The sequence below is a fragment of the Xenopus laevis genome, chromosome 3L (genome assembly GCF_017654675.1).
Source record: "Xenopus laevis strain J_2021 chromosome 3L, Xenopus_laevis_v10.1, whole genome shotgun sequence".
In the NCBI taxonomy this organism is placed as follows: domain Eukaryota; kingdom Metazoa; phylum Chordata; class Amphibia; order Anura; family Pipidae; genus Xenopus; species Xenopus laevis.
The window spans coordinates 125,345,347-125,489,525 of record NC_054375.1 but is presented as its reverse complement, the minus strand read 5'-3'; the positions used below and the strand labels follow the sequence as shown (position 1 = coordinate 125,489,525).

The 144,179-nt window shown below is 39.2% G+C and overlaps 2 protein-coding genes across 2 annotated transcripts; one reads left to right on the top strand and one right to left on the bottom strand.

The window, feature by feature from the left end:
* Positions 1-26,321: 26,321 nt before the first annotated feature.
* Positions 26,322-88,622, top strand: adra1a.L (adrenoceptor alpha 1A L homeolog). Its single transcript, XM_018253371.2, has 3 exons — positions 26,322-26,492; positions 60,608-62,175; positions 87,155-88,622. Exons 2-3 carry the CDS (start codon positions 61,221-61,223, stop codon positions 87,667-87,669), a joined length of 1,470 nt encoding a protein of 489 aa, XP_018108860.1. The 5' UTR covers positions 26,322-26,492; positions 60,608-61,220; the 3' UTR covers positions 87,670-88,622.
* A 34,792-nt stretch (positions 88,623-123,414) lies between these two features.
* Positions 123,415-143,625, bottom strand: fah.L (fumarylacetoacetate hydrolase (fumarylacetoacetase) L homeolog). The gene is given in 14 exon segments (NM_001086989.2): positions 123,415-123,696; positions 123,913-124,030; positions 126,509-126,610; positions 127,817-127,863; positions 128,000-128,075; positions 129,664-129,794; positions 132,284-132,383; positions 136,085-136,137; positions 137,913-138,010; positions 138,226-138,316; positions 139,959-140,008; positions 140,468-140,589; positions 141,000-141,110; positions 143,480-143,625. Coding segments are annotated over 14 exon segments (1,263 nt in total). The 5' UTR covers positions 143,561-143,625; the 3' UTR covers positions 123,415-123,613.
* Between the last annotated feature and the right edge of the window lie 554 nt (positions 143,626-144,179).

The following is a 144,179-nucleotide window of genomic DNA, read 5'->3' as shown; positions in this document are numbered from 1 at the left end:
CGCCTTGCACCTTTGACCTCAATGCAAGCGTTAAAGAGGGCCCTGCCCAAAATAGCTTGTAATTTAAATTTCTGACTTTTCAGCCAGTTTGTTAGGGTTACTGACTCCACCAAACAGAAATCACCTTGTATGTAAATCTAGATTTTAACAAGAGACTAACAACCATAAACGAATCATCAGGAGGTCCTACTTGCATGAGCTTAGAGCTTAGAATTTGTCTTTTTTTACATACATTTTTTGGCATAAATTTCTTGCACTGCCAGTATCCAACACCAGAATTCTACATGATGGTACAATAAATAATACAAAGGATACCCAGAGTAGACTAAAATGGCATGATTGGAGGTGTTCTGTTTAGATACAGATATGTGGCATTCATCAAGGCACAGGTCCAGACTGGGATCCAAAATAGACCCTGACATTTCAAGTACATGCATGGAACCTGTTATCCAGAATATCTCAGGGCCTGAGGTTTTCCAGATAACAGATCTTTCCATAATTTGGATCTTCATACCTACAAGAAAATCATGGAAACATTAATTAAATCCAATAGGTTGGTTTTGCCCCAATAAGGAATTTGTATATCTTAGTTGGGATCAAGTACAAGATACTGTTTGTACCTGTACAAAGAGACCTGCCAGTCCCCCTCAGAGCTGATAAATAGTATATTAGCCTGCCAAGACATACCATGTGTGAGAACAGGTTATACAATTTCAAAAGGTTGAGTAAGTGTATCTCCTGATTGATTTTGAAGATCTAGGATTTAACAGCCATTTTTGGTCACAGTTGGGTCTATTTAATGGTGCATGGGCCAACAGCAATTTAAGTAAATAGTTCCACCTCTTGGCTTCTGCTGGTGCCCACTCTGCGTCGCTTTGCAAGGCACTTGCTTTGGGTGATGTTTAAGATCTTGGCAATGTTATAAGCAAGTTATATTACTTTCATCTCAATACAGAAATACCATTTTTTACAGTAATCTTATAATATAATACTTGTACATTCATCAAGCCGCGGCCTGTTTAATTTACAAACAATTAGTTGGGGTTCTGAACAGTTTTCATTTACTGATTAATGGAACCGATCTGGTATTTAAAGTCAGAGGGAGCAGCAGGCTGAGGATCATATATACTGAGCAAGCATGAGCAGAACAGGGCTAAATAAATATACTGGGAAATGAATAACATACAGGAAACACATGAAATCAATTATGAACTGTATATGCAGTACATCTACTGTATATATAAATAAATACAGAAAAACACGCACAATGGACATGAATCCAGATGAAATATTAATTATCTATAAAAGAAAATAGTCCATTACTCCCCCTCTTGTTTAATTTTGGAGAGGGCCAGACCTTAGGTTAGCAATAAGTCCTCAAAGGAACTTTAGGTGGTGCACATAGATTTTTGGGACTTCAGTCACAGGCAATGTATTATATGCATGTTTGTTATGTAACCAAGGCTGTAAACGGGGTCCTTTGTACAACTTTGTACTAGTTGTGATATTAAGGACTATAATACTATCTTATCATAGCTTGTGATATACATGGTAAAACTCCAAAGGTGTGCAGGGGACCCTCTGCGTGCAAACTCCAGACTCTTCGAAGCTTTACTCAAAAAATTTTAAAATCACAAAAGATATACATGACAATGTGCCTGTGGGTCTCCTCTATGTGTGGGATACCACCTAAGGGCCTCAATGAGTCACTATCATTGGGCTGTTTTATTTAGGACTACTTGACATATGTTTTTGTGCTCTCTTTGGTTGTTTTGCGATGACTCTCATGTACATTATTGACCCACAGTCTTCGAGATGCAACTTCCATCTTTGCTGTTCATATGCGATTGTACTCATGTCTTTGCTTTTCGACCCACACCAATGTTTCCTATGCCCCACTGGTTTGGGACACACGTAAGTGGCTCTTGTTGTTGACAGTCGATCTAGGCTCTCTATGCATCTGTTGCGAAGCTGAGAGCACGTTAGGCTACACAATATACAGGCATGTGGGCTGGGATAAATGGCAAACACAGTAACCTTAATGACCTCATGTCTCTGCCTTTGCCAGCTTCAGACCACACAGAGCTAATTGGGCATTACTCCCAGTTCATGGCATACCTCCGAGAAGGGACTACTGGGTTGTGCAGCCATTTTATTTCATAAGGCAGTTTTTGTCATGATCATCCCTCATGGTTTTGTGACAGTGGTCTATGTCGACTCCCGCTAAGAGTGGAGTTCTCTGTGTGTATCGCCTTAGTCTGAAATCTGCAATAGGCAGTTCGTCCACCTGAACTGTAATGAATATATGTGAGGGTACCTTGATACCCTATCTACGTGCCACTCCATGACCTTTTGATGGGGGTCCTTATGATGCTTGAGTGGGCCTATATATGGGTAACAACACTCGGGGGCCCATTGTTATAACCAGAGGGCTGTTTTATTTTCACAGGTGTGTTCCAACTACTATGATGTCACTAATGTGAGTGGGCTCTATGATCACTTAGCCTTTTTTTGGCTATATATTATAAATCCTTACACTGCACTGTGGTTTCCTTGATAAAGGTTCCTGTGAGGAACCAAAACTTTAGACGAATAAAGCTTTTTCTTTCTTTACCCTTATTTGCCTTTTTCATACAAATCCTGTGAATCGCATCACTTTATTTTTTGTATTTTTTAATATTTTCAACCTTACCGGTATAGATATGTGTATTATGTCATTGTTAAACCTTTGCAAAGAGCAACATTAAGCAGCCAGTTTTTTTACCTACAGTATAAGGCTCTTCTTCAAAATCCCCCTAGTAGGGTATTGTGAGCATTTATTAAGGAATGGGGAGATATGGTTTATATTGAACAATTCAGCCACCCATACACTGGACCAAATCTGGCTGATTCAATCATTGACCTGATAGACCACTGGCCATCAATCAGATCATACAGCGGGCCTATGGGGCCCCGTCATGCGAGGATGATATTCTGATTATTTGCATGTGATGTTATTTCTACTGAAAAATAACTAATAATGCATAAAATAATAACACAAGCCAAAACATAAACACAGGACACTGTTCAGTTACCAGGCACACTGGCACACATGACATTTGATTGCAGCTACCAGATCTAGATTGCTTCCCCACGGGGTGAATGGAAACTGTAGGCCATCCCTTTCTTACAAATTTACCCAAGTGGGCATTTCCCAGTGAAACCGTGTATTAGGGGTGTTCCCCTGCACTGCATTACCTGTGCATGTCATTGGTTGTTTACCATTCAGTTGGGCACCATTGACCTCTCTGAAGTTAAAGTGTAACTCCACACAAACATAACTTAAACTTTTTGAAAAGTAAACATAATTTCAAGCAACTTTGCAATATACATCGATTTAAAAATATGCAGACTTTTCATGATTTTTAATGGTTTGGGACAGTTCCCTAAGCCTAGCCCTCTGCTTTTCTGCTGATCTGTCTGACTACTTTGCTGAGCTGCCTGACTACTTTGTATCAACAGCCATCTGTCCTCAGCCTGCATCCTCCAAACTCCACAATTCCCTGCACATGTGATTTCAATAAGAAATGGAACATCACTGTGCAATGCATTGTGGGTTATGTAGTTCCTGCTGTCTGTAAGCTGTGGAGAAGTTGTTACAATTTGTCACATCAGTGTTTAGTCCCTCCTTCCCTGCCAGGATTTCAAATGATGCATAAACTGTTAAACAGATGGATTTTCAGCCTAGAAAATTGCATTTATTCATTCTCACTTTTTGAAGAAACAGGTAACTGTGATGGGTATGTTAGGGGTTTCTGTGTTGTGTGGGTTTCTTTTTCAAATTTTTGTTTGGAAGCGGGAGTTCCCATTTAGAGTTGGCTGCTGAAGACTGTGTAGTCACTGAGGTCTCAGTAATAGGTAATTAAGAGTCAGAGAAAATATACAGGCAGGTGGAGGCTGAATATATGTTTGAACCAGGGTTGTAAAGTTCAGCTACGTAGCAACAGGTCACAGAAAACAACGAGGCGAGGCAATGAAAGGAACAAACATTTTAATCCAAAATAAAAAGCAGACTTGGAGCATCCAGGAATGCTAACAACCAGAACAAATGCCACATTTTAACATTGTTCTAAAAGAAGACACAAACTCAAAACAATCCCTCATCGCCTTGTGGAGATAACTGTGCAAAATGGCAGGTTTTTTTTTCCAATAGATCCAATGAAAAGATAATGGAAAATAACTTGTGCCTGTAAATTGGGTGATTAGAAAAAGAGGATAGAATTAATCCTATCTTACTCTTGTCCTAAGATCTGAACTATCCTTGAATAACCAAATCTTGGTCCAAGGACATTTCTAATGAGGTCTCTGTCCCATAAGCCTAGTATTCTGCGTCACTGTGAGTGTTGACACTTGTCCTCTGTACCTTTGCGCAGCTATTAGCTGTATTCATCTCAATCAGTTGTGCTAATTCTGGCACCTGTCCATCACCTGATCCATTGCCTGTTGAACTAATTCTGCTTTGGCGCCCCTCCAGTCTTTTGGCATTGTTTGGCCCTTGACACAGCATTGGCATTCCTCTTCCATGTCAGGATTTCAGTCATTCCTTTAATGTACCCTTGCACTTTCATGTCTAATTACTCCTCAACCTGTCTCATGTCGTGTCATAATGGAGTATCCAGATTTTGCTTACAAGTGTATATATAGTTATGTGTATCCTTCAAATGCTTGTGCTGCACCCGTAACACCCGTACCATTCTCAGGCAGCCTTGAAGATGACTTCTGTTTTGCTTCTTCCTCTGTAATTGTGAAAAAGCTAAAAGTAAAAAACCTTGCACGATAGTAGTTATTTAGAATAATTATTTTTGACAAAGACTTACATACAGAGGTCCACCAGCCAGAAAATTATTTTCAAATATTAATCTACATTAAAAGTTACATATAGGTCCCGTTGATCGTTTTTTGCTGATAGTTCTACTTTTGTAAGTAATTGTTCCTGAAGCCTGACAGTTTTGCCAACCTGAATGTGCCATCTCAGTCTGTCAGTTAGAGTTTCTAATGCTAACAGACTCCTGCTGCACAAATATGGCAGCCCCCTCATACAGGAACATGGGGGTAAGAAAGGTAATGTAAAAGCATCAGGCAAATACTTTTATGGCAACATTATTAATAGCATTCAAATACAATGTTATAATAGACATAAGAAAAGGTTATTTCTGGTGTCAGTATACTTTAAGGCTTGTTTAAGGGTTAATAGTGCCCATGGACCCCACAGACATCCTGTATTTATATGCCATAAACCACTTTTTTAATATTATACCCATGATATTGTCTGAAGTATTGTATAAATGTGAAAGCATTGCTATAGTTTAAAGGTATTTGTGCTGAACCCCCAATCTGAGAAATGTCCCATTGTCCATAAAATATCATCTGAAACATACAAATTACATTGTATTAACCTGTAACAATCATTTATTATTTACCAATCATGCCCAACAATATCCTGTTGATATTGCCTTCCAAATTTGTTAACTGGTTCAGCTATGGCTGGAGGATCACAGGTTGGACATTCATAATATCCATTTCTATTAGTTTCCTAAACAGGTACAGTTTCATTTTTGGAGCCTTTGATAGGCCACTGGCCGTGGACTATCTCCTCTCTAGTTATCTACAACTATGTGCCACCTAACTAAAGTTTATAAGGTTCTTAATTGAGAAGGACTTGGGCATTATTGTGGATAACAAACTGTATAATTCTAGGCAGAGTCACAAGGGACAGATTTATTAAAGGAGAAATCAACCTGTGGGAAAAAACCCTGTACCCCCCCCACCGCAAGTAGACCTCCCCCCAGACTAACTACCCCCCGGGGGAAATGCCCCATACTCCATAATTACCCCTCGGCGCAGATTCTTCCAGCGGAGTTCCATGCGTCCATTTTCTGAGTCTGCAGTGCGCTGACTGGGAGATCTGCATTTCTGCACATGCACAGTTGGAGCTGTTTGTGACAACTGCAAATGTGCAGAATTACATGGAAATTGCCGATCTCCCAGTCAGCGCACCAAGGACTCGGAAGATGGATGCGTGGAACTCCGCTGGAAGAATCTGCGGCGAGGGGTGAGTATGGAGTACGGGGCATTTCCCTGGAGTGGTAGTTTGTATGGGGGGAGGAGGTCAGATTTGACTAGGGAATTATCTAAATTTGATTCGCGTTTTTTTAAAATCTAATTCAATTTTCAAGATTTATCATATTCGTGCCCTTTAAGAATTCTAATTTGACTATTTGCCACCTAAACTAAACTCACTTACTGTATAAGTCTATGGGAGAGGTCCAGGGATCAATTTGGAATTGTTTGTAGCCTTCCTGACATTCAAGGTTTTTTTGGAGAAAAAACGCTAATCGAGTTTGATCGAATTTGATTCGAGTTTTTTGGGTCGTTTAAATTCAATTTTGTTTAATAAATATCCCCAAGTCGAATTTCAAATTCAATAGAATTTAAGGGAATTAAAAAAAAAACTCGCATGAATTCAAAATTCGACCCTTGATAAATGTGGCTCTTGGTGTCTACTAAAGCCAGGGCCGGAACTAGGGGTAGGCAGAGTAGGCACGTGCCTAGGGCGCAAAGCTTGAGGGGCGCCAGGCACGTACCTTTCACTGCTGCCTACCCCTGTCTGGTCTGCAGTTCTTCTCGTTGTGCTCATTTGCGCGCATTCACGCTTCCGTGAGGGGTGACGTATCTTGTCAGTGCGCATGCGCGCCTGAGGTTCGAGTGCGCATGCGTGTGCTCAGGTTCGAGTGCGCATGTGCGCGGCGGAGGGGCGATGCAGCCAGTGGGGTTGCCTGGGGCACCCGGCTGGTTCTGCCCGGCCCTGACTAAAGCAAATAAAATCCTGTCTTTCATAAAAACTTCTCCAGTCCCAGAGAAGGGTATACATGAGCTGGAGAGAGTGCAGAGATGTGCAACTAAACTGGTTAGAAGATTTGGAACTATGAGGAAAGACTGTCTGGGTTTATGTTGTTTTTGGAGGAAAAAGTACATTAGAGGGCATTGTAGACAGACTGGGGGTGATCTTTTTTTACACTTAAAGAAAAAGACCTTTCATTTGAAGCAATGTACGGTAAGTGGTTCCTCGCAGTGAGAATGGCTTAGATGACTTCTTGGACAAGGACAATATTCAGTACTATTTGTTATATGTACATTAGGTTACTATATATATAAGTATATACAGAATAGTTATATAAGTGAGTGCATGGATAGGTTTATATATGTTTATTTATATTTGTGCTGGGGGTCATTTGGAGGGATTGGACTTGATGAAACAGTAGCTTGTACTTGATCCCAACTATTATTAATTCTTATTGGAAGCACAACCAGCCTATTTGGGTTTTAACGTTTTCTAGTAGACTTAAGGTATGAAGATCCACAAGCATTCTGGATAACAGGTCCCATACCTGTATATATAAAAACACATTGGTGTGATGCTGCACACATCAGCCATATTGCTCCCTACTCAAGAAAGCCTGCAGGACTGCATGAATGTAGAGGGCAAGCAGGTCCTTGAATAATGAAAATTTTCAGTGTATATTTGTGAAATACCATCCTATTATCTGCCCATATTATTGGCAGCATGCCTTGTAATCAGAAGTGAGCACATGGTATGTGGTTAAAGCAAATGCCAACAAAAATGAAGATGATTATTATGTATACATTATAAGTGTCTGTGTGTGTACATGTCAGCGAACTGATAATGTGCATGTCAGTGTGTCAGTCAGCAGTGTACAAATCTGTTTTTTACTTGAAACACTGCTTGTTTTGCATACTAATAAGCCACACATATGCTATTCAGTCAGCTTTCCAAAGGCTTCCCTGCTCTGTTGTCAGGGTGATATACCTGAGGTTCCAGTGCTGTCCAATATTTATAGTAACAAGCACACTGGCCAACATTTATAGTACCAAACCAAATGCCCATTATACAGTACTGTATATATATATATATATATATATATATATATATATATATATATATATATATATATATATATATATATATATATATATATATATATATATGTGTGTATATATATATATATATATATATATATATGTATATATATATATAATATATATATATATATATATATATATAGTACCATACCCATGCCCAATATTTATAGTACCAAATCAAATTTATAGTACCAAACCCAATGCCTAGTATTTATAGTACCAAACCCAATATTTATAGTACCAAATCAAATGCCCAACATTTATAATACCAAACCCAATGCCAAGTATTAATAGTACCAAAACCAATGCCCAATATTTTTTAATACCATGCACAATACCCAATGGACAACATTTATAGTACCAACCCCATTGTCCAACATTTATTGTGCCAAACACACTACCCAACATTTACAGAAACATGCACAATGCCCAACATTTATAGTACTATATCCAATGCCCAACATTTACAATACATTTACAATACCAAACACATTTATAGTACCAAACCCAATACCCAATATTTATAGTTCCAAACCCAATGCCCAACATTTATAATACCATGCCCAATGCCCAGCATTTATAGTAACAAACACACAGCCCAACATTTATACTACAATACCCAATGGCCAACATTTATAGTACCAAACCCAATGGCCAACATTTATAGTAAAAAACCCAATGCCCAACATTTATAGTAACATGCCCAATGCCCAGCATTTATAGTACCAAACACGCAACCCAACATTTATAGTACCAAATCCAATAACCAACATTTATAATACTAAACCCAATGCCCAACATTTATAGTACCAAATCCAATGCCCAACATTTATTATACCAAACACACTGCCCAACATTTATAGTACCAAAATCTAATGCCCAACATTTAGAATACCAAACACACTGCCCAACATTTATAGTACAATACCCAATGCCCAACATTTATAGTACAAAGTCCAAAGCCCAACATGTATAATACCAAACACACTGCCCAACATTTATAGTACCATACCCAATGGCCAACATTTATAGTACCAAAGCCAATACCCAATATTTATAGTACCAAACCCAATGCCCAACATTTATAGTACCAAACACACAGCCCAACATTTATAGTACAGACCCCAACGCCCAACATGTATAATACCATGCCCAATTCCCAGCATTTATAGAACCAAACCCAATGCCCAACATTTATAGTACAATACCCAATGGCCAACATTTATAGTACAATACCCAATGCCCAACATTTATAGTACAAAGTCCAATGCCCAACATTTATAATACCAAACACACTGCCCAACATTTATAGTACCATACCCAATGGCCAACATTTATAGTACCAAACACACAGCCCAACATTTATAGTACAGACCCCAATGCCCAACATGTATAATACCATGCCCAATTCCCAGCATTTATAGAACTAAACCCAATGCCCAACATTTATAGTACAATACCCAATGGCCAACATTTATAGTACAAAGTCCAATGCCCAACATTTAGGGGCCGATTCATGAAGCTCGAGTGAAGGATTCGAATAAAAAAAATTTCGAAGTGTTTTTTGGGCTACTTCGACCATCAAATGGGCTACTTCGACCTTCGACTACTACTTCGACTTCGAATCGAATGATTCGAACTAAAAATCGTTCGACTATTCGACCATTCGATAGTCGAAGTACTGTCTCTTTAAGAAAAACTTCGACCCCCTACTTCGGCAGCTAAAAGCTACCGAAGTCAATGTTAGCCTATGGGGAAGGTCCCCATAGGCTTGCCTGAGATTTTTTGATCGAAGGATATTCCTTCGATTGTTGGATTAAAATCCTTTGAATCGTTCGATTCGAAGGATTTAATCGTTCGATCGAAGGAATAATCCTTCGATCGTTCGATCGCAGGATTTGCGCTAAATCGTTCGACTTCGATATTCGAAGTCGAACGATTTTAGTTCCTAGTCGAATATCGAGGGTTAATTAACCCTCGATATTCGACCCTTTATACATCTGCCCCTTATAGTACAAAGTCCAATGCCCAACATTTATAATACCAAACACACTGCCCAACATTTATAGTACCATACCCAATGGCCAACATTTATAGTACCAAACCAAATGGGCAACATTTATAGTACCAAACCCAATACCCAATATTTCTAGTACCAAACCCAATGCCCAACATTTATAGTACCAAACACACAGCCCAACATTTATAGTACAGACCCCAATACCCAACATGTATAATACCATGCCCAATTCCCAGCATTTATAGTACCAAACACACAGCCCAACATTTATAGTACAATACCCAATGGCCAACATTTATAGTACCAAACTCAATGGCCAACATTTATAGTAAAAAACCCAATGCCTAACATTTATAATACCATGCCCAATGCCCAGCATTTATATTACCAAACACACTGCCCATCATTTATAGTACCAAACCCAATGTGCAACATTTCTAGTGCAAAACACACTGCCCAACATTTACAGGAACAAGAACACTGCACCACATTTATAGTACCGAACCCAATGTCCAACATTTATAGTGCCAAACACACTGCCCAACATTTATAGGGACAATCCCAATGTCAAACATTTATATGAACAATCACAATGTCCAACATTCATAGGAGCAAGCACACTGCCAACCTTTATAGTACCAAGTACATTATTTAGCATCTAAAATGCCTAACACACTGCCCAACATTTAGGGGCAGATTTATCAAGGCTCGAACTGAAAATTGTAATTAGATTATATTGTACTAGGGAATAGTCCAAATTCGATTCAAATTTGAAAAAAAATTGAAAATTTGAATATCAAATTTATCATGTACTGTCTCTTTAAAATTTAAACCTACCATGCGCCATATAAAACCTCCTGAATTGCTGTTTTAGCCTATGGGGGACCTCCTAGAACCTATTTGGAGTCAATTGGTGGACTTTGAAAAATCAAAGTTTTTTTTAGAAAAAAGATTTGAATTTGAACAAAACGGACTATTCACATGGAAAAAAACCTTTTTTTTTAAGAAATTTCGGTTGCTCTTTTTTTTATTTGAATTTCAAACTTGTTTTTTTATTCAAAATTTGACCCTTGATAAATCTGACCCAGTTATTACAGCTTTTCTTCTCCACATCTTCTCTGTATATCATCATTCCGTTTACATAAATATAAAGTGCCATTTAAAAATAAGTCAAAGATTCGGAAACTGTTGATGTTTGAAGATGTAACTATTTTTCTAACTTTGGCTACTGGAAAATGCCAGCCTCGACAAAAATGTTTCATTCCTATACAAGTTTGACATGATTTCAACTTCGACCTTTTGTTCTTTCTTTTTTACCAAAATATCATAGAAATGTGACTGCAAATTCAGACCTGGCGAAACCTCATTATTTCCTATGGGAAGGTAAAGAACTTCTTTTGGGAAAAATTTTAATTTTACTTGCGATTGATTTTTTTTGTTGTTTTTGAACTTGTTGAAGTGCTACTGAAATAATGAGATTTCTGGTGACATTTTGCTTCTAAATTTCAATTTCTGCACAGACAACTGCTGCCCGACTTTCTGCACTACTTCTTTTAAATGTTTAATCAGGCAAATCCACAAAGTAAATCAGAGTAGTAAATGTTACTGCTTTGGTCCTTTATCCAGGGGCCCCTAATGTGTTTTATGGAACTTGCATACTTCACAACAAATACGGATGTTTGGCTGTAGTTGCAGTTTTACAGTTCAGGAAATGTGAAAATGACATGAAAGCTGAAACTCGAGTCGAGTCTGTTATTCCAATGGGTGCGGATGAATGGAGGCTTGTATGTGGTATAAAAAAAAAATATTCCATGGCTTGTAATTATTTTCTTTTAATGATCTTTCAATGACAAACTAGTAATTTGCAGCAGAATTAATTTCCTTTAGGTTAGTCTGTTAATATGCCCACCCCTCACCCCCACATTCTTTACTCCCCCTGTCTACAACCATGACCTTTATTGTATGTGCTGTGCTTTTGGCACACAGAAATATCTGTAGGCACACTAACAGAAAAGTCTGTCTACTCCTCCAATTGAAAATCTGTGCATCATAGCATAGAAATCCAGCCATCATGCATGGCTATAAAATATGAGCCATAAATCAAGTGGTCAGATAATGTACTGGCACAAGGCCACCCACTCAACCCTTCCCCTCTCCCCTGCTTGAACCTTGCAAATGTCCTCTCCTCCTGCCATAACGTAACACTAATAATAGAAGGATGGGAGCTGCATTGGTACTGGGTGGACAGGAAATTTATATGTCCTACCCAATCCCCAGTGTGACTCTCTTCTTTCTATTACTAATGAATAAGGTTATAACTTGGGGCAGGCAGCAGAGACACTTTGGTGTTGAGTTGTGTGTTGCCGGGAACAGGTTGTGGGCACAAGTCAATTTTGGCCCAGCTCTGGGTGCTGCCACTAGTTATGGGCTTTTCTTGCCTGCCCAACACTGTAGACCTGAGCATGCAATTGTATAGATACATATTACCTTTCAAGATGATTAGTATGTTGCCATTATAAGTAGGGATGTAGCGAACCGGCGATAATGTGTTCGCGAACGCCGTTCGCGAACACCGGAAAAAAATGCGAACAGTTCGCGAACAGTTCGCGAACTTCGAACATCCGAAAATCGTTCGATTCGAACGATCGAAGGATTTTAATCGTTCGATCGAACGATTTTCGTTCGAATCGAACGATCGCAGCCATTCGATCGAATGATTTCATTCAATCCAATGGCTTCGATCGTTCGATTCGAACGAAAATCCTTCGATTTTAGCGATCGAATGGTCGAATGGTCGAACGATTTTGACGCGAACGCCTATTGGCGAACGTCGCGCGACGTTCGCGAACTTGCGGCGGACGCGAACAGCCGATGTTCGCGCGAACAAGTTCGCCGGCGAACAGTCCGCGACATCCCTAATTATAAGTACTTACATAGGAACATAATTTGCACAACCAACAAGGTCTTTGATTTTATTTTTCAACTTATAGTTAGTTCAAACCTATTCCAACTGTACAATTTAGCACCTTTGCTATTTTCATAAATTGGCACCATCATCTTTCTGGCAGTTATAACCCCCTTTATTCTCTTCGATCAGAGTTTGGCATCCAAACCCAGCACATTGCATTTTTATTTTCAGACGGGAGCAGATTGCTTTTTGGATTTATTTCAGTGATTTTATGCACATCCTCCAACACAACGATGTGCTCAGATTCTGTTTAGTAGTTTAGTAGACAGGCACAAACCCATGTTAGAAAATAAAACGGTAATAAAATAAAACTGGCTAGCTGTGTGTGCAGATTTGGGGGCATATTTAGAAAAGTTATGAAACTGATTTACACCAGAAAATCAATGTAAAATGTGTGTAAAATAGATAAAAATAGAACAGTGTATGTTCCCTATGAACAGGATGTTATTGTGGTATTTATAAAGGTGTACATCCTTGTTAATGTAGGGATGTGAAAATCTTAGACACCCTTACACTTTACAGACAGGCACATCCCTAGTAATATGGACACCTCAGTGGGTCCTTATGGGGACCTTGTGCTTATGTAACCCCTGCAGTTCACACAGTGTACACCAGATGGCACTGTGCCAGAGTATAAAAGGTTTAGGAACCATGTGCTCTGGGTCCATTGCTTTAGCCCAACCAAGCAGGCTTGAAGGGAATGGGTAGTGCTGACCCTAGGCGCCTTGGCCCTAGTAATTAGACAGCTATACTCTTTTTATAGATCGCTCTAGGAGTGATAGAGAGGTTATTTAGTTGAGCAGCTCAAGGCTCCGCCGAGGAGATTAGAGGGATTAAGATCCCAGGGTATTACTGACCCAGAGTAAGGAACCAAGTGTTGAGATAGGCATGTCAGGAGTTCCCCTAGTCTGCCACTGGAAGATATCCTGAAAACTGGGCAATACCCATCACATGCTGTCAACTTACTCTCTGCTGTATATTCCCTAACCTGTGGGGATTCAGCCTATACGTGCTGTGAGTATATGCTTCCTTTATGCTGCTGTGTATGTTCTATACTCCATTGTGGATTAATGTGCTAAATCATCTACAGTATGTGCTATTGTTCAATAAATACTGTTCTTCGTTCAACTGTTAAAGAGCTACTGGCGCCCATCATTGTGCTATCGCACCAGGTTACAGTTACACTACACCCTTGCCTCCACACCGTTGCGAGGGCTTACCCCTGAGAAAGAGAGCTCATCGGTGGTCTCAGCCCACCAAGGAAAGTAGCTAAACTGCCCTAGCACAAGTCAGTTTACTATAGCGCTACATTAAGATGGAATTTCACACACTGTGACATGAAATTCATTACACAGATTTATTATTCCTCATTATTGTATGGGATATAATATTTATCAACAGTCTCATTTTTGTGGTTTTAGAGGTTTTTGAAACCACGACGAAACTCACAAACGCTTTACTAAAACTGGAATTAATCTCAGTTCTTTATGAAAACAAAGTCGACCAAACTCCCTTCCACGAACTGAACTTACTTAATAAATTTTCTCGAAAATATCGGAGTGGCAAAAAGTTGTGACAAAATCAAGTGTGAATTTGTATCGTACGACTGACGTTCCAAAAACTCAACTTTATCGAATTTTCACTGACAAAACTTTACTTTTTTGGTTTATTGAACTAAAACCCTGACATTTTTGGATTATCGAGCTCAGATCATGAATTGATGTCAAGAAACAATTTCAGGGGCATCGACAGGTTTGAGATGGCGTATTTTCGGAATTAGATTTTTAGCAGGTTTGTGGTATGATAAATCTCTACAAAATTGAGTTTTTAGTTTTTCCACAAAAATTTTTCATTAAACTGAGGTTTAATAAAACAATGAATATTGTGAGATTTATTAAAAAATCTGAATAAGAAAAGTACACAATGGAAAATTACGCTGGACACTGTGCTAAAAATACGAATACTTCGAAAACCTATAAAGATTTGAGTTTTTCAAACTGTTCCTAGCAAAAATAATACAAAAACCTCTAAAATTCCAATTAGATTTAGAGCGGTCCAGTATGATCAGCTCAGCTCCTAATGACTTCTATAGAATCTCGACAACTTTTACCTGCCAAAGTTTTGTATTAGGGGTTTTTGTAATTTTTACACTTTATAAATCTTGAATTTTTAGAGCTTTTAAAAAAAAATTAGAAAACCACAAATTTTTTGAGATTCCTTGAAAAAACTGAATTTCGATTGTCAGTACACGGCCCCTTAGAGCGGTGATGCTTGTTGTATTTTAACAATCATTCTTTACTCAGCTTTAGAAATATCAGGCTTGGCATGCAGTTTTTTTTCAGAGAGGTTGATGCTCTTATTATTCACCCCTTCTCCTTTCTCTTTATAGTGCGTAGTTGTAACTCATTCATTTTCAGTAACTACAGTGTTGTGACTGATTTAGACTTACAGCTTCCTGTCCTTACTGTCATATGCCTTTGTTATGTCAGCACTAGTAACATCAGTCATAAATCCCATGGTGCAAGGTGCCTGCCTATATTAACTTCCACTCAGCGGAGCCATGAATGAATCACCTCCTCTGAATGTGCCTCTCATAACTGGCAACAATAAAGTGGAGACATCTTTTAGTTAGAGGCAAAAACGCAATAAATGCTCTTACTTACAGGAGCCTTTTATATTTAAGAGTTGGCAAGGTTTGTTCAACTTAAAGAGATACTGACACCAGAAATTAAACTCTTTTTTACATCTATCATAATATTGCCTTTGAAAGCTACTTACAACTTTGCCATAAAGCAGGGTTGTCCGGCTCGCGGCATCTCCTTGTGTGGCCCCCCACCTACCTGCTGTGTTTTCTTACCATGTTCTTACCAATTTGTTTAAACCTCAATTTCAGACTAATCCCCTGTATTGTTCACACCTGTGATCCCCCTGCATTTTTCACACTTGTGACACCTCTATTGTTCACTCCCCTAAATCCCTGTACTGTTCACACCTGAGACCCAGACTGAAATTGTCCACATTGTTCACCTGTTCACACTTTATACAAAATGCTAATGGGGCACTAGCACTGTCACTGTATGTAGTACATCTTAGAGTGGTCCTGATAGATTTCCCTGTCTCCTGTTCTGTTCTGCCTTCCCTATGCTCCGTGTGTGTGCCCTGCTCTGCCTGTGTGTGCCATACTCTGCTAATGTAGTGTTTTATAGGTGACACCTTAAGGACTTTAAAGGAGAAGGAAAGGCTTGGTGCACTTGGGGGTACCAAATGTTAGGCACCCCCAAGTGATTGTATTGACTTACCTGAAACCCCCAGGCCGGTGCTCCTATCAGCAGAAAACTGCAACGGGTCGGGTCATACCAGTGAGCACCACTGAGTGATCTTCTTCCTGCTACCTCTGTCTTTGTGCGGCTGCGCATGCACAGTAGAACGAAAAATTCTGGATTTTTTTTTTATAAAATCGGACTTGGAAAATCAATTTTTTTCCTGCAAAGCAAAATTTCGGGAAAACGTAATAATAAATAAGCCCAAAAAACCAGAGCGGATTTGAGTTTGTAGCAGAAAATATTGAGATAAATTCTGACTTTGATAAATAACCCACATAAAGTGCATATAGTGTAGTATATTATAAATCAATCATTAATTGTGACTAATCAGTTGTGTGTTTTAGAAAGGTTTGGGTTATGTTACCCCTTTAAACCCTGAGAGGCTGAGTGGAGTTGTAGTGGGAGGATTTCAATAGTGCAAAATCCTATTTGGCCAAACAGACAGCAACCAGTTCATGCAGCTGAATTTACTGTCCTCACTGTCAGGAAGCTGTTGGACGGCGAAACGCGTCCAACTTCCGGGTACAATGTGAGCGGAGTCACAAGGAGAGGGAACATAGCTACCTGATTTCTTGGGGACTGTATATCTCAACTGCTTAATGTTGGGACTGAGAAGCGATTGTTTTAAAGCACAGTGTAAGTGCATTATTTTATGATTAATAAAAATAGAATAATAATAATAAAAGGTTTTTTAAGCTGTGGGTGATGCGCCTTTGTTTTAACTATTGATAGATCTCTGCTAAGGATTTATTCTGGAACCAAGTTAACCTCTTGATATTGTAATCTTGTGAGTAGGAAATTTGGCTGCATGAACTGGTTGCTGACAAATACTGGATTTTGCACGATTGAAACTCTCACACTACAACTCCCCTTTAAAGGGTAATATAACCCGAAGCTTTCTAGGACACAAGCAACTGATTAGTCACTGATTAGGGTGATGTAATTGTTTTATAACATACTACACTATTTAAACTTTATACTTGTTGTTTACTCCCCCGCTAGCCGTGTGTCTCTTGCCATTTTGTTGACCATTTCACCATTGATAGTAATTATCAGCCACAAACACAAACCAGTCCCATGTGGAGGCATGTCCCTTCCTGTAACTGTCACATAGGAGGAACAGGTAAGCAATGGACGTTATATTTGCAATAGATATCTGAACCCTGGGTTATAAAGCTCTCCAAAAAGTATATGATTCATTTTTATGTTTATTGTCTGCAGAAAAACACCCCAACACAAAAATATGTATAGCATTCAGAACGACAACAGTTCTTTACAATGTAGCCCTAGATCTCTCATTGTCTGCCCATTTCCAAATCTATGCTTTGGAACATCACAATCACCCACGTACTTGCAACGGAAGCTAGATGTCTGCCTCGTCACAAAGATACAGAACAACCAAAGTAAGATCTTTTGTTGCAGGCATACACTATGTACTTTTGTCTATACACCTGAAGCTTCTTGTTCTTCATAACAACATATCTCCCGGTACATTATTCATTGTCACAAGTGCTTTCACAAGAATAATTGGATGAATGGATGAAATGCCATTATTTCTGTAATTAAGATTTCTGTATGACAACAAACGACTTTGGAGCACAGAGTAAAGATGTCTCCGACACCTGCTTGCATTTTGATGAACCTTACCAAAGGTAGTAGGATGAAGGTTTCAAAGAAACAGGGAATACACTGAGTTAAATTTACATTATTGATATGCTGTCTCAAGACTGTTATATATAGTCAATTACATTTCCAGGGTTTTCCTTTAGCTCAGCACTCTGGCAGACATGAACTCCTCACTTACCAAGTATACAAGTTGTTCAAATGAAATACCAGGGATTCAAACATAATTCTTTGTATATAGCGATTATTGCCTAGATTACACTTTGAGCACCTTATTGGACACCCTTAAATGAAAAAAAGACAGACAAAATGAAATAGGTTTGACACTCAAGTTAATGAAATGGGTGGTGTGTTCCTTAGAAAAGAGGCACCCTAGAAGGGATACAGGGAAACAATGTCCATTTGTTGTCCAACAAAATGTCCTTTTTTTGTAGGATAGTACGGGTAAAATGGAGAGTATCCGTTTAGACTCAGAAAAGGATGTTTCATCAGGTTATGGTATTCTCTGAGAAAAAAAGCAAAAAAAACAACTGAGAAGTTCAAAAACTGTTGGGTGACAATTCTAAAAAAGGAAATATTTTATTATAATCATTAAACAGAATCAAAGGGGATTTATTGAGAGAGCAACATAGTAGGGTATTTTGGGTATGATAGCTGGGCAGTGGATGGATAGTTGCCTTCTAACATATAAATGGTAAAAGTATGGATTTGTATTGTTTTTTTTTTTTTTGATTGGATGGGAGTTCTGCAATATCAAAAAATAATCCCTAATCAGTAAGGCTGGGAAGTGTTAGTGAAGGAGATATTTACAAAAGTAAAAGGAAGAATGGTTAATGGGTGACATATTATGGGTTTCATTTTGGAAACATATTATTTTAGATATCAGTGTGGCATTCATGAAGATACAGCAGAGATATGAGAGAATTGGACAAATATGTGGTGCTGAAGCCCAAAAAGTAGATGAAACTGGACAAACTCTACACATTGAATTTAGCATCATGAACAGGATTATTAACCTGAACATTGGATGATCACATGGCACATGTAGTGAGTAGGAATTCTGTTTCTATACTACACATCTACACTAGTCTTTCAAGCAGTCTGGAGTCAACTTGTAAAATAGAAGTAAGTGTTCAAATAAGTGTTTTAAAGGGGACCCGTCACCCAAAAAAATGCTTCAAAATCCTATTTTATTAGATTAGTCAAGAAAAATGAACTTTAACTACACTATATAAATTATTTGAATCTTGTTTCCTTCAGTCTGGGATTTCAAAATTATAGCAAGCAGGCAGCAGCCATTTTGTGGACACTGTTATTAAGAAAAGCCTTGTATCATCTCAGAATCTTGTTTATGCACCAGAATGGGGGGACCCGATGTCCATCCCCATGCCCTGACCACACAGTTATATGGTAAAGGGAACTGGGGGAATGTGTGGGGAACAGTGACATCTAAGAAGTGCTGAATTGAAAGTGAAAGTAATTGTCTGCCCCGCCTCTATGCCACGGGCATAGAGGAGGGGCAGACAATATTTGATTGACAGCTGAGCTTTTTAAATGAGCTTACAACAGCTATGAATGCTTAAATAAAAAATAGAAATTGGATTTCATGTTTAATTTGAAAAGGACTTTTATCATACAGATTTTTGTGTCTGGGTGACAGGTCCACTTTAAGGATCCACAACATGAAGTCTTGCAGCCAAATCCCCATTCAATCCCTATTAAAGGAGAAGGAAAGGCTTGGTGCACTTCGGGGTACCAAATGTTAGGCACCCCCAAGTGATTGTATTGACTTGACTTGATTGTATTGACCTGAAACCCCGGGCCGGTGCTCCTATCAGCAGAAAACTGCATGGGCCCGGGGTTATACCAGTGAGCACCACTGAGCGATCCACTTCCTGCTTCTTCTGTCTTCACGCGGCTGCTCATGCGCAGTAGAACGAAAGGCCAAACTTTAACTAAAAAATTCAGCTATTTCGTTCAACTGCGCGTGTGTTTGCCCCGGGAAATTTGAAAAGAGAAGAAGACGGAAGTGGATCGATCCGTGGTGCTCACTGGTATAACTCCGGGCCGGTGCAGTTTTCTGCTGATAGGAGCACTGTCCCGGGGTTTCAGGTCAATACAATGAAGGTTATTAGGGTCCAAATTACCCTTTATTCAGCAGCTCTTTATGCACTGATGTGAATAAGAGGCTGGAATATGAATGGGAAAGGGACTGAATAGAAATTTTGGGAATACAAATTAGCAAAAACAATACATTTGTAGCCTTACAGAGCATTTGTTTTTAGATAAGATCAGTGGCCCCCATTTGAAAGCTGGAAAGGGTCAGATGAAGAAGAACTAAAAACCTATTAAAAAATAATGAAGACCAATTGAAAAGTGCTTAGAATTGGCCATTCAATAACATACTAAAAGTTAATTTAAAGGTGATCCATACCTTAAAAGGAGAAAGAAAGGCTAAAATTAAGTAAGCTTTATTAGAAAGGTCTATTTAAATACACCAGTAAACCCTCAAAGTAATGCTGCTCTGAGTCCTCTGTCAAAATAAACACTGCATTTCTTTCCTTCTGTTGTGTCTACATAGGCTTCTGTATCAGATTTCCTGTTTTCAACTTAAACCTCCAGGGCTAGGGCTTGAGCATGCTCATTTCGCTCCTCTCCCTGCTGTAATCTGAGCCCAGAGCTATGAGTGAGCAGGGAGAGATTCAGGCAGGAAGTGATGTCACACAAAGCCAATATGGCAGCTGCTATCCTAAACAAACAGAGAACACTTCTAGAGCTGTTTATGGTATGGTAAAGCATTCTGCAGAATAATTATAGTGTTATAGTGTGCACTATTGTGGCTAATCTATTGGCAATAAGCTGCTTCTGTAGCTTTCCTTCTCCTTTAAACATTCATTAAAATCCCTTAAAAAATAACTCACAACTCACAGTGCTATTCCTTCAAGTGATACAAAAGTATTCTCCAGTAGTAAGCAATGTCCAGGTTCTCCCTATACGATAATATATATGACTACCAGTCACACCAACGCTCAGGTAGAAAAACTCTACTTTATTTCAGTTTGTCAACATTTCTGGGATTCTGTACTGCACATTTCTATTGAAAAATGTAGGTTTTTACCAGTTGATTTTTGGTGTGTCCAGTAACTTATATCTACAGTATATGATACGAGAGGCCATTCCCAAACAGAGCATAGCCATCTGGTTTGGCCCCCTTCTGTAATTGAAAACCAAAGTGAGCTCAGATGTGATCCCAGAAACAACTTCTCCATCTCATAACCAACTCCTGGATTCCATAAACTTTTTTTGAATTGAATGTTCGAATGTATTGAAGTTCCCGTGTAAAAGCAGAGAAATTATGGTAATGCAGACCATCAAAAACTCATGTGTTTTGTTCATTTCAACCTGTACCTACACATAAATTTTGACATTAAAATAAATCTTATATACAAAGCCATTTGTGTAAGACTGGTCTGGGCAAAAGCATTTCCTTTGAAATTTCCAGACGATCACTACGCTTGATATAGACTAGAGGCTCTTGCGCATAATAAAGCTAACACAGATTTATTGCCATCCTTACTGAAAAGGAAAGAGTAATAACCTTCAAACATTGTTTATTTTTATAGCAACTATTTTCTTATAACCTTGAGAGCAGCCAGAGTTGCCTTTGTTAATTTAAGCCTAACTAGAAGTGTTACAAGAACATGGACCAGTTAAACCATAAAAAGTGTATAAAGAATACAGTTGCTTCCTTGACCCAACGAGTTTGATAGACTTTTGTTATGTTATTTAGACAACTTTCAAACACAGTTTCATTGGCTATCTCTTAGAATGAGATCATTATTTCTTATTTAGGAAATCATCTATTAAGTTAAAGACTGTGAGTCAGCACCATGACGAAGATCCTAATTTAGCAGAGTGCATTCATCATGGAATATTATTTGTAAAATCTTCAATGAGGAGTAAAGTAGCTTTTAACTGGACATGGTGATTTACAGTCTTAGGCTGACCCAGACAGCGAAGAAGTATACAGTATATATTTGCGTGTGATACAGAAAAACCAGAGGACAGTGTAGGTATTGGATCTTCTATCCGGAAACCCATTATCTAAAAAGTACAGGAAGGCCATAGACTCCATTTTAAACAAATAAGTCACATTTTTAAAAATTATTTTCTTTTTCTGTAAAAATAAAACAGTACTTTGTACTTGATCCCAACTAAGATATAATTATTCCTTATTGGAGGCAAAACAATCCTATTGGGATAATTCATTTTTAAATGATTTTTAAGTAGAATTAAGGTATGGAAATCCAAATTATGGAAGGAAAAAAGCCAAGGTTCTGAACATACAGGTCCAATGCCTGTACTTGCAAATATTTCTGATGAAAACTGTAATTTATGTTAAGATGGATGATCCAGCAGATAAACAGTTCCTACATTATAACAAAGTCACAGAGCCACTTCTTCTGCATCTAAACACTGGTCTTGTATAAAAGGGCAGGTAAGAGAAAGGTGGCCAATTCTATGTAAACTTACTGAAAAACAGACTTAGGGTTTTTTTTATCAAAGTCCGAATTTATCTCAATATTTTCTGAAAAAAACAGACCAAATCCGCACGCGTTTTTTCGGCTTATTTATTAATACACTTTCCCAAAAATCCGATTTTAATGAGTTTTTCTGATTTTTCACCCGAAAACTCAGATGTCTTATGATTTTTGCCCCAAAACGTCAGAGTATTGCACGAAACCCAGCGCACATCAAAAAAAAAATCATTGCCACTTCTCCCATTGACTTATATGCAACCTCGACAGGTCTGAAATGCCGGATTTTCTGATTCGGACTTTTCCATCCTTGGGGTTTAATAAATTCTAAAAAATTTGTGATTTTTCAAAAGTCAGATTTTATATTTAAAAATCACAAATTCTTCGTGATTTTTTCATTCGGAGTTTAATAAATAACCCCCTTACTGTATAATAAGTACTGGAAATCTGCAGACTGCCAAATACCCCGCAAGGCAGCAACCTCACCACCTTAAAATCAGTGAGTTAGATAAGAGACCTGTAGGTATAAGATCTGTTTTTCTGGATGCTCTGGACCTGGGGGTTTCCAGGTAAGGGGTCACCATACCTTAAGTCTGCTAAATATCATTAAAGCATTAAGCATTAAATAAACCCAGAACGATTAGTTTGCCACCAATATGGATTCATGCAGCTTCGTTAACATCAAGTACAAGTAATATTTTTATTAATACAGCGGCAAAGGAAATCATTTTTAATTATTTAAAATTAGAATTTTAATTTAATTTAAAATTAGAATTATTTACTTAAAATAAGGTTTATGGGAGACGGCCTTCCCATAATTTTTCCTTATAGGTATGAATCAGTGGATCCATGCAGCTCCATAATCCATGGATCATGATCATGGTGACAGCACCAATCAGTTGTGCTCCAGAGACACCAGGTATACAAAATGAACATGTTCCAGGAATCTTTCCAATGTTTGTCAGCCATATTTATAGTAAGAGCCTTCTTAAAAAAAGAAAGCATTCACATTCCTCCTGCTACACATCCAGCATTGCTCCACAAAGCCAGAAAATGAAAGAACATTACTCCTTATATTCCTTCCACCACTTGCTATAGACAAGCTGGGTACTCACAAGACACACTCTTTAGCGCTATTCACTCCATGGCGTTCCTATGATGAGTGCGTGCATTAATCAATGATCATTAATTTCTCCACAAGCAACAGTTCTCTCACCGAGGGATCAAGGCTCACATACATAGAGACCTTTATGCCCAAACAAATTTAGAATGAATCTAATGAGTGAAATATACTTTAAATGGGTCCTCCCAAAAAAATTCAGTGAAAATAACATTTTGCATTTATTTTAGCTTCTATCCACTCTTTGCACGTTTCCTACAATACTGCCTTTTTAATGAAGTTTGACAAACAGCAGCGTTCAGATATTTGGATACAGTTGGGGTTATTGGGTATGGAAGCAGGAAAGTTATCCACAACCAAGTCTCCATAAAGCTAGATATCTGTAGGCAGACATAAATACATATTTCAGTGTAGGTTATAGAGTGTCAGCTACAGGACCAATGAAGGGGTAGAAGTTTCAGCCACCCATACACGGCCAGACAGTGTCGGACTGGGACACCAGGGGCCCACCCAAAACCTTTGACTAGGGGCCCACCAATTAATCTTAGACCAGGGACCCACTCTTAGTAATATTATTCTTTCTCTCCTCACTCAAACTCTATTCTCCTAGTCTCTTTTCTCTACATACTACAATCTATTATTCCATTTATTTCTCATAAAAATAGGGAATGGCCATGAAATTGGCCAAATGCTTAGCAGCATAAGGGCCCACTGACACCTGGGCCCACCGGGACTTTTCCTGGTATCCCTGTGGGCCAGTCCAACACTGCGGCCAGAATACATCACAAAAGCAGATAGAGACTCTGGGTTAAACTGTATGGCACCCTGATATAGGCAACAATCGTTGAGCAGTTACTAAGTTTGGTTCTGTTTTTAGTAACTTACGCATAAAAATGAAGGGGCCAGAGCAGATAGGTGGCACTGCACATCTAAAATAAATTACATTTATAAAGATTATTATTGTTACTTGTAGTCAATAATCATTGCAGCTCTAGAGGACAGCGCAGTTTTTTAAAAGTGTTGTTCACTTTTAAATTAACTTTTAGTATGATGTCAAGAGTGATATTCTGCGACTATTTGTAATTAGTTTTTATTATTTCTGTTTTTTTAAATTATTCAGATTTTTATTCAGCAGCTCTCCAGTTTGCAATTTCAGCAATCTGGTTGGCAGGGTCCAAATTACCATAGGAGACCATAAGAGACTGGAATTTGAATAGGAGAGGGCCAGAATAGAAAGATAAGTAATAAAAAGTAGCAATAAATGTGTAGCCTTACAGAGCATTAAATGAGGTCAGTGAACCCATCTTTAAAGCTGGAAAGAGTCAGAAGGAAAAAGCAAATAATTATAAAACTATTCAAAAAAAATAATAATGAAGACCAAATGAAACGTTGCTTAGAAGTGGCCATTCGATATCACAAAGGTGAACCACCCCTTTAAGAGAACTTCCTAGGTAACTGCACAGGAGTCAATTGCAGGTACCAGAGGCAGAAGGCAGATAATTCTTTGGAGGATATGCGGGTTAGTATCCTTAGAGTATGTAATTTATGCATATCAATATTGTACACTACTTGTATAAGCAGAAGTGTGGGTTCTAACCAGAGCCGTAACTAGAGGGGGCGGGCCCTGTCGCGGGACGTGCACCCGGGCCCCGCCCCCCTCTGTATGGCCAGAAACGGCCGCATTAGAACAGTGGCGCGAGCTGCCAGGGGGGCCCTGAGGGGGTGCGGGCCCTGGCCCAATCGCACCCCCTGCTCCCCCGGTAGTTACGCCACTGGTTCTAACAATACATTTTTTTGATATAACTAAAAGACAGGAATATGAATAGGAGAGGTCTGAATAGAAAGATGAGTAATATAAAGTAGCAATAACAATAAATTTGTAGCCTTACAGAGCATTTGGTTTTTAGATGGGGTCAGTGACCCTCTTTTGAAAGCTGGAAAGAGTCAGAAGAAAAAAAAAGGCAAATAATTAAAAAACTATAAAAAAAAATAATGAATTAAATAAATAAATAATAAATAATTAAACAATAATAAAAAATAATACTTAATTAAATCAATAAATAATGAAAATAAATAAATAAACAATTGAAAAGTTGCTTTGAATTGGCAGCTCTGTAATGTTTTAAAAGTTAATTTAAAGGTGACCCACCCCTTTAAATGTTATTTGTAAATGTGATTGCAAGTGAAAGCAGTGTGTTTATGCTCCTGGGTCTGCACCATTCTACACAGATCTGTTCATCAGCTGGGCTTCTGCTTCACTGGTTCAAAAGTCAGAACCACCAGTGCACTGGACAGGCAGGATGCTGCTTTCAGGAGCAGTTATTGGTACTAATAAATATTGGGAAATGATATATTTAAGGAATGTTGCTTAGAAGGACAAGGCACATTTCACACATCTCCATTAAATGCAATGAATGAAATTCCATAGAAAAAGGCATAGCCCCGAATGTCATTCTGGATTGCACTGGGGTAACAGAATAGTAGCAGGACATAAGCTGTAGCAATGTGCAACATGCTGCCCAAGGTACATATGAGCTACAATGTACTTTAGCCTGTAAAGCAGCCAATGGGGTCGCCCCATGATACCTACAATCATCACTATAGACTGGTGCTCCTTGCAAGGCAGCAGTGACTATTAGCACTTAATAGAGGGGCTTGTACCAAGCGCTAAGAAAAGGAGAAGCCTGACAAGATTCTCAGAGTGCTCCCGTACTCGGGAGATTACGGTAACAGGCAGAGTCGCTCTCGCTGTCCCTGCTGTTGTTGCTGTACATGTGCAGATGAGTAAAGTTGCAGTCGCATAATGCGGGTGTGAATGTGAGGGGATCAGTCAGTGTCCGGCCCGACACTCAGCGCCTGTGGAATACCAGCCTGGAAACACAACAGGTCACTTCTGCGCTAACTGCCAGCTAAGCACAAGGTAAGGGCTGCATTTACCAGCCACTGTCTGCCTGTCTCACCCCATTCTCTTGCCAATGTCCTAGGTTTTTTATTTATTTAGCACACTTCTGTTTTATTGGGGTTTGATATATTTATTTTAAATGTAATCGTTATTTTTGTATGTCTCCAGCTTCCACTTAGAAATATACAGAGAATTAACTTTTCTTTTTTTTTTTTGGCATGTGGAAATCAGGGATGTGACTAGTGACATTGCTTCTCCCAAGGTTGTTCTTCCTTTAAGTGCCACTACATTGCACAATACATTATGTATAGGCAGAACAAGCAATAGAGTTTATCCCCCCCCCACACCATTATTTTTTTAACATTTTGTTTTTACTGTTTTAGAAGAGCCACCCCGCTAATCCTATTAGCTGTCCAAACAAAGGGTATCACATGTTAGTGAGGGCTTAACTCGAAATGCCAAAGGTTCTGGAAACACATTCTGCAACAAAGTACTAACACGTGGGGCTGAGTGGCCAGCAGTGCCGGCTGTTGGCTTAAATGGGGGTTAAACTATTTAATTTTCATTAATGACCCCCCACCAAGATTTGAGCACCTACCGCTTACAGTGGCGCGAGCAGGTTAAGCTACAGGCTGTCACTCACTGTCATACACTGGCAATGCATATTCACCCTGCTACACACTAATCTGATACAACCACTGGCAGATCTAATACAACCTCACTATGATACACAATCACTGCCACATGCAGAGACAGCTGAACGAGTGACAGCAGGGCTGTCGGAGGGGCAGAAATAGGTTCATGTACAAATGACACAAATTGTTCCAATATCCAATCATTATGGTCCTTTAGCTTTATCTCAGGAGCATCTCAGCCAGTGCAGAGAATTGTAGTCCAGCAACAGCTGTGAGAGGGAGTCACTGGTTGCACCCATAGAGATGATATTAGTTGTACACCAGTTGTAGCCCTAAACCTCTTTCATTGACTAGACCTCCCTCTTCATAATAATAACAAAGGCAGAAAGCATGTGTCTCCTGTCAGCACTGTCCTATCATGGGATCTTGTCTCTTCCCATCCTTCTCTTTTTCTTGTGGAACACTCCTTCCTGCATGATGTTTATTAAATTCACATATATATATATATATATATCTATATATATATATATATAATGGCAAAGAAGATAAGCAATCCAGTATTTCTTATTAGTTAAGATGTATTCCACTGTGCATATCACCAACGTTTCGTTCCATTTTTGGACTTTTATTAGGGATCCATCCATCCTTGATAAAGATCCAAAAGTGGACCAAAACGTTGGTGATATGCACAGTGGAATAAATCTTCACTAATAAGAAATACTGGAGTGCTTATCTTCTTTACCATTATTTATCATTGTTTGATAAAGCACCCATTTGGCTTCAAGTCAGAGTGCGGATACACATCTGGACTTTATATATATGTGTTTGTGTGTGTGTGTGTATATACACTCTATAAACACATTTTTTAAAGATTACTGGCATGCTGGTCCATTCTGAGCATTATATATATATCTTTATATATATATATATAAATATATATGTCCATAGAAAATGATCCGCACTCACAGGTCTTAAAAATTCAACATTATTTATTTTTTAAAAGGTAAGGACTCTCACTGAACTGTGTATATATATATGTATATATTTATATTAGGGATGCACCGAATCCACTTTTTTGGATTCGGCCAAACCCCTGAATCCTTCGCAAAAGATTCGGCCAAATACTGAACCAAATCCGAATCCTAATTTGCGCCTTTATGCCGCCTAAGGCGGCCTTCCGTTGCCGCCTGACCTCTCCTCACGGTGCTCACATTTTCTGCCCAGGAGGGGATCGGGGTGCTGCACGACGCAATTGCGCTCTCTGCACTAGAAGAGCCGAATTTCCGGGTGGTTTCAGGCTGCCCAGGTGCATTTCCCACCAGCTTCATTCTGCACTGTGGCAGCTCAGATTGATGAACTGTGTGAAAGAGCAACGAGGCAACAGCCCAGCATGCGGCTGCTTTATTCATTTATCCACATGTTTCTGCTGTAGCTCTCTTCTCTCCTCCAAATGCAAAGTATGGGCCCTGCAAGAAATATATGTATATATGTGTGTGTATATATATATATATATATATATATCCACAGACTAAGAGAAACATTTATAAACATTCATAAATACGGAGCAGAAACAAGCTTGGTTGGCGGAGAGGTTGAGACATTGAACTTAAGCAGGGTCAGTAGGCAGGTTCAGGCTCCTCCTAATATAAACATAGCCGGGTCTCTGTTATCTACTCTTCATCCAAAAGGCTATGGGAAAGTGCTAAATCCAACCCTTATTAATCCCTGGATCAGCAGCTCTCCATGGTAGTAATAATAATAATATATGTTGTTGAAATGCCACCGCCTCTTTAAAAACATATGCAGTCGACACCTTCAACTGACAGAAATCATTAAAACAACTTTCTTGCCTTTTAAGTGTCATATCCCCCCCATTCCCTCAGTTTTTAATAGACGACAATGTGTGTTTAATGCCTTTATTGGGAGGGGGTGGGAACCAGGAATTGAAATCATATCTGTCAGAAACCCGTTATCCAGAAAGTTCTGAATTACGGTAAGCCCATCTCCCATGGACTCCATTTTAAGTCCACATTTTTAAAGGAGAACTAAACCCTAAAAATGAATATGGCTAAAAATGCCATATTATATATACTGAACGTATTGCACCAGCCTAAAGTTTCATCTTCTCAATCTGTAATAAAAGCTGATGCTACAGGGCTGATTATTAGATTCTCATGCTAATTGCACTGGTTTATGTGCTGCCAAGTAGTAATTATCTGTATTAATTACTAATCAGTCTTATACTGTGACATTTCTATTGTATGTGTACTGTATATTGTGAGTGGGTCCCTAAGCTAAGTAAGTGACAGCAGCACAGAGCATGTGCAGTGAATCAGCAGAAAAGAAGATGGGGAGCTACTGGGGCATATTTGGGGGCATAGATCTCCCTTGCTAAAGAGCTGTGGTTGCCTTGGGCTGGTACAGAAACTCAAAGCATAATGTACAACATTTCTAGCTACTTCTTTACGTTAGTTTTAGTACTCCATTAAAAATAATTTCCTTGTTCTATGTAGTAATAGAACAGTACCTTGTACTTGATCCAAACTAAAATATAATTAATCCTTATTGGAGGCAAAACCAGCCTATTGGGTTTATTTAATTTTTCAATGATTTTTTAGTAGACTTAAAGCAATACAGACACGTTCCTATAAAAATCATAGGAATGTCTCAAGTAGTTGCTGCACCAGGAATATTTTCCCTCAAAGCTCCCCTCAAAGCTGCCCCCCAGCACGCGTACCTGCTTTGACCCGACCCTCCGACACTGCTTAAAGATCTTCTGTGCTGTTTCAGTGACGCCGGGCTGAGGGCGGCGCGATCCTTCCATAGGCTAATTACGAACGAAAACAGGATTTCAGCCTATGGAAGGATTGCTCCACCCCCAGCCCAGCGTCATGGAAGTAAGGCAGAAGATCCGTTAATAGTAATGTCTGCACAAAGGTTTGCGGGGCTGGGGGTGACTTTGAGGGAAAATATTCTGGGTGCAGCAACTACTTGATACTGACACGTTCTTATGATTTTTATTGGAACGTGTCAGTATCACTTTAAGATACGAAGATCCAAATTACAGAAATACCCCTTATCCAGAAAACCCCAGGCCTGAGCATTCTGGATAACAGGTCCCATACCTGTACTGAGCCCACTGTTATTTGTACCCTCTTTAATGTGTATTTTCTAACATAAGCAAGCTAAGTTGTGTTGGTTTCTCCTTATAGGTTGATACTATCTATGTACAACTGATTTTATAAACTGATTAATCCTAAAATCGCACATATTTTAGAAGGGGCCTGACAAGGAATTTGTGAAGTGGCAAAATAACCCTTACTGTCTCTTTCAGTGGCTGCTGATACTGTGTTAGAGTTTGTTAAAGTGACCTGACAGGGATCATTTCTTTTGAGCCAGTCGTCATCAACAAGTCCAAATTGTTTCTTGCCAGAGGCTCACCCAAAATATTTCCATGTAATGTATACGGCTATACACAGCTGTTTGTCTGTCTGGCGCCTGTCCTATCCATGTCTTTTAGACTTATAAGATAAGATATTTTCCTTGGTTGCCTTACCTTATAATAGCACCTTAGTTTCTTGAGCTTCCAACATTTCCTTATTAAGTTAGCCCTTAAAGGGGCCATCTCAACACAGCGTTACTGTTCTGTGGAAGGTTTCCACCCTCTATGTATTAAAACAGGGTTTTCCAACAGGAGTTTGGGCTAGTCTGTATGAAGACCCCTCCAAGACATTTTTATGGTGCTTAGTATCCCACCCCTAGGGTTCCAGACAATGACACTAATAGAATTCATCTATCAGCATGTTATTTATCAATACCAGGCAGAAACAGCTGGATTATTACATATTACTGAAATTAGTTGGCCCAAATCTAAACCTTCAGATATTCAGTTTCTGCTGTTTAATCTGTCTGCTATAAATTTTCATTAGCAACATCTCCACCCTATTTATTCCAATGAATTTAACATGGTTCTAAAGCTACTGAATAATACTGACATTTTAATCTATATGGATTCTGTCAGATATTCAAGCCTGATATAAATACTGTACTATCTATATTGGTACATGTATTTTATAACATTTCACTTTCTTCCACCCACCAGCAAATGTACTCATATCATGGCATTACTTGCTCTTCTTTTAATATCTTCACCAATTGCTCTTTTCTATGTAAAGCAACTTTTCCTAGTACTGCTGTATATGTGCTACTGTACCTAGTACACGTGTGTACTTCTATTCCTGGTGGGTGTCATTTATCAACACTGGACAAATATGCAAAAAGGGAAACTTGCTACTTGACCTAGTGTGTGTGTATGTGTGTGTATGTGTGTGTGTGTGTGTGTGTGTGTGTGTGTCTTCTCTTCTATAGCCACTGTGTGTGTGGGTGTTTTTGTCCCTTATATATGTGCTACTGTACCTACTGAATGTGCTACTGTAACTATTGTATGTGCTACTGTACCTAGTATACTTGCTATTGTGCCTAGTGTCTGTGCTTCTGTACCTAGTGCATGTGCTTCTGTACATACTATATGTAGTGCTGCTATACCTAATTTATGTGCTACTGTACCGAGTGCATGTGCTTCTCTACCTAGTTTATATAGTGCCGCTGTACCTAGTTTATGTACTGCTATTATATCTAGTATATGTGCTACTGTACCTAGTGTCTGTGTTACTGTACCTAGTATTCTATATGTACTGTACCTAGAGAATGCACTTCTGTATCTAGTATATGTAATGCTACTGTACCTAGTATATGTGCCACTGTACCTACCATATGTACTACTACTGTACCTAGTATATGTGCTACTGTATCTAGTACATATGTTACTGTACCTAGTGTATGTGCTACTGTATATAGTATATGTGCTACTGTATCTAGTATATATATATCTAGTATACAACTACTGTACCTATTGTACCTAGTATATGTGCTACTGTATCTAATATATATATATATATATATATATATATATATATATATATATATATATATATATATATATTGTACCTAATATGTACCTAGTATATGTGCTACTGTACCTAATATATATGCTACTGTACCTAGTATGTGTACTACTACTGTACCTAGTATATGTGCTACTGTATCTAGTATAATGCTGGCCTGCCTAGTATATGTACTGCTACTGTACTTAGTGTCTGTGCTACTGTACCTATTATATGTACTGCTGCTGTACCTAATGTCTGTGCTACTGTATCTAGTGTATGTGCTACTGTACCTAGTATATGTACTGCTACTGTACCTAGTGTCTGTGCTACTGTACGTTATATGTACTGCTACTGTACCTAGTGTCTGTGCTACTGTACTTACTATATGTACTGCTGCTGTACCTAATGTCTGTGCTACTATACCTAGTATATGTACTGCTACTGTATCTAGTGTCTGTGCTACTGTACCTAGTATATGTACTGCTACTGTATCTAGTGTCTGTGCTACTGTACCTAGTATATGTACTGTTGCTGTACCTAATGTCTATGCTACTGTACCTAGTGTATGTGCTACTGTACCTAGTATATGTACTGCTACTGTACCTAGTGTCTGTGCTATTGTATCTATGTCTGTGCTACTGTCCATAGTATATGTACTGCTACTGTATCTAGTGTCTGTGCTACTGTACCTAGTATATGTACTGCTGCTGCACTTAATGTCTGTGCTACTGCACCTAGTATATGTACTGCTGCTGTACCTAGTGTCTGTGCTATTGTATCTAGTGTATGTGCTACTGTCCATAGTATATGTACTGCTGCTGTATCTAGCATCTGTGCTACTGTACCTTATATGTACTGCTACTGTATCTAGTGTCTGTGCTACTATCTATAGTATATGTACTGCTACTGTATCTAGTGTCTGTGCTACTGTACCTTATATGTACTGCTATTGTACCTAGTGCCTGTGCTACTGTACTTAGTATATGTACTGCTGCTGCACTTAATGTCTATGCTACTGTACCTAGTGTATGTGCTACTGTACCTAGTATATGTACTGCTACTGTACCTAGTGTCTGTGCTACTGTACCTAGTGTCTGTGCTACTGTACCTAGTATATTTACTGCTACTGTACCTAGTGTCTGTGCTACTGTACGTTATATGTACTGCTACTGTACCTAATGTCTGTGCTACTGTACCTAGTGTCTGTGCTACTTTCCTATTATATGTACTGATACTGTACCTAATGTCTGTGCTACTGTACCTAGTGTCTGTGCTACTTTACCTTTTATATGTGCTGCTACTGTACCTAATGTCTGTGCTACTGTACCTAGTGTCTGTGCTACTGTACCTTTTATATGTGCTGCTACTGTACCTAATGTCTGTGCTACTGTACCTAGTGTCTGTGCTACTGTACCTTTCATATGTGCTGCTATTGTACCTAATGTCTGTTGTACTGTATCTAGTGTCTGTGCTACTGTACCTAGTATATGTACTGCTTCTGTACCTAGTGTCTATGCTACTGTATCTAGTGTCTTTGCTACTTTACCTAATATATCTACTGCTACTGTACCTAGTGTCTGTGCTACTGTACCTAGTGTATGTGCTACTGTACCTAGTATATGTACTGATACTGTACCTAGTGTATGTGCTACTGTACCTAGTATATGTACTGATACTGTACCTAATGTCTGTTGTACTGTATCTAGTGTCTGTGCTACTGTACCTATTATATGTACTGTTGCTGTACCTAGTATAGGTACTACTATACCTAATACATGTGCTACTGTACATGTACACTGTATATGTACTGCTACTGTACCAAGTGTATATGCAGCTATAGCTAATAAATATGCCACTGTACGTGGTGTATTCACCTCTAGTATATTTGTTATTTTACCTAGTGTATGTTCTATTCCTCCATGACTCCAATATCCCAACCTGCCTTGCACTGGCAATATACTGTTGGTTATAGTGGGGCTCTGTTAAGACAAACAAACAGTGTTATAAAAGTCAGCAAAACGCTTTATTTTCTTTAAGAGAAAGTTAAACTAAAAATGATAATGTATCATGGTCCTGTTAGCCAAACAATTGTTGAAATACTAGACTGAAGGAGAAATTGGAGATTACAGAAGGATATGCACATGGAATATACCTGCATACACACACTTAGAACCACACAACACTTATACACATTCTTACACTGACACACACACACAGAAACTAATTTAGAACAGATGACCCTCCCAGTAGCAACAACTGTAATAGTTTCTGTTTATCAGAGCTGCTATAAAGGTCAGTTTGGCTGATCAAACTCTTGTGGGATTGCATGTTACATGAACAAAGTGGAACTGGGCCAAACAATTCCAGTTTGGTTCTCCCTGAAAAGGCTGCAGTGTCCACAAAAATGCATACAATGGGTTTTAATACCACTATTTATTAGTACAGCAATTCTATGCCCTAAACATTTCTAAAAAAATCATCTTAGTATTGTATTGTTCCTCTAAACTAGTGATGTTTACACTATTTCGGCTTAAGTCCCCATTTAATGCCCAAAATGTTCTCAGGGAACCCTTAGCTCATAACAGATTAACAAACATATAGCAGTACTGTATATTCAGCCATAATTTTAGGGATATCTAGGTCAGCAAAAAAGGTATCAATCCTCATCTCAGGCTGGTGGAGGAAGGGGATTCGGCAGTCACTCACAAGAAGGACCAGCCCCAAGGTCTGGGTACCACTGATATAAACCCTATGGCAAATAATACTGGCGTTAATCTACCAACAGAATAGGCACCATAATATTGTTTTATTGTTGTTGTAAGATATTTTCAGTACAAACGTGACAATGTTTTAACCTCCTAAAGGATCTTTTAGGGAGGAGATGCTTGGGGGAGATCAACAGCGCCTAAAGGGTGACAGGTTGGACAATGTCATGCATTGGGACTCCAGCCTTCCTGCACTACCTGGGACCCATCATTCCCAACCCCTTTATTCAAGTGTCCATGTGTAAATTTATAATAAATATACAGGTATGGATACTGTTATCCAGAATGTTCAGGACTACTAGAAAATCATTTAAACATCAAGGGGGTTTTTCAAAAAGAAAAATTGGAGCAACAAAACGTCACAACAAAATCGAATATTGTACAGTTGAAAACTTCAACTTCATTGAATTTTCACTGCAAAAACTTTTTCAGACTATTGGATGAAAACCCAGACTTTATTGGCTTATCCAGCACAGGTCACAATGTCAGGAAACTGCCATTAATTTCTGCGTGACCCCGACAGGTTTGGAATGGCATCTTTTTCTGAGTCTGATTTTACGCAGCTTTGGGGTATAATAAATCTCCGCTTAAAAATCTTAACCAGATAACTTCAAGGTTTAATAAATGGGTCCCCCTAAATAAACCCAATATAGATTAGTTATATTATAGTTTGGATTAAGTACAAGCTAATGTTTTATTCTTACAGAGAAAAAGGAAATTGTTTGTAAAAATCTGCATTATTTGGATTAACGTAGTCATTTCATTTGTAAAAATCTGTATTATTTGGATAAATGGAGTCTATGGGAAACTGCTTTCTGGAAAACAGGTTTCTGGATAACGGATAACCATACCTGTATAATATTCTTGTCCTTCCAGTCTCCAAAGATTGGTGCTTCAGTACTGGTGTGTAGATTAACCCCAACCGTTCTGAAATAAAATATGAGATGTATGATATATAATAAGAATATTTTAATTTAAAGGAACAGTAACATCAACAAATGAAATAGTTTTAAAGTAATAAAATATAATGCAGTGTTGCCCTGCACTGGTAAAACTGGTGTGTTTGCTTCAGGAACACTACTATTGTTTATATAAATAAACTGCTGTGTAGCAATGGGGGCAGCCATTCAAAGGAAAAAAGGTTACACAGCAGATAAGCTCTGTAGAACATAATAGTGTTATCTGTCATTCACTATTAAGGTTGGTAACATGCTCAGATTCGGGGAGATTAGTCGCCCGGCGACAAATCTCTACTTCTTCAGGGCGATTAATCACCTCAAACTGCCTCCAGTTGGCTAGAATGACTTCATTTTCTGAAGTCGCCCGAAGTTTCCTCATGAGCCACCGTTGGGCAACTTCGGAAAACAAAGCGCTCTGAGTGCCATCCTGCCTGCGATTTTCATTCTAGCCAGCGGGAAGGCAAGGAAGGCAGTACGGGGAGATTAGTCACCGTGCGACTAATCTCCCCGAATTGCAGTGTGTGTCTCGGCCTTTAAATAACTCTGTGACAACAGTATTTTTGTTTGAAGGTCAGATATGATTGTTGAACAATTTATTCAACATTAACATGAGAGTTTTAACGCTCAACACAGTGATCAAGCACTTTCTGTAGCCACCTTCAGTGGTAATAAAAACGAAAAAAAAGACGAATGCCAACATTTCTCAACTCTGACTTGTTTTTGTACTTTCTATAGTAGAAGCCAAATGTTTCCTCTAAAGCATTGATAAATAATTCAATTAAGATGATTCGATTATAAAAGGCGTGTTGTGGCTGTGTATGCAGACTCTGTGTAATAGTATCTGAGGGGAAACATACCAATAGTCTTTGATTTACAGACCTTCAATTAAAAGAGCACGGAATTACTAGATGCCTAAAATCACTGAGATTTGTACCATATTTTCTCTAGCTCAGAGCGAATTCCGTTTTAGGACATAAAATAGGGCTTTTGCTCAATACAAAGTTCTCATGTTCTGGTGGAAATGAATAAAAAAATGATTTCCATTTGAAAATATACATTTTCTGTTTACTTTGACATTTTTTTGCTTTCAATAAGGATTAAGGGTATCTTAGTTTGGATCAAGTACAAGGTACTGTTTTATTACAGAGAAAACGGAAATCATTTTTAAAAATTTGGATTATGTGGTAAAAATGGAGTTTATGGGAGACGGCCTTTCCATGATTCGGAGGCATTCTGGATAGCGGGTTTCCAGATAATGGATGGATACTGTATGTATGTATATACATGTATAAGAAGTCCCATTTGCAGTGCCCACACACATTTCTGTGATACCGAGAGTTGCCTGTTCTGCAGTCTAATATATTGCAACTAGTGGATGGAGATTATGTGCAAACCTTGGGTCCATTTATATAACCCTCACCTTCCCTGCCTCTGTCTCTTTGGGTTTGAACTAGAAACAGATCGGTGAGTGTATGATATTATGTTAAACCAATGGCAGAAAACAGGGGATATCCAGACACTCAAGAAACTCCAAAAGGGCCACCAAAAAAGTATAAAAAAATATTTATTGTAGATTAATTTAAAAAAGATCAGTATCTCTCTGTTTTGAAGGGCCATGACTAGGTGCCCTAAGTGGCACAAAATGCGTAGGGCCAGTGGAGATACTAATCTTTTTAAAATTATTACAATGTTAATATATTATATATATTATAGTATTTTTATACTATTTTTTGGTGGCCCTTGTGGAGTTTCTTTAGTGCCTGGATGCCGTTTGTTTTCTGCCATTGGTTTATCTGCTCAATAAGCTGAGGTCTGGGTCTGGGGCCGGTGCACTTGGACCATCTTATCTACGTGGTGAGTGTTTTAGACATTAAGTCCTGTGCCTTTATATGTTGTTTTATAGTGTATGATATTATGTTGTCATTAATACATTTTCTATGGTTCTGAGAAAGCGGTAGGTGTCACCATATTTAATAGGAGCATCTGTAGAGTTACAGGGCAGTTTACAGGGCAACTGAAAGCCCTTCGAACTTTTTGCACCCTAAGGCCATGTGTTCCCCATTGCAGAGCCTTAATTCCACTTATTAGTATTCAGCACAATGACAAAGCCAGACCGTGCGATTCATTTACAAAGCCCATCTGGCTTTTCCATTTGCTTTGGGTAACCAACAGAAAATTACATTTTGCTTTGTATTGCAGGCTTCATTACAGAAATGTCACGGTTTATAGCAACAGATGATATTTCTGCAGGACAAAGAAAAGAACATCAGTCAACGTTTTAGGTAATTTATGAGTAATCCAAGCACCAAGAACTCCTACAAATTACAGAACTGGATTAGTAGCCATGTACTGGCACATTGCAGTTGGGCTGAACCAACAAGAATGTACAGTCTTCCTGCTAACCAACTAAAAAGATATTCTTGTTCATAGAAAGCAGGAAATATATTTAATTTTTCACTTCCCACTAATACATATGAACTCACTATCTATGCATTTCAGATAAATTAAACTAATATTACAATATTGGAAATAATTAAGGATCAATGCTAAGATTTTATTGCTCTTGAAGATAGTGAAGAATTAATACTATTGAGAATATAACGTTCTCTCAGTAGAATATTGACCTGTGTGTATTATGGTGTAATTAGAACATGTTTAGCACTTTCCAGAATCAATCTGACACCTTCTCTGCCCATCCATATCTCTAAACATTTATATTTTTTCAGTCTTGAAAGCCTAAATGTTGTGCTTATTGGACTTATTGGATATCTTGGTTCATTAGCAGCTGTGAGCCCCATTGCCCTGGTAGTTTCACCCCTGTGTATATCAAGACAAGGATACAGGCTGTAAGAAATGTGAAGAGACACAAATGTAGGGCATTTAAATGAATTTAAATGGGAAAGTAGTCAACAGGGATGTTGACAGAGATAAGTAGATTAAAATCTAGCCAGGTCTAATTTAAAGGGTGGTTCATCTTTAAGTTAACTTTTAGTATGTTGTACAATGGCCAACTTTTCAATTGGTTCAAATATTGGTTCAAATCAGTTCATGGTTGGTAGGGTAATTTGGACCCTAGCAAACAGATTGCTAAAATTGCAAACTGGAGAGCTGCTGAAAAAAAGCTAAATAACTCAGAAAACAAATAAAAAATGAAAACCAATTGCAAACTGTTGCAAATGTATGGAACATTAGGGAAGTCAGTCCTGTCCCATGGTCTTATTTAGCAGTGATTTTAGGGTATAGGGTGTATGATGTAGGAGGGTCTGTGAAATCACCAGGATCAGACTGAGAAAAAGCCCAGTGGGCCCCGGTTCTCATGGGCCTTTCCGGCCCAGACCCATTCCCTGCCCAAGCTTGTTGTTCCTGCCCCTGACCTCCCTCACCAATCGGGTCATGGCAAAATACAGAGCGGGGGGGGGGGGTAGATGCTGAAGCTGTGCCGTGAGGGAGCTTTGTGGCAGGGGTGGGAGGACAGCAGCCCTGGTACGTGTTGGCCCCCTAGTCCAACCCTGGACAACACTGAGCACTTGGCACTAGTGATGGCCAGATTTGTCCTGTTTCGCAAAAGAAATCACGAATTTCCAGCGTTGTAAATTCACTGGTGTCACAATATAAGCTGGCGACAATTTGACGCACATTAAAGTCAAAGGGCGTGCACTTAATTGCCGCCAGGTCGGAATTGACACTGTAAATTCCCAAATTGATTCGCCGCCAGCGAAATCTGGAAATTTGCCGCAAATTTGCACCTGCCGAATAAATTCGCCCATCACTACTTGCCATAAAACAGGCCATGCCAAATATCATGCAAACAACATGTGTGTCTGATCGCTGTATTGGGTTTGAGGCTTCTGTATATTACTGCCTCTGAGAATAGCTGAATTTTTTGCTGACATTTCCTACTGACTGAACTGACTTTGACCTGTCTGCTGACCTTACTTGTCTTCTCTGAATGAGAGAAGCCCATGTACAAATGACTGCAGTCCTGTCTGCAAGTTTTCATCTCCTGGCCTTCACTAAGTGGAACCTTGCTGTATGGTAGCTTAAAGAAGAACTAAAGCTTTACTAAAGAAGTAGCTAGAAATGTTGTACATTATGCTTTGAGTTTCTGTACCAGCCCAAGGCAACCACAGCCCTTTAGCAGTAAAGATATGTGTCTCCAAAGATGCCCCAGTAGCTCCTCATCTTCTTTTCTGCTGATTCACTGATTCTCTGTGATGCCGTCACTTACTGAGCTTAGGGACCCACTCACAATATACAGATATATAGAATATAAATGTTGTAATTTAAGGTTGATTAATAATTAATACAGATAATTACTACATGGCAGCACAGAAACCAGTGCAATTAGCATCAGAATTTAATAATCAGCCCTTTAGCATCAGCTTATATTACAGACCAACCTCATTTTCTGCTGGATAATTAGTGACGACCCCTAAGTTTAGCTTCTCAACAGCTGCTCAGAGCCCACTGAGCATGTGAGTGTCACAGACACTTTCCAAGATGGTGACCCCCTGTGACAAGTTTGAAGTCCTGGATCATTGCTGCTATTGACAAGCTGAAAGGTTGGTGCAATATACTCATACCTTCCAACATTTTGGAAAGAGGGTCAAAAAGATTTGCAATTCTTTTTCATCACGCCCATTTTGTGGCCACACCCCATAATAACCACGTTCATTTTACAAAGTTTGGCAGGTTATGACAGCTTGGACTCTTTTCTGTGGTTTTTCTGTGTTATTGCAGTTTTGCTAATGACAGGTAATTGCCCTTTAAGCTGCAAGTCACAGTTTTCCCAAAAGACCTGCTTATATTAAATTGTTACAATTGTTTCTTTGCTGATCTTAAATTGTTACAAATGTATCTAAATGCACCTGCCAAGTATTCTGGGCAAAAGCCAATTAGGTTTTAGAAACGTTGTATCTTTTTCTGGCTGTTGAGTGTGGGTGAGTTGAGCTGTCAAAAGTCAGGACTGTTGGGAGGTATGTATACTCAGTATAAATAATATTAAATAATAAAATTGATTTTTAGGGTTTACTTCGCCTTTAAAGAGAATCACCTGAAGGCATCTGAGAGCCCAAGAGATTAGTGGTGGCTGCTGAAGGCAGAGAAGCTCATCAAGAAAGAGGAATTAGATGCCTGTAGATTATTGTGCAAGATTTGTCCTGTCCCTACTCACACTACTTTCAATCACTGGATACATTAATATCAGCCCCCTTCCAAATTGCACTTAATTCATAGATCACCTAACTCTGGGGTCCCCAACCTTTTTTATCTGTGAGCCACATTTAAATGTAAAAAGAGTTGGGGAGCAACACAAACATGAAACTGTCCCTTGGGATGCCAAATAAGGGCTGTGATTGGCTATTTGTGGACTGGCAGCCTACAGGAGGCTCTATTTGACACTTTACTTAGTTTCTATGCAATTAAAACTTGCTTTCATGCTTGGAATTCAAAAATAAGCCCCTGCTTTGAGGACCCTGAGAGCAACATCTAAGGGGTTGGAGAGCAACATGTTGCTCATGGGCTACTGGTTGGGGATCACTGGCCCTAACTTAAAGAGCACCCTCATGGCACAACAAAGGTTTAGTAGTAACAACATGCACTGGATGTTCTAGACACGTCTTTAGGCTGCTACACAATGACTTGAAGGCAAAACACTTATAGAGATCAAGTCTTATATCCTGCGTGTAACAAAAAAGAAAAACAGTAGAACCAACACACGGCTGAATTCCAATTACATTTTCATTTCGGCTATTTGAACTCTGGCTGAATTTGTTGACAGTGTCACGCCGCATGCTTTTTCTGCCCTTCTTGACTTCCCAGAATCCCACTGACAAGGCAACAAAAGCTCTGCCATACAGTGTGCCCGGGTTGCTAATATCTGCTTTATAAACAGGTAACGTTGTTTGCATCATTACCTGTAATTAACTCCTCCATTGAAGCGGAAATGTACATTCTAGCGGATAATATAAAATAAAAACACAAATGCATTGCATAAGCATTACGTTCACTTTTGTATGAAGTAACCCTGGCACTTAACGGAATTTAATTGGAATTCTGTCAGCCTGATTTAAACCTCTGTCTTGTTTTATAAACTCGACCTCTCGTTGTAACCTCTGGATGCCACTGGTCCCAGTGCTGAAAATCAACATAGGCTGAAGTTCTGATATAAACTGCAGCCTGTCCAAGCCTCACATTACCCACCATATACTCACAGTGCAGCCTTCAATAATCTCCCTTACACTGTATTCAATTCCATCATAATCCTGCATATCTGGAAATTTCTAGACACTATGGGGAAAATTCACTAAAGCGCGAAGTGGCTAACGCTAGCGCAAATTAACCAGCGTGACATAATTTCGTTACTTCGCCAATTTACTAGCGTGCGCTGGTGTGAATTCGCTAGCGAAGTGGAGCTACTCTAGCGCTACTTCGCACCCTTACGCCAGGCGAAGTTGCGCTATGGCGAAGGGACGTAACTACGCTAATTTACTAACTTGCACATTTTACTGAACGTTAACTCTTGCGCCAGACTTGCCTTCGCCACCTGAGACCAGGCGAAGTGCAATAGAGTAGATAGGGATTGGTTCAAAAAAAGTTGAAATTTTTTCTAAGTCCCAAAAAACGCTGGCGTCTTTTCCTTTGATAAGGGTGATAGGCTAAAAAAGATCATAAATTTTTTTGGGGGTACCCTCCTTCCCCCCTACATTTCCTAACATATGGCACATGAACTATACACTGGGCACATATGTAGGGCAATATAACAAGTCTATTTTATTTTATGAAGCTCTCAGGCTTGTGTAGTGTAATGTATTTGCTGCTACATATACGTCCATTGTACTTTAACTTGGCGCCGTATGCAAATTAGGCATCGCTAGCGTAACTTCGCTTTGCTTGATGAATTAACGCAAGCGCAACTTCGCAACTGTTCGCCTCCCTGAGCGCAACTTCGGATTTTAGTGAATTAGCTGCTGCCTGGCGAAACTTCGCCTGGCGAAATGCGGCGAAGCCGTCGCTAGCGCATTTTCGCTGCTTAGTGAATTTGCCCCTAAAGGGTTATTTACTAAACTCCAAATGCAAAAATTAGTGATTTTTTTAATTTTTTTTTATAAAATCGGAATTTATTAAACCCCGATGATGGAAAAGTCTGAATTAGAAAATCTTAGACCTGTCGAGGTTGCATATAAGTCAATGGAGAAGTCCCATTGATTTTTTGATGTGCGCTGGGTTTTGTACAATACCCCGAAGTTTTTGGATTTTTCGGCACAAAGCATAAGAAATCTGAGTTTTCGTGTGAAAAATCCGAATAGTATCAAAGTTTTCCGATGAAAAATCCAAAAAAATCATGAAAATTGCAAATTTTCATGAAAATTTAATAATTAAGCGTAAAAACCCAAGCGGATTTGATCGGAGTTTGCAGCAGAAAATTGGACTTTTATAAATAACCCCATAAATATACTATTTCTGCATTTTCTAGACAATACAGGTATAGGATCCCTTATCCAGAAACCCGATATCCAGAAAGCTCCAAATTCCCATAGACTCCATTTTATCCAAATAATCCAAATTTTTAAAAATGATTTCCTTTTTCTCTGTAATAATAAAACAGTAGTGTGTACTTGATCCCAACTAAGATATAATTAATCCTTATTGGAAGCAAAACCAGCCTATTGGGTTTATTTAATGTTTAAATGAATTTCTAGTAGACTTAAAGTATGAAGACCCAAATTACGGAAAGATCTGTTGTCCGGAAAATCCCAGGTCCCGAGCATTCTGGATAACAGTTCCCATACCTGTATATATATATATATATATATATATATATATATATATATATATATATATATATATATATATATATTTTTTTTTTTTTTTTTTTTTTTTATTTACCAGTAGGTCTTTCCAGCTGACGCAAGGTCATCCATTCTGATTGAAGAAAGGAGGTTCCCCTAAATATTCAGCAGCAAACTACCGTTTTAAAACAGGACATCTCTGCATGACCTGGACACAATATTCAAACACTCTCTTATTCAACACCGATAATTCTAGGCTGTAAAGTAGTCAATCAGTAAAGCAGAATAAGAGATTAAAGGCTAATATATCAGGGCAAAAGGTGAGATGGATATCCAGCAGCACTATATTTCATGGCATGGCTGCTTTAATGTCACTCTTATCAACGTGTTTGGCTTCCATTTATTAGACAGCGTTAGACAGGGTAAAGTAATTGATTTTTCTCGAATGACAGTAGAATTAAATCTATTCCCTAATGAAATTGGTAATTGCTGTGTCTGTTATTTTTGACTAATAAAGGGCTTTTGATATTTTTTTTTTCTAAATGCCATGTCTGAAATTGGAAAAGCCTAGAATTTTAAATACCCAGAGAGGAATTTAATAACATCTAAATTGCATTTGCTGATCAAACTTCATAACCAAACTGTCATCTAAGAAATCAGAATCTGCTTCTCATTCATTATTGTAATCCCTCTCGTTCCCACGTTATTATGGAGAATTCTGTAAATTGGGAGATTTGGGGGGCCTGAAGGCTTTCCTGGTTATGGGCATGTGTAGATTTGTAGTGGTGCTTTCAAATCCATTCATGGTCAAGCGGTAGATGTCCGACCTGTAAAAACATAACAAAATATATGTGGGACTAACCATGAGAATGCAATAGTACTATTGGGTTTATTTAGAACCACAACTGAAGTGTACCATGTGCAAGTGCAATATCGGATGCAATGTTCCATGTTTTTTACCCTAATGCAACATTTTTCCTCTTAATTGTTGCTGCGAGATGTGCTGAAAACTTTTGGCATTTCCACTGATGTTGGCCATTGTGTTACCACCAAATTCGAGATAATGGTAACTTCAGGGTTCGCAATCATCAATAGGTGCACTTTCTTGCAATTCACAACAGGAGATGGGGAGGAAGCAGGCTTCCCCCCTACATTTCCTAGCATATGGCACATAAACTATACACTGGGCTCATGTGTATAACAACTCTATTTTCTTTTATTAAGCTTCCCTGGGCTTGTGTAGTGTAATGTATTTGCTGCAACATATACGTCCATTTAACTTCCCACCGTATGCAAATTAGCCAATGGTAGCGCAACTTCGCTTTGCTTGGCGCAGTAACGCTAGCGCAACTTCATCAGCGTTCGGCGCCCTGGACGCAACTTCAGATTTTATATAATCAGCGTTGTCCTGGCGAATCTACACCTGGCGAAGTGTTGCGATGTGAGCGAAGCCATCGCTGGCGAATTTTCGGAGGTTAGTAAATTTGCCCCCAATTTCTAAAGAACTTTCTATTTGGTTTTCTTAGTTTCCCATGTGAGTTATGAGGTTCTGTCTATTTGTTTTCAGTCAATGTCTATACGATTAGGGGCTCTTTAAGTTTCTTCCTTTATTGTCTGACTTATGGCTGACCTGCTATCTTTTTGAATAATGTAGAGAGTGATATTCTGAGACAATTTGCAATTGGTTTTCGTTTTTTATTATTTGTGGGTTTTAAGTTATTTAGCTTTTTATTCATCAGCTCTCCAGTTTGCAAATTCAGCAAACTGGTTGTTAGGGTCCAAATAACCCTAGAAATAATGCATTGATTTGAATAAGAGACTGGAATATGAACAGAAGAGGCCTGAATAAAACAATGAGTAATAAAAAGTACTACTAACATCAAGGGGGGGTGTTTATTAAAACTTAAATGTATCTCCTTGAAGGCAAAAACACACCTGCCATTGACTTTTACATGATTTCGACAGGTTTTAGCTGGAATATTTTCGGATTTGGATTTTGGAGAAAAATGTAAGGCTTAATAAATAGGCCCCTTAATGTGGTGCCCCCCTTACAAGCTAAAAAGAATTGGGGCCCCAAAAAAATATTTTTTAAAAAAAAGCATTCGCGCCAGGGCCCCGATTACAAGTTACAAAAAATTGGGGCACCAAAAAAATATTTTGAATAAAAAAACATTGGTGCCAGGGCCCCCCTTACAAGTTAAAAAAATTGGGGCCCCCAAAAAAATTTTTCTTTAAAAAAACATTGGTGCCAGGGCCACCCTTACAAGTTAAAAAAAATTGGGGCCCCAAAATTTTTTTATTTCGCAGCGCTGTGTAGATATATATATATATATATATATATACACACACACATTATAGGCATCACATTGTATTAAAATAGTTACAGTGCCTTGAGAAGCTGTATTTGTAATTATTTTTAACTTACCCTGAAACATGATACAAACCATAGGGTTACATTCGTTCAAGATTTCAGCACATTTTGTACCCTTCATATTATATGGAAGTCCTTACAGGATTGACATTAATGGCCTTTTTGTGGCTTGTCTAATGTCTTCACTACACGGAGAGTTGGTCTCATGCAAACATGAAAAAAGTCTTAATTAAAATGACAGGACTTCAAAAAGGAAGAAAAGCCCTTTATCTAATAGTTAGATTTGGCTGCCAGTTTAACCTGGATAGTAATAATAATAATAATGTGGAGTCTTTAAGCTACAGCACATGTGGTCAATAAAAAAAGGTTTGTGAAGTTAAAAGAAGAGATATCATTCATCTGAGCTGTGGGGGTGTATGACATAAGCCAACAGGAATCCCACCATTTAATTAGCGAGCTGCAAGCCATAAAGCATCAGCATAAACCCTTTCAGTGACCATTGTGAATCATTTTCCCCACTAGAGTTTCAAGTAAGTGGTAGGGGTGGTACTGGGAGCTCCAATGCGGCTAGCCTTCTACTGATGAAGTGGGAAACTTCAAAGCAATGTGAACGATTGGTGAGCCAGATACTTCCAAGCCCACAAGGTAGACAGCAGTGTTTTACACCATCCCATGAAGGGCAACAGGGCAATGGCAACCCAAATCAAAGGTACTTGTATGCTTTAGTGTCCATTACCCATTAAGAAACATTTGGTTGCTATTTGTAACATTACACTATAAAAATAATATATCTTTATGCAATGTGGGCTGGTTGGGTTTTTCTCTGGCTCTATGGAAAGCAGATGGAATTCGATCTTGAATATGAATTCCAGATATTGCTAAATATCCTGTCTGGCACAAGCCCATTATCCAGAAAGTTCCGACTTATAGAAAGGCTGTCTCCCATAGACTCCCATTTTATCCAAATAATCCAAATTTTTAAAATTGATACCTTTTTCTCTGTAATAATAAAACAGTACTTTGTACTTGATCCCAACTAAAATATAATGAATCCTTATTGAAAACAAAACGATCCTATTGGGTTTATTTAATATTGACATGATTTTCTAGTAGAATTACGGTATGAAGAGCCACATTATGTAAAAATACATTATCCGTAAGGCCTCCAATCCTGACCATTCTGAATAAAAGAACCCATATCTGTACTGAAGACATGGAAGGTAAAGTCACTAGCAGGCAGCCGTCCTTGTCTGTTTCTACAAATGGTACCATGGGGTACAAGTAATAGATGTATCTGTGCTAGGAAATTAAGACCCCAGACATATACTCTGTTTTTCTTTATATGGAACATCCAGCCTGTAAAAGGCTTGTCTGGTAGACTGATATTCCCATCTTTGCAGAAAGTATAATGCAATATTGCATCCTTTTACTTCTGCACCCATGCCTTTTGTACAATCCTCTCCATACTAAATTACCATAGGAGTTCCCTTTTTATAACTGTATGGACTATTGTTCTATATGCAGTTGAATTTGAAAGTTAGAATTTGTCACTAGAAACGTGAACATATAATAGATTGTTTCTTCTCAATGGAAAATGGATCTTTACAAAGGTGTATAGGTCCATGTCATTTGTTGATCATGTGTTGACCAATTGTTTTTATTACATATTCAGAAGGTCAGCAATTATAATAAAGTGAACAATTTGTGCTGTTACTTTTGGGCTTCTTCTTCTCTGTGTCCGGCCCTTCTGATGGATATGACCAGGTGTAGCACCCCCAAAGGGTAAGTTGAATGGCAAAGAAATTCCTTTACATGGGACTGCTGTATAATAATTCTCATAAATTCATTTTGAACTCACAGCACTAGGGCGGAGGTTGGTGAAGCCACCTTGATCCTCCAACTACCTTCTGAGAAGAATGATGTTGGAAATAATTCTGCTCAAGATAGAAAGTCATGTGCTTAACCTTGTGCTTGACTTGGCTAGAGTCGTATGCAGCTGCACAAACACCATTTTCATCTTGTATTGGTAACATTTTCTCAAACTAATATCCTGCTGTCTTGTACAATTGTCATAAACAGGAGGTCATAATAAACAGAAGAGTGGAAATCCCATAAGGAGGGAGTAGCAGTGGATGTAAATATGGGGGTTATGCACATTTTCCCACTGCATTTTGGCCATACTTAGATTATTGTCTTTAGTTCTAGCCCATTTCACAGTTTCTTCTTCTTCAAAAAAAAAAAGCTATAATTTAATTTTTGTTTATTATGGAATGGCTAATTCAATGCAACTTTTCAACTGGACGTCATTTTTTTATTATGTATAGTTTTTCAATTATGCTCTGTAAGGCTACAAATGTATTGTAATTGCTACTTTTTATTACTCATCTTTCTATTCAGGCCTCTCCTTTATTCATATTCCAGTATCTTATTTAAATCAATGCATGGTTGTTAGGGTTGCTAAAGAGCCCTATTAGTCAGATTGCTGAAATTGCAAACTGGAGAGCTGCTGAATAAAAAGCTAAATAACTAAAAAAAATCACAAATAAAAAAATATGAAAATTGCACTTTTACAGAGACAATCAGGCCGGATTTGTGGAAAGGCCACCTAGGCCCAGGCCTAGGGTGGCAGGATTTTAGGGGGCGGCATGCGGCCCAACCACACCCACATTGGTTCAAAAACACTGGGGATGTGCTGGAGATACAATTATTTTTTAGATTTCCCGTGCGCCAATCCCCATTGCTCCAGTCCAGATGATGAAAATTTGCACAAATAAAGGGGAGGGGACAGGGGCAACAAAGAGCAGTGGGCCTAGGGGCGTCCACTCTGTAAATCTGGTTCTGGACACAATTCACTTTTGTTGGCTGTTTTACCCACAATATAGCATTTTTCTCAAGTTCTAGCATAAAAGCGGTCATGTGCTAATTTGTGTCCTGCATTTTGCCCTGTGAGCTTCTTCCAACATGTGTAAGGATGAGTTCTGGTGATTTTGTGGGCCAGATTATCAAATAACAGTGGTTATTAAATGTCTTTAGCGTTTGAAATGAGTAAAGATTAGGACAGATATAGGAAAATATCATTGTATCACTCATTCAGTCATCATTTAAAGAATATACATCCCCACCTGACCATTCAGTGTATCTAGGAGCAGTGTCGGACTGGAAAATACCCGGTGGGCCCTGACCCTTAATGGGCCCCCGCCGGGCCAGACACCTCTCCAGATATCTGTAAAAAAGTTATCTTCCCGCAGCGCCATCAGCGCAGCGCGTTCTGCGCTTGCACCAGGCACCTAGGCGCCCTTCACGCTGGTGCGCCGAGCGGCTCCTTTGTGTGCGCGCACTCGGCGTGTCACAGTAGGGGCAGGGGGGTCGGAAGGGGCCCTGGACAGTTGTCCCCCAGTCCGACCCTGTCTAGGAGAGCAATTGGCCATTCTCTTAATTAATAATGCATTAACAACCATTGTAAATTGCTGAACATAGTATTTGTCAAGGTCTGTATGGCTCTAAGCGGGGTTAAGTTGTGGCCAGGGAGTAATGACAACAGAACAAGTACAAAATGAGGTATCTGAAGGGCTTTGAGAGTCTCTTCAAATTCAGGCAGAGGTTAAGGCTGTCAGCAAAATAGGATAGCATGAACAGGTAGACAGAAAAGGCAATTAGAGTGCTCCCAGGAACTTAAGTCCTATAATCGGGCATTGAACACTGGTCCTCTGGCGTTTTGTTGCTGGGAAACCATGCGGTGCCTATCTTGGAATCCGCTCAGGGAGAGACGAATGCGCCTGTGGTGTTTGTTACAATATCCTCCTATATGTTTCTGTAAATTACTGCCCTTCAGGCTGAGCCTGCCCCGTCAATTCTAGCCCCACCCACAGGTGGCTGCCGCTAGCTCCACAATTTGGGACCGTTGCATTAGAAATGTGCTGGAGTCGATGTCCTGCTGCATGATGAAATTTGCAACAATCAAACACGTTTTTCCCTGAGACCGCTCCACCAATTTCCCCAATAAATAGCAGCTGTTTGAAAAATGTTGCCTCTTAGCTGCTGGCAAGTTATGATGCCAATGAACACAACAAATGCCCACACCTCACTGAGTACTTGGAGCCATCCTCTATCCTCTATGTTCTATACAAGACATTAGAGGGAACATCAGGCACTGTATTTGTTTAATTAACTCAAATAACTTTTCTGTCTACAGTTGTTAACGTAAATGGCACCCAGAAAAAAAGAGATCAGATACAGTGATTTCTGTACCCTACCTAGAAAACAACAAAATCAGTTCTTCACAGATAATAGGATTTTCAACTTCTGACTCAGTAGTCCACTGTGCAGTTTTTCTGTTTAATTACACCATGAATTGTGAAGAAGCCAAACCAGTTTCCACGACTGGCCAACATCTCTGACATTAAACTACAATTAGCATGCTAGCTAGAGACACTTACAACTTGTCCTTTCTGCCTAGTTTTATGCACCAAACTGTTATGTGGAAGAGTATCCAAAGCTTCGCCCTCATTTGAATAGATCAGCACACAAAAAAGTCCTTTTCTGGTTCAGAATATTACTGTTCTTTGATGAAAGCCCAAGTAATATGGTGTGATGTCATGGGTGTAACTAGCCAAACAAGGTTAGAGATGAAAAAAATCACAAAGCTCAATTGAGCTCCTTAAAAAGGTTCTCCACCCTGAAACAGCTTTTGCATAGTGAATAAAAATGCAATTCTAAGCAACTTTCCAATAAAAAGTATTTAAGAACTTACTACACCTTTAACTTTATTTATAAGTGTCATTTCGATGTCAGCATCTGTCTGTGGTTGTATAGATTCTCTGTGTTCCTGGCTCCGACTCCTGAAATAATGTTGCAAACGAACGAATTAAAAGGAGAACCGACTCCTGTTACTTTGTTTCAAGGGTCAGACCAAAAGAATCAGATTCTGCTTTCGGCTGTAGTCGCATTTACAAATGACTTTGAAATAAAAGAAAATTCTATATTGAAAAACGCTTAGAAGTACATTCAACTTCATTAGGCAGAAAGCAAATTTTGGGAGGAGGGCCCCTTAAGCGTAAGGCCAGACGAGGAGATTTGGGGAGGTTTTGTCACCTGGAGACTCACTGAGGCAACTTTGGGCGACTATTGAAAATGCATCGCCGCGTGTGCATTAGCGCAGGCGACTTTGTGATGTAGCCTATGGGGAAAAACCGCTGAGACAATTCAGGGAGATAGTCGCGCAAAAGACTTGCCGATTAGTCGCCAGGCGACAAAACCTCTCCTCGTCTGGCCTTACCCTTAAAGGCACTGAAACATTATATGGTCCGGTCAAGGTTGCACTCCGTGTGCCATTGCCCTTGTGCAGCTTTTGAATTCTTTTCTTTAAAATTTTGATGAGTGACTGTATTTCGGATAAGCTGATCTCACCAGCCAAGAGGTGATAAGAATTACAATAGACTCATTCCAAGGACCTTAGGACAATGGAATTTTACATGGACGTAGATTAAATTATTCCATCTTTATACTATAATTTAACCCTGTGTGTTACACGCAGTTTGGCATAGTACAAATTGAAACCTGGAATCACGGAAATTCTTGGATTTCTGGTATCTTCATGTCAACTCTGAAGGGTCTTTGTTATCTGGCACTGGCACATAAAGGATTAAGTCAAAAGGAGGTCGTAAGTGAAGCCATGGGGCTGATTATCCAGAATGGTCGAGACCTGGACTTTCCAGTTAAGGGGTCTTTCCTTAATTTGGATCTCCATACCTTAAGTCTACCAAATATTAAATAAACCCCATAAAAACCCAATAAAAATTTTTCCTCCAAAAGGATGAATTCTATCTCAACTGGGATCAAGTCCTAGGTACTGTTAAATTATTACAGAGAAAAAGAGAATCATTTTTAAAAATGTGAATTATTTGATTATGATTTTCCTGTAATTAGTATATGAAAATGAGACTTACTGTGCACTTACTGTACACATTGACTTACTGATCTGGGAAGTACATGGGAGTAGCACAGGTATGGGTTCAGTTATCCAGAATGCTCGGGAATCTGGGGTTTTCCAGATAAGGGAGCGTTGCTTAATTTGGATCTCCATACCTTAAGTCTGCTTAACATTAATTCAATATTAAATAAACACAATAGGATTGTTTTGCATTTAATATGGATGAATTGTATCTTAGTTTAGATCAAGTTCAAGGTACTGTATTATTAATACACAGAAAAAAGAATTTATTTTTAAAACTTTGAGTAATTTGATTACAATGGAGTCTATTGGAGAAGTCCTTCCCATAATTCGGAGCTTTCTTGATAACGAGTTTCCGGAATACTTGTAGTACTCCTTGTTATACAAGTGCAAGGGCCTATAAGACACAAGGTATATAGCACCAGAGTAATGGATATTATGCGTTGTAACACATTACAGTTTGGAAACCATAATATTAAATCCATCTCTTCCCTGTGCAAGTATTCTGCTGTTAAAATGATGTTCTTCAACCAACGTTCTTGATAGCAACCCTGGAGTTTCCATTGTATCTCTCACAATGAGTAGAGACCGCATTTATACTACCAGAGCCACAAAGTAGATCAGAGAAATTAGGAGGCTCATGCCTTCCCTTATTAAGATGATAAATGAGAAAGTGATGGGCTATTGCTCCACATACCTGCCTATAGGAGTGTAGGGGAGCCAAGTAAACTCCCAATTAATGAGCAATTTCAATATATTTTGGTAGAATAGATATCTTTGTAGAAAAGATCAATGTACCCAATGTCGGACTGGGCCGGCGGGGCACTGGGAAAAAACCTGGATCACTTCCACCTGAAACTCCCTGACCCTGACCTCTTCCTGCCTCCACCAATAGAATAAAAGCAGGTATGCGCTGATCAGGGGCGGGGGGGAGAAGATGGACAGAGAAGGTTTGTGACTGACAAGGGGGGCCTTGAAGTTGGTGGGGGTTGGGGGTCAGGGGCCCGGATGTAGGAGCCCCAGTAGGCTTGGATGCCCCCATTCCAACACTAAACATACCAATGTTTTGGTGCCCTAAATTGAATTTGCTGTGGGTCCTGGTGAATTCTAGTTACATCAATGCTGCCCCCTGCCTCATTCTATCACAAAGAAAGCAGCAAATACATATTAGGAATCCATGGTGATGGCAAAACTGTCTTCTCTTTGGCTCTGATATGTGACCTGGAAGTGATAGAACATTAACGGGGTAATGTAATAAAAGTCAGTAACGGAAAAACTATTCGCAATGCGAAAAGTTATGCCTTTGCACAAACAAATTTTGCTTTTCTAGCTTTTGCGAACCTCTTTTTTGAAACTGTTTAGCGACCACTTCCGACAGTGGAAGACCGTTTTTTTTAATTTTAGAGTATGCGCCAATGCGCAGTCAATGTAATAAAACTTCTTACCGAAAAAGTCGTTATGTTTGCTCCAAAAGATTACGACATCTTCAAGCGCATCTTAAGAGTGCGCAATTAAAATTCACAATGTGCAATTAAAATTCGCACTGCAGTAACAGTTTAAGGAACAATATTAAATTGTGAGATGTGGATTTTTATTCTTATTGGTGCGAATTGTTTTTCTCTTTGCGACTTTAATTACATTCCCCCCTAAATGTTTAAAAGAAGAAAAACAACTTTGGAAAGAAGTTTACTGTAGGGCAGAGTTATGCCTAAACCTAAGGGGAATTATTCACCTCAGTTCACCCCTAAAGCAGAAGACAAATTGGCCGAGTTGAATTTTTACCCTTCAGTAGACCGAGCCCTGTTTGTTGAGCTGTGCATTCCTTCCCAACATTTTGGAGCTTTTTATTATTTAACAAGTTTTGTATTTCCCAAGTGACAAAAAAAGAGGATTTGGAGAATATAAAGTGAGGCAAAAAAAAACAACCTACGAGTGTTAAATAAACATGGCAGAGGCTTGTTGGAGTCGTCAGGTGAAATGAAGCCTGAGAGGCTGAGATTGATTTCTGTGACCCTGGCTGTGTAAGCCCAACTTCTCTAAAGAACAAGTAGCCTTCTGCATCCTAATCTCTTCTGACAGTCTACTCTGCGTGTGTCTTGTTTCATGCTCCCTTTGGTTAGCTGGGAAGCCCCTAGCAAATAACAGAGGGAATCCGCAGCAGATTTTCCCTAAAAGCTTAACTAAACATATTCCATTGAGTCTTGGCAACTTTTGCACCAGCGGTTGCTCTCCCAGGCAGAGAGTAATGAATGACCACACTGTAATGTGTTTTTGTTTATTGTTTTTCTGATTTGGCTTTTATATGGACAATGTTGTGCTTCTTTGCAAAGAACAGGTTTCATGTTCCAATGGTACATTATGGGCAGGTTGGGGAGTGGCGTAGAGAAAGAGCCCTTGTTAAGTTGTGGAACAGTGTTCAGAAATTAAACACTTTCAGAAAAATGTAACTACAGATGAAAGAAAAAAGATTTTTATTTGGAGAAACTCCCACATGCCTGAGCAGTGCTGGGAAATCTAAGTCAGTATTCTTCCATTTGGTTACACTAGAGTCTTTGGACAAGAATAAACACATTGCTCGGACCTCCCACATCACAGGACTTTCCTTTTGTCAATAATTTACAGGGGTAGTTCACCTTTAAAATAAACTTTTCATATGGTGCGGACAGTGATATTCTGAGCAAATTTGCAGTTGGTGGTCATGTTTTATTTGTTGTGGCTTTTGAATCATTTAGCCTGTTGTTTAACAGCTCTCCAGTTTACAGTTTCGGCAGCTGGTTGCTAGCATGATGCAGACAGTGATATTCTGCGCCAATTTGCAGTTGGTCTTCATTTTTCATTTGTCGCGGATTTTGTAATAATTTAGTTTGGGGTTTCAGCAGCTGGTTGTTAGGGTCCAACTAATTGGGATCCCTAGCAATCAGGCAATTGTTTGAATGAGAGAATGGGTGATGAATATTACAGCCTGAACAGAAAGACAAATAATAAAAAGTAACAAAAGAAAGATAAATAATAAAAAGTAGCAAAGAAAGATAAGTAATAAAAAGTAACAAAGCCTCATAGAGCAAACGTTTTTGGGCATCCGGAGTCAGCAACCCCCATTTGAAAGCTGGAAAGAAGCAAGTAATCAAAAAACTATAAAAAAATAACATATAGGGGCAGATTTATCAAGGGTCGAATCTCGAAGTTAAAAATACTTTGAAATTCGACCATCGAATCAAAATACTTTGAATTCGAACTTTTTTTCATCGAATTTGGCTATCCTGCGATTAAATCGTTCGGATTGAACGATTTTTTCGTAAGATGGAACGATTTTTACCTCGACTTCAAAAACTTTCAAATTGTTTTACTTCGAAAAATTCTTTCGAATTCACTTTGACCCTTGATAAATCTGATATTCTGTGCCAATTTGCAGTCTTCATTTTTTTTGTCGGTCTTCATTTTTTATTTGTTGTGCATTTTTTTTAGCAGCTGTCCAGTTTGGTGTTTCAGAAGCTGGTTGCTAGGGTCCAATTAATTAGGATTCCTAGCAACCAGGCAATGATTTGAATGAGAGAATGAATGATGAATATTACAACCTGAACAGAAAGATAAATAAATGAAAAGTAGCTGTATAAATAAAATTGTAGCCTCAAGGAGCAATATTTTTTTGGCTGCTGGAGTCATTAATCCCCATTTGAAAGTTGGAAAACTATTTAAGAAAATGGAGACCAATTGAAAAGTTGCTAACATACTAACAGTTCACCTAAAGATGAGCCGGCACCTGAATAGAAAGATAAATAATGAAAAGTAACAATATAAATCAAATTGTAGCTTTAGGGAGCAATATTTTTTGGCTGGCCGAGTCAGTGACCCCCATTTAAAAGTTGAAACGAGGCGGAATCATTCGAAAAATATTTTTAAAAAATGAAGACCAATCGAAAAGTTGCTAACATGCTAACAGTTCACCTAAAGGTGAACCACTCCTTTAACTTTTTCCAACTGGGTCTTGTCATCTGGCATTAAAGCTGGTGGTGCTGTCATTCGAGCTTTGTTATGAGCTGTGTAAAAACTAGGGATGTAGCGAACTGCCGTTTTGGTGTTTGCGAACGCCGTTCGCGAACACCGGCAAAAATGCGAACAGTTCGCGAATAGTTCGCGAACTTCGAACACCCGCAAAATCGTTCGATTCGAACGATCGAAGGATTTTAATCGTTCGATCGAAGGATTTTCGTTCGAATCAAAAGATCGAAGCCATTCGATCGAATGCTTTTCATTCGATCGAATGCTTACAATCGTTCGAACGAATGGAAATCGTTCGAAGGAATCGAATGGTCGAATGGTCGAACGATTTTTATTCGAATCGAACGCGAACTCAAATTGGCGAACGTCGCGCGACGTTCGCGAACATTCGGCGGACGCGAACAGTCGAAGTTCGCGCGAACTAGTTCGCCGGCGAACAGTTCGCTACATCCCTAGTAAAAACTACTAATATCTTGAAAACTAGGGGAAAAAATGACCAGAAATTGAAAAAGTGCTCAAAAGAACAAAGTCATTTTACATTCATTTAATTTAATGGTTTATTTTTCTCTCTTCAGTGCATTGCTAGGGAAAATAAACTCAGCTCAGAAACCAACTTCAACAAATTTGTGCAGGGAACAGGAGCCCCTGTTATGTTATTGTGTCACCTTAAGGGTCAGAGCAGTTGGCAGCACTGCAGCGTATTATGGCTGTTCCAGTGTTTATCTGAATGATGTGGAAGGCTGGTCATAAGGCACATCAAGATAGATTGACAGATATATATTGGCTCATTATTTTTTGTTAAACGGTAATGACAGAATTGACCCATTGATCTGCTCTGATAAATGTGTCAGAGTCTTTAAAATGCTTTCTGGACCCTCAGGAACATTTTCCTGACTGTAGCGAAACCCTGGTTACTGCTAATATCTAACAACTACTAAAAATAGCAAATGAATGTAAATTGTAAAAGCGCTCATTAAATCTTCTGTTTTTGTTGAAATCCCCTTTAAGAGGTCATTATAATCAAATACTGTATATCTGAAGGCCATATTATTCTTCGCAATTAATGCCCCTTTCTGACTCATTATTCTGAACTGATGATAAAAGAGGAGGATGTCACAACACACTAGAAAGATGAAGTGAAATGAGATGAGATGCTGCCATTGCATGCGTTGGGGGTCTGGGCAACCGAGGGCTACAAAAAACATACAGAATAAAGCTGGGATGTGAGATCATCTTTTTAATCACCTTGTTGATGGGCTATAAATTCATTTATTTTTCAATGTAAGAAAAACTAGGTTCTGTTAGATTTTAGAAGAGAGGTGAATGCCACACTAATTACTATTTACTAAAGCAGAATTGTTAAACATGGTAGTGATGACTTTGTGTCTGATTGCTCTTTATTCTTTCTAGCCGGGATCTGTAGGCAACTGTTAATCATTATTATTATTATTATAATTGTTAATCTGTAGGCAACTGTTAGTAGTATTTAGATAGCACCACAATACAATTGTAAACAATACACATTCCTGTATATATAAATCCTCAAAGCACTGCCATGTGACCAGTAAGTAGAGGTGTATTTATCGCCTCATTATTGCAGTGGTGTGGTATAAGCCTTTATAATACACAAAAGCCATGAATATCTTGTAAATGATATCCTTATAAATGGTGAGTTCTGATGTCATCAGTTATAAACGGTGAGTTCTGATGTCATTTCTGTCACATGACTCACTGAAATTTTTTGTATTATTATAAATAAATAAAGTAACCCCAGTTGCAAAATATGAAGATATTAGAAGTTACCGAGGAGTTCCATAACCTATATGGTCTTAAAACTCCTTGGTTACTTATAATATCCTTATAATTTACAAGAGGGGGTACTTTATTCAATATGTATTTTCAAGAGGGGGTACTTTATTTACTATATCATGATCATTTATTAAGTCATTTACATTTACTGATGATGTTAATTCTGGGAAAAAAACCCAGTTCCCAAGCATTTCAATAACAGGTCACATAGAGGCATGTTTTCATTTAGGGTCCTCTAGCCTTTTGTTTCCTTGACACTGAGCACTTAATCTGTCTTGTAATTATATTTTATATTGATGTGAATTGTATTTCTAAGAATGCACTTATTGTTACTTTTTATTTCAATGACCCCTCGTTTGTTACTCAAGGAGCTCTATACAAATAAAAATATACATACATACATAGTTGTATTATATCTGAACCTGTCAGTCAAGTATATTATAAATATTTATTCACTAACATTTCCCTTATACGTTATAAAGAACTTGGGCATGTGGACACATGCAGATTATCATTTACATTGCTTCCCAGTGTTGAACGGGAGCACTGGGGGCCCATTGAGGATGCAACACCAAGGTTCCTCCTTGCAGCCATTGGTGGCCCCCTTCCGATTACCACTACAGCCGTGCACCCCCCGCGTGCACACGCATGTGTTCAAACCATTGTGCTGCATCTTAGCACATGTCAATTATCTCCTTTACTTAAGGGGCAGGCGATTGGAGGAGTGGGACTGGGCCGGCAGGGGCCCATGAGGGCTGGGGCACACCAAGATTTGGGCAAGGTACAGGAGCCCCTATTATGTCATTGTTGCTGTCACCAGAAGAGTCAGAGCAGTTGCTAGCACTGCATAAGTATTATGCATGAGTATTATGGCTGCTTCAGTGTTTATCTGAATGATGTGGACCCCCCCCCCACAAAGGTAAAAAAAAACATTGGTGGTCAGGGCTACCCCCTACAAGTTTAAAAAGAAAAAAAAAACATTGGTGGTCAGGGCTACCCCCTACAAGTTTAAAAAGAAAAAAAAAACATTGGTGGCTAGGGTCCACCAAGTTAAAAAAACATGGGTGACCAGGGTCCCCTCATAAAAGTAAAAAAAATTGATGGTCAAAGCCTGCCGTAAGTTTAAAAAAATTGAATGACAGCCCCCCCCAAGTTTAAAAAAACACTGGTGGCCTTCGGCAGCTTCCCAGGCACCCCTTAATATGAATGACCCACTTTGCATTAAATAGATTAGCCCATAGGGCATGTGACTGAATGGGCAGATTGCCAGCCCAGGCCTGTTTACAGGTAGTAGTACCCAGGTCAGAACTGAACTTGGTAACACTGAATGCTGAATGACTGTATGTTGTCTGCCCGACACTGAGCCTTTTACACTGAAGCTTGCCCACCTTTTGCCTCATATTTATTGGAAGATCATTATCAGTATATATCAGGACATAGCTGCTCTGCACTAGTGGGAAAGAGGGCAGTTCCCTCAAAGCTTCACATGCATGACCAACCAGAGCAGAGACATTAAAAAAAGTGCCCACCTGCTTGTTACATGTTGAGGCTCCTAAATGTTAAAATAAATGCATGTTTTCTTATTTACTGTTTTATCGCAATTGTTTTAACAGCCTGCACAAATCTGTGTTCTGCCTTGTAAATCTATCTCCAACCACGGTAAAATTCTCTGTAGTATTTTTGCAGCATTTTAACTTTTAATGCAAAATACTGATCTCTTCTCTCTGTATATATATTACAGTATGTACTGGGTATCCAGCTGTTTTCTGAGAGATTAATAAAGCCAGTGCTTCATAAGATAAATTGAAGAACAGCATGATATTTATTGCATGAAATGGGGCATAGCTATTGTTTTCACTCTTCCCATCAGTTTTCTTACATGACAGGTTCATTGTTATCATTTGCTAGAAATTATGTACCGAAAATCAAAGATAAAGTTATGTACAGACATTCTTTATGCTCTGCTTCTGCCGTTGTTTTAGATGCATAAAGCAAGGTTTCATTCTGATGGTCTTGGAATGTTCCATTATCTCCTCATTGGATAACTTCAAATGCTTAGCTGTGGAATTATGATTGCCTGACATAATTACATAGTCATTTGTTTAATTTCTCCATCAGAATATCCAAATGCTATTTCTGACTATTGTATTCTGATTGTGTACCGATTGCCCTGATAAAAAAAAACACTCACAGGGAAACTTCTAGAGCTCTCTTCCTTATCTTTGTTATTGACTATACTTCTCAATTGGGTTTCATAATACGAAGAATATGTGACTATAGAATAATTTGGCTGGTATAGTGTTTATGGTAGTTTGTACTGACTATGAACAAACATAGACAGTTTTTTCTACATTTTATTGTGTTACCGTATATACCCGAGTATAAGCAGAGTTTTTCAGTCCCCAAAATATGCTGAAAAACTCTACCTCGGCTTATACTCGGGTCAAGCGCAAAAACGGTCGCCGGCTTCTAAGAATAGTCGCCGGCGCCTAAGAATAGTCACCGGTGTCCAAGAATAGTCACTGGCGTCCAAGAATAGTCTCCAAGAATATTCGCCGGCGTCCAAGAATGGTCGCCGGCATCCAAAAACGAAACGCCGGCACCTCCAATGGGAGCAGAAACCCTCAATTTTTTGATTGAAACTTACCAGAAGCTGCTACATTTCTCACCCTAGGCTTATACTCGAGTCAATAAGCTTTCCCAGTTTTTGGAGGTAAAGTTAGGTACCTCGGCTTATACTCGGGACGGCTTATACTCGGCTTATACTCGAATAAGCACTGCGTATCTTGACAGCGCTATATAAATAAATGATGATGATGAGTATATACGGTATTTGTTCTCTGCAAAACAGAGAACGTAAAAGGTTGTTTTGGAGATATATATTTAAGTTTCTTATCTTTGTCTTCCAGGAGAAGTATCATAAGAAAGTTCAGAAGATGCAATGGCCTGCCCATTTCTTCATACTGATTGAAATACATCTTTGACCAATATGGTTTGTAACTGTGCTACTTTTTGAATATCTTCTACCTGAAAAACTGTCTCCTTCGGTTCATGGAACATCTGAAAGTACCTCTACCAGACCGTTCATATTTGTTGCATGGGAAGCTAGAATTCAGAGAAGAATTTAAAACAAGGTTTTATAAATCATAATTAAGCTCCTATCGCCAAAAATAATCTGAAAACACAGAGATCTTTGATCCAAAAAAAAAAGAAAGCTATAAAAACATTGATGTGAGGCCAATGGTAAAAGCTACATTATTTTTGAAAAAAATGTGAAATTCAAGTCTATAACATCTGCGATTCATCAAGCTAACTGGGAAATGTCCAAAAAGGCATGGAGACAAATCTGAGTTGCCATCTTCTAACCAGTCGTAAATAATGATAGTATAAACATAGCATTGACTGCATACTAAATGTTGCTCCTCAGTGCCTATTTTTGTTGATGTACAGTATAATTGAGTGCAAAACATTTCTAGGGTTTCATAATTCAACAACCAAAACCAATACCTTTCTGGATTTGATATGATTAAAAGCTGGAGAGAAAACATCTATGCAAGTTCCTCTGCCGTCTCCTTCACTATGGTAATTCTTCATGAAAATAACACGGTAGAAAGCATCCAGCTCTGCTTGAACTGCACTCATCCGGTGGCAACCATCAACATTTCTAAGGCCATTGTGGTTGGTGTTATTTTTGGTGTGTTCATCACGTTTGGACTTCTTGGAAATATTTTGGTTATTCTTTCGGTGGCCTGTCATCGGCATTTGCAGACTGTGACCCACTATTTTATTGCCAACCTTGCGGTTGCTGATCTGCTCTTAATGTCCATGGTGCTTCCATTTTCTGCAACCTTTGAGATTCAAGGTTACTGGTTGTTTGGCCGCATCTTCTGCAACGTATGGGCTGCAGTGGATGTCCTCTGTTGTACAGCCTCCATAATGAGCCTGTGTGCCATATCCATTGACAGATACATAGGTGTCAGCTACCCACTTAGATACCCCAGCATCATGACTGAAAGGAGAGGTGTTCTAGCTTTGATTTGTATATGGGTTTTGTCCCTTGTGATCTCAATTGGACCTCTTTTTGGCTGGAAGCAGCCAGCCCCAGAAGATGATAAAATCTGTGAAATCACTAAAGAACCCGGGTATGCACTCTTCTCGGCCTTTGGGTCATTCTACCTGCCTCTCAGTATCATCCTAGTTATGTACTTTAGGGTATATATTGTGGCCAAAAGGGAAAGCAAAGTGTTAAGCAGTGGAATGAAGCTTGAAAAGTCTGATTCCGAGGAGGTAACCTTAAGAATCCATCGAAAAAGCACCCCAGAGAGTATCGGTTCCACCTCTAGTTCAAAGCAAAAGACACACTTCTCGGTTCGTCTTCTTAAGTTTTCCAGAGAGAAGAAAGCTGCCAAGACTTTGGGTATTGTAGTAGGATGCTTTGTGTTGTGCTGGCTTCCATTTTTTCTTGTCATGCCTATAGGTAAGGAACAATTTCTTTTAATATTTACATTTTACGTAGAACTTAACTTAGGCTTTGATTTTATATATTTACTCCTTATCTTTATGTGTGGACCCTATCCTTAGCATCCATACTACTGCCTAGTTCTAGTAGAGGTGCACCCAGTCCATCTTATAAACTTATTCTAGTTTGCAGATTCAGATTTGGAAAAACATATTGGAAAAAAAAGCTCATTATTTTGAAGTCAGGGTTTGACATGATATAAATGCTGCGCTGATGAAGTCCTGGATTTGGTGGACCCTGATTGCTAGGGAAATTTGCTGACAAGCAGATAACTATTTAAATTAAATTACAACTTGAGGTCCGAAGAACCAGAGTCCATTCAAATACTTCAAAGAATTAAAAATAAAGGTTAATTACAACTTGTCTTAGGGTCAGGCCACACTGGACGTTTTGGGGAGATTTGGTCGCCTGGCGACTAATCGCCTCGTTTTTGCGGCGACCAATCTCCCCAAACGCCTTCCCTCACTCTGCGCCGGCTAAAATGAAAAAACGCAGACGCTAATCACATTCGATTCGTTTTCCAAAGTCGCTCGAAGTTTGGCAATCCCCAAAATGCCCAGTGTGGCCTGACCCTTAGACTATTTCTGCCCAAACCAAAATACTGTAATGTTTATTTTTAAGGTAAACTGCTCCTTAGGGTTTGGTTGATACTGCATTATAACAAACAATTCCTAATTTTAACTCTTATGTCTGCTTTATTTGGTTGCATTCATAATTGTATTTTCTATGTGTATAAAACTCTTAAGGATTACAGGTATGGGATCTGTTATCAGGAAACTAGTTATCTAAAAAGCTTTTATTTACAGGAAGACCATCTCCCATACACTCCATTATAATCAAATAATATTTTTTTTTTCTCTCTCTCTTCCTTTTTCTCTGTAATAATAAAACAGTACCTTGTATATGACAGTAACTAAGATATAATTAATTAAAAATCTTTCTCGCTTCCTTTTTCACTGTAATAATAAAACAGTACCTTGTACATGACAGTAACTGAGATATAATGAATCCTTATTGTATGCAAAACTAGCCTATTGGGTTTATTCAATATTTTAATTGTTTTTAAGTAGAGTTTAGGTATGGAGATCCAAATTACGGAAAGATCCCTTATCAGGAAAAGCCCAGGTCCCGAGCATTCTGGATAACAGGTCCCATAACTGTATATATTATATTGGTATTATAGGTTATTCTTCCTTAGGACTATTCTATTGTTTGCACTGAACATTCAGGGGCCGATTCACTAACTTCGAGTGAAGCATTCGAAGTAAAAAAACTTCAAATTTCGAAGTGTTTTTTGGGCTACTTCGACCATCGAATGGTCTACTTCGACCTTTGACTACGACTTCGACTTCGAATCGAAGGATTCAAACTAAAAATCGTTCGACTATTCGACCATTCGATAATCGAAGTACTGTCTCTTTAAAAAAAACTTCGACCCCCTAGTTCGCCATCTAAAACCTACCGAACTCAATGTTAGCCTATGGGGAAGGTCCCATAGGATATTCCTTCGATCGTTGGATTAAAATCTTTTGATCGTTCTATCTGCGCTAAATCCTTCGACTTCGAATATCGAAGTCGAAGGATTTTAATATCGAAATTAACCCTCGATATTCGACCCTTGGTGAATCGGCCCCTCACTGTATAAAGTAATTTCTTTGGACTTCAATGATGAAAATGATAGAATGCCCCCATGTCTTATGCAGTCGTTTTCGAATACTCAGTCTAAGATGTAAGAGTAACCTTTTCAATGTGTGCAAAATATTATTGATTTTCTATGATAATTTGTCAGTATAATGTCATTTTAGTAATCCTGTGACGTATATAAGCATTTGGGAAGTAAACCAGTGGGGTTAGGTGACTCATTCTATTTGGTATCTTTTCTCTTTCAACCAGATAGAGTGCTCTGTTCCATACTACACTGCATTGTCTTATTGATACTATACAAATTATATAGAATGTCATACATACTGTATATGGAATGGGTGCTGGGGATATTCATGTTTACAGAATTTTTTATTATTAATATTATTATTATTACTAACATTTATTTTTAAATATTTCGCAGCACTGTAAGGTAAATGTGTTTATACAACTAAATCACATGAATTACATACATAGAACATATGGAATTACATGCATCACAACCAATTCTGGTACAAAAGGAGAGGAAGGCCCTGTGCAAAAGAGCTTACAATCTAAAGGGAAGGGAATAAGATACAAGGTGTGGGAGTAGGCAAAATCAGAATTAAGTGGGTGAGAGATGTGGTACTGTATGTGGTATTGCATTTGGTAGTTAAGCAGAGTGAGAGTAAAAAAGTGTGTTTTAAGAGATCTTTTGAAAGCAGAAAGGTTGGGAGAAAGTCGGACAGACTGTGAGAGAGAGTTCCAGAGGAGGGGTGCAGCCCTTGAAAAGTCTTGAATGTGAGAATGTGAGGAGGTAATGAGAGAAGAGTTGAATAGCAGGTCAGTAGAGGAGTATAAAGAGATAAGTTCAGAGATGTAGGGTGGGGCAGAGTTATGAAGTGCTTTGAATTTCAGGGTCATTAATTTGAATTTTATTCTGAAAGGTAGCGGAATACAGTGTAGGGATTGGCAGAATGGCCTGGCATGGCCTGGCAGAGGAGGAGCGGTTGCTGAGGTGTATGAGCCTCGCAGCAGTGTTCATTAAGGACTGGAGAGGTGACAGTTTCTGGAGGGGAAGGCCAATTAAAAGAGAGTTACAATAGTCTAAACTCGATAAGAATTTTGGCAGCATCTTGGGTGATAAATGATCGTATTTTGGATATGTACCTTAGGTGGAAGAGACATGATTTAATAAGTGACTGGATATGAGGAGTGAATGACAGGGCAGAATCTAGTATAACCCCAAGGCACCGGGCCTGGGGAGAGGGGGTGATAGTGGAATTGTTAACTATGATGGATACTTCTGGGATGTTAATGGTGTTAGTTGGAGTTGAAAGAGAACCATTTCCGTTTTAGAGAGGTTAATTTTAAGGTAGCGTTGTGACATCCAGTAGAGTAGAGATAGCGGACAGGCATAATAATATTATTCTAATTATTATTCTAATTATTATTATTATTAACATGTGTTTTTAGAGGATGAGAGAATGATGCCCTTCAACCTTCTTACCTCCCCCACACACCTAAATAGCTATCAGTCTGTCGGACCTGTCAATAGGAAGGCAGCAGCCAGGATAACAAATGTACATCTCCCATCTTTCTTCATTCCCTGACTCCCAGAAGAAAATCTAATAATGCAACCAAACATGCGACAGATATGTACATGTAGGTGTACCCCAAGGAACAGTTACTATCTGTCTGAATATTATGTTACTCAATCATTTCATTAAATGAAACTTATAACTTATAAAATATAACTTAAAGCCTCATAATCAAATGAATGTAAAATTGCTTACCATTGTTAGGCACTATTGTAGTTTACATAAATCATTCTAGTTTTCTATATTTTAGCATTTTTTTTTATTTTTTGTAGTTAAAAAATGAATAAAAAATAATCGCCTTGTGATGTTGCTCTGCGGACAAGAGTGATCTGATGTTTCCCTGGTCAGTATAAAGCAGAGCAACATCACAAAATGTTCCTTTTCCCAATAAGTTTATTTTCTGTCATCTGTAGCCAGTCAGACGATATGAACAGTAGGTGGAGCTGATGCTTTTAATAAATTGCAAGGATGCATAAAAGCATGCTCTGAGCAGTTTTACATTTATTTATTCTGAGGGTTAACAGTTCCTTTAGATACAAGGGAAATCGTCTCCTTACCTTCAGTGTGTTACTCAATCAGTGATGAGCTGGAGTCATATGTTAACATACTGTGGCTTGCTGCTGTGCCATCTGTTTGTCCCAGAGGCTTATTTAGGGTTGCCACTTTTCTGCTTCCGGAACTCAAGGCAGGGGGTCAGTGACATCACATGGCGGGGGACATTGGGGACAAGACTGTGACATCAGGGGTGGGATTATGGAGCCACAATCGACGTGATTTCCTAATTTTGAAAACTGGATACCATTGTGAACCCAGCAGCCTGGGTCAAATGCGGACACGTGGTAACCCTATGCTCATTTTGATTTTCCAACATTCCACACGCTGCTGAAAGTAGCATTTAGTGAAACTAAGGATGCCCTCAGTGTTCTGTGCACCACCCCCGTTGTGTTTTTAAATTATGTTCCATGGATTATCCCTTCTCTACACTTGAATAGGACCAGGTGAGCTAGGGTTGCCACCTTCTGTCCCTTCACAGTCTGGACAGGGGGGCGGGACCGGTAACATAAGGGTTGGGGGATGACGTCAAGGGGTGGATGGATGAGGTTTCAGGGGTCTGCAGTGGGCGTAATTATGACATGCCCTTCCAAAAACCAGGCAGTTCAGGTGAAAACCTGATGGCAGATGGCAACCCTAGGCCTATAGTGATGTGCTAGCCGACCTGAAACCCACAGGACCAGCGGGTGTATGCGGGATGAGCTTTTCCTGCTGCCTTTGCCACCCTTCCTGACCGTGACTTAACAGTGCCCCAATTCCGTGTCCGGTTGTGTCTATTTATAGATGCTTACCACCCCATCGGTGATGTCAGAGACGGGGGCTGGTCTGGTATATAAGTAAATGTGGAACCTTGGGTCGGGTGTGGGTCCTGAAGAGTCAGGTGTGGATCGAAAATTTGTCAACACACACATAACTAGTGGCCCAAAATGTATCCAGAACTATCTTAGAGAACACACAGTGCAAGAACTCACTAAACAGTTAGGAGCAGATTTACTAAGGGGCAGATTTACTAAACTCAAGTGAATTTCGAAATTAAAAAAGTTCGAATTTCGAAGTAATTTTTTGGATACTTCGACCATCGAATAAGATACTATGACTTCAAATTTACTTCGACTTCGATTCAAAGTAAAAATCATTCGAATATTCGACCATTCGATAATCGAAGTACTGTCTCTTTAAAAAAAACTTTGGCTTCATACTTCGCCAAATTAAAGCTACCGAAGTGCAATGTTAGCCTATGGGGACCTTCCACAGCAGTTTTCTAAGTTTTTTTTTGATCGAATAGAAATCCTTCAATTCATCGATCGCTAAAAATCGCTTGAATCGTTCGATTCGAACTATCTAATCGTTTGATCGAACAATTTATATTCATTCGATCGATCGTATACGCTAAAAATCCTTCGACTTCGATATTCGAAGTCGAAGGATTTCAATTCGAAGGTCAAATTTCGACTTTTTTTTAACTTCGAAATTCGACCCTTAGAAAATCTGCCCCTAAGGGTCGAATTTCGAAGTTAAAAAAATGTTGAAATTCGACCCTCGAATTGAAATCCTTCAACTTCGAATATCGAAGTCGAAGGATTTTTAGCGTATTCGATCGATCGAACAATCTAATAGAAATCGTTCTATTCGATTCAAACGATTTTTAGCGATCGATCGAAAGATTTCTATTCGATCAAAAAAAAAAAGTGCTGTGGAAGGTCCCCATAGGCTAACATTCCACTTCGGTAGCTTTAGTTTGGCGAAGTATGAAGTCAAAGTTTTTTTTTAAAGAGACAGCACTCGAATGGTTGAATATTCGAACGATTTTTATTTCGAATCGAAATCGAAGTAAATTCTAAGTCGTAGTATCCTATTTGAACTTCGAAAATTCACTCAAGCTTAGTGAATCTGCCCCTTAGTGTCTGGTTGCACGACGGTACCACACAATATGGTAAAAACATCATAGCTCATCTGTGCTCCCACTAGTATAAAGCAGCTGGAAAAAAAAATGATCACAAGTTCCAAATATGTCAGCTTCCCATGAGCCACCTAGCACATTCTGCTCCTAATGGCAATTGCCTTAAAAAAAATCAGCGAAATCACAGCTTCTTATTTATTATTGTGATTATGATCATTATTCTAATATGTGTATGATTAAGTACGTGCTTTGCAAATTACAGGGGACATTAACCGAGAGTCAATTTGGAAACATGCGGAGGAATAGCCCCCCAGCGTACAATGTAAAAGGAGTGGGTAGCAGACAAAGGGGCATTAGGGAGAGCCATACACACAATTATACAGGACAGAGGAGTGTGTAGGAGGAATAGAGAGGAAAGCCCTGGAGCTGAATGACCAGCAGCCAAAATACACTGGTATCAGATGTAGCTGTGAGTGGGTGAGAAGGAATTAAGGCAGGGGAAAGCTGGGGGCAGAGAAAGAGAGGGATGTAATGTCAGGGGAAGAAGCTATTCACTTTTTATCTTCTGAGCAGGTACACACATCCCACCCCCCACCCCCATTTTTTATTTTTTTTTATATATATATATTGAGAAATGTCAGGAGTTTCTCTTTATGTTCCCATATTATCTATTAATAAGCAAATGTGGAGGTATAACTGCATGTACTGTTATATAGTGGTGTATACAGTATACGCCTGAGAGTGTTTGCATCAGTGGATATATGATAATTTATGTAGGACCTTGCCAGAGTACTGCACAGGTAAATTTAGAAGAGGTAGAAAGGAGGTTCTCTCCTGTGACTGCACAGTGGGTTGATTAATACAGATGCTGCTACTGCTTGTGCTAGGGGGCAGCCTGCTTGGATTTGCTATCATCGACACACTGCAGATTCCGGACCTATAGCAGGGGGCTGAACTTCTCTCATGGTGGGAGTTGCAGCTCCTGCTCGTAGCAGAGTTTGGGGCCATCCTCTCTGTAGGTAGAGGCAGTCTTATACTCAGTGGTGGATATAATGACATAGTGCTGATCTCAAATGAGGAGCGGCAGAGCATAGTAGCGACCCCTTATGGAATTCTGGCTTCGAATATTGCCTTGGGGTGAGGCTGGCAAAACAATAAAATTGGGTTTATTTAATGTTTAAATGGTTTTTAGCTGACTTAAGGCATGGAGATCCAAATTACAGAAAGATCCCTTATTCGGAAAACCCCAAATCGCAAGCATTCCAAGTAATCCAATACATGTGTACAATTATAAGATTCTAATTGTAAATAGAGAGTTTAATATATATATAAGAGTTTAATATATATATAAGATAATCAGGAAGCCGGCACAGCACGTCAAAAAGTCATCGCTGCCTGGGTGCAATATGCCCAAAAATTAAGTAGAGAAGTGAAGAAGCTCGCACTCACAGGACTTATCAAAATCAAAAATGGTGTTTATTTCAATATAAGTAACTAACGTTTCGGCTTGCAAGCCGAAACGTTAGTTACTTATATTGAAATAAACACCATTTTTGATTTTGATAAGCCGAAACGTTAGTTACTTATATTGAAATAAACACCATTTTTGATTTTGATAAGTCCTGTGAGTGCGAGCTTCTTCACTTCTCTCTCTCTCTCTCTCTATATATATATATATATATATATATATATATATATATATATATATATATATTTTAGCTTTGCTTTAAGTCTGTGCTAAGGCTGTTGACGTTAACAAGACACGTTCTTCTAAACGTAAAAAAACACCTTTGGGGCTGTATACTGTTCAGTAATGGACAGCGACCAATCACAAGTTTGCTTTCATTATTCTAGCTGCACAGTTAAAGCTGTCTTTGAATTGGTTGCCAATGAATTTCTAAACATAGGAAAATGTAGCCATTGTTAAGACCTAGCCCTTTTCTTTCCTTTTTAGAGCCTTCATTAATCAGTAACACTTTCCTAACCGCATACTGCGAACCACACACAGTTTTTTATATTTACAACTGATTAGTTTAGTAAATGACAGTGGTATTTAACAGCCACACTGTCATCTAAATATTTGAACAAAACCATTTTGTTTAACTTATCTGTAAGTTATCTGTAATTTTATCTTATAAAGTTATCTTTGAATAGTCATTCAAACAGACCTGCACCAACTCAATTTACTAACCATGGTTTTCACCTTTTTGCACACTTCCCTGCACATTTAAAGGGGTGGTTCACTTATTCAAATCAAATCAATTATTTACATTTTTATTCAGCAGCCCTCCAGTTTGCAATTTCAGCAATCTGGGTGCTAGGGTCCAAATTACCGTAGAAACCAGATTGCTGTAATTGCAAACTGGAGGGCTGCTGAATAAAAAGCTAAATAACTCGAAAACCACGAAAAATAAAAAATGAAAACTGAATATCACGCTCTACATAACACTAAAAGTTAATTTAAAGGCGAACAACTACAGTACTTTATGAATGGGTCTGCGGTTAACAGCGGGTGAGTGGAGGCGCATAGGTGTCCTTAAAAGGTGGCCTTTAAAGTCATTCAGACCCACATGCAGGGCCATATTTATTTATAGACCTGTAGGGGGCCCTTGGGTGTCAATGTAATTTTTTTTTCTAAGAAAATAAAATCTCCCCAGCCATGCATGTGATGTCACTTTCACAAGCTGGGTGTGCACTTAGGTCTGGTGCCTAGGGTGACACCAGACCTAAATACAGTGCTGTCCCCAGATTAGGGAATGCACGGGCAAGTCCTATAACAGGTAGTAAGGGCACTGCTCTCTGCACCTCACTGTGGATTTTTATTTTGCTGCGAGTTGCAAAGTGCATATCTTATGTCAGTGATCCCCAACCAGTAGCTTGTGAGTAACATGTTGCTCTCCAACCCCTTGGATGTTGCTCCCAGTGGCCTCAAAGCAGGAGCTTGTTTTTGAATTCCAGGCTTGGAGGCAAGTTTTGGTTGTATAAAAACCAGGTGTATTGCCAAACAGAGCATCAATGTAGGTTGACAATCCACATAGGGGCTACCAAATGGCCAATCACAGCTCTTATTTGGCACCCCAAGAACATTTTTCATGCTAGTGTTGCTCCCCAACTCTTTTTACTTCTGAATGTTGCTCACAGGTTCTAAAGGTTGGGGATCCCTGTCTTATGTGAATGGATGCTAAGAGTTGTTATTTTGTGCCCGTTTAATGCCCCTACATTTCTGGCAGGGGCATGGCAAATGAGGCACACATATGGGTGTTGGACACATATGGTGATAAGAGATATAGGTAAGGTACTGGAATCCTAAGGGTTAGTCCACAGAGGGCGTTTTGGGGAGATTTGGTCCCTGAATCTGCGCCGGCTAAAATGAAAAAAACGCGCTCATCACACGCGGCGATTTGTTTTCCGAAGTCGCGGGAAGGCAGGTGAATAGGGAAACCCAAAATCAATGTACATGATTAGCAAACCTGTTTCCTGGTTGTCCCCAATGTGTATATCTATTTGCTTTTTCATGTACCATTTACTACTCTGATACTCAGACATCATCAGAAACCTACTTGAGACAGATACAAACAGGGTATTCCTGGGAGTCCACAGAATCCCAGCCCCATTGCCTTCTCTTTTAACCTCCTAGAAATGTCCTGCTTGTACCCGGCTCAGCAACACTTGCGTACCTTGTTTTTATAGGATGATAAAGACAAGGAACTGTAGAAATTTCAGGGCATATTTTACAAAAAGGAAATATTTAAAGGTCACAGAGAGCTGTCATAATTCAAGACAACAAGTTAATCCTGTCTGCATAGAGCAACCGTCATCTCAGTAAGAAAATGGGTGTTAGTTAATGTTTCCATAAACCGTGTCTGTTACTATTAAGTGAAGGTGTTTTTCGGTGTTTATCACACTTGCCTTTATCTCTTGTAAATTTTGGCACAAAGTACATTGTAGTCTTAGCAAATCTGATGTGCTAAAAGCCTTTGCTGTTAACATGCAAAAACCTTTTACAGCCCAGCACTGCGAGGAGGATAGTAATCTCTTCCTTATCGTACTGTAGCTATGAGAGACTATTCTATTGATGCAGAAATGAGAAAATAACAAGCAAAGGTGATCTTTAAGATATACTTTATATATAGCAGTATAAACAATTTGTTATTCTAGTAGCACGACGGTGGTTGAAAGTTATTTATGGGCAATTTTGCTATTACAGTTCTGTCCTTGTCGTTAGAATGAATCTCATCTGAAAAAATATTGTTTTCTGCCACTGATTGCTGCTGCTGCCGGCCAAAGGAAAAGAGCACTTCAATAAAGTCACATATCCATTATTATTCCACAATTTGTCTCAGTGTTGCAAATATCATAAGAAGAAGCAGTCTGTGAGGTTGGAACTTTCATCTTCTGTTAAATGAAGAGCAAACTGATGTCTGAACCAGTTTCAGTTAATAGGACATACTTGCATGTGACTAAGCAGAAGAGGCAGCACTGATGCAATGGCGCATGGCATAACCTGTGTCGGATTGGGGGCCCGGATCCACTTCAGGGGCTCCGCACCAGCCGCAACCCCCCTCCTACAGTCTCCCCTGCATTACCCTTGTTTTTTCTTCTTGCGACCAGGGCCAGTGGGGGAGGTGAGGGAGCATCACCCAAGGTCTCAGGATGGAGTGCGTCTGGTTTGACAGGGCCCACAGTTATGCTGTAAAGCCAGTCCAACCCTGAGCACAACTATACCAAAGTGCAAGGAGCATGTATGGAGGCAATGACTGACCTCAATAAGAGCAACATTTTTGTACATTTCAGAACAGCCGCACTTGAGGCTGCCTACATTGGAAATAAATATTTCCGGAGCTCAGTAAGCAAGCTCAGCAAGTAGAATTAAAAACAGTCATCTACAAGTTATAAAACAAAAGCAAAGATCTGATTGCTATAGGCAATATCTCTGGAGATCTCAAGAGATATGTATCTCCAGTGTTAGTGAGCATGCCCCTAAGTAACTGCTAAAATCTCAAAGCACACCTGGCATTGGTTTTTGTACCCATCTATGATAAGATTGGCCTTATGCAAAGATCATCAGCAATTTGGTGGTAGTACATGGCCTGCCTATGGAAAGTCATTGGTTTCTCTCTGGGGAGGTGGTACCTGCTCTATAACATTGCTCAGTAACGTAACTAAGAGGGCTCGGCCCCCTCCAGATGCAGTTTTCCGTGTGTCTTCGCATTGGCCGAGCATTGAGATGGCCCCAAAGGGGTACGGACCCCTGGTAGTTATGCCCCTGGTATTGTCCAAAAGCTTTGTCAGTGCTGGAAGAGAACAACCCAATAGTCCACAGGGGGCAAACAAATATTGCTGTGGGTATATAGTATAGTCCAAAATATTGGACCAGCAGTGGGAATCCAGTGGGATACAATACATTTTACTAACATCACCTTCCTAGAAATTCCCTGCATCCATGGTGGGCAGATTATTATTAAAAAATATATATATTTACCAAACTTGAAATAAACTGAAACATATGTTTTTTTATTGTAAATCCAGAACTGGCCTTTATAAATCTCATCTGAAAAATAGTATTTTCTGTCACTGTTTGCTTCTGCGATCAAAAGAAAGGAAAATAACAGTTTATTCACTCAAAGTCACATTTAGAGGCAGATTTATGAAAGTTCGAAGTGAAGGTTCGAAGTTAAAAACTTTGAATTTCAAAGTAGTTTTTGGACACTTCGACCATTGAATAGTCCAACTTCGAAAAAAACCTCGAAATTCGAATATCGAAATTTATCAAGTACTGTCTCTTTAAAAATTCCACTTCGACCATTTGCCACCTAAAAGCTGCCAAAGTGCTGTTTTAGCCTATGGGGGACTTCCTAGAACCTGTATAGACGCAATTGGGGGAGTTTGGGAGACCGAAGGTCGAATGTTAAAAAAACGATTCGAAGTAGGCCCACTTCGACACCAAAAAAGTTCGACCACCATTCGGTTGGTCTTTTTGAATTTGAAGTTCAAAGTTTTTTTTAACTTTGAACTTCCACCTTTGATAAATCTGCCCCATAATGTCTCACTAAAATGCTTGAATTATTGTGTGCCTACAATAAAATCTTATGTGCAGTACATACAATATAATACTCCTATTTCATTTTCTTAATGAGAATGGACTCCTACAGAGGCACGACAGGTACAGGATATTTGCTTTATAAATAGATACATATTAGGTCAGTGTCTCGTGCAGAGATACTTTATTTTCCTTTCGCCTGGAGAAATATGAATGCAGATACAAGTCTTAAATGGAAAAACTATTCGCAATGCGAAAAGTTATGCCTTTGCGCGAACAAATTTTGCTTTGTGCGAATTTAATATAGCTTTTGCGAGCCCGGAAACTGTTTAGCGACCACTTCCGACAGTGAAAGACCGTTTGCGAATTTTATAGTTTGCGCCAATGCGCAGTCAATGTAATAAAACTTCTTACTGAAAAAGTCGTTATGTTTGCTCCAAAAGATTACAACACCTTCAAGCACTTCTTATGAGTGCGCAATTAAAATTCGCAATGCTCAATTAAAATTCGCAATGCGCAATTAAAATTCGCAATGCAGTAACAGTTTAAGGAACAATATTACATAGCGAGATGTGGATTTTTAGTCTTATTGGTGCGAATTGTTTTTCTCTTTGCGACTTTTATTACATTCCCCTGTTAGAATATTACTATCTGCTCAAACTGTTTGCAATAACTGTCGGTATATTTAAACAGCAGTAGCTGCAGGCGTATATATACATTTAATATTAATACAAGTACAAAGCGAACATTCTTTATAATCTCTATGTTACATGCTACAGCTACATATGAAGAAACAGGAATGAAATCTACTGAAGCTTTAGAGATTCTGCCTCTTTGTATCAACTCAACAATAAAGCATTCAGCAGTCTAAAAATAATACGAAGACTGGCCGTAAGTAGAATCTATTATCCAGAATGCTCAGGACCTGGGGCAGATGGCGTAACTAAAGTGCGCCGGGCCCCGCTGCAAAATATCTTCAGAGGGGCCCGGCGCACTCCAATCTCCATCCCCACCTACTTCCTGTCTCGCCTCCGCCCTGCCCACATCCAGCCTTTACCCCAACTCCTCAGCACCCGACTCCACCTACTGCAGTCTAACATGCGTTCCCTTCCTCACCGCAGGAAAGAGAGTGGCTGGGGAGGAGGGTTTTTTTCATAAGCTATAGAGGAAGCAGACCCCACAGTCTGGGCCCCCCTGTTCCCCGAGCCCCCTGCAACTGCGGGGTCTGCTTCCTCTATAATTATGCCGCTGACCTAGGGTGCTCTGGATAAGGGATCTTTTTGTTATTTGGCTCTCCATACCATAATTCTGCTAAAAAACATATAAACCTTAAATAACCCCAATAGGATTGTGTTGCCACTATTATGGATTCATGCAGCGTAGTAACCAGCAAGTGCAAGGTACTGCTGTATTATTACAGAGAAATTGATTTAAATAATTAGCTTAAAATGGCCCCTATGGGAGATGGCCTTCCCATAATTTGGAGCTTTCTGGTTAATGGTTAACAGATCCTATACCTGTGCCTACAAGGAATCTTCAGGTGTACTGATGTGTCTATAAGAGCAGGTATCAGCATTATCCAGGCAAGGGTATTTCTGGGACACTTCGTGGACAAGCAGGACAATAAAGAAGCGAACAGAAGTATTGATGCCATCAAATTTTAATGTTGGTGAAGACATTTGAGACTTCATGGACAACAAGGAAAACAGACAAAAGGTTCTTTAACCAAATCAAAGCTGACTTCAACCTGAAGCAAAAATTAACAGATTGCAGCCATTTATTTCGGACATGTTTTAAGATGATCCAGATCATCTCGGCAAAGAGGAAGAGGACAAAATCAGCAAGAAGATGGAGGGATGGATTAAATCACAACATGAACATGACTTGGAGATTGTGCAGAAAGCCTATAATATAATAATAACACTGAGTCCCATTCAGACTGTGCACAGTAGCAGTCAAGTGATTTCACTTGCTATATGTATGTCTGGTGCTGCCGAGGCATCTCATCTCCATCGCTGAAGACAATGCCCCCCAACATTTTTGCAGTGTTTCTAATACTATTGAATGTATTTCATTAATGGATATATTTTTTTTAAATGTTTAAGTTTAATATTCTATATACAGGTATGGGACCTGTCATCCAGAATGCTCGGGTTCTGGGGCTTTCCGGATAATAGATCTTTCCATAATTTGGATCTTCATACCTTAAATCTACAAGAAAATCATGGAAACATTAAATAAACCCAATAGGCTGTTTTTGCTTCCAATAAGGATTAATTATATCGTAGTTGGCTCAAGTACAAAGCACTTGTTTTATTATTACAGAGAAAAAGGAAATCATTTTTAAAAATGTGGATTATTTGATTATAACAGAGTGTATGGGAGACAGCCTTTCCATAATTCGGAGCTTTCTGCATAATGGGTTTCGGGATAATGGATCCCATTCCTGTACTTCTATACACTTTTTTTCAATAACTAATTGAAATACAGTAGAAGCCCCATTTGACATTTTTTAGAAAACCAGGAAACAATGGTAAAAAATCCAGGAAATTGTAAAATCAGGGAAATGCATTATCCCTTTTAAATTGGTGGGACCAAAGAAAAATGGTGTAAAATGCAGGAAAACTAAAACTCATAGGATGTAAAATTGAGGTTTCACTGTATCAGTTAATTATTGGAATTAAAGCTTAGTTTTGTATATTCTTTAAAACATCTGTATTATTTAGTTTAGTAGTCTATTATTTCATGACTATATATATATATATATATATATATATATATATATATATATATATATATATATATATATATATATATATATATATGTCATGAAACAATAGACTTCTAAACTAGTTAATTTTAACTAGTTCAACTCGTTTAGTATTATATATTTTACACAAAGCCATTGGTCATAAGAATGTCATCAATTATAAACAGTTCTTAGTGGTTATGCCTCATTGAAACTGCAATGTGTTCCCTGAGGATATCAGAGGTGACTTTATCGTTCCATGGCCTGTATAAAAGCCTACAACCTCATGCCTTTCTATGGTAATGGAATTTCTCCCATGATTTGTAATATCCTTATAATATCCTGTAAACTATATCCTTATGCACCGTGCTTAGTAGGGATGGGCGAATTTTTCCGCCTTGTTTCACTGCGGAAATAGACTAAATATGGCGTCGTGCATCAAAAAAAAATGCCGCACAACATAATTTCTTTGACGCCCATAGACTTTAATGGGCGTCAACGACATTTCGCCGGCGGAGAATTTTTGGCGAAACGAAACGGATCAAATTTGCCCATCCCTAGTGCTTAGTAATGTCATAAATTAAATCTGTGCTTAGTAGTGTCATTTGTGTCACATGATTCAACATAATTGGTGTATTATTACAAATAAAGTACCCCTTGGTGTAAAATATAAGGATTAGTGATGGTTGAGGCACGAATTCACAGTGAATTTCCGCGTTTTGCCGGCGGCAAATAAATTTGCAAAATTGGTCTAAAATATGAGGATTAGTGATGGCAGAATTTATTCGGCAAGCGCGTATTCGCAGCAAATTTCTGCGAAATTAATTAATTTACGAAATTGCCAGGAAAATTTGTGGTGTCAAAGTCACTGATATTAGAAATTATCTTGAAGTCCCATGACCTGATTAAAAGCACTAGTGCCTGTATATGGTCATGGAACTCCTCAGTGGCTTATAATATCCTCATATTTTAAAATAGATGGTACATAAATATATTTTACTTTACAGACAATAGGAGGCAGTTCTGTCTGTATGTGCATTCACAGGCCAGAATCTGTGAAGGTGTTTAGAATCACAAAAGGAAACAGACAAGTGCATGGGAGGCGCTTTTCAATAAACGCCTTTATTTTCAAATCAAAGGCCTCAAAACGAAATTATTTAACAGTTCCTCTTCAAGTTATTCAATTTGAATCTAATTTTGTATTAAAGATTCAGAAGCTTCTACACGACTTCACCCACACCCTCTTATCTCCCAGTTCCCCCGGGAAATATAGAATGAATTTTATAAGGACTCGTGACTCATTTGGAAAGCTGTAAGATTCATCGGGCAGCTGTTTTCCTACCGATCCGTCATCCTGCAAGATATTGCATAAAACTGTAAAATAAATTGAGAAACTATACTAAGTAAATCTAAAACTGTCAATCCCGGACCCTGACAATATATAAAGGCAAATACAGTTTCAAGAATTTAGCAAATAGTAGGAGTTATTTATTTATTTATTTATTTATTTATTTATTCAGCCAAGACCATTACAGTTCAGGGATTGTAGTGAGTGGAAATAACAGTGAGTGATACATCAGTAACAGAAAGACAGTATTTCGGTACAGTAAGGAGCATTTGACAGAACTAGAGTGAAATTTTAGTTTAGATCCGCCTCATACCATGGAGTCCAGATTTTTTCATACTTGGACTGCATACCTCTAGCCTCATAGGTCAGTTTAATTAGAGGGATAGCCTTGTGAACCAATTGTTTCTTGACCGTTGGAGGTCAAACCTCATCCAGTGTATGGCTATGTTTTTCCTTGCATAAAATAGTAATGAGTGGTATCTATTTCAAGCATATTTGGACATTACAATATCATCTAGAACTAGTAGGAGTTATTTTTAAAGGGGAAGGAAACCCTTAAAGGGATCTATTGTTCTGTTTGTGGGTAAATAGTTTATTTTATCCTGTTTATATTCAATTATATTTAATCAATAATTGTGCATTTATTTCCTTTAACATAAGGGTGCCTCCATCCAGGCCCGGATTTACAAACCTAGGCCAGCAGCTAGTTGCTTCTTGTGCGTGTGCTCGTGCACACATACATGCGTCAAGTCCGGATCACTAACACTGGAGATTGGCACATGGGAGAGCCTGCAAATCTCCCGCTGTCCCCAGTGCTGGTAAACCAATCCCAATGCAGCTGGGTGGTATGGCACCCCTTAAATTATGCCGCCTTTGTGGCCTTGCCACAGATCCGGCCCAGCCTCCATTTCACCCGGAAGTACCTAAGCAGTATTAGGGTTCTTCATGCAGGCATTTCTTTATGTATTAACAAATGCACAATGAGCATGTAAAAATGCTTATCTTGTACTTATATGCATTTTAAATGCTCCTAAGTAAGTTTTTCATTTGCAAAATGCAACCTTCTTTTGTCTTCTCAATGTATGATAGGGCTCTTACAGAAGAGAGTTTGAAGCTGCGCTCCCCTGCGTTCCGTTTTTATACGTTCAGCCGCAGGGGAGCGCAAGAGTAGACGCATTAAGTTTTTTTCAGTGGGGCTGTACTCACACAGGCGCATGTAGGCGCCGAACACTGGAAAATGCAGCATGTTGCGTCTCAACCTGCGTTCAGCACCTACATGCGCCTGTGGGAGTACAGCCCCACTGAAAAAAACTGAATGCGTCTACTCCTGCGCTCCCCTGCGGCTGAACGCATAAAAACGGAACACAGGGGAGCGCAGCTTCAAACACTGTCTGTAAGAGCCCCAAAGCATTTGAAAATGCAGCATGTGGCATCTAAGATATAGTGATAAAATATTTTTATTAAAAGCAAAAAACATGGATGTTGCCAGGGGTGTAACTATAGAGGAAGCAAACCCTGCAGTTGCAGGAGTGTAGGGGGCCCAATAAGACCCTAATTAAAGGACCAGTAACATAAAAAAAAAATTAAAAAAATTTGTTCCTACTTCCAACTTATATATTTTGGGGCCCTAAATTTAATATGTTGTGGGGCCCAGTCACATTAATTATGCAACTGGATGTTGCAAAAACAAATAAATACACACAATCAGCACATGATAACATACCTCGCAACTGTCCTGTTTTTCACAGGCTTAACTCCTGATAACTGGTGTGTTGAGCAAGCAGTGTTTAGATTCCTCTTTATTAAAGTACCCATATGGTATTGGCTAGTCAGATACTGTCATCAGAATAAACGGTATTTACATTTGCCTCAAGCCACTTATTTAATATAATGTAGTCTTGGAAATAGATGCTTTCCTTTATTACTGCTAATTGTTTCCTTTTTGGCAAGGTACCAAAGTCCTGTCTTGTAGATATACTCTCAGCATCAGAGCCGCTGTCCCTCAAGCCAAAGCAGCATCAATTACCCTTTCCCTTGAATGGCTCATTATCATATAATGTGGATGCACTGGCCCTCAGACAATAACAGGACTTGTAACAGGAGAAGCAACTTTCCAATTTATATTCATGTATAAAATATAATGGATTCAAGATTATTAATGAACGTACTTGTAATGGAAAGCAGTATTTCTGCACTGCTGGTTGTCTCTTCAAGCCGTGTAGCTGAGATCAGCTTTCATCTAGTCGGTACTTTGTTTGCTAAAATGTTCTGCACACTTCACAGGCCTGTCAGTCCGTTGCCATTGACAGTGCAGAGAATAGAACGGGACAGACAAAAGATGCTTTCAGTTGCGATTACATTTACATATAACTGTAAAACCATTAATAATTTGTAACAAATATATATTGGAAAGTCATTTTCAACATTTAAGCTCATAGTGTCACTTCCAGTGCATTAACTATAGCATACGGAGTCAATAAAGATATTAACGTGTGATTCACTGGCTGCATCTCCTAAAAGCAGGTGTCTAGGGCTCCCTTGCACCTTGCCTGCAGTTGGGGCTGGTTTACTTACAGAAGTGTTAATTGTACCAATGCAGTTGACATTAGCAACCAATCATACTTTTGGTTTCATTCTCATAAAGGAACAGTAAAACTAAAAACAAATTTGTTGGAAAAAAAGAGCACAATTACTATGACGTGTTGAAAACACATTTTGTCTATTCTTTTAATTTTAAAAAAATCGATATCTATAGTTTATTGTCAATGTATAGCATTAATTGGAAATTGCCTTTTTTTCCATAGAATATCATCCCCCCCTCTCCCATTATAAACAGGCCAATTTGTTCAGAGCTCCCCCAAACAAACCTCTCCCTTTTCAAGGCTACAGCATTTGAGCAGCTCATAACACAATAGTGCATGGTGCTGGTGGAAAATAATAAGGGGTGCAAGATGGCACAAGACAGGTTCTCTCATGTTTCAGTGATTGTAGACCATTCAAGATATCATACATAGTTTTTAGCATGAAATGCGTAAGGCTTTGCTTGATTTGTCTATCTACATAATGTTTCAATAAACATTATACATTTAGACTATTTTTGCCCCTAACATGCTTCCTTAAAGGGGTTATCCACCTTTAGATGAACTTTTAGTATGATGTAGAGAGTAATATTTTGAGATAGTTTTCAATTGTTTTGTTTTTTTTTATTGCTTGTGGTCTTTTAGTTATTTAGTGGTTCATTCAGCAGCTCTCCAGTTTGCAATCTGTTTGCTAGGGTCCAAATTATCCTAGCAAGCATACATGGATTTGAATAAGAGACTGGATTATGAATAGGAGAGGCCTGAGTAGAAAGATGAGTTAATAAAAAAATAAATAACTTTGTAACTTTATCACCATTTGAAAGCTGGAAAAGTCAAGAAATATAAAAAATTGAAGACCAATTGAAAGGGTTCTTAGAATTTGGCCATTCTATACTATACTAAAAATAAACTTAAAGGTAAACCACCCAGGAACACTTTTGTGTAGGGATCCTATTTACCTGCCTGTAGTTTAGGCTGTGAAATTTGTCCATCTCTACATGTCACCAACCTATACATTTGAAAAGGTATTGGCAGCTGTAAATAATAAGAAATATTTTGTACACTATATCCCCTTATTGTATCATATGACTTTTTTATCCATCTTCTTTATGTTAATCCAGTTCCCTTCTACAAGTCTTCCCCCACCGCCCAAAAAAAACCAGCAGTTGGAAAGCTTTCCCTTTCTGTTCTATAACACGCTTCATTTATTGTGCCCTATTTATAGCCAAGTCTTTCAGTTTTACTACTGTATGTGGAACTATTTATGGCTCAACTCAAGCTAAATGTTAAAAGTTCACCTGGTAGAACTATACATGACCCACTATGACACTATACAGACATAGACTCCTCTATATGTACCCACCGCAAATAAATCTGTATGTTTATGGATGTTGCCTGATATTTCATATTAGGAAACTCGTAGAATTATCAGCTCCAGTACATTCCCAGGGGAGAAACACAATTGGAAGAAACGGAAGGAAAACAAATGTAAGCAGATACACAGCACGAAGTGTAAAATATTAATAGCGGAGGAATATTAACCAGCGGACATTCAGTAAATTTATATGTGAGAATGTTCAGGCCATAAAAATTTGACAGCTGAATTGCCTGAACCTTCCTCTTCATCAGTGGGATGGATTCACCAGCAGTCAGTGGGGCTCATTATTATTATTTATTGTGCAAAGCAAAATGGTTTACACAGGGATCATACAGTATTTGTCCTGCACCTATATAAATATTAATTTATAAAACTGGAAAAGATTTAATGTACAATATCATTTTGATTTTCTATTCACGCTGAAACCGTCATTGAAGAGTTTCTTAAAGGAATAGTTCAGTGTGAAAATAAAAACTGGGTAAATAGATAGGCTGTGCAAAATAAAAAATGTTTCTAATATAGTTAGTTAGCCAAAAATTTAATATATAAAGGCTGGAGTGAACAGATGTCTAGTAAAACAGCCAGAATCCAACTTCCTGCTTTTCAGCTCTATAACTCTGAGTTAGTCAGCGACTTGAAGGGGGGCCACATGGTACATTTCTGTTCAGTGAGTTTGTAATTGATCCTCAGCATTCAGCTCAGATTCAAAAGCAACAGATATGACCCATGTGGCCCCTCCTCAAGTCTCTGATTGGTTACTGCCTGGTAACCAGGGTAACCAGTCAGTGTAAACCAAGAGAGCTGAAAAGCAGGAAGTAGTGTTCTGACTGACAAGTTATACATCAAATCACTCCAGCCTTTATACATTACATTTTTGGCTAACTAACTATATTAGAAACATTTTTTATTTTGCACAGCCTATTTATTTACCCAGTTTTTATTTTAACACTGAACAATTCCTTTAAGTAGACATAATTGCAGGTTGCTAATATTTGTAGGCATAGTCTTCCTTCGACTTGTGCTACAACTTTGGTGGCGGAAAAAATATGCACTAACCAGATTTCATAAATTACCTTCAACACTATATTCAGACACAATAAACATTCACAGTACCCACGCTCACGAAACACCCATCTCATTTGCGCATATATCTTTGCAATGCACAGAAAAAGATATACATGCGCAAAGCAACTATATGCGTATAAATATGCACTTCTCAAACTCTATAAATATAAACCCTCAGTGTGTCAATACCTTCCATTTGCTTATATGAGTACTTGTCAGGCATCAACAAGGGAGAAGGGCAGAACATTCTTTCTGCTTCTCTTGTAAGTGCTATTAAAGTCACTATATTCTGAATATCTATGTGTGTGTCTCCAAATCTAAAGTGATCCCTCTGCCCAGAATCCTTATCTCTGCCTACCTTCCTATTGGGAATAATCATTCTATCTGCCCATGTGGACTTGAAATCAGGCAGAACCCAAGGAGGATCGGTTGGATCTCTAGTGTCCAGAATTCCCTGACCTGATATTTGCAGTGGGTTGTTTAAAATATGAACTTGCTAGAGTACCAGTACTGGTTCTGTCGGCAGTGGGATTTGTAGACTTGCACGGGGGATAACAATTCTGTTTCCTAGACCAGGGCTGTCCAGCTTGAAGCCCCACAGTCTCAACGAGATTTTTATGGACCCCAGTAGGCCTCTACATGCATTTTTAAGCAGTGACATAATTTTATTTTAGATACATTAGAGATCTGACCCCATCTTGGAACAGTTAGAGGGCACAGTATTAGGAGAAAGAAAGATTTTGATCAACTGTAAAGGCAGATTTTCACCCTGGAGCCTTATCAGAATATAAGGGTATCAGAATTAAAGCTGTTTATAATAAAGGACCAGTAGCATCATAAGGTTAAAATGTGTTTTTTATAAGTTAGTGTTACTGGTCCTTTAACTTTATATAGATGAAGAGGAGTAAGGACAGAAGGCCTTCAGCAGGAAACTGGATTTTACAATTGATCCTACTAGATTTAAAGCTGAGTAAACTTTTGTCAATGCCCCCAATTTTGAGAATAAAAAAAACAACAGTAGACTGCAATCTGTTTGGGGAAGAGTCACGTTTATTATGGATCATTGTTATGCGAAAAACTGCAATCAAGTGTTCTTCTATTCCAATAATATTGATTCTGTGGTCCACAGTGAGTTGAATGTCAGGCTTGTTTTGTGGACTCATTTGCAGTTTTGATTTTGGGCTGATAGATTTGTTGTTCAAAACTCAATCCTTTCCTCTTTTATTTTTTTCCTATCAAAGAAACTGGGGGTATAAGGTGTAGCTAAAACGTTAGAAAGTAGCTAGAAAGTTGGAGAAAACCTTGTGCAAAGTGATTTATTCTTATGCAGAAAACAACTCCCATAAGAATCTCTGGCTTTGCATCACAATGAGTCCAGTTTTACATTTCAGCCCAAGTGTTTAACCTCTTATTAACATATCTGAGAAGGTAAACACCCAGTCTGAGCCAAAAGGATTATATATTCTCTGGGGAGCACTTAGAAGATAACACACTGGCCTCATTTATTAAGTAGTGAGACAACTGGCGGATATAAATATAAATTTGCTGCAAATTTGCTGTGAATTTATTTGGAAAACTGTGGCAACAATCCGCGAGCGAAAAATCTGGAGCGTCAAAATTGGCATGTGCATAAAAATTGTCATACGTCATAATTACTCGGAGTATAAAAACTGACGCTCGCTGCAAAACTGACGCTCGTCAAAGTTATTTTGCCCCCGATTGGATTGCAAATTTTTAGTGTCATAATTACTCGGAGTATAAAAACTGACGCTCCCTGCAAAACTGACATTTTTATATTTATATATAAATATAAATTTGCTGTGAATTTATTTGGAAAACTGTGGCAACAATCCGCAAGCGAAAATTCGGGAGCGTCAAAACTGGCACGTGCATAAAAATTGTCATACGTCATAATTACTCGGAGTATAAAAACTGACGCTCGCTGCAAATCTGACGCTCGTCAAAGTTATTTTGCCCCCGATTGGATTGCAAATTTTTAGTCGTTTTCGCAAATTTCACGCTAAATTCGACCATTTTTTGACGAATAGAAACTGCACAGATTCGCCCATCACTAATTAAAGAGATGATTTGATTTATATTGTGTAAACTAAGACGTCCTAATACTAGGGTTTATCTTACTATTACAATTAGATCATTGTTATGCAAAAACTGCAATCATGTGTTGTATCTATTTCAATAAGATTGATTCTATGGTCCACGGTGAGTCGAATATCAGGCTTGTTTTGTGGACTCATTTGCAGTTTTGATTTTGGGCTGATGGATTTGCTGTTCAAAAGTCACTCCTTTCCTCTTTTATAAGAAAGGTGTAGCTAAATTCTCAGAGAAGATGGAGAAAGTTGAAGAAAACCTTATGCAAAGTGAATTATTCTTATGCAGAAAACAACTTCCATATGAATCTCTGGCTTTGCATCACATTTAGACATCTCACCCCAAGTGTTTAACCTCTTATTAACGAATCTGAGAAGGTAAACACTCAGTCTGAGTCAAGAGGATTATATATTATCTGGGAAGCACTTGGTTGAAGCCATTAGGAGATAATCAAAACACACTGGCCTCATAAATTAAGTAGTGAGACAACTGCAGGATCTTTTCTCCAAAGACAACAGCAAATATAAACTGCATCTGTCTCATCAGCGGAACAAGAATGTGAATCCCCGGCAAAACTTTGACAACTCTATTCAATATTAATTCTAGGGGTGTGGGATAATAATACACAGACCTTAAGGCTGGAACTACACAATACGTCTTCATCAGATCCGACGCGATGAGAGGAAACGGATGCGACGAGACGGATGCGATGAAAATAAGGTAAGTAATAGAAATGTCGGACCTTGTCGCTGTGTGCATCCGACACAAAATGACGAATGCGAACGCTGCATGATACGTCTTCATCCGACAGTCGTGTTGTGCCGTAAGGTCCGACATTTCTATTACTTACCTTATTTTTATTCACATCTGTTTCCTCTCATCACGTTGGATCTGATGAAGGCACATCGTTTAGTTCCAGCCTAACAGATTCTGATTTTGAAATTTTTTTGTCTTTTCAAGAAAATGCTGTAGATGATTTAATTTGTATTTTGTATATTAAGATGTCCCACAAGTAATGGCAATATTAGGGTTTATCTTACTATTCTAATTAGTCTTTTTTTTTATTATTTGCAATTTATGAAATATATAGTTTTTTGTTCCGCAGTTCCCCAGTCTGGACTTTTAGCAAATAACTGGTTGTTACCTTAACAACCAGGCAGAGGTTTTAAATGGCAGACTTGGAAATAAATAGAAACAGGCCCCAAATAGATAGAAATATAAGAAACAAAAAGCAGCAATAAAAATAAAATTGTAGCCTCAATTACCTATTTTTGTTGCAGGGATCCCTATTCGAAAGCAGGAAAAAGGCGAAACATTCAAAAACTATAAAGAATAAAAACTGAAGGCCAATTGAAAAGTTGCTAATAAAAAACAGTCTACACAAGAAGGTAGACTTCTGTTTTAAGCTACTGTATGACTGGCCACACAGGACAGCAGGCAACGTGACTGTTACAAATTCAAGTTATTAGCAATGTAAAACTGCTAATATCATGAAGAGTCAATTAGTAATATCACACTAAGCTGTCAGATCACAATATTATACATAACAAGGAATCCCCAGCCATTTGATGTCTTAACTATAAATTTTAAGCTAAATTATTCAGCAGCCACAATCTAATGCAGGGATCCCCAACCTTTTGAACCCGTGAGCAACATTCATAAGTAAAAGGAGTTGGGGAGCAACACAAGCATGAAAATTGTTCTTGGGGTGCCAAATAAGTGCTGTGATTGGCCATTTGGCAGCCCCTATGTGGATTGTCAGCCTACATTGAGGCTCTGTTTGCAGTACACTGGTTTTTATACAACCAAAACTTGCCTCCAAGCCTGGAATTCAAAAATAAGCTCCTGCTTTGAGGCCAATGGGAGCAACATCAAAGGGATTGGAGAGCAACATATTGCTCACGAGCTACTGGTTGGGGATCACTAATGTATGAACTATTGTGTTTAGTAATGATGCCTTGCTTTTCCCTTTTTTTTTTTTTTTTTTTTTGTACAGGATCCATTTATCCACCGGCCAACTCCTCGGATACTCTTTTCAAGATAACATTTTGGTTGGGTTATTTTAACAGCTGCATCAACCCAGTGATCTACCCTTGTTCCAGCCCAGAGTTCCGGAAGGCCTTCCAAAACATACTCCGCGCTCGCTGCTCTCACAGGCGGCAGGCTACAAGCAAATACTACTCTGGTTTCCTCCTGAACAGCCCAGGACACAGGAGTTCAGAGGAAACCAAAAATGTCGTGAGAATTCCAGTGGGCTCAGGGGAGATGTTTTACAGGATCTCTAAGTCTGATGAAGTTTGTGAATGGAAATATTTTACCCCCTTGCCCAGCCCGGCAACGTCTTATGGTGCTCCAAGAGATTTTGCAAACTGTGCCTCGGCCAGAGTGAGCAGTAAGTCTTTTCTGAGAACCTGCTGTTGCGTTGGCACTCAACAGACTCGCTCCTGCCGTGACGTGCCCACCATCAAGATACACACCATTTCTGTGAGCGAGAACGGTGAAGCTGTTTGAGCATGGGAAAGGTATTAAGGGATTATTATTCTCGGGCATTTCAAATACTTGTATTTGTGGAGTACATGTGTCATGGGATGTACACAGGAGACAGATCAGTTCCAGCTGGAGCTGGTTACATTCCATTTTGTCTTTTTCAAAACAACACGTCTATGTGTGACCAGCACTGGCCATTTTAATTATGCTGCTATCATTCCACCTCACACCTGGCTGCACCATAACTTCCCTCCAAGGAATGGACGGTGCTACGTGCATGGGAAATGTGGTGTGTCTTTAAGTAAGGCATCCGATTGCCAACCAACAACAGTTCATTCGGTGATTATAGTGTGTCCACTTTTGTATTCTCATAGTGCCACTTCATCAGTGGGTGTCAGCAATGTTCAGTACAGACGGGGAACACCCGCGGGGTGACTTGCATGCCGGCAAAAACCTCCAAAGTGCACTCGCCAACCTTTAAAAGTCCACTGTGTAACACAGGTCTACATTAAAACAGAGAGGATTTGGCTAATTTTGGTTGAAGTCTTTTATTTGCATTTTCACTTCACAACCACCTCCCTATTGGATTTGTTATTGCTCCAATGGGACGAATATGCATACAGTAGAACCCTCATTTTACATCCCCTGATTTTAAGTTTTCCCTCATTTTACATTGTTGTTTTGTGGCCCCACCTATATATTATCCATAATGCATTTCCCTTATTTTACATTTTCCTGGATTTTACTGGTCTCCTGAAAAACTTAAAATGGGGGTTCTACTGTATGTGCTTTAAAATATGCAAAAAAGTCAATAGTGCATAAGGAATAATTTAAAAGAGCAGTTCCCCTTCATTCAGTATGATGTAGACAGCAAGGTACTAATGCTATTTGCAGTTGCTCTTCATTTTGGGGCAGATGTATGAAGGGTCGAATATCGAGGGTTAATTAACCCTCGATATTCGACTAGGAACTAAAATCGTTCGACTTCGAATATCAAAGTCGAACGATTTAGCGCAAATCCTGCGATCGAACGATTATTCCTTCGATCGAACGATTAAATCCTTCGAAGGATTTTAATCCAACGATCGAAGGAATATCCTTCGATCTAAAAATCTCAGGCAAGCCTATGGGGACCTTCCCCATAGGCTAACATTGACTTCGGTAGCTTTTAGCTGCCGAAGTAGGGGGTCGAAGTTTTTCTTAAAGAGACAGTACTTCGACTATCGAATGGTCGAATAGTCGAACGATTTTTATTTCGAATCGTTCGATTCGAAGTCGAAGTAGTAGTCGAAGGTCGAAGTAGCCCATTCGATGGTCGAAGTAGCCCAAAAAACACTTCGAAATTCGAAGTTTTTTTAATTCGAATCCTTCACTCGAGCTTCATGAATTGGCCCCTTAGTATTTTGTGTGTGTGTTTTTTTCTATTTATTAGTTTTAACAATAAACAAGCTTGTTATTTTACCAATACATTTATTGCAGTTTACAGATTATTAAGATATTTAGTAACACAGTGAGATTAAACAAGTTAATTTTAAAGATATATAAGATGTAGCACACACATCTATCTAAACCAAAATTTCTCTGCTCGACACCAAATCACAAGGATAAAATCTTGAAGATAACTAAACCAGCAAAGTGAATGGGTTGACATTTTGGCATGTATAGCAGAACAGTAGCCCTCAGCATCCATACACTTTAGAATCTTTCTCTTCTTAAAGGAGAATTCAACCCTTTAGCAAAAACAACCCGTACCCCCCACCCCACGTAGACCCCGTTCCCCACCAGAGGGTTGAATTCTCCTTTAAGTGGACCATATATATCTAAAATGTGTTGTGTTGTGTGTGTTTTTTTTTTTTAAATGATTTCCATTTGTTGTTGCGCAGCTTTTTAATGTTGTGGAGTTTTAGGGGCAGATTTATCAAGGGTTGAAGTGAAAATTTGAATTTTGAAATTCAAATTTTCAAGGTTTTTTTTTTGTGGAATTCAACTAGGGAAAAGTTAAAATTCGATTAGAGGTTTTAGAAAAATTCTAATTCGATTTTTGAAATGTATGGCCCTTTAAGAATTCAAATTCAACTATTCGCCACCTTCAACCTGCCACATTGCTATTTTAGCCTATAGGTGACATCCTGGGATAAATTTGGAGTTATTTGCAGCCTTCCTGAAAATCAAGATTTTTTCGGAGATTCGATTGGAATTCGATTCAGGTTTGCAGGTCAATCCCATTCATCCGAGTTTCAAAAATTCAAATTTTATAAAATATTTTTTTTTTATATGAATTCCGAGTTCATGGGAGTTAATGGGAGTTAATGGGAGTTTTTATAAACTCCCATGAACTCTAAATTCGACCCTTGATAAATCTGCCCCTAAATGTTGTGTGGTTTCTAGTTATTATTATTTAAGCCACCAGCATGAAGTCAGAATGGCAGATGGATAGTAGAGGGCCTGAACCAGGGGCGTAACTACAGAGGAAGCAGACCCTGCAGTTGCAGGGGGATGAGGAGTGTAGAGGACCCCACTTAATGAGCAATTTCAAAATATTTTGGTAGATTAGGTCAACCGAGCATTATTTTGAAGCCCTAAATTGATTTTGTTATGGGGCCCAGTAACATCTAGTTATGCCACTGGCCTGAACAGGAATAAAAGTAATACAGAAAATTCATCCCAAGAACAAGCAATTTTAAGATGAAAACTAGAAACATGCAGAACAGGAAGGCTAATAATCCAAAAAACAATAAAGGGAAATTAAAAAATGAAGAGCAACTGCAATGAACAGGTCTGTCCATAACATGCTAAAAGTATATTGAACTTGCCCTTTATATTCAATGACAACATCAACGGGGGAATGTAATAAAAATCGCTAACGGAAAAAATATTCGCAATGCGAAAAGTTATGCCTTTGTGCGAATTTAATATAGCTTTTGCGAGCCCGGAAACTGTTTAGCGACCACTTCCGACAGTGAAAGACCGTTTGCGAATTTTATAGTTTGCGCCAATGCGCTGTCAATGTAATAAAACTTCTTACTGAAAAAGTCGTTATGTTTGCTCCAAAAGATTACGACACCTTCAAGCACTTCTTATGAGTGCGCAATTAAAATTCGCAATGCGCAATTAAAATTCGCAATGCAATAACAGTTTAAGGAACAATATTACATTGCGAGATGTGGATTTTTAGTCTTATTGGTGCGAATTGTTTTGCTCTTTGCGAATTTTATTACATTCCCCTGTTAATGTCCAATTTATTGATAAGATATATTTTTGGTCAACTGTTTTTCTCAGTGTTCAATTTTAAACGTGTGGTTTAACCATAAGACCCTGTAAAATGTGTCACTGTTATTTTTTTTTTTAGCATTTATTAAAGGGTCACTCGGCCCTCATTTTTATTTTTAATTTGCCCTTTTCTCTAATGGAATTACGGAAAGATGGATGCATAAATATATTTGCTTTATCTCCCCATTAGCTTCAGTTAAGGTGTTATTGATTTTAATGGGGTTATGTAATAAAAGACACGGGGAGGCCCATTTATCAACATTCTCACTTAAGTGGTTTTAGAGTTTTGTAAAACTACAATTAAACTCTATTTCTCTAAAATCATGAATGCAATGTAATTTATTTAAAACACAAATTGAAAAAATGCCAAACGGGCGACAAAACGAATACCTTGAAAACCCCTAAAATTCAAGTTTTTCGGGCAATTACAAAGACCTCTAAAACTCTGAATGGCTAAAAAGAAAAGGTCCAATAGGATCAGCGCAGCTTTATATGACCTCAACTGTTTTTACTTGCCAAAATTTTGTATAGAGTTTTTTGTGGTTTTTACACTATATACATTTTAGAGAAAAAGATTTGATTTGTGTAAAAAAAGAAAAAAAAAAAATTCGAATGTTAGTAAATAGGCCTCTAAGTTCAGTAACTGTGAGAGAAAAATTACGCAGCTTATAAGAATTAACTCTTCCAACAGTAACCCTCAAGAACCAACTGGTAGGTTTGTCAACTGGCTGAGATTTAACCAGCCTGGCAGGTAAAAATGGTGCCTGATGCCAACGTTATTAAAAGAGGAGGAAAAAAAAAAATAAAGATCTTATAGGTTGCTATGGGTTTCTGCACCTGGGCAAAGGTGCAGAAGTTGCCATTGTTGGAAGCTGCTCAACTCCCATAGTCCTACTATTGTTCTGTTACATAGGAGCCAGAGGGAGGAGAAGCCAAGAGGGTGTGGTCAGTGAATAAGAAACAAAGATGGATGCTTGTATAGCCACTGCAGCATCAAAAATAACTCCTATGTTTTCTCAGTGTTGGTACAAAGAAATGCCACAAACTATGACAGCCTTGTCATTCAGCACATATTTACAGAAAAAGACAAGTAAATGGTAGGCCTTTTAAATGTGAAAAAAATACCATTTTAACTGTATCTGGCAGTACAGTATATAGCAGTATATTGAAAGTTGCAAATAGGGCTGCCACCATTGATGACGATGGTGATGATGATGCAGAAGATGTGGAGCGGTGATGTTACATAAAGGTGGGTGGTGACCTCAGGCGTGGCCATTAGGAAGATCAGTGGCATGGATTTGGTGGTTTTTACAGGGGTTTTAGAACTCTGAGATCTGGACAGACAATTAGGGATGCACCGAATCCACTATTTTGGATTTGGCCGAACCCCTGAATTCTTCTTGAAAGATTCGGCCGAACACCGAACTGAATCCGAATCCTAAATAGCATATGCAAATTAGGGATGGGAAAGCGAAAACATTTTTACTTCCTTGTTTTGTGCCAAAAAGTCACGCGATTTCCATTCCCACTCCTAATTTGCATATGCAAATTCGGATTCGCTTCGGCTGGGGAGAAGTAATTGGCTGAATCCGAATCCTGCCGAAAGAGGCCGAATCCCGAACCGAATCCCGGATTCGGTGCATCCCTACAGACAATACAGGCCATCCCGTTCAAAATCAGACAGGTGGCAACTATAGGTGCCAACTGGAAAAGCCGATTTGTATCAGTTTGTGTGACTGCTTTTATTTTATGAGCTACAAAACTACATGGGCAGAATAACTTGGCTTATTGAAGTCATTTTATTTTATATAAACTGCACCACAAACAAAAAAAACCAAAATGCTATATTGCACATTAGATAAGTGTCCACTGCCCGCAGTGCAAAACGTCAGCAACGTGCAGCAAAATTGCACTCCATAGCTTCATTTTTGTTACTGGAAATAAAACATAAGGCAGAATGAGCTTGAACACAAATGGTTGTTTGCTTTGATTTAAAAGAACATTGACAATTATGGGGTAAGCTTGTATGTACGGCGTGTATAGTGATTGCTCAGGAGCTAATCTGCAGGCCGCTACCTTGGGTGCAGAATTTATAGGCAATTTCTCTTATCTCTATCATTAGCTAATACGACTCTCACGCTGCTGCCTGCCTCTGTGCTTTATTGTGGGTTTCACTATGCAGTATAATGATTCCTATTGCCTCTGTAATATTTAACATTGAAAGGGCTGTTATTGTCTGTCTTTGGACTTTCTGGCTTAAGTCAGCTTAAATCAGTTCTTTTTCTTTCACCTTCACAAAGGCAGCAATTTCTGCTGATAGAAAGAGGCTTTTCATCCAAAGCGTTTGCTCATGTAAAGAAGCGTTTGACCAAAGGCCGATAAACTTAAACCTTAGAAAACTGTGATGAATCGGTCTTCCTGAAGAGAAAATATGATTGTTTAGTGATGGAGATAAGCAAAACAGATATTCATGACGTGATCACCTATTTGTTATTTGAGGTTATATTTTGTATTACCATTATTTTTGTGAAACTGATAAAACAGATTCCGTACCATTATATGTGATGTTTCTAGTTATATAACTGAATAAGGATAATGGGGCTTGGGGCATTTTGACTGCAACTGTCCTCTCCACAGAGGTCAAAAGCACCCTGCCTGCCTGTCACCACTGTTAATATTACTGAGTGCAAAGTTCCATATTGGATTCCCATGGAGCAACAAAAGCCAGTTCTCTGTGCCATTAGACTCAAGTGAGGGTCACTTGCCATCAGTCCATGTGAGTCAGACAGGGGGCTTTACATTAATTCGATTATATTTGTAATCGTCTATTTTGAATTTTGCTTATGGTTGCCACTTGACTGGTATTTGACCATCCCAGCAGTAAATCATGAGCTGTATTACAAATATAAAGGCAGTGTAGCTGCTGCAACACCCTATAAATTCCTCCCCTCCCTTGCCCCTACCACTGCCATTCTTTTTTTTAATACCATATCTGCCTCACATATTTCCTCACCAAGTCCACCCATTTCCCTGCCCAGTCTATCCATCTCCCCACCCAATTTCTGGCCCCATCCACCCTTTCCACCACACACTCATTTCCTCACCCTTTTACATCATAACCCCGCCCTCAGTTGACCCCGCCACAACCCGTCTCCAAACCCAAAGGCATTAGGGGGAAGAAAAGGTGGCGACCATACCTCTGCTGTGCTTCAGTGAAGGGCAACAATGGTCAAAAACGTCCCATGTATTATTACCCAAAGCCATAGGACCACAAGGGCTCAGAAAATCTAAAGCACACAGTTGACCAAACAACCTGAATTTGCAGGTTGTTTATTCCCCTGGATATCACACATACAATTACACAAATTGGGGATACTGTATTTAACTTTGCTCCTTCGCAGCTTCATTCCAACTCCAAGGCTGCCATTACCATTCTGAAAAAAACAGTTGATAATATTTATATCTATATAGATATATATCTAATCCCCAAGAGGAACCTCCAGATATGACAACTAAACCCATGTCGTGAGGATGGTAATGATCCATATTCCTTATCACCCCAATGACATCTCTGCGCCATTGATGCCTGAGCCCTTACTACATGTAATGAGTGACCAGCCTGATAAAATCTGTTCCAATTTGACCTGTCATTTTGGGCCCAGTTTATGCTGATGGAGAAATTGACTGCAGCCTTAATATTCAGTAGTTAGACTGAGCAATTGGATGTAGTGCCATTTGTAAAGTCTTAAATTCAGCAAGATTTGAAAAGTAAAAAATAAGCAGGCAGGGGTATTTGTTATTTGTTATGCTTTATGCTGTGCAGCGCTCTACAGAGATTATAAACACTCACATCAGTCCCTGCCCCAGTAAAGCTCACATGCTAAGACCCCTGTCTCATTCATACATAATATATATATTCAGTTCTATTAGCGGCCAGTTAAACCGTCTGTATTTTGTTGGGGTGTGTGAGGATAGGCGAGTACATGGAGGCATCACATGCAACACTGGGAGAACATATAAACTTTCTGCCCAGATCAGGACCTAACTCAGGACCACACAGAAATAGGACAGTAATATAGTCATTGTAACATACATGAACTGCATTCAGATATGACCCAGTTATGTTTTATGAACAAGACATAGAACAGAAATGATATATTGACCAAAGTCCAACAGGAAAGGCCAAATAATTCTGCCCCCACTATTAGTCCCAAGACAAAGGCAGATAAATTATATATGGCTGAGTGGAATAAATATTTATTAGGGAGATTGTAACATTGTTTTAAAAGCTGTAGCTCTGTAATGAGCTACAAGTGAGTAAGGATGACCCCTAAATGTCTAAAAATCTCTGATCACGTGGGTGAATCTGCCCCGTTTTGCTTCCTTGAAATTGATCGAAACAGCAAAAATTCACAAAAGGCATTGCAATCAATGGGTGTTTTTTTTCACAACTTTCTCCAAACCGTGCAACAGTTTTTTTTTGTAAACTATACATTAATGTCTATGGGGGGGGCGGTTGTCACAGCGAATCCTAGCAAACAATTCACCCATCACTGCTATACAGGAGTCAATCGACTATGATTTCTAGCATTTGCCGAACATGTATTTCTGCTTATATTGTTCTTGTTTATGTCTAAAAAAGAGCCACGTACCTTCTGCTGTGCCTTCTAAATAAATGAAATGCACAATTAATTCAAGGCGGGTACAGCCTAAAGCTGAACAGATTTACCAACAATTTACATGGAGACATTGTCGTCAGATCAATATTTGTTCAAATGACTGCGTTTTCCTTTTAGGGGCCATTGTTTTCATTATTTGAATGATGATTATTCAGTGATGAGATTGTGTTTTTTACAGCCCAAAGCCCCATGGCAGAAAGTGTGTGTTCAAAAATCTCTGCATGCACCTGCTGGCCAGGGGAAGTCAGCATTGCTGGATAGGACTGTGGGCTGAGCTGTCAAAATAGGGACTGTCCTGCGAAAAACAGGACAGTTGGGAGATATGAAGGACCCCCTAGTGTTTAAAGGACCCTGTTGAGATGTGAGTTCTCCTGCATTTATTAAAGATCAGGAGCTGGCAGTTGTTGGAAGGTAAATTAATTTGCAGAGCAAAAAAAATCAGAACAAAAACAGAAAGAAATTTATTTTTGCTAACTTTGCACAGAAAGCTAACTTTCCCAGCAGCCCATGCTCTTAAAGCCACATTTAGTTACAACAGAGCTGAAACTATTAACAAAAAATACATTTGAATAAATATTCATTTGTGGTTTCTATCTCCCTGTAAAAGGAGCTTAAAATCTTAATACTCACAATAAAAAAAAAACAGGCAAAACAATATCATCAACGTATAAGAAAAACACATTTTGTTAAAATGAGATCTGCTGCAGATTTTACCAATTGTTAATTTAGCTCAGTGCATGTATCTTGCGCATACCCAGGGCTAAGGTTTTGCTCACATTATATCGAATGGGATCAGATACACTTGGTAAGTAACATTTTTGGTTGATTTTTGTAACGCTGGGTAAAATGTGGAGAGCATAGTTTATTATTTTGTCTGCAGAGGACAGAAAAAGTAGTTTGCTGGCCAGCAATAGAGAAAAGGAAAACCATTTCTATACTATATATTATACTCTACTTTCTGATTTTCACTACACTGCAAATGTGCAGTACTTCACATGTGCGCAGTCTGACAGTCAAAAGGATCATATGGAAGTGGCCAAAATATCCTGGTCCAGAGCACCGCCCTGGAAAAGAGATCAGGGGACGTACCATAAATAGGCACCCCTTCCCCACAATAGCTTATACTTTCCTGGTCCTTTAAGGTAAGGTCTGTTTTTTATCAAAACAAAAAGCAAAAAACAAGCTGGAAATTGCTTGGTCAACAGAACAACCTGAATAACTGTCTCCTACGGCACTAAGTGGTTTTGGCTGCAACCCATCTGAACATGGTTATGCCTACGGCATCTTACGACTTATATACTGTGTCTGGCAGGATAGTCTCACTGAGCAAAACGTTCCATGTATTCACAGCATTTAAAATAAAAGTGGAAAAATGTTAAAACTCTTCCTAATGGATGACCTTGTCTCTTCTGCGCAGCCCTGCAACTGAAAAATCCTCCTGAGAATCCTCTGACCGAACCTTGAATGTTTAATATACAATAATTGTATTTCCTTGTAAGGGCTTCTTTTCCAATGTCAACAAATACCATTTGGCTTTCCCTTCCTTTAATGCAGGGATCCCCAACCTTTGGGACCCGTGAGCAACATTCAGAAGTAAAAGGAGTTGTGGAGCAACACAAGCATGAAAAATGTTCTTGGGGTGCCAAAAAAAGTGCTGTGATTGGCCATTTGGTAGCCCCTATGTGGATTGTCAACCTATACTGAGACTCTGTTTGGCAGTACAGCTGGTTTTTATACAACCAAAACTTGCCTCCAAGCCTGGAATTCAAAAATAAGCTCCTGCTCTGAGGTCACTGGGAGCAACATCCAAGGGGTTGGAGAGCAACATGTTACTCACGAGCTACTGGTTGGGGATCACTGCTTTAATGTATAAACTGCAGATCGATGGCTATAGCTTCATCACATTAAACCCAATTCCAGTAAAAAAACATTCCACCCCATACAAAACCTGCCCAAAATCTGTTGCATAAGTTGTTTGCAATTATAATTCTGTTTCTCCAACTTGCATCAGATCACCACCTGGAAGAGCTGCAACGAAGACTTTTCTGAACTATACAGGTAACACAGACAAATTGACTATACGTTGGGCTTGTTGGAAATGTTCAGATAACTGTCAGGTTTGTTAATAATTTATTTTTTTGTGCTCAATAGGATTTATGCTAAATAGGTTATTCCTGATAGTTTGCAATATGACAGTAGGGGTCTTTTAGAACCGCAAGTGCAGTGTACAAAGTGTAATTTTGCATGCAAATCATAATGTTTTTCCTGCGATTCCAGATTCCACAAAGGTTGTTGCATCTTGTGTCAAAGTGTGTTTGGATGCAAGTATGGCATCAATACGTGTAACAACTTGCATATATTTTAGCAAGTCTGAACTTGCAGTTGTGTTAGAAAATGAGCCCTAATGTCTATGGGAGTGAAAGTTTTTGAATTGGATAACTGTTTTAAATCATTAGACCTGAAGACCTCCTTGGTTAAAGGGTCTTCAGTATTGCCAAAAATATGGTTGAGCACCTTATCTTCAGTCCCACTGAATCTACTGAAATAAATAACTTTAAGGCTAATACTATGTGGGACTGATTCTCAGCCTGTGGATAAACATAGACCCTCTGGCATGAGCCTTCTCCTGTTCTCCTCTATGTATTTTGCGCCGAAATCTGCTCCATGTGCCTGCACCAGTGGTGTAACTAAATGATACTGGGCCCCCAATATATCCAGAGGTTGATCAATGTATTGAAATTGCTCATTATTAGTTCCTCGAGGGTGCCCCAGCTTGAATGGTGTACTGTTTTTTTTTCTGAAGTATGGTCTTTATAACCAGTTTTTCAAGATTTGAAATATATTGAAGTTTTAGCTTTAACATACCACTAAATGCATGAACTTTCCTTTCTACCTGTTACTGTGGAAAACCTCGATCACAAGATTTAAATCTCTAGATTAGATACATTAATGGAACTTTACCAAAGGGTTTTCAAGGGAATCCGATAGATTAGGTGTCGGCCATTTGTTTAAAGTGTTTCTTTAAATCCTTCCATGCACAATTCCTGGGGTATACTCAGAGTTATGTGTGTGCATATAAAAAGATAATTGAGTTGATATGTTGTTCAGAGGTTTTCTAAAGAGTAACCTGAAGGTGGAAGATGTTTCTTCAGAATTACAATGTTAGGTAGGTCCCTAGAGGAATCTTTCTGTATAATTAGGGTAGATCTGTGTTGTGAGGGAAGACGCTTTAGAACTTGCTACGGCCTAAAGCTTTCCAGTTTTTCTAACATATTATCATTCTGGCACTAATAAGAAATGTGTTGGATGTGATGTGGCAATCTGTGTTCTTGCTATGTCAGGGCAGTTCCAGTTCTAAGAGTGACAAATACTCATGATATTGGCTCCTTCCAGATTTTGCCGCATGTTCAGTGGCTGACATTATCTTAATATAAAAGGTCCTCCAAGTAAAACCTACAGAATGAGAAATTCGGAATAAATGGGGGGAAAACAATGTAAAGAGGCAGTTACAGTATCCAATATAGTAATACTAAGGGCACATCACAGATCTGCTTCCCATAGCAGCTTCAGTCTGATCTGAGTTTGCTCCTAGGCTGCCCGAAGTTCCAAAATAGGTTGAATTCCAGCACAGGTCCTTCTCCCACGCCACAGAATTAAGCTCAGCATGCTTTGTATTCAGGGTGAGTGAAGTAACAAGAAAAATGAAGCAGCACAGGATATTATTTGCGTCACAGAGTCTAATTTACAAAACAAAATGACTTTGCTCTTTCTGTGCATACCATCATTACAAGGAGGCAAATTTACTGGAGAGCCACACATATCTTGCAGATAAACTATAGGATAGGATATTTTAACATCTCACGCCCACCCAGTCCCCACTGCACAAGATCGCAAAAGGGCCTGAAGATGCAGAAGCAGGTTGGTATGAGGAGCAGCAGGAGGAGGAGGTTGTGAGTGGGGGGTGGTGTACAAGAGGGGGGCCTAGAGGAGCAGTGTCTTAAAATCCGGCCCAGACAGTTTCATACCTGTCCTTCAATGATTCACAATTACACAGATGAACAGCAACTGAGAAACACAGCATGTTTTACTCCCTATGCCCAGTTGGATTTCTCCTTTACCCAGGGGCTCATCTGGCCCACAGATATCAAGCCCATGATGAAGCACACCATAAAGGGGTTCTGGCTGTGTATTTGACCGGCAAGTCGGTGGAGACTTAGCTGCTTGGCTAGCTGGCCCTCTCCTAACTCTCACCCAAAGTAAATTCAATGTAAGCTGCCCTAACACTAGCTGATCTATCAAAACTGCAGTTGAATAACAAGACTCTCTTTTCTCTTATAACTGTGCACCAAATGCACAGCTGCAGATGGGAGCTGGTGGAACCCACGATTGACCACATAACATTCTCTCTCTGATCTGCTGCAGGGATTGATTACCAAAGACCTTGAACACCAAAAGCCAGGAACAGGTCAATCAGGTTGCATTCCACAGTTCAGTAACAACTAGTGCTCAGCCTACTGTTGTTGGTGCTCAAGACAAATCCCCCCTCCTGCTTGTCTCCTCAGTACCCCACCCACAGTAGACACATACACAACTTCGGATCCCCAGAACCAAGGTCAGACTGGGCCTGGAAAAAACGGAGCCGCTTCCTTCCTGGCCTCGTCCGTACCCAATGACAGCTGAAATAAGATGGATCAGAGCGCTAAGAAAGCATGCACTGGGGGCAAGGGGGGACAAAAGGGAATTTGTTCCTGGGGCGGGGGGACTGTAGGGGTAGCGGGGGCCAAGTCTTACACTGCCTGGAACTACCTGCTCAGGACTGATCAAAACTGGGTGAATGCAAGCAGAAAAGACATGACACAAACTGATCCTGACTTCATCCACTTCAAATGCATGGTCTCCTGCTACAATTGAGCTCTATCATTAGCTAAAGAACAATACTTTTCTTCTTTAATCTCCACTCTGTCCTCTAAACCACAGCGACTGTTTGCCACATTTAACTCACTCATATGCCCCCCTCCACCCATTAATGTAACTGCCCAAGATCTTGCTAATTTCTTTAATAAAAAAATCTATCTCATTAGGCTGAGCATACCGTCTGACAACAATCTCAGACTAACGTGCAGTCCACTCAACTCAACTTTGCACTCCTTCACCCCTACAACACTAGATGAAGTTAGCAAACTTCTAGCCTGCTCAAAACCCACAACCTGTTCCCTTGACCCCATACCCTCTCGCCTCCTCCACCCAATCTCTGATACACTCTCTCCTGCACTTACCCACCTTTCACTCTCTACTAGTACTTTTCCATCATTATACAAACAAGCACTAATCACTCCTATCCTCAAAAAACCTTCCCTTGATCCCAGCTTTCCCGCTAACTATCGTCCGGTTTCCCTTCTTCCATTCGCATCCAAATTACTAGAAAGGCTTGTTTACAAAGGCCTGATCCAGCATCTCACTCACAACTCCCTTCTCGACCCCCTGCAATCTGGCTTCCGCCCATCACACTCAACTGAAACTGCACTCACCAAAGTAACCTATGATCTTCTACTGGCAAAGTCTAAAGGTCACTATTCCATACTAATCCTTCTAGATCTCTCTGCAGCCTTTGACACAGTTGACCACACACTCCTCCTTGACATTCTACACTCATCTGGCATTTGGGACACTGCTCTTTCATGGTTTACATCTTATCTGTCTGTTCCTTTAAAGTTGGCTTCTCTAACTCTACTTCTACTACGTTCCCTCTCTCTGTCTGAGTTCCTCAAGGCTCTGTTCTAGGCCCCCTGCTGTTCTCGCTCTATACAACTTCGCTAGGGAAACTTATTCAGTCGTTTGGACTTCAGTATCACCTTTATGCTGATGACACCCAACTCTACTTGTCTACTCCTGATCTTTCTAATTCTGTCCTTTCCCAAGTTACAGACTTTCTCTCTGCTGTCTCCTCCTGGATGTCACAGCGCCACCTGAAACTGAACCTCTCAAAAACAGAACTCATTATATTCCCACCAAGATCTTCCCCTGTCCCTCAGATATCACTCACAGTAACAACACCACCTTTCATTCCACCACACAGGCACGCTGCCTAGGAGTTATCTTAGACTCACATCTGTCTTTTTCACCACATTCAAACACTTGCAAAATCTTGTCATATTCAACTGCGCAACATTGCCCGAATAGGACCATATCTCAGTTCAGAATCAACTAAAACACTGATTCAGTCTCTCATCATCTCCTGCCTTGATTACTGCAACCTACTCCTTGCAGATATTCCAACAAGTCACCTTTCACAACTCCAATCTGTTCTAAATGCGGCTGCTAGACTCATTCATATATCTTGCCGCTCAACATCATCTGCTCCCATATGCATGTCTTCACTGGCTCCCAATCTCCTGTAGAATCAAAATCAAATTACTTACACTCACATTCAAGGTCCTAAATAATGAAGCCCCTCCCTATATTTCCTCTCTGATCTCCAAATACACTCCTTCATGAAACCTTCGCTCTGCTTCTGATCTTCACCTCGCTTCTCCTCTCATCACTTCTGCCCATTCTCGTCTACAAGACTTCTCTCAGGCTTCTGCTTTTCTCTGGAACTCTCTGCCACAAGCTGTCAGACTTTCTCCTTCTTTCCAAACTTTCAAGCGCCCCTTAAAGACCCACCTGTTTAAAGAAGCTTAATTAATGTACCTTAATTAATCAATCATTGCTGTATCATAAATCACAAAATTGTTTCTAAAATCCCAATGTCTCAATTGTACCCTAACCTTTACTTTGTAAACTCTAATTTGTAGGGCCCTCTAATCCTATTGTACTCTGTAACCCTTGTTTGTTATCCACCATTTATTCCCTGTTTGTAAGGTAAAGCACTGCGTATCTTGTCGGCGCTATATAAATATATGATGATGATGTGCCAGCACTCCCTCACTATTGTGCCCTCGGCATGTGCTTCTTCTGCCAGTAACCACCACCACGGTAGAGCTTAAGACAGCATGCTCTAGGCAACCTGGCCGTCCGTGGCGCCTACTGGGAACGCTTATGTTTGAACCGATGCTAGTGCGCCTGCGCAAATTGACACTCTCACGCAGTAACACGTATGCATGTGCGAATTGATGCACATTTCATCTCTAGCATGCAAGCGTGAATTGCCAAGGAGAGAGGAGACTGGACTAGGGGTAGAAAGCAGGTAAGGTACGTGCCTGGCACCCCCCAGCTTTGCGCCCTAGGCATGTGCCTACTCTGTCTACCCCTAGTTCTGGCCCTGATTTGATGTGAGTTCATTATACAATATAATAGAGAGATGCATGTCGAATTTGAATTAGTTGTGTTGAAAAAAAGCAAATAAATGTGAAAAAAAAAACATGTATAGAATATAATATGTATATAAGAGCCTGATTCATTCACCAGCCGTGGGCAAATTAGTAGAAGAGCAGTAACCCGTCACAAACAACTCATTTTGGCTTTATTTGTTTTACCTGCAACTGAACTGGAAAAAAAAAGCTAATCGCTGATTGGTTGCTATGGGTTACTGCCCAGGTGATAAATGAAGAGTGGCCTGATGCCAGTCTATAGGATATGTTTGATCTGTCCTGCTAGAATTGACGCAGAGCTTTTTTTTATAATAGGATACGGCACAAAGCACTTGCTCTATGGGGGAGATGCTATAGAACATCTGGGAAATGCTCACCAGTCATTGACTCCTTCACATTAACTGGATGGAGTACATAAAAAACATAAACTGGTCATAAATTAGACATGGGAATAAGTTCAACTTGAAATAAACGAACAGTAGTTATTCATCAGGAACGACAGGCCATTAAATTCAGCTGCTGATGTAAAGTAGAAACTCCAAGAGACTGTGCTTCGTAGCTTTCTGCTGTGTGTGTGGTATTAGTATTCTGAGATAGATATCACAGCATTGTAGAAACAATTCCCATTAGTGGAACAAACCAGCTATCCAGTAATCATAGCAGGAGAATAAATGGCTCAGGGGCAATGGCAGCTGAATCAATGGCACTTGTAATATGCAGTAACAAGGGCAGTATTTGCTCGGCTAGCCCATCCATAGGAGCCATATGAGGAAACGGCTTCATTTTAAATCTATTTGACGGCTATGTGTGTAATGTTTTACATATTTAGCCCATTTCCAAAATGGTGTCCACTGTTGAAACGTCCATAGTGAGGGAATTTACGCTGACGTGACAGAGCGCGGCTATTGCGCCGCACACCGTCACACTGACGTTGACACCTGCGCACGAACGCTGCTTATTTACGCTGCATTTCTGCGCACATAGGTGACGTCATCCCGACCACATGGGAAGCCACCGACCCACAAGGCTTAAAGGGGAAGGAAACCTAGTTGGCGCAAAAACCCTCCCCCCCTCCCGTGTGTTGCCCCCCTCCTTCCTCCCCCCTGGCCTACCCGTCCCACTGGGCAAATGCCCCTAACTTGTTACTTATCCTTCTGCGCAGGTCCAGTCCAGGGAGTTCACAGACGACATCTTTTTCCACGCAATCTTCTTCCTGCTTTGAACGACGTTTTGGCGCATGTGCAGTAGGTACGATCTACTGCGCAAAAGTACATTGTTAAGTTTCCTTCCCCTTTAAGTGAGCTTCTGGGAACTGTAGTCCTAACACTACATGGAGACCAGCTTGAGAAAGGGAGCGGCAAGCACCCAAAACGTTGCATAGATCTCCATATGGATGAGTATATTAAAGCTTACCTTGGCTGTTTATGCTTATGAAATAAACGCTATGTTTTAAACTTTTATATCATGGGGTGCGATCTCGTTGGACAATATACATATTTTTAGTGGAGTGACCACATTTTGAGATAACGCACCCAGTATAACTTTATCACTTTTTTTAACTTACTGAAACTCCGCTTGCGCTCCTCTTCAGAAACGGCGATAGGGTGACGAGCCATCGTGTGGTGCTCGATTACTAAATGGATCGCCGCACGATGATTCGTCACCCTATCGCCGTTTCTGAAGAGGAGCACAAGGGGAGTTTTGTTAAGTTATTTCTTAATAAAGATTTCAAAGTTTAATATGTGTTGGAGTCTTTTTTTCGTAGCATAGTGTGGTGAGGTCACTACTAGGATACCTGGGAAAGTCCAGGACGGAGCTTATTTATGCCCCAGGTTCCTAACAGAGTGGTTCCGGGACTGTTAGTCCAGCCCGGGTGTTTTGAGTTGTACTGAGGTATCTCAGGTGGTTAATTAAAAAGACAGCTCAAGCCAGAGTGGAGAGTTCCTGGCTGGGGAAAAGACACAGGAAATCTGCCTGTGTGAGAGGGATTGAAATCATCATCATCATCATCATTTATTTATATAGCGCTGTCAAGATACGCAGTGCTTTACTGCAGTTATAGCAAACTGGGAATATATGGTGGATAACAAACAAGGATTACAGAATACAATAGGGTTAGAAGGACCTAGAGATTAGAGTTTACAAACTAAAAGGTTAGGGTACAATTGAGACATTAGGATTATATAAACACTTTGTCATTTTTGATACAGCAATGATTAATTAAGGTACATCGAATAAGCCTTTTTAAACAGGTGGGTCTTTAAGGAGCGCTTGAAAGTTTGGAAAGAAGGAGAAAGTCTGACAGCTTGTGGCAGAGAGTTCCAGAGAAAAGCAGAAGCCCGAGAGAAGTCTTGTAGACGAGAATGGGCAGAAGTGTTCAGAGGAGAAGTGAGGCGAAGATCAGAAGCAGAGCGTAGGTTTCGTGAAGGAGAGTATTTGGAGATTAGAGATGAAATATAGGGAGGGGTTTCTTTATTAAGGGCCTTGAATGTGAGTAAGTAATTTGAATTTGATTCTAGAAGAGATTGGGAGCCAGTGAAGGGACATACATATGGGAGCAGCTGATGTTGAGCGGCGAGCTAGATGAATGAGTCTTTGTTTTGGGGAGACAGGCGGTAGGCCTTCTCCTGGTTAGTTAGGAAAACTGAACTGTATTAGTTAGAAGCCCATTAAGTGGCAAGGATTTTATTTTGAATTGTTTGTTTTGTTTATTTTTTCTGCAAGAGACAATAAACTGCCAAAAAGAGACTATATACTCATGAGTTGTGCTTGTGCCGTGGGCTGTGTTACCCCAGGAAAACTGATCCCAGCTACCCAAACCCTTACAATAGTAACATTTAAAAAGAAAATGTTTTACTGTTACTGTTCCTTTAAGACCAAGTTACTATTTGTGCCATTTTTACATGAACAGTAAAGGGCACAATTATTAGTAAAGGAACAAATATAATGCTTAAAACAGGAGATTCCACCGTTTAGATTAAACTCATATTATCTTCTCCCCATTTGCTTGGGTGGCTAAGAGTACCTTGCTAAACACTAATGAATTGTCTTCCTCCACTCCGAAAAACTCTCTGTTACCATGGCAACAGAAGAATTGTTATACACAGGGAAAATCTGTGCACATTTTTGGGCGGAACCCACTCTCTTAATTAATGCCTTCCTTTGTACAGTAAAGAGCCTTCATTTCACCAGGCTCCAAATGCAACAATGCTGGTTAATTGTATTAAAGGAGAAGGAAAATTGTTTTTACTTGGGGTTGACAAAAGTTAGGCACCCCCAAGTGATTATATATACTTACCTCACACCCTGCAGCAGAAAACTGCACCAATCTGGGAGTTATTCCAGTGAGCACCACCACCAGTGAGCGATCGGCTTCCTTCTTCTTCTTTCTTCAAATTTCCCAGGTCAGACACAAGTGCAGTAGAGTGAAATAGCCAGCTTTTTCGTTAAGGTTGGGCTTTTTGCTTTACTGCACATGCACAGCCGTGAGAAGAAAGAAGAAGCAGGAACATGATCACTCCATGGCTGGAAGAACCCCTGGACCCAGTCGCCCCCTTCCTCTCTAAAGATTGCGCGCATCCGCTCAGAGGCTGGTGTCCTCCGTCATCCTTTCCTTCTCCTTTAATGGAACAATAATATATAATATATAAAGAATGCAGCGTATATGACATATCTGTTACAGAAGTGTGTATGTGCAACTGCCAGTTGGTAAAGTATCTCTGCACCAGTTCCTATCGTTGGGATACTGGGAGTTGAAGTTCTGCAGCAGGATCTGTCGGGCCAGAAGGTGCAAAATATCAGCCTCGAGGAAGGGCATGGTGCTGGTTAAACTGTCACAGTTCATATTCAATATTCCGATTTTCAATATTCTCATGTTGTGTCTTTGTTGACTTTTCTGTTTTCCCCAAGAATCTTCTTTCTCTCCTGCTTTGAAGCCTTTTATATGCTCCCCCAGTTCCTTCTACACTCTGATGCACTGACAATTACACATGCCGGAAAGATCTGCCATGCTAGCATGTATGTATATCATGTTTGCATATCATCATCATCATCATCATCATTTATTTATATAGCACTGTCAAGGTACGCAGTGCTTGCTAAGCACAATATGCAATCATTAATAAGTGGAATAAAAGCAAGGGGTTTTCATACCTGCCACAGCAGAATTAAAATGTGTTTGTGATATATCCCCCGTTGCTTGTCTGCCCAGAGAGACAGCTGGAGGCAAGACCTGGTCACCTGCCTCAAGTCTCCTCCATGTATAAAGGACAAGGTCAGTAAGTCAATTATTGATCTCAATGCATCAGCACAACACAATCAATACATGTACCTGAAGGTGCCATTATTATGGTCCCATCCTGACCTTATGCCCTTTGTAAGAAGATGAAGGAAGGGTGGAAAGTAAAAAATGACTTGATTTATGCAAAAAATGACTTATACACCTAGCTGCGCCAAATTTTTAATAAACACAGCATCCTTCAATGCTAAGATTCAGGTATCATAGGCTATAAATAAATACAGGTATGGTATTGGTTACCGTTATCCAGAAAGCTCCAATTATGGAATGGCTCCCATGTAATCCAAATAATGCAAACTTTTTATCTGTACCTTGTACTTGATCCAAACCAGGATCTAATTAATCCTTATTGGAGGCAAAACCAGCCTATTGGGTTTTTATTTAATGTTTACATGATTTTCTATTAGATCCAAATTACAGAAAGATACATTATCCGGAAAACCCCAGGTCCCGAGCATTCTAAATAACACGCCCAATACCTGTATATATATATATATATAGCGCTATAGTAAACTGACTTTGTTTTAGTCAGTTTTAGCTACTTTCTGTGTGGAAATAATACAAATGAGGTCCTCTCTCTCAGGGGTAAGCCCTCGCAGTGGGGTGGAGGCAGGGTATAGTGCAACTGTAACCAGGTGCGATAGCACAAATAATGGGCGCCAGTAGTTCTTTAATGCTTAACCAATGAACTGTATTTATTCAACATAGCACAGATCCACAAAGGAGTATAGAACAATCAGACAGCATAAAGGTAGCATATATTCACAGTACCAGTATAGGCTGAATCCCTGCAGGCCAGAGAGTATACAGCAGAGAGAGTTGCAGCTTGTGAGGGGTATTGCCCAGTTTTCAGGATCTCTTTCAGTGGCAGTCTAGGGGAATTCCTATCATCCCCAGTCTCAACACTTTAGCCCTACTCTGTGTCAGTAATACCCTGGGATCTTAATCCCTCTAATATCCGCGTCGGAGCCTTGAGCTGCTCAACTAAATAACTTCTCTATCACTCCTAGAGTGATCTATAAACGAGTATGCTATCACTTTACTAGGGCCAATGCACCTAGGGTCACAATACCCATTCTCTTGCTTGGTTGGGCTAAAGCAATGGAACCAGACATCATGGTTTCCAAGACTTTTATATACTTTATGCCATCTGGTGTACACTGTGAGAACTACAGGGGTTACATAACCACAAGGTCCTCATAAGGACCCACTTAGGTGTCCATATCGATGTGCCTGTCAATAAAGTGTAATCCCTACATTTATATATATATATATATATATATAAAATTGCACCACACACACACATATATTCTGTACTTGAGGGGGGGGAGCAATGTAGCATTAGGAAACAGAATTTACAATGGATCACATAGTGAAGGCTCACTATATAAAAAAAAGAGGGGGAAATATTTACTACTGTATATTGACAATTTTGATACTGGGTGAGGGAACCATGTAGTAGATAATTCAGTAGTTCACTTTTCTTATAACCCGAGGGTTGGAGACCTTACTGAATTGATCCTGCTTTAGAGATTAAAAGAATGGGTTTGAGGGATAAACATAGCCACTGGTAAGAAGTAAAGTAAGGGCCACAGGAACCACATAATAATCAAAGCTCCAAACTGACTTTGTTACATACGGGTCTTTTTTTCTGTGTTTAACAATAAATGCATTTACTAATTGATTCTATTATATTCTGCTTGGTTGTACTCCTGAGCATTCTGAGTTGCATTTTACTCCATTTGCATTTAATTATGTTTGTTTCTACACAGCATGTTGCATTTTTTGCACTTGACATGTGTTCAGCTATCAATGGAACAGATGGAACAAAAGGGAGGCAAAGATTGGAAATTAGGAGCACATTGCGGCAGAGGCTAAGTCTAACCCCAAAAGTTTTTAAGGTATATTATTAGTAAAAAGATGCAGGTTGAGATTGTTGCCCCTTTAAATAATGGTACCAGTATGATTGCAGCAGATACAGAAAAGGTAAATGTCCTTAATCAGTTCTTTTCTTCAGTGTATACAATAGAGGAATAAGACTGAAGAGGGTTTTTTTTATGAGTAGAGTATTTACTCACCACATATAGGAAATGGCCCAGGTGCACCGCCCTGAGCCCTCAGCTTGGGGAGCGGACAACCGTAAATAAATCTGATGGCAGGCATTCAAATAAAGGCAATCTTCCAACAAATTGTAGAAAAGATTTATTATGTCCTCCGCCTTATTCATTGGTTGACTCAGAATATGGTACATAATGCTTTACTAAAAATTAATGTGAACAAGGCACCAGGGGCAGATGGAATACACCCACGGGTTTTCAGAGAGCTTAGTTCAGTTTTAGACCGGTCTCTTTTTCTGATTTTCTCAGACTCTCTTTCAAGTGGTATAGTACCTCTGAATTGGAGGAAAGCTGAAGTCATTCAATATTTAAAAAAGGATGACGATCTCAGCCTGGCAATTATAGGCCAGAAAGTTTGACATCCATGGTGGGCAAATTATTTGAAGGCTTGTTAAGGGATCACATTTGAATGCCATTATGAGCCACAATCAGCATGGCTTTATGAAAGAAATTTGATTGCTTTTTATGATGAGGTAAGTAAGATGCTGGACAGTTGAAAAGCAGTAGAATGCTTTCTAAACTAAGGGCTGTGGGGTTTAATGAAGTCATTTGCACATTGATAAGAAACTGGCTACAGTATAGGGTACAGAGGGTGGTGTTAATGGTACATTCCCTACTTGGAGTAAGGTTCTTAATGGGGTCCCTCAGTGCTTGGTATTGGGTCCACTTTAATTTAACTTGTTCATTAATGACTTAGGGCAGGGCTGTCCAACTGGCGGCCTGCGACCCCCCCTTCTGTGGTCCCCCACATGCTGTGTCTGCTTACCATATGTAAACTTTAAAAGGTATCACTACAGAGAGTAACTGGCCCCTGCATAGTTTAAACCTCAAATTCAGACTCTATTCCCCTGTATTGTTCAACCTATGATCCCCCTGCATTGCTCACACTTGTGACACCTCTTTTGTTTATATCCTAAAGACCTGTACTGTTCTACCTGAGACCCAGACTGAAACTGCCCACATTGTTCACCTGTTCACACCTTATTCAAAATGCTAATGGGGCACCAGCACTGTGTCACTGTATGTAGTACATATTAGAATGAAAGGTTTCCCACTCTCCTGCTCTGTTCCGCCTTCCCTCCCTTGCCCAGTACTGCTTGTGTGTGCCATTCTCTGCTTACTCAATGCTGCTTGTGTGTGCCATTCTCTGCTTGCCCAGTGCTGCTTGTGTGTGCCATTCTCTGCTTACTCAATGCTGCTTGTGTGTGCCATTCTCTGCTTGCCCAGTGCTGCTTGTGTGTGCCATTCTCTGCTTACTCAATGCTGCTTGTGTGTGCCATTCTCTGCTTGCCCTACGCTACCTGTGGAATGTAAGCTTGTTAGCGGTTTGTTCTTGGGGTTTGTTAGCATTTGGGAATTTGGAAATTGTTGTTAAGGGCCCCTAAGGTGTTTAATCATGTGTTGGGGGTTGTTGTATTATCCACAGTGGAGGATGAGGCATATGGATTTAAGGGTATGTTTTTAACATAAATTAAATTTTTCATTATGAGTGATGAGGGATTTCCCTGCAGTTTGCACAAACCATTTGGTTTTTTGGTGTGCTACCACCGTTAATGTGGATATGATCTTAAAAGTTCTTGTGGTAGTATGGGTGTGGTTTACAGTGGGTGTGGTTTAAAAGGGGGAGTTACCAACACTGACTTCCATTATTGGCCCTCCACCACAGGATCTTGACAAACTGGCAATCTGGGCAGCTAAGTGGCAAATGAGATTCAATGTTGATAAATGTAAAGTCATGCACCTGGGATGTAAAAATATGCAAGCCACTTGTTACCTTAATGGGACTGCACTAGGCAAATCCATTATGGAAAAGGACCTTGGAGTCCTTGTAGATGATAAACTTGGCTATAGCAAGCAATGCCAGTCAGCAGTATCAAGGGCAAATACGGTCTTTATTTACAAGCAGGTCCCTCACAAGAGGGCATCCATTCCAATTAGAAGAAAGGAGGTTCAGTCTAAATATTCGGAAGTGATTATTTACAGTGAGAGCTGTGAAGATGTTGAATTCTCTCCCTGAATTAGTCATACAGGCTGATACATTATATAGTTTTAAGAAGGGGTTGGATAACTCGTAGTACAAGTTGATCTAGGGACTAGTCCGATTGCCATCTTGGAGCCAGGAAGGTATTTACACCTCTGAGGCAAATTGGAAAGGCTTCAAATGGGTTTTTCTTGCCTTCCGCTAGATCAGTGATCCCCAACCAGTGGCTCGTGAGCACCATGCTGCTCTCCGACCCCTTGGATGTTGCTCCCAACCCCTTGGATGTTGCTCCCAGTGGCCTTAAAGCAGGTGCTTATTTTTTAATTCTTGGCTTGGAAGCAAGTTTTGGTTGCATAAAAAACTTGTACTGCCAAACAGAGCCTCCTGTAGGCTGCCAGTCTATACAGGGGCTACCAAATAGCAAATTACAGCCCATATTTGGCACCCCAGGAACTTTTTGCATACGTATGTTGCTCTCCAACTTTTTTTTACATTTGAATGTGGCTCACGGGTAAAAAAAGATTGGGGACCCCATGTTCTAGATCAACTAGCAGTTAGGCAGGTATATACAGACTTAAGTTTGAACTTGATGGTCGTGTGTCTTTCTTCAACCTAGCTTACTATGTTACTATGCTAATTGCAATTTGTAGGGCAGGAAAGAATCTGAGAAAAACAGAGCTGCAGGTGAACGTTAACTAGAGTTCCTCAATGCTGGGTAAAGGATTACTTGCGTTCACCAATTTGGTAAAAGAGGGCCTTTACACATACAACAATAGCTCAGAATTATTATTTTTTAAAGTTTTTATTTTTCATTTTTCAATCAAAGATAGAATAGAGAGAGAGAGAGAGAGAGAGAGAGAGAGAGAGAGAGAGAGAGAGAGAGAGAGAGAGAGAGAGAGAAAAGCAGAGATCAAGAATAGATGGAGCAGAACATGGTACTGAAGCAATCAGTCGTAAGAAGTGCATTTTAACAATTCACATTTCCTAACATATTGACCGGGTTATCTTTCTGGGTCAGCCAGGAGCCCCAGATAGTATCAAACTTCTGTGGGCAGCCTCGGGCAAGGTATGTCAGCTTTTGTTTTGGCAGTGAGCTGTTAACTAGGTTCAACCAAAATGGCAGGGACTGTGGGGCGGTAGATTTCCAATTCAAAAGTATGGCTTTCTTTGCAAAATAAAGAAGCTGGAGATAGCAGATCCTGGTGCAGTTGTTCAGTCCCATGTCTTCTGCTACTCCCAATAGACAGGTCATCGGAGATAAAATTCTTGGCAAGTCCAAAGCTTCCGAGGAGTAATACACAATGTCCTACTTACATCAGAATTTAAATGAAAAGAATGAGTGGAGCTCTAAAAATATCTAGAAGGCATTTCTATGGAAATATATAGAATAGCTAAGAAGGCGTTACTTGAGTAAGAACAATGTCACACAGGGCAATTCTGTGCTGTGATGTTGCACGAGTCTGCAAATACATGGCATGGTTAATGGCACCTGCATCATGGCACCCGCACTGTAAAGCTAGGACTGGTCTGCGCATGCAGGATGATGTCAGCACTCTGCTAAATGATGTAAAATTGATCATTAAAAGGACCACTGATGCCAATAGACATTGTATGCTCATTAGGTGGACCTTACAGTTGGTAGTTCCTCCTGTGAGCACAGTGTTATTGATCTCCTGGTATGGGCTTTTGGCCTGTTCCAGAACCTACATTTTTTACTGCCTGCCCTGATCATTTGTCTGAATTTGGGTTTTGAGCCCGTTAATCCCCTCTGGTACCTTACATTACTTGCCTGTTTACCTTGCATACCGTGCCTGTTGCAATACACGGTATTTTTCTTTGTAGCTTGTACTTGATCCAAACTAAGTTATAATGAATCCTTACTGGAGGAAACCCCAGCCTATTGGGTTTATTTAATGTTTACATGATTTTAAACGAAGATTCAAATTAAAGAATTATCCATTATCCGGAAAGCCCCAAGCATTCAGCATAAAAGGTCCCATATCTATACCTACTTTTCTGTCTTGTTTAAAATGCCTGCACCTTAATATAGGTCCTGAAAGTATCCCGGTTCCTGCTTCACTTCACACTCGGTAGGTGGGTTTTAAAACTTCCTCAATCCCCAGGTATTTTATTGCTATAAGAGAGACAATGAGCATTAATTGAGTCCAACCTGACCATTGGCAGTAGCTAGGCAACCACCCAGGATGAAGTTGAATGTCCCTTTGAGTCAGCCTAGAAGACTTCTTTATTAGGGCATGTAAAGACAAAAAAATAAAATCCCATTTTTACTTTCTTTAATGAAAAATAAACCTCTCCAATATACTATAATTAAAAAATGTGTACCATTTTCATAAGAAACCTGACTGTATGCAGTGAAATTCTTCCTTCATTTACTGCTGTGGATAGGAAATGGGAGATGGTCCCTAACTGCTCAGCAGGGAAACAATCATACTTATGAACAGCAGGGGGAGCCCCCCCCTTACTTCCCAGCCATGCAGAACTCAAGCAGCTTTGTTTATGACGATCCCTTAGCAGCCCAGACCACACTGAGCATGTGCACAGTCTTAGTCTTGCAAAGATGTTTAACCAAGTTACAAGATGGTGACCCCCTGTAGCCAACTTTGAAAGCATAAATTATTTGTTTGATTAGGCTTGTGGTGCAGTAAGTTCATGTTTATATTTAGTATACAAAATACAACATTTCTAGCCTTATTCTATTTTAGACTTTACATGCCCTTTATGCCCAAAGTCCAGTTTTATTGAGAAGAGTCTGCTAGACCTCAGAAAACAATAGTTAGCTAGATTGCAGAGTCATGCTGCTGGACTAAGTGCATACAAATAACCCCTGTCTTGGTATATTCATGTTATGCACAAAGGTAACAACTTCTAGATTTAAATGTAGCACAAGTAATGGAAATGGAAATTATTTTGGGTTGGATGAGGCTTAAGAAAGAATCCTGTGCCTATAGGAGCTGCCCAATGTTTTAATATAGGTCAACAGATATCCGTTTGGGACTTAGGCACCAGGCAAATGCATAGTACCTACAGAGTACTTAGTACGTACAGCTAATCGACATCTGTGCAGTAAATACATTGCAGAAGTGCAATTTATTCAGAAAGAGCAGAGGAAAGATAACCCTTTTATGAAAGAAAAAAACTATCAAATTAGCTAGTTGAAAAGAAAAATATCAGTAATAAAGTGGAACAGAAGGATAACACAAGCCGTTGTTTATGTTCATATGCATTACATACAATACATACCTAAATAAATACAATATTTGGTGCAGTGTTCCTTCCACGTTTCTACAAAATGTATTTTATATATTCATACCCCTCAACTGAAATGGACTGGATGTGCACGACAAGTGAGCTGCTCTAATGTGTCTCTTTTTACTAAATGTTACCATTAAGTTGTACAAAAATTAGTTTCCCCATAAGTCCTGCAGGTTGACCAGGTGACTTCGGCCTAGACATGACGGAAGTCCCTCAGCTTGTGCTGGTTTATCTGAATATGTGTATGGTCAATTTCACTCTGCAGAACCTAAAAAGAACCCTTCTCTATATTACTCTGCTCTAGTAGCCTATCCAGTCCTGTTGAAAAGGCTGATTAGTTTAAAGGAGACTGGTGAACTGCACTATGGACTTTGCTGCTGCTTAGGCTTTGGCAGTGACTTGATCCCTTATTTGTCCTTCCTCACATATCAACATTCTATTTATAGGAGAAGAAGGGTATGTGACCAAAGCCATTAGCCTCAAGCATTTAAAATCAAGTATTTGCCTTGATAATGCCAGTCCATGAGTATGGAATACATCACAGTAATTCCAAATATATATTTTAACAGGGTTGTTTGAAGTGCCCGGTGCCATGATTGGAGAACTTGGAATTCCTAGAATATCTTTATTTGGCACTGTAGTCTACACTACAGAACTCTCATCCATTTAACGTGGTGTTAAAACTACTCATAATACAGTTATTCCTTGACATATCCTTTGTCACTGTGGGGCCTTACCGACAGGTTGATCTTGTACTTACATCCCTCCGCCAGCTTCTTCTTAAATAACCAAGAGTCACGAGAATTTGAGCTAAGGAAAAGACTAGCAAAGTCTCACCCACTCCAATATACAGTACATATTGTAACGTCTACCAGGAATTCTAAATCAGGAATAACAGAGAATAACTCCCCCCTTTAAATGGGATAATTCTTTCCAAGAACTCTACATCTAGGATATCAAGAATAAATCCTCTAAGGAACACTACTGTTGGTTTAAAAAGTAATAACCCCTCCCAGGAATTCTCCATCTGCTTTTACAGCAAGAACTCTATATCTGGGATAAACTGCAAGAGGTCTTCTCTGCAACTTTACATGTGGGTTCTTCCTCCCAATGCCCTTTAGAAATTCTGTTGGGAGGCACAAGTTACAACTGCCTGGTTACTGCTGTGATGACTGAGTTTGGGGGCAGAAAACCATTACCCTTGTGACATTTGATTTAGCGGGTGGCCCTTCTTTCTGTTCTCCTTACACAATGTCTCCAATTTCAAAAGAGAGATGAAATCTCCATTCATTTCTCGTGCTCCGTTTTCCTTTTTGTGTATTGCTATAACCTTGTCAGATCTCCAGCTCTGTGACTCCAACTGGTGCAAAGGAAATTCTGAATGAATGTCAAGATTAGAAGAGTTCTACTGGGGCAGTCAGGATACTTTATCACCCCACTGCTCAGCCCTTAATGCAATAACAGATAGACCATCTCTGCCGCTTCTTGAGGATTTGCATACACGTTCAGTTTAGAGAAGAGATGACACTCTGTCTTTTTATAGAGCTGTCATGATGGAATAATAATATACCGGAGATCCATCCATCTATTTCACTTTCCAGAGCACGACTCTGCCATTTGTTCCTTGGGATACATCAAGGACTTGTATACAATGCCCACCTGTCAGACAAATCCCAAAAAATGAAAAAACATTCCTGTCAGACAGCATCAAAGACTACAAAGGTACACTATGTACCAGCCAGACAGATCTGGAGCCAAGTACAGTGTATTCCTGTAAGGAACTTCCTTAAGCACATTCAGTACCTTCTTCTTCTAATGTATAGTAACCTTACAGCATTCTCATAGACAGAGCACATAGGTTAATCCTTCATATAAATACACCCTTTATATTTCCTCATATCACCTATGCATGCATTAGGGCAGATTAACTTAAGGGCGAAGTGACTAACACTGGGTTACCGTTTTTCACATCGCTGATTTACTGACGGGCGCAGGCATAACTTCGCTAGTGAAAGAGACAGACGCTAGCGCTCATTCACACTCTATCGGCAGGCAAATTTTTTGCTCCGGCAAATGGACGTTACGCCGCAAATTCACGAAGATGCAGATTTTTACTGAACGTTGCCTCTTTCGCCAGACTTGCCTTCGCCAGCTCAGTTTCTAAGTCCAAAAAATTGCTGCCGTCTTTTCCTTTTTTCAGAGTGATAGCCTGCAAAAGTCCTTAAAGGGGAAGGAAACCTAGTTGGCGCAAAAACCCTCCCTCCCGTGTGTTGCCCACCCTCCCTCCTCCCCCCTGGCCTACCCGTCCCGCTGGGCAAATGCTCCTAACTTGTTACTTACCCTTCTGCGCAGGTCCAGTCCAGGGAGTTCACAGACGACATCTTCTTCCACGCGAGGGTAAGTAACAAGTTAGGGGCATTTGCCCAGCGGGACGGGTAGGCCAGTGGGGAGGAGGGAGGGTGGGCAACACACGGGAGGGGGGGAGGGGTTTTGCACCAACTAGGTTTCCTTCCCCTTTAAAAAATTTTTTTGGGTAACCGGGTTCCCCCATACATTTTCTAACATATGGAACATAAACTATACAGTGGACTCATGTGTAGGGCAATATAACAACTTTATTGTCTTTATTAAGGTTCCCTGGACTTGTGTAATGTAATGTATTTGCTGCAACATATACGTCCATTCAACTTTAAATTTCCCGCCGTATGCAAATAAGTCTGAACGACGACCTCTAATGATGTTGCGATAGGATTTCCTTACATTGCCAGCCTTCAGCGCTCTGGATGCAACTTCACATTTTAGTAAATTAGCACACATATAAGGTCAATTCTACCTCCAAATAACCAGATAGCAAGATGTTAAAGAAGCAGTACTGTATACCTTATTTTTAAAAATGAGTTAAAAGATTAGGACTTGTGCTGAACATACTTTTTGCCAGTTGTTTTTAATTAGGAAATATTTATTTTTTTGTTATATTCTTGCACTAAACAGATCAAAATCTGAAATAAAGTAAAGTGTAATTAACACAATCAAAATAAATTACCAGTCAACAGAGAAGCTCTCTGTATAAACAACCCCCTTTCCCCAGCTACAGTTTCTATGATAAGTAGCATGTCATTATGGAGAGGCTTCTCAGCTGACTGAAATTGTTTTAATGGGACTACTTACTCAATTTCAGATATTGCCCTGTCTAGTGCAATAAGTCTACACCTATAGATTTTTACAAATTAAACCTATTTTCAGCACAAGCCTTATTTGTTGCACTAATATTGGCCCTATCTGCTTATAAAAAGCCTTTTGCACACAGAAGCCCACCCCCAATACTTGCAATGAAAGATTCCCTCCTTAGTTTAGATGTAGAGATGTGATTAGGGCGACAAGGATCCAGTTCTGGATGTTTTTTTTAACCCGATTCCTCTTAACTGTAAATAGTAACATGAAATAAGGCCTCAAAATACAGAGTGGATCATTTTCTTCTAACCAACACGGGGTTAGTAAATCTGTAACCAAATCACAACCCTGACACTTTGTACTGCCTTTATGATTCTCTGCCCATGGCTCCATGTTGATAAGCTTCAGGCATGGACATGGCCCCAAACCTCTTTACATTGTATTGCTTTGGTGTCTGCTCTAATATACCAAGTGATTAGTTCAGGTCTGAAAAACAATAAGGGGAATGAAGCCCGCATAGGGCAGAAATGGGGTTAAGCAAGGCCCTCCTTCCCCCTACGGTGCAGCGTTTAGCATCCCCCAACCCTTCCCAGCTAGCCCCCAGGTGAGAGCAATGGAAGGGGGCTAGCAACAGCTGGAAAAGGAAGGGCTGGCTGGGGGAGAAGTCAGAGGAGGAGTGTTATGCAGGGCAGGGTTTTTAAGGGGATGCGGTTCTTGAGGGTCTCATTACTCACCTGTTTTTTGTTTGTGGCTGCAGTTAGGGTTGCCACCCGTACGGTATTTTAGCAGGATAGCAGGTAAAACACCTGCCAAGGCCGGGGCCAGTATTACAAATTTACTGGCAATGTAGTAGCCAGTAATTTGTAATACCCTTAAGAAAAGCCCTTGGCCTTCAGTGGAAACGTACCTTTTCTTCATCCTCTCGGCATCTCACAACGTGGTCCCTCCCCCTTTTTGCAGCAGGACTCCCCCTCGGCCCCCGTCCCTTTTTGTGCCACGACCCGCCCCTTTAGTTCCCGTCCCCTCCACTGGCCGGTAAGTTTTTTTCTTTTTTTAAAAGGTAGCAACCCTATTTACAGTGCAAGCCTACCTTGAGTGAGTCACGAGTGTGCATCAGTCACGAGACTGCAGGGTCTTCTCTGATGCATGCAAGAGACTGGGTTAGCGCCATTTATGCACAATGAGGGAGCAGGGGGATGGGTAAAAAGGCGGTCACTGAGTGCGCCTGGCCCTGTAATCCCTGCTTCATGTTTGGAAACCTTTTGGGAATTGAGCCCACGTTTTTTGTGTTACAAAAAATTTTTGGCAGTGAGCCCACGTTTGGAGAATGAGAGCCACAGCTGGGGTCAGGGTGTACCTAGACTTTGATTCTTTAAAGGGGACCCGTTACCCAAAAAAATTATTCAAAAATCCTATTTTATTATTAAGAACTTTAATTACACTGTATAAATTATTTGAATAGTGTTTCCATCAGTCTGGGAATTCATAATTCTAGCAAGCAGGCAGGAGCCATTTTGTGGACACTGTTATTAAGACAAGCCTTGTATCATATCAGAATCTTGTTTGTGCACCAGAATGGGGGACCTGATGTCCATCCCCATGCCCTGGCTACACAATTAAACAGTGAAGAGAACGGGGGAATGTGGGGAGAGCAGTGACATGTAGGAAGTACTGAATGGAAAGTGAAAGCAATTGTCTGCCCTACCTCTATGCCTAGGCATAGAGGAGGGGCAGACAGTATTTGATTGACAGCTGAGATTTTTAAATGAGCTTACAACAGCTATGAATGCTTTAATAAAAATAGAATATGGATTTCATGTTTAATTTGAAAATTACTTTTATTATACAGATTTTTGTGTCTGGGCAACAGGTCCACTTTAAACTGTTAAATAAAGCCTGTGACCTCCACAGATTTTTGCCATAATATGTCTCTGTGGTTTTTTTTTTATTGTACAACCTGGGGGATAGGGGGTTCCTTGGCCTATAACCAGTATGAAGATGGGCTACACAGCTTAGTGCAGAATAGCATTCCAGAGGCAGTACAGGGCTGCACATTTCTAATAAGCAAACGTACAAGCTTGTGCCTCGTCACACTTGAATTGTCAGCCGCTAGAAGGGGTATTCAGGGGACCTAGGATTTTCCAAATAATGGACCTTACCGTAATTTGGATCTTCATACCTAAATTCTACTAGAAAATCATGTAAACATTATATAAACCGCATTGGTTGGTTTTGCCTCCAATACAGATTAACTATATCTTAGCTGGGATCAAGTACAAGCTACAGTTGTATTACTACATAGAAAAAGGAAGTCATTTTTTACAAATTTGGATAAAACAGAGTCTGTGGGAGACAGCCATTCCGTAATGCGAAGCTTTCTGGATAATGGGTTTCCAGATAACAGATCCCATACATGTATAACACAACAACTGTAAATTATTCTAAAAAAAAAGTACTTGGTATTAATATGACAAAGCCTGTTTATTTGCTCTTAACTATGAAGCCAATCATAAGGCTTTGCCTTTAATATTAGGATTTAGGGGTTGGCAGTAAATGATATGCATTGAGTTGCACAAATGAGCTCACTGACAATCTTATAAAAGCAGTAGAGGCAAAGGCTTCATCCCTGAGCTGGCACTGCCAATATTGTTTATGATAAATGAACTCTCTCCAGTACGGTTCTAGCTAAATAAATTCACCCATCAGTCCTCAAAATTAATGCAAAGGAATAAAAAGGCAGATTTAATTAAGTCTCTGTTACTAATGTTAGTGATTTGTAAATGGGCAGCAAAACACAAGAGGCAAATGCAATGCACAAATGCAAGCTGAAATACAACTACACCCAATTCAGTATGAACAAATATATAAATGTTTTCATAAGGAGATCCTACAGTCATCAAACTGGCAATACAATGCAGCTGAAACAAACTATACACATTTTGCAATGATTGAAAGTGTTTAAACAATGTAAACTATGAAATCTAATGTAAATCAGTAAATTTCCATAGCCCAATATCCATTTGCTCCAAGTATCTTTCGCTATGTATCGCAGTGGCATGAGACGAATGCATTTTCAGTGAATGAGAAGTGTAAAATGAATGAGGGATTTCATATGAATGTGTGTTCAGCAGGAAGATGAATGTGCTACAGGATTAATGAGTGTGGAAGCAAATGAATAATAGCATGGGAAAACTAATTAGAACAGATAGATAAATGAGCAGTGCAATCTACTGCAGAACAAATGTGTAAGAGTGCTGCAAGATAGAAGTAGCAAACAAAGGGTGAGTGAATGAGTGGCACAAGAAAGATGAACCATGGACACAACGAATAGCAAAATCGCTCTTTTCAAGCAATTACTATAAACAGGTGCAAGATCCCTTATCTGTAAATTTGTTATCTAAATTATCGAAAGGCTCCACCCATAGACTCTAGTTTAAGAAAATCATTCTAATTATTTTAACGATATCCTTTTTCTCTGTAATAATAAAACAGTATCTGGTACTTGATGGTGACTAATCTGCATGAATCCATATTGGTTATTTCGTGTTTAAGGGGGTTATTTATCAAAATCCCAAAATATCTCATTTTCTGAAAGCTACTGCAACCAAATCCGCACAGGTTTTTTCCCCGTTATTTATCACTACATTTTTCCAAAAATCTCCTGTGCAGGAAAAAAACTCAAAAAAATTGTGAAAAAATTTTGAATCGAATGAATTTTTTGAACTCTGATTGCACGAAACCCAGCTCAGATCAGAATATCTTCGGGATTCTCCCGTTGACTTATATACAACCTCAGGTCTGAGATGCTGGATTTTCAGATTCTGTCGTTTTCCATCCTTGGGGTACAATACATCCTGAAAAGATTGAAGTTTTTTTTCCACTAGAATTTTTCAAGTTATTGGTTTTCAGACTTTAATAAACAGTCCCCTAAATGTTCTTTAGCAGGGGAGTTATTTACTAAACTCCGAATACCCGAAAATCCCCGAAATCCGAAAAATTCGTGATTTTTTTTGTTATAATAGGCTTTTAAAAAAATCTAAAATTTTTCAGAATTTACTAAACCCTGAGGGCTAAAAAGCCCGGATATAAAAACACGGCATCTCAAACCTGTCAAGGTTGCATAAAAATCAATGGGAACAGTCCCATTAATTTTTGGTTGTTTGCGGGTTTTGGGCAATTTCACGATGTTTTCAGAGCTTTCGGGTGATAACTCCCAAAAAATTCCGGGGAAAATTTTACGAAAAAATCGTGAAAATCTGAGCTTTTCCCGCAAAGGTAATTTTCGGGAAAATGTATGATAAATAGGTGTTAAAAACCCGAGCGGCTTAGATCGGAGTTTGTAGCAGCCGATAATGAGATAAATTTAGACCTTGATATACCCTTAGTATATAGAGTCAAATTCTGGAAAGACTCCATTTCTGGAAAACCTCAAGTCCTGAGCATTCAGGATAATAGATACAAAACCTATACGTGTATCCGCACCTTTACCTGAAAAATGTACAGTGTAGCATTTAAAAGAAGCAGAAGAGTGGCACCAGACAAATGAGTTTGGCACAAGATGAATGATGGTGGTAAAGGAAGGAGCAGGCTGAAAGATTGTGAGGGAAGTAAGCAGGCCCGGATTTGTGGAAAGGCCACCTAGGCCCGGGCCTAGGGCGGCAGGATTTTAGGGGGGCGGCATTCTGTCCAACCACACCCACATTGGTTCAAAACACTGGGGATACGCAGGAGATACATTCATTTTTTAAATTTCCAGTGCACCAACCCCCATTGCTCCAATCCAGATGATGAAAATTTGCACAAATAAAGGGGAGGGTCAGGGGCGCCCACTATGTAAATCCGGCCCTGGAAGTAAGGTTGTAAAATTTGAGGTCAATAGTCAGGTTTTTGATCCTCTAAGGTCCAGACTGGCAATCTGTAGATTCCAGCAAATGCCAGAGGGGCTGCTGTATGATGTCATAGACAGTCACCATTTATTGGGCCTGTGGGGGAAGATATGCACATTGAAGGAGTGATGTGAAATCAGTAGCGTAACTAGGAGACCATGGGCCCTGGTACAAGAACAAATCTGACATTGCATATATAAAAAGTATAATCCCTTGAATATCCCTTTGCATGACCAACAATACGGCTGCTTTCTGTTAGAATAGACAATTACATGCTATAACTCCTGGCTTAAATGCTTGTTACAGTCCCGGAAACAATTTTATGAAATATTTTGCCCATAACTTTACAATGGTCTAACAGCAAATGGCCTGGTATAAATAATAAATACCCACTCTGCTCTTGTTTGCATGCGTTGGAGATTAGTGCACGGAACCCGGCGATACTTAGGAGCTGAGAAATAAACACTTAGGCTGTTTGTGCCAATTTACGTGGTACAGGATCACTTCTAAATAAACATGTAACCATTTGCAGGTTCGGAATATTAAACATCATTTGCAATTCAAATACTGAAATTAAATAACAATTTTTTTTTAAAAAAAAAAAAAAAAAGAAAACAGATTTGGACTATTCCCTGCCTGCTGTACTGTGACTGCCATCTCATGGAAAAATGCATGAAATGCATGTGATGTAATTGCCTGTCTCCAACTGTATGCAGTGTATGCCATCAAGTGGACAATCGGATATAATACAGAACAAGTCCAAAACTTGCACTACCAGAAGGTTTGTATTATGTACACTTTTATTTACATTACAGCACTGTTTGTGTATGGAACGCGGTGCCCTATTTCAACAACAAATCCCAATTATTAACTACCCTACTATTCCCCTATTCATATAATTACAGTCAATGTATTTTATTCATAAGTAAACATGTCTATTGGCTTTTATCTTCCAGTCTCTGCAACCTCTGTGTGCAGATTTATTTAATCAGAGAGGGGAAGAGCAGGGAGGACTGTCCCGGAGCAAGTCCCAAATCCAACACGATAACCCTCTCCTTGGCAGTAACCTGTCATAACATAAACAGATAGTGTGAGTTGGAATGCTCACAGGAAACTAATGTACATTTCATACTACTGAAATAGACATCAGCTGCACCATTTAAGTACAGGTTGGCTATGGCCAGATGGAAGTCTGAGCATTCCCAAGAGAAGCCAATGGGAATACTGTACAGACTGTTCACTGGTTCCAAGCCAGAATGTCAAGAAGGAATCTTCAAATTTACCTGCTATAGTCACAGTGTCCCCATCTTGCAGGAATGTCCTCTTGTGTCCATCTCCGAGATCTACAGGTTTGCTTCCTCTCCAGGACAGTTCCAGCATTGAGCCAAAGCTTCCAGGGTCCTGCCAGAAATGATACCAATGTGAAACCCAAGGCTGGAAAGTTCAGTCCCTACTACGCAGGATTCATGAAAACATAGGCATCATTTAAGCAGTTTCTTAAAGTGATATTGACATGAAAAAAATACTCTTCAAAATAGTAATGTATGTTAAAAGATACTCATGTTGATCCTTTTTCACTGGTAGATTTGCTTTATACCCTCATAGAGGAACACGGGGGATCGGATAGGTAATGTAAAAGCATTGGGAAAATACTTTTATGGCAAAATTATAAATACAGTAGCATACAAAGACTCTGTAATGATATATGTATGTAGCAAACCCTTGAGTGCACTTTAGCAGTGTCAGTTATAGTGTATGACCAGGATTATTTCTGCTTGTATTGAGCCATTGACCCACTTGTACCTGAGCAACTCCGTGTAACTCCCGGTACCTTGAATGCTCCTCTTTTGTTGAAAGATCCAGATCACAGAAAAGTCTCTTGCAGCAAATAACAGGTTTATTAACAGTGAACAGTTCAAATGAAGGAATTTACAAACACTTAGATGTAATTCAATATAATATTAACAGAATCCCTGCCAGAGGTGAAATAAGCAAAATATAAATTACAACACTCCTAAAGCAACTCCTCCTAGAGGTAGAGCACTGGGTATAGGGGTCCTCGGCCTCGGGTCTTGTATATTGACACCCTATCTGGTCCTCAACTCACCCACTGAAATCCCTACACTAGTGGCTCACACACCACGGGGTCCTTACCCCATTAATCCTCCTTGTTGGAGCAGAAGCTGCTCACTATCTTCCCTGAGCCTTCCTCTTGCTCCTAGAGTAACTATGACAAAACGGACTAACCCAATCTAAGCTTTTACCAGACTGTAGCACTGGAACTGTAACAACCTCACAGAGAGGTAAGATCCCAGGAAAGACCTTGAGCACATGGGGCTATATTCCTTTTATACTTTGTGCTGATTGTATTTCAATACGACCCAAGTCGTGTAATAGCAAAGCAGGTTTTCTCCTGCTTTGGTTTTATTCTCATGTTTACCATTAAGGAGCAATGCAACCAATTTCTGACTTCATTTTCATCTCTACAATGCTCAGATCTTCTCCAGCCTGCAGGAAAGATTTTTTTGGAAGGGGGGGCAGTGGGGTCTGGGTCTGAATCATTGTCTCTCATTGTATTTAATGTATTTGGGGCTAAAGTTCCCACTGCCTCTCACTGTATTTATTGGATATGGGGCTAAAGCTCCCACTGCTTTCTTTGTGTGTTGAGTGAAATGATGGGAATGAATAACAGTGTTGCCTTGTAGTGACTGGGTTTCTCCTAAATAGAGCAATCATGTAAGGCAGTTACAGTCAATATGAAAGATTCTGTGGGCTTCACATGTGGACCCTAAATATTTATAAATGAATGTAATGTAAGTGTTTTATAAGCAGGTTAGAGGGACTAATAGTTATTCTGCCATTAAATTCTATATCTCTATGCAGAGTCTCAGCTCCGGCAGGGGCATAGAGGGCAGGGAGAGAATGCTTATTAACTGCATAGAGGGAAAATGGGAGAGAATTATTAGAAACATTCAAATATATCAAGGGAATGAAGAGAGGGAGCCCTGTCTATTTGCGCTTTATTATTAGACAGAGTTTTCAAATTTCATTTAGTTGTGCTGTATTATTTGAAAGTATTTTGCCACCTGCTGCTGACGCAGTATTTCAGTAAACTCACAATCCTTTTGAGGCTCATTTATAAACACAGGACAATGTGCACATGGGCAGTAACCCGTAGCAAGCAAGTGATTGGCTTGCCAGCTGCAGATTGACCAATGAAAGCAAAAATGTGATTGATTGCCATTAGTTACTGCTCAGATACAGGTTTGCATAGTGTTTATAAACTAGGCCAACTAAGTTTGCAGAGGTACAGTATCCCATGCCAAACAATTAATAGGTTTAAAAGCAAGCATCCTATTGGTTACTGCACCTGGGAAAATGTTGTGGCTTTTAATAAACAAAGGCATTAGCCTAATTCTTTTTGGACTGCATGGTATCAGTCTTTTCATAAGGTATTGGTTCTTTACAGAGAGACTGGTACCAGAAAGTAAACCACTTTTTACATATCATAACAGTGTCTTTGAATGCTATTTAGTATTTTGCCATAAAAGTATTTGCTTGATGCTTTTACGTTACCTATTTGAACTCGCATGTTCCTCTATGAGGGGGCTGCCATATTTGTGCAGCAGCAGTACATTAGCATTAGAAACTCAGGATAAGAAGGGACATTCATGTTGGCAAATCAAAAGCAGTGAAAAATGATTAACATGACCTATAGGTACTTTTTAATGTAATTTCCTGCCCACAACAAAGCAGATGTAATGTCCTGTTACATACCATTACTAAAACCTCCCTTTGATTGGATTATGCTGATTTCTGCAACAAAAATGGTTATTTCTATAATAGTAGTAAACATTGTACATATTGGTTAATGCTCACCGGCCCACTTATGGTCCCGGACGCTAGGAGGTCTCCAGGTCGTACGTTGCACCCAGTAACTGTGTGGTGAGCCAGCTGCTGCTTCATTGTCCAGTACATGTACTGCAAAGCACAGAACGTTAGTTTGGCACAATCTAATCTAGGGTGCTTTGTTGTCTGTATGAAAGGCATGATTTTCTTTTATAAGCCTGGAATTTACATGGTACAAAATATTATAAAAATTATTTTCATGCACTTTCGTGTTACACTAATTTGTATTATTATTTTTGTTTAAGTTTTTTATATATTTGCTCAACCAACATTTTTCTTTGTTTGCAGACGCACTCATGATGTGAGACAGATTTCCCCAGTTCTAATTCTAGCAGTTTGTAATGCACTACTGACAGAGCAGGGTTGGGTTGATGCAGAAAAAAAAATTAGGTTGAAGAAGGTAGGGTTGGACTGGGTCAGTGGGACACCAGAAAAAACCTGGTGGGCTCATGGCCTTCATAGGCCCCACCAGCTCAGATCTGCTCCCACCTGCCTGGCAATCAGTGCTACATTATCTCTCCCTGCCCCAACCAATGCAAGAAAAGCAGGCAAGGGGGACATGAAGTTGGAGGAGGGAGGGTCGGGGGTCCAGAGCTGGTGTGTGCGGGCCTGGAGCCCCCCAGTCTGATACTGGAAGAAGGTCACTAATAAAACATTTACAGCTCCCATTGGTTGGTTTGTGAGCAGGGCCCTCGGATACAATTTATATTCTGCGACCTTTGTTTAAGTTACTGTAAGATGCCTTTTCATTATTCATTAATGTAAAGTGCAGAGTAACGTGCTGATTTTATATAAAAAAAAACAATGGCTATGATGATGAAAAATAAACAGAGGGAGAAAAGCAAATGTAGAAAACAAAATGGGTAATGCTGGAAATAGGTGAGAGAAGAGGAAAAAAAGGACAGGTGGATCTGGTCGTGGGACTGGTGAAGAGAAAGAAAAAGAGTAAAGGACTGAGGGCAACGTTCCTTTCAGCCTACACAACAAATACCAAGGATTACACAGGCAATTTGGTAGGCACAGAGACATAATACTAACGAATACATGGCCCACAGAAGGCTCCAGTCACTGACACTCAACCAAAAAAACATATCAATCTGTGGATTAAGTAGAGCTCAGAGAAGAGCTGAAAATTTTATACCAATTCAAAAGGTGATATTCACGGTGCAATCACTTCCATGCCCCACCTACAGAATATTTACTCTTTCTTATGTTCATTAAAATAATGTGTAATGAGCACATTAAAAACCCAAGTATAGCGTATATAGTGTTATTTACCTTATAGTTAGATTTACATATAGAAACTGGATTCTTCATTCCTTTCCCTGTTAAAAAGAAGCAACAATAAAAAAGAGAAATAACTGTTAAAGGTGAAAAGAACAAGGGAGATCAAGGGAGACCAATAGAGACACATGCACTGCTATCTACTCCATTCAATTTAGGGTCAGACAAGGAGTTTACCTTGAATGCAGACGCACAGGTTGATATCAAACCTGTAATTGGTGTTATCACGAAGGTAGGGCAGTGGCACAGGATCCTGCAGATAGAGATTATAACCTAGATTAGCCACTGTATTATGTGCTTCTTGGAAGAGGCTGAGAAAACACCAGTAATATTTTTGTGGACTTTTATTCACCATATTACTGTTGCAAAGACCCAAAGGTACTTTGCTTGCCTTGTTTGTGTGCACTCACTGATTATACCTATATTTATTTGCAACTAAGTGGGTATAGTCAAACTGTAAAAAAGCACCACTATAGTAGCACCACTATCGTTTATTTGTCGTATTTATAGATGATTAAAAGAACAGCTTGTACAATCACAGCCATTAGTCTAGTGTAGCAAAGCACATCTATATTCAGCATGGGGCACATAAATAAAGCTCTTATAATAAAGTACTGAATCATTGTTTTGATTTTACCCTTACTATCTTCCCAAGTCTCTCTCTTGTATGAGACTATAAATTAGGTGCCCGCCCTCCACCTAAGCCTTACAGTTAAGGAGGAGTTCATTGTACAGGTAGTTTAACTGGGAAGGATTGTTGATTAGCTGCAATCTCTTCCTTTTAACTCGAGAGAACTGTCACTGCTGACAAAAATTTTAGGCATAACAACATTTTCTGCAGAAAGAATACCACCACTGGGTGAGAAACTAGGTTGGCGCTAGTCCAAAGCATACCTAGAGACTATAGGGGTCATTAAAGTTTCCCTGGGGTGCGAGTGCTAGAGCACTAAAGGACACAAGAGCCCACCTTAAGGTGGCCATACACGGGCAGATTAAAGTGCCCGTGTGGGGGCTCCCGACAGGTCCTCCAGGTCAATATCAGGCCAAGAATCGGCCAGATATCGATCGGTCAAGTTTGATTTTTTTTTTTATAAGATCCAGGACCGCATCGGCTAGTTTATAGGGTCCTAGGACCCCTCAGAGACCATTCCTAGTATTGTAATCCGATCGTTCGGCCCCAGGGCCCAACGTTCAGATTCATCCGATATCGCCCAGCCGTTGGGCGTATCGGGTTAAGATCCGCTCATTTGGCGAACTTGCCAAATGAGCGGATCTTATAGTGTATGGCCAACTAAAGTTAGGGGACAGGTAGGAGATATTTACTGGATGGGAGATCTGCAGGCAGCTATTCAAGGGACTACCATTAGACCTATGCGCTTCATTTCTCTGTGCTTGTTTTCAGCACAGAGGAATTCACTCCATTGGTACAATAAAATAGCTAATTTGTGTCTATCAAAACAAATGACAGTATTTTGCATTATTTGCAAATACAAATATAAGAATTATCCCTTCAAAAATCACGTTACATTATTCTGCAAGGCTATAGCATCTGTATTGCAAATAAACTATTTATGGCATGTGCTGACATACAAACCCTTACTGCATAGCCAGTGGAAAGAACCATGGAAATAGCAATGCCAAGAGTAGTTCATTTGGAGTTATTTCCTTTCCCTTTGTTCCCAGAGCTTCTGTGGAATTGCTAAGAGCTCTGTCAGCAGAGGGATTAATGTGTCAAATGGCTTTTTTACTCCATGAATGTGTTATTCCAGAGATGGTGTGTTTAGTGCCCTAATGAGGTCCCTGGAGTATTTGCACAAGACATAGTTATTCCTCACCCTTACCTGCACTGGATTTGGCAGAACAAATGGCATAAGGGCTTCCATCGGTACAACCCAGGGAGAAATGGTGGTTGCAAAATTCTTACTTAGAAATGGCCCAAGTGGAACATATTCCCACTTTTGGATGTCTCTGGCTACAAGGAACATTAAATGTTAATGGTACATTGTATTTCAAATTCATTATTTAAAAAAAATGCAAATTAAGTCTGTACTAAGAATAACCAACCCAATGCCTTGCTACTATTACTAAATGCAGTCTTAGCCATTCAGTATCTGTCAGGGTTCTGATATATAGGCTTGGATGGCAGCTCAAGCATCTTCTGAAGCGTCTATGCTGCTAGGTTTGCCTTTAAAGTTTAAGCCCCACCGGATTGCCAGGTAATCAGTGGCTTCAATATTTGGGAGTGCGCCAAGCTCTTATAGCTACGCATCATTTAAAGGCTATACAGGTCCATGAAAATAAGCTGCTCACCTATTTAAATAGATCATCCACTAGGGGCTTAATTTCCGGTTTATATGCAGTGTTATTGCAGGCTAGCAATGACGCCCCATTGGAAACTCTTCGGGTTAAATGGGAAACAGCAGTGGATATTATTCTAGATGAGGAATGGCAAGAGGCCCTTGAGTCTTCTCAAATAGTCTCTGTATGCTATAAATTGAGAATGGTTCAATTATATGTACTACATAGGACGTATCTTACCCCAGTAAAATTGCACTTGATAAGCCCTGCTATACCTGAGGTCTGTAATAGGTGTGTTGTTGAGAAAGGTATGTTAGTACATATATTATGGGAATGTAATGTTATTAAACCTTATTGGGCTGAAGTGTTAAATTATCTAGATAATATTTCAGGCGTTGTCATTCCTAGAACATGTAAGGTCTGCTTACTGAATATCCTGGGTCATAAGGTCTCTAATCAGTATACCAGAATATTTATTCAAGAATCTCTCTTCTTGGCTAAAAAACTTATAACCCAAAATTGGAAAAGTAGAACTCCCCCAGAAATCCAAGTATGGATAAATGTCATACAGGATACTTGTAATTTGGAACGTATAATTTACTTTAAAAGGGGTTGTCCAGAGAAGTCCCATAAAATATGGGATAAATGGATTGATAAATATCCCCAAATCCAAACTATGAATGCTTAGTGAATAATTGGCTATTTTATTCAGTCCGCCAATGTTATATGAATAGGATGTAAGTGGTAGATATTATGATGGGTGTGCAGTAAATTGCTCTTAACAACAAAGGTGTGCAACAGGAGCATATTCAATTTTGAATACAAATTTGTATTTTATATGATCGTAAACACCTGTAATACTAAGGGGCACATTCACCAAGCTCGGGTGAATGAATAGAGGGAAAAAAACTCGAATTTCGAGTAGTTTTTTGTTCTCCTCGACTATCGAATTGGCGTAAATTCGCCTCAGTAGAATGATTTGAATAGATCGAGCACAAAAACGCTGCGACTATTCGCCCATTCGATAGTCGAAGTACTGTCTCTTTTTAAAATACTTTGACTGCCTACTTTGCCACCTAAAACCTACCGAATTGCTTTAAATGCCTATGGGAAAGTCCCATAGGCTTGTTTTCTAAGTTTTCGATAGAATAAAAAGGCATTCGATCGATCATTAGATCGAATGAAAATCCTTCGATCGAATATTCGATCGCGCGACTATTCGCCGGACGAATATTCGCCCATTCGACTATTCGCCAGCGCGTAAATTCGCCCGAATTGCCTATTCGATTCTATTCCCCAGTCGAATTTCGAGGGATTTAACCCCTCGAAATTCGACCCTTGATACATCTGCCCCTTGATGTGAAACACTATCTTTTCTGCTTTTGTGACTGCTGAGCAGTCTAAAATATCATTCGTGTCATTGTCTAATTTAGAATTTGCCAATAAAAGCTACCTGAATTAAAAAAAAAAAAAGTTTAAGCCCCAATATAGCGGTGCAGATATTGGATAGGCTAGAGGATGAACTTTGAACCTCTCTCCAGCCAATCAAGTTCCCAAACAGCTGTAACAGAACCTAAATTTTGAAGGCAAAATCAGCAGCATGAAAGTTAGCAGGTAAGATAGAAGAGTTCTGCAGTCTACACAAGGTAAAGGAGAACTGGAAATCATAGGCAGAAGCAGAAGGCCACCACCTGAGGGAAGCCAGCAAGGGGCCCCATGGTAGAACAGGATCCTGAGACATGCCCCATCATGGCCCACAAAGAGGGAAGAGACTATGTGGAAGAGTTTGATATTGAAATATTGTTTAAATTTGGATTTTTTTTAAAGGGGTGGTTCATCTTTAAGTTAACTTTTAGTATGTTATAGAATGACCAAGTCTAAGCAACTTTTCAATTTGTCTTCATTATTTATATTTTATAGTTTTTTCAGTGACCACCATTTGAAAGCTGGAAAGAGCCAGAAGAAGAAGGCAAATAATTAAAAAAACTATTTAAAAAAAATGCAGGTCAATTGAAAAGTTGCTTAGAATTAGCCATTCTATAACATACTAAAAGTTAACTTAAAGGTGAACCACCCCTTTAATGTAAATTTCAGGTTCTATCAGTTTTTAAAGAACTTGCAAGACATTCCATTGCTGACAGCAGTTTATTCTAAAGTACTTACCACTCCAGTCATTCATCAGTACCATCCCGAAGATGTGCTCCTCAGCTTTATGAATTGGAATGGGGTTTCCTAACGAGTTTCCTGAACCCACAAAAAAAGCCTGAAACAAAAGTGAAACATTCATAAAGACAATTTAGTCTTAGTAGATAAATTTGATTATTGTGTCCAATACAGTGGGATAAATATACTAGTCACAATCGGAGGCCATGATCCCTATTGATTGATGATTGATTGGGAGAATTATGGCTGAAAGACACAAGGCAGAATGTGCAAGTGGAATAAGAATCTAAACACTGCAGTGAAAATATTGTCACTTCTCTCAGTATTTCTATTAAGACAAATACAAAGGATAAATATAAAGGATTTATCATGCACCTAAAAAAAAGGAGGAAGCCGTCTCCTGATACTGTTAATCTTATTGTAATATGAAACACATAGTTTATGAATCGGCAGAATTACATCAAACCCCCATAGTGACAAAACAAAATATTTATTTTGCTCTTTTACATCATCTCAAATGTTATTAAAAAAAAACCATAAAACAAAATCAAAGATTTAGAAATAAAGGACGATACATTGAAATGTATATTTTTATAGACACCAAAGCTTTTCAGGATTATTCATAAATGGAAATCAATGTCTCCTGGCAACAAAATCTTTAAATCAGTCTCTTCCCATAACATTTACTGCAGTGTATGTGTATGTATGTATATATATATATATATATATCAAAAAAAACTTCCGCACACACAGGTCTCTTTCAAGACCTTTGTGTGCGGAAGTTTTTTTGCTTTTTAGATACGAATTTTTGTTCCAGCATCTAGGCATCACCATGGCTATCTGAGTGCACCTATCTAGTATGTATATATATATATATATATATATATATATATACACACACCAATTATTTAAGTCGCATTTCCTTATCAGAGTATATTAATTCATCAAAACCCTGTCTGAGACCGATTTTGAAAAATAAAGGAACACGTCAAGAACTGCTCAAAAGACACTTTTCAACTTTTCAACCATGGATGTACAAACCCAAGGAATTAGACAAAAATATACCTGAAGCCATAATGTAACACAACTTCCCTGGGTATATAAAGACATCAAACTTGCTCACTGTAGCTACACATTTGATGACTTGGCTCAGATTTGAATATGCAGATTAAGGCTTGAATTGAATTTAGTGCCTGGCTAATATTTTTTGAAGGAATAGTAATAGGCTGAATAGTAAAAAAAAAGACAAACAAACTGAGGTTTGTTTGTCTCCTTACTTTTAAGATGTGTATGTGTTTTCAAAATAGATTTGTGTTCTAGTTTAAATGTAACAAGGGTACAGGACTTGTTATCCAGGATGCTCTGGACTTGGGGTTTTTCGGATAACGGATCTTTCTGTAATTTGGATCTTCACACTTTAAGTCTACCTAAAACCATGTAAACTTTAAATAAACCCAACAGGCTGATTTTGCCTCCAATAGGATAAATGATATCTTAGTTTGGATCAAGTACAAGCTACTGTTTTATTATTACAGAGAAAAAAAAATACTTAAAAATTTGGATTATTTGGAAAAATTGGAATCTATGGGAGATGCCCGTAATTCGGAGCTTCCTGGATACTGGGTTTCCGAATAACGGATACTATACCTGTATTAATTAAGTTCAAATATGACAACCAGTTGAAATCACTGCTGTTCCAACCAGTGCCAGTGGGCAGTGTTATTTTTTACCCAAATTAGAATGTTGTGCTTAGGGTGAAGAGTTTAGACTTTTGATTCAGTTTGACAAATAGTAAATATTCAAAACAAAAAAAAAATAAACTTTCTGCTTAATGGTTTGTGCTTCAAATTTAGGGACATCTTTATGAAAGTTTTAATTTTTATTCCTTTTATTCCTTGTCTAAAGTTCACTATTTCACAAGACGTCTCTAATTTACGAAAAAATCACAAGTACGCCGTTGCGAGAGTAATGCAGCACAGTTCCTCTTCAAGTAAATTCTCCAGTGTATTTTCCCCTCATACAATTGAAGTGGGGAAAATTCTTTAGAGAGTTTATTTCATGAAGAAATGACATATGTGAGATGTTCGGATGGAGGAGATGCTGTAAATAATGAGGCGCACAAGTGGCTGCTCTAGGTTTATAATGGTAGTTTGTCAGCCTGAAGAAATTTCTCTTGAATGAAATTCTTTCTTGAACTCTTGTTAAATTGAGTACTATTCACAGTGTTCCTTGTGAAATCATGTGAGTCCTGACAACTGCAAAGCAAATTCACCAAAACGTAAGAGGATTTGTTACCCACACTTAAATGGCTGCACAATAAAAGGAGCACATTTACTAAGGGTCGAAGTGAATTTTCTAATTTAAAAACTTCTCATTTCGAAGTAATTTTTGGGTACTTCGACCATTGAAAAGGCAAATTCGACTTTGACTTGAATTGAAAATACTTCGAATATTCGACCATTCGAAAATCGAAGTACTGTCTCTTTAAAAAACTTTGATTCAAACGATTTCTACGATCGATCTAACGATTTTAGTTCGATCAAAAGCAGCTAAATTTAAACAAAAAAAAACTTTGACTACCGAATTTTTAAATTTGATGGTTGAATTTAGAAGTTTTTTCACTTCGAAATTCGACCCTTGATAAATCTGCCCCTAAATATGAAAGATAAATATTTTTTCTTAAAAGGTCCATAACTGTTATAAGTGTATTTAAAAATCTAAGCGGTCAATCATATATTGTTTGACCGCCTCTATGCCTCAGACATAAAGGTATATTTATCAAAAAATAAAGTTAGAGATCCCCACAGTCCTCTAGAGTGAAATTCCGCCACTCTCCATTTCTATGGGATTTTGAAAGGCGTATTTCTCAAAGGATGAACTTTCACTTTCACCCATTGATAAATACTCTTTTAAAAATCCCATAGAAATGAATGGAGAGTGGTGGAATTTCACTCTAGAGGACTGTGAGATCTCTAACTTCACTCTTTGATAAATATACCCCACAGAGAAGAGGAAGTCAACTTTCACTTTCCATTCAGTATTCCTAGATGTCACTACACTCTTCACATTTTCCCTCGCTCCTTGCCATTTAATTGTGAAGCCAGTGCATGGGCATGGGCATCAGGTCCCCCATTTTGGAGCATGATTTTGAGTTGATAAAAAAACATTCCTTAATAACAATATCCACAAAATGGTGCCTGCTTGCTTGCTGTGATTGTGAATTCCAAAACTTAAGTGAACAAACTTTAAATAATTTATATAGTGTATGTAAAGTTTGTTTTGCTCAACTAACAAATTTCTTAGGGTGACAGGTCTGCTTAAAGGACCAGTAACATAATTTTGTTTTTTTCTTAAAAAAAACAAAAAAACAATGAAACTCTGCTTGCGCTCCTCTTCAGAAAAGGCGTTCCGGTGATCCATTGTGTTGTACTCGATTTCGCCTCACTGCCTTCTTTATAGGAAATAGCCAGGAAGGAGAAATCAAGCGTCGCACAAAGGATCGTTGCCCTGGCGCCTTTGAATTGTAATAAATAGGCCTCTTGATAGCTCTTTGGCTTTGAAAGGTCATAGTTCCAGGTTATATTCAAAAAAGGAAAATTTGGAAGTGTTACTTATGGGTCTTTGATGATGCTGGCAGAGTGATAACACATGATTCCTTTGGGGGTATAATTCACATAATGAATGTTGTTTATTGTAAAACAGTAGGCATCTTGCATATGACTTGCACTTACACTGATATTTCAGTGAGCTTTGAGCCTTACCCCACATCTAATGATTTAGATGAACTAAAGCATTTCTCACCATTTCCAATTCAATGTCCAGAAGCTTGCTGGCCTCAAATTCTGGAGGCTTGTCTGCAACAAGATAGAAAGCAGAAGCAGAGTTAACCAGAATAGTTCCAAACAAAGGGTGAATATATCTTATACCTTCTCATGCTGTTCCATCTATTCCTGTAAGAATGTTAATTGTTTATTTTAATATCCAATAGCAGCTTAGCACTGGGAGGAGTAATGAGAAAGGTTGTGGACACTGGAAGGGGAAGTGTGTGTGGGAGGAACAGCCAGGATTATGCTGCAGTCTGGCAACTCTGTGTGGATTCTTGTAGTTCTGTTACACCCCGCAACTGGTCATCATATACCTTAAAGGGGTTGTTCACCTGCCAAAACTTTCCGTTTAGTTGGTTTCAGATAGTTTTACAAGAAATAAAGACTAGTTCCAATTACTTTCTATTTTTGACTGCTTTTCTAATATACGTAGTGTAATATAAGTGTAAAGTTTAATTGTTCACCTTCTAAAGCAGCTCTGGAAGGGGGGGGGGCATTGACTCTTTTACTGTTCTAAAGCATTACATTTAGTTGATACATTTGTTATCTTTGTCCCTGCTGAACAGAATCCCTGAGCTTTAGTGATGTGCGGGTAAGGATTTCCCCCAACCCTAACCCACCGTCCCTGAGCCCGCCTTCATCCAACTTCCAGGTTGCTTTCATAGACCCGCCCACTGATGACGTCACAAAAGGGACGGGTTGAGCAGGCAAAGCCTTTATAAAAGATCAACCCGGAAGTCGGAAGAAGGCATTTGACCGGTGCGGGTGGGGAGAGTAGGAGAAGAGCTCAACCTGCACCCGCCCACCACCCGCGAAGAAGAGTGCGAGGTCGGCCCGAACCCGCCCAGCCCGCGGGTCTCGCGGGTATCGGGACGGCCCGCACATCACTACTGAGCTTTATTAAAGGCAGCTGTTAGAATTGATATAAAAGTTGCCAATATTTCAGATACAGCTGAGAAATATATCATCTAATTGTATCAACTAAATGTAGCAAATTGTAACAGTTCGGAATTCTGGACCACTGAACTGCCAGACTGAGATACAAAAGACATGAACATTAAACTTCAATTTTGGGAAACCGGTAAAAGATAGACAGCAACTGAAAAAAGATTTTCTTTATGGTGAAAAAATCTGAACTGAAAAAAGTGTTTGGAAGGTGAACAACCCCTTTAATATAGTTTGTTATTTTTTTCTTAAAGTCGAACTAAACCCCACTTTATGCAAAAGTCCCCCACTGGCCCCCCTCCCTGCTTCCCCCCTGCACAGTGTTACCCCTGAATTGTGTCCCCTCTTGAAATACTGAAGAGTCAGAGCAGCGGAGTTCACGGGACCTTCGTTGCTTTGGTATTCTTCGTTACATGATCGATGTATTGGTGCATGCGCAGTTGGAGCAATCTTCCATTTAGTTACAACTGTGCATGTGCCAAAAGTGATGGAAATAGACAAAGGGAAGGAAGAAGCCACAAAGATTACCGAAGCACTGGAAGATGGCGCCCTTGAGCTCCACTGTGCTGACTCTGCATGTGCCGTCACTATTTCAAGAGGGGACACAATTCAGGGGTAACACTGTGCAGAGGAGAGGCAGGGAGGGGGGCCAGTGAGGACTTTTGCCTAAAGTGGGGTTTAGTTCTCCTTTAACTTCTCCAGCGATAATGAAGAAGTTAAGTGATAAATGGGATTCAACACGGGAGGCCTTTTCTAGCGAAATTCAAATTTGTAATTTTAAAGGTTTTGCTTATTTAGTTACAAATAGTGATGGGTGAATCTGTCCCATTTCGCTTGGCTGAAATGCTTAGAAACTGTACCATCATTTGGTCGAACCTGGCCCATTGGCCTACGCACTGGAGTTCCTGATACCACCACAGAGGATGCCCGACCATGATATCCCACTGGAAGATGAAGCCTGTTGAAAAGACAAGCAAGGACTATTGTCATAAGTTGAACTAACAATACATTAGGCAGCTGTTTCTATGATTATAACGGCTACACAACCTAACACATCGAAGTAATCTCCAATGTATACCATTTTTTTTTGCTTGCTTACAACCCTTCTAAAGAAACAACTTTATTTGACACCGGCATCAAGTACTGTATACTCATAGTCACATCTAAACTCACCAGTTTGGCATCAGAGCATTGTCCTTCCCTCTGAACATAATGCCTACATTAGTAGCATGATCTCTGGAGGAGTAGAAGTCGGTGTAATCCCCTAAAAGTAAAGCACAAAAGTTAGACTAGAAAAAAAAATTAGGGATCCAACAAATCCAAGATTCAGATGAATCCTAGCACTTTGTGAAGAATTCAGATTTGCCACAGTCCTAAATGTTTAGTTGAAATGTGACTTTATATTTCTCAAATTGGAAAATGAAAATTAGTGTTTAGATTTGGTTAAGTATTCGCCCAGATCTTTAGTGGCGTATTTGGTATTTAGCCAAATTCAAAAATGATGGAATCAGTGCATCCATAGAAAAGATCTCAAAGATTATAAAGCAAAAATACACATACTTTGTGTGCTACCCAAAAGTCTTCTAAAGTGTATATAACGAAGTGGACTACTAATGCTGGGGCCAGATGCCTAAAATGGCCACAAAGCACTTTGTTTTTACCCCTGCTTTAGTGAAATTATTTGCACTCCTTTGAACTTCGTAGGGTGGGCAAAAGATGTATGGTATGAGGGCAATTGTTTAGTACAACCCCTAGCTAAGGAGAGACAGTGAGCCCTGTAGCACCTGCCACACACTAAGGGGGTTTATTTATCAAGGTCCGAATTTATCTCAGTATTTCTAATATCCAACTTCAAGCAAATCCAAATTCTCGAATGGACCTTATTTATGAAGAAAAGAGCTTGAAAAAATAGGGTCGGGCAAAACTCCGAAAACTTTGGAACTTTCCCTGAAAACTCAGTTTTCCGCAAAAACAAAGTTTTTTCTTAGTCTTTTGCTCTGAATCCCCGAAATCATCGGATATTGTATGGACATCAGCACAGACACTGGGACCTTCCCCGTTGACTTATACAGGACCTTGAGAGCTTTTAGATTTTGGGGTTTCGAATTCTGAGTTTTTAGACCATCGGGCTTTAATAAATCTTGAATAATTCTTCGTTTTTTTTTTTTGCTCTGAAAACTACGAATTATTTGAGGTTCCGATATTCAGAGCTTCATAAATAACCCCCTAAGTAGAGAGCTCCCTAGTCTCTGACAGTGTTGCCAAATGATCCTTGCACTCAATTTTTAATCTGGCCCTCAGTGATTAGGCCCTAAATTGTGCACCCCTAGCAATGACAAAAGATTGCTATAGAGTGCTACTATATGATACATTTTATTGCCACAATACTTAATCATAATAAAAGAGCAATATTGGGGGCTGATGTTAGAATTATCCAAAGTGATCCAGATAGTAATAAAGTCTGTTACAAGGTCCTACAATTTCCCAGTGTAAGCCCCGTATCAGTATCTGAAAGTCAATGAGATAAGCAGTAGTTTGTATAATGAGAACTTGCTTTGTTTAACCATGATTCAAAATGTATTGTATTTGGAAATATTTTTTTTAAATAATGCAAGAGATTCATATCCTATTGATTTCCTATGTTTAGGCTAATAACACACAGGGTGTTTGATGCCCAAAATTGCCCAGCTTGTGGTAAAATAACATGGCTGGCTACCAGCTAAGAATTAGCTTTTAATGATTTAAAACCAATATATGTAGAAATAAGTCAAATCAACTTGACTTGCTGTGTTTTTCCAGTCTAGTTGATTTCACTTCTACAGATATACCACGACCTGGATGATGGACGAGAATCTTCACAAAGATTTGAAATCATAAGCTTGAGATACTGGAAAAGAAAGACATACCAATATTTGCTGGAAGATGAAGGGTTGCCTTAGCTTGTGGCACAAATGCCCTAAAAGAAACAAATCATTTATAAAGAATGCTAGAAGAACTCATTGCAGCACATTTTCATTTGGAGAGAGAAACCTATGAGTGGTAACTCTCCTTACAGCCAAAGGCACAGGTCTTGGGTCATAGGCATTGACCACTGTTATTACTTACACAATAGATATTCCAATACATAGATCTCACTGTTTTAATAGAAAGAGATGGACAGTGGCCGACAAAATTGCAATGAAAAAGGAAAATAGCCAAAAATGATAATGATTATTGTCCTCATTACGATAGTAAAGGGAGACACATTACATGTGCTAGATTTTCCTTCAGCAGTTCATGAAGGTAGTAACTTACACAACATAATTTAAACTGCCGTAGGAATGATGTTAGTAGTAGATCTAAAGCATCTGCAATGGCTAATGCTACCTATCCCTGCACCATTACTTTCCCTGACCAATACTGCATGGGGTCTCACCTGGATCGCAGCTCCATGTTGTCCCTTAGCAAAGGTTCTGATGCTGATAGCAGCTTCTGGAGAAACTGTCTCACCTCTCGCCATGCATTGTGCCCCAGGGCCATAAAGCTATTGAGGATTGGCTGCAGGAACAAAAAATAATATGCATGGTTTTTTTAGAGCCTTATAAGCAATGTTCCCTCTAAGGTGTGCGATTGTGTACAAAAATTTTGAAACCAGAGCACACAACAAATTGTGGTGCGCACAAACAATTTTGTGTGAAAGCACAACATTTTGTATTAATTCTGAACTGAGCAAGCAGTTTTTAAAAACCACGCACAAAGATATTTTTTTTTTTTTTTGCACACAAAGCCGAGAAGGAACTAAACATGTGTCATTAGCTTATAAGCAATGTAAAATAAACAGACTAAAAACATGGAGTATACTATGCTCAAAAACGTTTATATATACATGGAACGTAACAAACCCAGCACCCTGGAGCAGTAACCGTTATGAAACCACAGGCAGTAAAACAAATCATGCAGTACTTTACCTGGTTAAAAACATCTTGATTCCCCGACACAAAAGGTCCAGTAAATAAATGTCTGATGACACTTAGATCTAAGATTTGGTCACCAATCGCAACCCCTATCCGATGTCTGGGCTGCAAAAAAAAAGATAAATAAAACAACAACAATATATATATATATATATATATATATATATATATATATATATATATATATATATATATATATATATATATATATATATATATATATATATATATATATATATATATATATATATATATAGTAACATAGTAAGTTAGGTTGAAAAAAAGACACACGTCCCATCAAGTTCAACCGTTTAACTTTTTTTTCCCAGTGCCTAACTGCCAGTTGTTCCATATTATATATATATATATATATATATATATATATATATATATATATATATATATATATATATATATATATATATATATATATATAATTTATATTAATATTGCAAATATGGGAATGCTAGGAAGAGGGAATGGATTTGCTATGTTGGCGCTTTATAAATACATAATAATAATATACCATTTCCTTAAATAGTAAAAAATGAAGGCTTAGGCCTTTATGTGCATATTACCTCTCTGCAGATCTACATTTATACATAAGAATAATTACATGAAAGTCGGTCTCAGCTGCAGACATCTACAGTGCAACATATTTCTAACCACTAGGAGTGCAGCTGCATTGGAGGTATGTTTTGGATCCTATGTCTAAGATATGACTCCTTCCCCCATATGTAATATAAGGCACTAAGTTTGGCCAGGAGCAGTAACCCATGGCAGCCAATAAGATGCATGCATTTAAACAGGTAACTAGTAAATGCTACCTGCTGATTGGTTGCTATGGCTTATTGCCCCTGAGCAAACTTAGTGCCTTTTATTACATAACCCCACATGTCTACTGAAGAGCATAAGTGGAGGAAAAAAACATTTTCTGCTGTTTTTCTTTCTTGGTGTCATGAAATATGGATATGTGTATAGTAGGACTAAACATGCAGAAAGGCTGCTTTATATACATGCCTCCATCAAATTGTTTTTGAAATCCAGTACAGACAATAATTTACTAGCACAGCAGGATTGTATTTAAACTTTCAAACAGAAACAGCCATATGAATTTGCCTTTCCACAATAAAGAAATCTTTCCATGCATCCATTCCCATATTTATTCAACAATTCATGCAAACCTGTACATAATTCAGCTTTATTGTAGGGCATGTAAACCTGAAATGAGAATGCATTTCTAAGCAATTATCACATATACTGTACACAAGTTCCAGATTTTTATTGGTTTTAAATACAATTGCTACTTAAATCAGTCAATCCCTTTCTATTCTCCGTATTACCAAATCAGACTATTGAAAACAATTTAGCAGAAGCCCACGGATTGACAGACCACAGTATAAGTATGCAAGGCTATTTCTACTACATTGTTTCAAGAGCTGCAATCAGCAGTGAAGTAAAGCGCAACATCAACTTGAAAATAGATAATCAATGTGTATGGGAAAGTTGCTTAGAAGTGCAATTAGGCAACATGTTCTTTTGGGGTTCACACCCCCTTTAAATACAAACGGAATTAAGGGATTGTTGTGCTAGTTGATTTGATGCTGTTAGACACATACAGTACCTTTTCTGATGTTGTTCAGGTAAGGGATTGTTTATCTGGTAACCCATAATCCAGAAATCTCAGAATTTCGGAAAAACTTTTAGTATAAAAATATCATATTTTGAGACAATTTGCAATTGGTTTTAATTTTTTAGCATTTGTTGTTTTTGATTTATTTAACTTTTTATTCAGCAGCTCTCCAGTTTACAAGTTCAGCATTCTGGTTGCTAGGATCCAAATTACCCTAGCAACCGTGCAATGATTTGAATAAGAGGCTGCAATATGAATAGGAGAGGGCCTGAATAGAAAAAATGAGTAATTAAAAGTAGCAATAACAATAAATGTGTAGCTTCACAGAGTATTTGTTTTTAGATGGGCTCAGTGACCCCTAACTGAAAGCTGGAAAGATTCAGAAGGCAAATAATTTAAAAACTATAAAAAAGAGAAAATGAAGGCCAATTTAAAAGTTACGTAGAATTAGCCATTCTATTCTATAACATACTTAAAGTTAACTTAAATGTAAACCACCCCTTCAAGATATGAAGAGTCAAATTACTTTATCTAGAAAGCTCCAGGTGCCGAGCATGCTGGATAACAGGTCCCATACCCATAGAACATTGCCAGTGTAACAACCAATATTTGCCCAACCAGTACATTCACCCAAAGGTTCTAATAGACACACACTGCAGCTGTTCCCATCTTGCCCTGCCCCCATTGCCTATGGGGAGACTTGTAGTTGTGCAATAGCTGGAACGCTGCAGATTGCCTATCCCTGGCCCAAGTTTTTATACACTGTACACTATGCATTGGTTATTGTATATTAACATCAATTAAAACATAGTTCAATGACTGTCAATAGGTTCATACTGACCTCATCGTGTGTTGAGAACACTCCGTACGGGAGGTTCTGAATGGGAAAATCGGAATTTGCTTCCACTTGAATGAAGGACATGATCTGCAGAGATAGAGAGACAGAGGCACGGCTGCTGTGAGTGGAGCTGCTCCCAGGACTAGCACAGAGAACTCCAGATGTGCCACACAACAAAGTAATTTGGGGCCTGCTCTGCTTCCTCCCCAACGTCCAATCGTGGAGCAGTGAGCTCTCCCACCCCCAGGATTTCACTAATCAATAGCAGGGTCACAATGACTCAGCCTATTTCAGAGGGCAAAGGTCCAATTTCATTTCTAGCTCCCCAAATTCAAGCACATCTGGTTATTTTACAGATTCAGGGCCTGTGATAATGAGGGAGAGGACTCTATAACTATCACCCCAGCTACTCTGTTAGGATTTGCAATGCTACAAAGCAAAAGGTATTTTATTTAAAGTCATGGCTGTGGGCTATGGCTCATATTTGCACAACAGCAGAGCATTTGGACCGTTATATTACAGACTGTGCCTCACACACAGGCAAATTGTGCTTTTAAACCATTCTCATATCAATTCCTCATGCTGCAAGGCTAATTATTAAGAGGAGTGTACACACTGCACAGATTACTGTGGAGCTAAAAGTTACACAGGTATGCGATCCATTATCTGGAATTCATTGTCCAGAAGGCTCTGAAATAAAGGA

What these genes read in the sequence shown, in the direction of transcription:
- adra1a.L (XM_018253371.2), top strand. Translation starts at nt 61,221, where the DNA reads ATGATTAAAAGCTGGAGAGAAAACATCTATGCAAGTTCCTCTGCCGTC. An exon ending in TTTTCTTGTCATGCCTATAG is followed by an intron (nt 62,176 to 87,154) that starts GTAAGGAACAAT and finishes TTTTTTGTACAG; the next exon opens with GATCCATTTATCCACCGGCC.